The 135465-nt window shown below is 51.3% G+C and overlaps 11 protein-coding genes and 1 long non-coding RNA gene across 19 annotated transcripts in view; 7 read left to right on the top strand and 5 right to left on the bottom strand.

Annotated features, from left to right (window-relative positions):
* The window catches only part of KIRREL1 (kirre like nephrin family adhesion molecule 1), a 29286-nt gene extending 8023 nt beyond the window's left edge, over positions 1 to 21263 (top strand). The window contains exons 2-15 of the mRNA XM_083374744.1: positions 11870 to 12019; positions 12828 to 12977; positions 13289 to 13446; positions 14300 to 14450; positions 14676 to 14781; positions 14906 to 15054; positions 15181 to 15308; positions 15505 to 15631; positions 15801 to 15901; positions 16026 to 16224; positions 16629 to 16736; positions 17128 to 17267; positions 17712 to 17789; positions 18164 to 21263. Of these exons, the coding sequence (XP_083230870.1) occupies positions 11870 to 12019; positions 12828 to 12977; positions 13289 to 13446; positions 14300 to 14450; positions 14676 to 14781; positions 14906 to 15054; positions 15181 to 15308; positions 15505 to 15631; positions 15801 to 15901; positions 16026 to 16224; positions 16629 to 16736; positions 17128 to 17267; positions 17712 to 17789; positions 18164 to 18628 (2210 nt within the window). The 3' untranslated portion in view covers positions 18629 to 21263. The remainder of the gene's footprint in view (positions 1 to 11869; positions 12020 to 12827; positions 12978 to 13288; positions 13447 to 14299; positions 14451 to 14675; positions 14782 to 14905; positions 15055 to 15180; positions 15309 to 15504; positions 15632 to 15800; positions 15902 to 16025; positions 16225 to 16628; positions 16737 to 17127; positions 17268 to 17711; positions 17790 to 18163) is intronic.
* Positions 21264 to 25928: 4665 nt separating this feature from the next.
* Positions 25929 to 30508, bottom strand: HJV (hemojuvelin BMP co-receptor). Of its 3 annotated transcripts, none has more exons than XM_083374761.1 (4): positions 30002 to 30508; positions 29212 to 29675; positions 28429 to 28919; positions 25929 to 28107 (listed from the first exon to the last, which is right to left on the bottom strand). In XM_083374761.1, exons 2-4 carry the CDS (start codon positions 29501 to 29503, stop codon positions 27442 to 27444), a joined length of 1449 nt encoding a protein of 482 aa, XP_083230887.1. In that variant the 5' UTR covers positions 29504 to 29675; positions 30002 to 30508; the 3' UTR covers positions 25929 to 27441. The 3 variants fall into 3 exon arrangements, with proteins under 3 accessions (XP_083230887.1, XP_083230889.1, XP_083230888.1); XM_083374763.1 differs by having other exon boundaries at positions 29039 to 29318; XM_083374762.1 differs by lacking the exon at positions 30002 to 30508 and having other exon boundaries at positions 29039 to 29346.
* Positions 30509 to 31583: 1075 nt separating this feature from the next.
* On the top strand, positions 31584 to 33488 carry LOC310647498 (heat shock 70 kDa protein 1-like; the record flags this gene model as incomplete). The annotated part of the gene is made up of 1 exon (XM_083374812.1): positions 31584 to 33488. One exon carries the CDS (start codon positions 31584 to 31586, stop codon positions 33486 to 33488), a length of 1905 nt encoding a protein of 634 aa, XP_083230938.1.
* Positions 33489 to 34492: 1004 nt separating this feature from the next.
* LOC310647495 (heat shock 70 kDa protein 1-like) lies at positions 34493 to 36448 on the top strand (the record flags this gene model as incomplete). Its single annotated transcript, XM_083374809.1, has 1 exon — positions 34493 to 36448. One exon carries the CDS (start codon positions 34493 to 34495, stop codon positions 36446 to 36448), a length of 1956 nt encoding a protein of 651 aa, XP_083230935.1.
* Positions 36449 to 37223: 775 nt separating this feature from the next.
* Positions 37224 to 38523, top strand: BOLA1 (bolA family member 1). The gene is made up of 2 exons (XM_083374475.1): positions 37224 to 37745; positions 37934 to 38523. The coding sequence occupies exon 2, from the start codon at positions 37954 to 37956 to the stop codon at positions 38419 to 38421; it is 468 nt and encodes a 155-aa protein (XP_083230601.1). The 5' UTR covers positions 37224 to 37745; positions 37934 to 37953; the 3' UTR covers positions 38422 to 38523.
* A 2483-nt stretch (positions 38524 to 41006) lies between these two features.
* Positions 41007 to 49826, bottom strand: SV2A (synaptic vesicle glycoprotein 2A; the record flags this gene model as incomplete). Its single annotated transcript, XM_083374299.1, has 12 exons — positions 41007 to 41190; positions 41543 to 41702; positions 42100 to 42303; positions 42781 to 42914; positions 43270 to 43434; positions 44147 to 44235; positions 44488 to 44598; positions 44783 to 44872; positions 45094 to 45227; positions 45695 to 45846; positions 46151 to 46331; positions 49241 to 49826. 12 exons carry the CDS (start codon positions 49824 to 49826, stop codon positions 41007 to 41009), a joined length of 2190 nt encoding a protein of 729 aa, XP_083230425.1.
* A 6299-nt stretch (positions 49827 to 56125) lies between these two features.
* SF3B4 (splicing factor 3b subunit 4) lies at positions 56126 to 58916 on the bottom strand. The gene is made up of 6 exons (XM_083374095.1): positions 58670 to 58916; positions 58322 to 58450; positions 57625 to 58167; positions 57246 to 57437; positions 56844 to 57014; positions 56126 to 56587 (listed from the first exon to the last, which is right to left on the bottom strand). The coding sequence occupies exons 1-6, from the start codon at positions 58701 to 58703 to the stop codon at positions 56403 to 56405; spliced, it is 1254 nt and encodes a 417-aa protein (XP_083230221.1). The 5' UTR covers positions 58704 to 58916; the 3' UTR covers positions 56126 to 56402.
* Positions 58917 to 59167: 251 nt separating this feature from the next.
* On the top strand, positions 59168 to 64569 carry LOC310647311. 3 transcript variants are annotated; one of them, XR_014493860.1, is made up of 4 exons: positions 59168 to 59231; positions 59554 to 59692; positions 63512 to 63620; positions 64364 to 64569. It is a non-coding gene; the product is annotated as an uncharacterized lncRNA (long non-coding RNA). The 3 variants fall into 3 exon arrangements; XR_014493861.1 differs by lacking the exon at positions 64364 to 64569 and adding an exon at positions 64132 to 64323; XR_014493862.1 differs by lacking the exon at positions 64364 to 64569 and having other exon boundaries at positions 63512 to 63749.
* On the bottom strand, positions 60012 to 72908 carry MTMR11 (myotubularin related protein 11). 2 transcript variants are annotated; one of them, XM_083374461.1, is made up of 17 exons: positions 72784 to 72908; positions 70955 to 71027; positions 69416 to 69549; positions 68810 to 68882; positions 68364 to 68506; positions 67853 to 67931; positions 67501 to 67657; positions 66831 to 66918; positions 66259 to 66347; positions 65592 to 65722; positions 65288 to 65360; positions 64635 to 64705; positions 63526 to 63698; positions 62824 to 62994; positions 62438 to 62686; positions 62066 to 62347; positions 60012 to 61081 (listed from the first exon to the last, which is right to left on the bottom strand). In XM_083374461.1, exons 1-17 carry the CDS (start codon positions 72838 to 72840, stop codon positions 60965 to 60967), a joined length of 2160 nt encoding a protein of 719 aa, XP_083230587.1. In that variant the 5' UTR covers positions 72841 to 72908; the 3' UTR covers positions 60012 to 60964. The 2 variants fall into 2 exon arrangements, with proteins under 2 accessions (XP_083230587.1, XP_083230588.1); XM_083374462.1 differs by lacking the exon at positions 72784 to 72908 and adding an exon at positions 72544 to 72579 and having other exon boundaries at positions 70955 to 71076.
* Positions 72909 to 77966: 5058 nt separating this feature from the next.
* OTUD7B (OTU deubiquitinase 7B) lies at positions 77967 to 98804 on the bottom strand. The gene is given in 13 exon segments (XM_083374460.1): positions 77967 to 82873; positions 83365 to 83449; positions 84053 to 84167; positions 84354 to 84503; positions 85488 to 85615; positions 86061 to 86173; positions 86469 to 86596; positions 86969 to 87070; positions 88978 to 89208; positions 89387 to 89557; positions 90015 to 90102; positions 90105 to 90164; positions 98490 to 98804. Coding segments are annotated over 13 exon segments (2706 nt in total). The 5' UTR covers positions 98502 to 98804; the 3' UTR covers positions 77967 to 81550.
* A 5261-nt stretch (positions 98805 to 104065) lies between these two features.
* Positions 104066 to 115672, top strand: VPS45 (vacuolar protein sorting 45 homolog). Of its 3 annotated transcripts, none has more exons than XR_014493891.1 (15): positions 104066 to 104256; positions 104382 to 104516; positions 104841 to 104901; positions 105724 to 105803; positions 106019 to 106087; positions 106788 to 106925; positions 107066 to 107176; positions 107340 to 107474; positions 108024 to 108137; positions 108315 to 108482; positions 108688 to 108766; positions 110232 to 110390; positions 110602 to 110709; positions 110947 to 111068; positions 111870 to 111946. XR_014493891.1 is itself a non-coding variant. In XM_083374816.1 (15 exons), exons 1-15 carry the CDS (start codon positions 104164 to 104166, stop codon positions 114992 to 114994), a joined length of 1722 nt encoding a protein of 573 aa, XP_083230942.1. In that variant the 5' UTR covers positions 104066 to 104163; the 3' UTR covers positions 114995 to 115666. The 3 variants fall into 3 exon arrangements, 2 of the variants coding, with proteins under 2 accessions (XP_083230942.1, XP_083230943.1); XM_083374816.1 differs by lacking the exon at positions 108688 to 108766 and adding an exon at positions 114898 to 115666 and having other exon boundaries at positions 111870 to 112001; XM_083374817.1 differs by lacking the exons at positions 108688 to 108766; positions 110602 to 110709 and adding an exon at positions 114898 to 115672 and having other exon boundaries at positions 111870 to 112001.
* Positions 115673 to 116189: 517 nt separating this feature from the next.
* PLEKHO1 (pleckstrin homology domain containing O1) lies at positions 116190 to 130063 on the top strand. Its single transcript, XM_083373971.1, has 6 exons — positions 116190 to 118415; positions 119213 to 119359; positions 122425 to 122565; positions 123509 to 123613; positions 124079 to 124180; positions 124566 to 130063. Exons 1-6 carry the CDS (start codon positions 118386 to 118388, stop codon positions 125325 to 125327), a joined length of 1287 nt encoding a protein of 428 aa, XP_083230097.1. The 5' UTR covers positions 116190 to 118385; the 3' UTR covers positions 125328 to 130063.
* The last annotated feature ends 5402 nt before the right edge of the window (positions 130064 to 135465 follow it).

Here is a 135465-nt window from a genome sequence, read left to right as displayed (position 1 = left end):
AAGAATGGAGGGGTGCCCCCCACGTCAGCCCCAAAGGGCTTTAAAGAGGCTTCGGCTGCCTGCCATGGGGGGGCACAGGCACAGGGTTGGGGCGAAGGGGGAAGTTTTGCCCCCAGGGGGTTTCCCCTGTTCTGTGCGTGGCCGAAGCTGGGTGGGCACAGGGCGAGTGAGGCTGGCAGCCAGTCAGAAGGGCTGGTGCAAATTGAGTTTCACTCCTTTCCTCTCCTGCTTATTTTCTCCTCCGCTGGGCTGGGCTGGCAAAGGCTGGCGCCCCTCCTCCCCCGTCCCTCGCCCGCTTCCCCTTCCCAGACCCCCCAGGACTGATGAATCAGGCCGAGGAGGAAGGGACAGGATTCCACATCTGCTCAGCCTGGCTGGAAGGAGTGCCTGCTCCCCTCACATCTGCTGGAGCCGGGAAGGATAATTCAGCGGCCAAAAGACCCTCAGAGCAAGGCAGGCGGGGAGCAGCTGGAGGGGCGGCTGCCAGCATCTTCCTTAATGACTGCCGATTCTTCTCTCTTTTTTGAGGAGGAGGGGGAAAGAGATCTTAATTAACGGGGATAATATACAAATTAATTAAACTTGAGCTAATAAACAAGCACCCTTAGTATTCCCTTCAGCCACAGAAATGTAGATTCTTGCCAGAAATCAGACAAAATTCCCAAATCCCAGCCCTCTTCCAACATATTTCACCCATCAAAACATGGACGAGGGACATTTAAGCCAGGGGAGTCAAACTACAGTCCCGTAACACCCCTTGGTCCCAATTTTCAGCAACCGTAGCTGGGAGGGTGCAATTTGCAAGACCACTGATGTGGGGGGGGAGGAACCGACATTGGGGGCTCCCTGGCAGGGGAGGCAGGTTTGCCCTGCTCCTGTGAACAGGGGCCGGGGGATGAAGCGGGGGACCCACGCAAAGGAGGAGGCTTCGTGATACGGAGGGCGCCAGCTGATGGCTGCCTTCCGTGATGACGTCATTGGGCAGCCTCTGCTGTGCTTGGACCAGTTTGGGCCCCGGCTTCCCCATCTGGAGCCTGCCCTCTGGCCTTGCCTGGCCTCGCTCAGCCCCTCACATCACTCGGCCAAAACAGCCCAGCAGCTTTATTTTACAGGACAGGATCCAAGGGCTTAAACATCACCACCGGGCAGAGCAACTCTTTGTCTGGTTGCCGATCAGCAGGGCCCATTGCGGCACTGGGGCCTTTGGAAGTGGCCCTGCCAGGCAGAGCCCCATTCCCAGCAAGTGGCCCCCACCTGCCCTTTGGCTTCCTGCCAGCCTTGGGGCTTTGCCCGCGGGGAAGCCACACCATGTGCAAAGTGCTGCTGTGCAACCTGCTGTGCAACCGGGTGAGGCCCGCCCATCTCTTCCAGGCAGACCCCCACGCACAATCTGCAGGCCACTTGCCCCCACCCAGAGGGATAGAGACATGTACCCAGCTCTGACATGTGCCAGCCATGCTCTGTCTGCAGCCCTGGGGTGAAAGATGGAGTGGCAGCAACTGTGTTGATCCTGCCCCACACCTGGTACCCTCTGAAATGAACAAGTACCCCTGAACACCTCCCCCCCCCGCTTCCATTAAGTGCCCCACAGGTCTTGCTGGCAGTGTGCCAAGGAGTTTTTCTGTCGGCCTCTCCTCCATTGTAGGGTGGCCTTTCTCTGAACCTCTCTTGAATGCCTCCTCTCCATTGCCCTTCCTGCCCTGGCTGGTGCCCCTCAGCAAGGCTGATCTGGTCGAGGCCCACAGGAGAGCACCACGCCCAGCATGTGGGCCCAGAGCGGAAGGAGCAGCCCCCTTAGGACCACAACAAGGCACCTTCCTGGCCGTCTTCCCCTCTGCCATTTGGGAGGCAAAGGAGAGAAACGCTTCACGAAGCACCAAAGTTCCTCTGGCTCAGAGTGGGGATCGCTGACCAAGACCTCCTCCTCTAAGGGTGTGAGTTGTTTCCCACGGGATGGTCCACTAGTGGGGTTCTGAGGGATGGACTATGCCAAGGGCTAATACTTCACTGGGTTCTAGTTGGATTGGGAAAATGGGTCGCAGTTCTCACTTCTTGGGCAGTGAACTTCTTAAAAGCTTTGTGTTCATTCAAGAGTGAGATAAGCTGTGACAATAGAAAGGCAGATATTAAACATTTACATGCATAGAGTGGGTTAATGAAATATTAACTTTAATACGAAAAGTATTAATAATGCTTCTGAGAGTCAGATCTTGCGCTGCCCATGGGCACGTAGCAGGCACAGACTTCATTCCAGCCACTTCTTGTTCTTAAATGCGCCCCTTTATAAACCCCCCATCCCGGAAGGCAGGGCCTCCCCTCCCCTCTGGAATGCGGCATTTCTTTGTCTTGAAGGAGCTTCACAAAACTGTCTCTAGGTCTGGTTCTGGGGAATGGACAGGTGGGGGGAAGAGCCATTTCGGGCAGCCTCTGATACGCCAGCCAGGCGCTGCTCCCTCCATGGCTTCCAGCCAGACAGGGAGGGACGGGGCAAAGATGCAAGCAAAGATGGCAGTGGGGCATGATAAGAGTGATAGATGGGGATGATCTGTGCTGGAGGGGGAAGGAAGGCCAGGCAGGCGCCTTCTTGGCAGCCCTCCTTAAAAACGCCTTTTGCGGCAACTGCTAGTCTTGGGGTTCAGGCGGGGCTCCATGGTGGAAGCAGCCGCTCTCTCGGGGTGGGAAAGTCGAAGCCCAGAAAGAGGGCAAGAGAGGTCACCTCCATTGCGTCCTGTCTGTGGAGGCCTGGAAGGCTGGCAGACCCTCCTGATCTCTGGCCCAGCCTGGGCAGGAGGGGCAGAATGGATGTCCTCCGCAGTCTTCCAGCAGGCCCGGTCCAGCTCGGGTGCAGAGCTTTGGTGCCAAAAGGCTGCCTTGTGTTAGCATCTCCTGCTTCGGCCTCGCCTCCCAGGCTGACTCGGTTTTCCTTCGAACCTCCCTTTGGAAACAAGAGGGAGGCTTGTGCTGGCAGCCAGGCCAGGATGGACAATTAGATATTTCCAGCAAAGCAACTGCGGCGTTTACATTTCCCATGTTGCCAAGAATAAAACAGAGTTAAACTAAGGCAGGTGGAGGGATTGAAGGAGAAATAATAACCTGGAAATTAACTTCCCAGGTGGCTGGTTTTTTCTCCACCATGGTGTGCGCTTGCCGGCTCTCCCGTCCCCTGCTGCTCTTCTTACAAGAGCCCTTCGGCGGCAGCAGCAGCAGAAGACAGTTGGCGTTCGGGTGCAGCTGCGGCTGCCCAGAGGCGAGTTCTCGCTGGAGATGCTTTGCTGCTTTAAGCCTCTCTGTTCTCCAACAACACAAATGCAGGGGTCCGGGTGGGCAAAGTTGGAATGGGGGAGTCCAACTTTCTCTGTCTCTGGAGAGTCACTCAGGTGCAGAAAGAGCAGAGTTGCCTAACGAGGAGGGAACCTGCTCATCCCTCGTTTCCAAGCTGTTAGCCTATAAATCAGAGGGAGCTGGGCATTCAGAAAGGCCAGTCAGGCCTCCAGAAGAAGATATGTGGGGCATCTTCCCAAAGGGAGACCTTACGGTGCCTGGTGCGGCTCCCGTAACTCACCAAGCGGGCAGCCCCAGGGAGGCCGAGCCGCCTCTGCCTCCACCCCGGCTGCTCTGCCCTCACCTGGGGGGCAAAACGGCTTCAGTTGCACCTGCGCTGCCACGGGAAATGGTTTGGGTGCTCTTCTGAAGGATCCAGATGCCCTTGAATGATTTCACACACACACACACACACACACACTGCCTCCTCTACCACGTGCCCCCTGTGCCGCTTTGGCCTCCCTCCCTCTGCTTTCCTGGCCCCACAGAGAAAGGCGCGTCCCCCTTCCACCTGCCTCTATTAAGGGCTGTGAGGGGATTTGTTCCCACCAGAGGGGAATGTTCACCCGCCATGCGGATTTGGCAGCTCCACTCAGACTGCCCAGGGGCCTCCCCCCTGCCCCCCCACCCCGAGACCTGGGTCTTCTGCACCTGCGGGTCCCCTGGCAACCCTGCCAGGCCGCTTGGCTGCTGGGGGGGAGCTGAGGAAGGAGAGATTTGGGGACTGAATGGGGAGCTGGCTGTGCTGACCTACTTTCCCAACAGAGGAAGAAGAGGAGGGGGGAACATCGGGGAGGGGGGAGGCGGCCAGGCACCCACTGGGCAAAGCCCATCAGAGAAATATGCCCCTCCCGCCAGGCACGCCACTGCTGAGGGGGCAGCTCTCAACCCAGAAGAGCCCAAGTCTCTGGGTCACCGTTGCTCTTTTCATCTTTGTAGGGGGGGCGGTCTTCTCACTGCCCCTCCCCCCAGGAATTCTTCATGGGAGGGGAGAAAAAGAGGAGCCCAGCTTTTAGGTTAAAAGTTTTATTTCCTCCTGTTAAGCAAACGCCCCTTTTCAGCTTTCCCACCTGGCAAATGGGAGATGGAACTGGTATGTGTGCTCTGGGCCTATCCTGCAGGGCTGTTAGGGAGAAAGCTGGACCAGAGGAGCTTGCTGCTCTGTCCTTGCCCACCAGAGAGCTGCCCCCCTTCCTTCTCCAGCGGCCCCTTTGTCTTTCTGCCTGCCTGGGGGGGGAGGGTTTCACCCTGGAGTGATGGAGCCAGGTAGGTGGAAGTCCCCTGAACTGGAGGGGTTGCTCGGCCTCCCTCCACTCTAGGGAGCCCCCAAGGCCCCCCTGAGGCTCTTTGGGGTGCACCTGGGGGATGGCGGGGCCATGGAAGATGCCCTCCAAATTGGCAGCCCTGCTTGGCGGGAGGAGGGGGGGCTTCAGCTGCCACCGAGGGGCTTGCAAGATAATTGGATTCCTTGGGCCTCTGATTTACAAAAGGAGATGAAGTGGGGGGGGGGAGGGATTCTCTCTGCAGAGAAAGGAAGGAAAAAAGAATGGCAGATTCCAGCAGAGCAGAGAGGGTCTACTTAACCCCTCCCCGCTCCAGCTCAGGCAGCTGGGCTGCCCCCTCATAGGGCAGAACAAAGGGGCTGCACCCCTGCTGACATTGGGGGAGGGGCTGGGGGCGCCCCTTTTTCTGAGATTCCTCCAGGGCTGCCACAGCTTTGCACCATTTCTGGGCTGGGGCAAAAGAGAGCAAGGGTTCCCTTGAAGGGCTTTTCAAAAACGGAGAGGCCGGTGTGGGGCCCAGTTGACCCAGAAATCTCTTCCAGGAGGGGGGCTTTGGGGCAGCAGACCCAGATGAACCCATAAAGTTGGCAGTATTATTCCAGAAAGGGGGAGCCGGCCAGGGTATGGCTTTGGGCACTGCCAGAGAGAACCCAAAATTTGTTTTTCTGATGTTTTTCAAGATACACACGAACTTTGGGATGCTAGTAAACAACTGAGCTCTGAGTTGGCTTCTTCTCATCGACCTGGATCAGACTGCCCCCTAAGCTTGCCTTGCCCCACTTGGGCTATTTGGGGGGAGAGCTGGGAGCCCCAGGTAGCTTCTCAACCAAAAACTCCTCTGCACTGAACATCCAGAAAAATAAATCTTGCACTTGGCCCAGATTTTATGTAAACATTCAAAGGTGTTTTACCTGCAGCTTCTCATCTGCCCAATTAAATGCGGGGGAGGGGCTGCTGGATGTTGGCAGGTGCTTCTCTTGAGATGCCTGGAAGCAGGAGAAAGTTTTCGTAGTTCTTTTCTCTGGGGCTTTCCTGGCTCTGAGGCTGTCTAGGGGGACCCAGGGCAGCTCAGCGGGGTTAAGCAGATGTGGGGAGTGGGCTGGAATGGGAAGCAGCAGTCCTCTGTGGGTTCTCCTGCCTCTGGCAAGGGCTGCGCACCATTCCCAATTTTAGAGGCAGGCTGTGCCCAGCTTTCCCAGGGGCCAAGGCTTCTCCGTGGGGACCCCAGGGGCAGGGAAGAGTTGCCCTCTGCCCAGCATCTGGCATCGGAAGGCGCTTCCTTGGATCGCCAGCCATTGCCACTCCTCTGATCTTGGGACCTTTGGGGCATTGTAGCTGCTGCTTTGCTGCTCAGCCTCTCAGCTCCTGGCTCGATCGTGGTTTGACCAGCTCCCCAGCCAAGCCCCAGATTCAGCTGCTGCCCACTGGACCTTTATCTGCTCAGCTGCGCCAGTCTTTTCCCCTCCTCTGTCTCCCTGTGTTTCTCCAGAAAGATGGAGCTGTTTGCTGTAAGGCAGTAATGCTATTCATTAGTTTTAGGGGCTCTTCCCTCCCCCCCCCCGCGACTTTCCTCCGGGCACAGTTCTATTCCTGTCTTTGTGCACTGAAAACAGTATAATTTGTTTGGGGAGGACATATATTGCTTTTTGAGGCCTGAGGTTGGATGGAGCTTTTTAATAATCCTCACAATAATTCTGATAATGATAATGTTATTTATTAGGTGAAAAATGTTTAGGAAACTTTGAGGAGGGAAAATAAGAGTCAATTTCCTTGTGTCAGCCGAGGCCTGTATTTATAGCTCCTCTTGACATCATTTTAATTGAAATTTTTCCTTATGTTTTCTCTGGACTAATTATGGTTCCCTCCTGCACATCCAGCAGGGCCAGAAATTTGCTCTCCCCCTTTCGGTGCTCTGTCCTCTCCTCCCCCTGGGTGCTACGTAGGAGGGCGGGCGGCTTCCTTCTCGTTTAATTGATTGGGGTGATGAGGCTGGGAGAAGTTTGATGAATGCCTGTTCATTAGCTGTCTCTTCCAATTATTCCCCGTGTCTGGCAGATCACTGGACTCCCCTTGGGCCTGGGGGTTGTGTGGAAGAGGACACGGGCCCAGCTGCACGTGGGGACTGGGAGGCTGTCCCTGGGAGGGGGACGAGGGGTTGCCCCCTCCTCTCTGGAAGAAGAATTCGGGAGCCCAGGGAACAAAGAGTGGAAGCCACAGAGGCCCGCTTGTGAAATGGGCAAAGCTGGAGCTGAGGGGCTTCCTGCTGCCCACCCCCAAAATGGGGCTGTGCAAAACGGGGGTCTCCCCCCCCCCGACACACACAGGGACATTTGCAAGGAGCAGTGGCAGAGGGCGCCAAAAGAATTTGTCCTCCTTCAGAGGCTGGAGAAAGAGTTGACTCTGCTGGAAGTTAGCTCCGGGGCTCCTGGAGGGCAGCTGGGAATGCAGTGGGGGGGCTTCCCTCCCAACCTCCCCCGCCCCAAGCCAAGGAGAGCCTCTGCTGGTCAGTGGCAGCAGCCAGGTTGCCAGCCTTGGATCCAGAAGCTGTTAGCAGCAGCAACCGATTCAGAGAGACTAGTCCCCAGCCAGCTTCTGCATTCACACAGCATACTTGACTTTACTAGCATGGGTTGTTGGTGGAACGTTGTCCTGCATCTTGTGGGAACCAACTCATTGCCTGAAGGGTTTTCTCCTCCGGGATCTTTGGGCTTCCTGGATGCGATGCCAGCTTGGGTGCCTCTGGGGCAGGCAGGAGGCAGCTGCGGGTCCCTGGGGATGCTGTAGAGAGCCAGGCTGCTTTGTCTGCCTCGCCCCCAGGGCGCATCTTTCCCACTCACAGCCAGAAAGAGGAAGGGGGGGGTCTCCTCCCCTCCTAGTCCACCCTGGTTCTGGGCCTGGCTGGCTTCTGCCTCCCGGCCTTTTCTTCTTTTTTTTGCCAAGAGGCTGGAAAGTGAGGCTGATGGAATCTGACGTCCAGCCAAGGTGTTTTCCGCTTGTTTGGATGCGAAAAGCCCCGTCTTGTGGCTCTGAAATAATCAAGGTGGAATATTTGATCGGACTGGGAAATGAGGTGCTAAATTTGTTGTGAGATTGGTGTCAAAACCAATCGAGGCCTTTGCTCCTGCGGGAAAGACGGTTAAATGAGAACTGGCGAGGAGGGCTGCCCGGCGGCACCAGCTTGCCAAGAGGGGCTTTGGCTCAGGGCTGCCACACACAAAGTGCGCGATCCCAGACGGTCAGAGCACCGAGACCCTGCCAGACCCAAGTGGGACCCTCACTCAAGCCAGGGAGTGGCTGGGGAAACCTTCTCTGCCTGTCTTTCTGGGGTGCTGGGATTGGAAACAGTCTCCCAGCAACATTTACGGTCATTTTCAGGAGTTTAACACATCTCCCTACAGTTTTGGGGGCCCCTCTGGATTTATTGTATGGTTTTTAGTGGTGCCACTTGACTAGAAGAAAGTTCTTGAGAAGCTGCAAAGTTCTCTGCAGCGATGATATGATCAGGATACTAAAATGGCCTACACTGCAGGGTGAGTGCAGGGCTTCCCCAAGGCCAGAGGGCAGCCCTCTCGGGCATCCCCTGAGACCTTCCATTCAGAGGCTGAGATGCTAGAAGGGTCCCACAGCCCAGATTAACCCGCCTGCGAATATCCTGGGATTGGGAATCTAACCCTCACTGGGCTCTTTCCTGGGTAATTGACAATCCCCCCCTTTTTTTTCTCCTCCATCAATTTGAATACCCTTGAACAGAGATTAGACAATCCCTTTCAAGGTGGTGGTTTTTAGTTTAATGTCTGGAGCAGTCATTGTGGTTTGTAAACTGTGATTTAGGGCTCCTCATTCCATGTGAACGCTGCCGGCTTTTCTTCCTTCGCCAGCAGACCTGACAAGGTGGGCGTGCCAACCAGGTCAGCATTTGAGGGCAGCCAGGAGCCAGGTTTGCAAACAAGGAGCCAGCCGGTCAGAGTAAGGGCGCCCCTTGGAGACCCCCATACAGAGAGTGCCTGCCAGACAGATGCAGGAAGAGCCGCTTCCCTGGCACACGACGGGTAACGGCTCCGACGTGAACTTTGATGTTGCCAAATCTTGATGTCTGGCTGCTTCTGGAGGTTGCCGAGACAATCCCGTCGTCTTTTGCAGCTTTTGTGCCTGTCAAAACCCCTCCCTCTTTCCTCTTTCCATTCCCCAGACCTAAATTTGTTCCCCGTCAGTTAGTTGGCAGATCTTTGTTCGTCTCATTTGCTGCTTTGAACGCGAGTCGGCTGTCTTGTTTCCACTTTTCCAGGGCTGGAGAAATGCTTTTGGCGGAGTGAGTGGGCTGGGGGGGGGGCAAGGGAGTCTAAGGAGCCGTTTCCAGCCAGCCATCAAACATACCGCAGCGCCCCTGGCAGGTTAGGTGGGGGGGCTTTGTAGCAGATGGGCAGCCCCTCAGTGCTGCTTAACATCCTGGGGGGGGCTCAAGGAGGCAAACTGGAGCTGGGGGGAGAGCAGTTTGTCCTGTCCCTGGGTGGCTCTCCTTCGCGCCCAGCCCTCCCCTCCCAAATTCACACACAGCCGCCTCTTTTGTGCCCAAGGGAGGGCATTTCGCAGGACCCTCCCCCTCCTCTCCAAAATACTGTTTTACTTCCATGTTCCTTGGAGGACACAATGCATAGGTTGCTTTTACGGAGGGAGGGAGGGAGGGAGCGGCTTGGGGGAAAGGCTTAAATTCAAAAGAGGGGGAGGAAACGCAGGGAAGGAAGAAAAGGCGATAGAAACCCAAAGTCTGAGCAGGGAGATTCAGTTCCTTCCGAAAGCGGTTGGTGGAAATGAAAGGCTTTCCTTTGGGCCCTGCTTTAACAGCCAGCGGCTCTCACCAGCCTTCCTGTTGATAAATGGAGGGATGGGCTTGAGGCAAGCCCCCTTTGCTTGGCTCTAGAGCTGCCGTTAGTCTTCCTCAGCTGGGAGCGGCTGGGCCCCTTCCCTCCCCCTCTCCCCGCCTGGAGGAAGGAGGGAAGGCATCTTTTTGCCCCCCAGGTGTTCACCCCAACCCAATGGGGCACTTGACCTTCGAAGCCCTGTGTGATCCATGCGATTGAAACTCCGTTGTCAATGGCTGCCAGCCACCTTCGTCTTGCGAGAGGATGGGAGTTGTAGTCCATTAGCATCTAGAGGCTCAGCCTCCAGCACTAGCTGCTGACCCACTTTCTGCAGCTCCATCCAGGACTCAGTATCTGCTGGGCATCCCCAAATCTTGGCTTCAGGCAGCCTGTGACGACGTCCCTGTTGTCCTTTCCTGCATCCCAAGAAAAAGCCCCAAGAGACAAGTGTCCAAGAGGCCCAGGGACGGCAGGGCTCCTGGCAAGGCAAGTGCCTGACAGAGGGGCAGCTGGGACCAAGTACCATGAATCATCCCTCTCACTTTTGGAGAAGGAGGCAGAACAAGACCAGCGTTTTAAGCTGCTGTGCTCTGGGGAAGGGCAAGGCCTTCAGTGATTGGGACTGAACTGGCACAGGGGGAGCCCATACCCCCTACCCCCTCTTTCTCCAGCCCCCTACTTCTTCTTTCTCCAAAGGGCCTGGGATTTCCAGCCTCTCCTGGGAAGGGGGATGGGTCTGGGTCCCCTGAAGCGGCTGAGTACTTTGGAGACCCAGCTGGCTAGGCTAGAAGGCAACTCCAGAAGGGGGAAGTGCTCACCCATTTTTCTGGTTTGCTCCTAACCATGTGGAGATGGTTTTCCCAAAAATTTTATTCCCAGTTTCCAGATTGGGAGGAATGTTGCAGCCTCCAAGTCCAGTCCTCTCTCCCACCAGGCAGGCAGCTGTTTTTCTTGCACCCCACAAACCCTGCCACAGTTTGCCCCTGATCTGGGGCCAAGTGCCAAGCCAGGCATTGAGGGAGGCGTAGGCGCTCCAGGAGGAGAGGGGCTGTGAGGGAAGGGGGCTCTTGGCCCCACAAATATTTTCTCTCCATACACAAATTATTTCTTGTGACGTGTGCTGGCATTTTTTTCCTTCCTGGCTCAACAATCAATAGGACTGCAGCTCTTTCTCTTATCTGGAGAGAAGTGACAGCAACCTTAAATGAAATCTCTGCAGTGCCTGCTTATCATGACTATCACCTTTTCCCAGCCGCTCTGCCTCAGTGGGTGTGCACACCTGTGCTCACACCGTGCGTGCGGCTGTGGCGAGGGGGAGGCAGAGTCTTGCCAGGATTCAGAAGATAACACCACCCTGCAAGTTTTAAGCGTGCACATCGCAGCAGCCCTGCCAAGTAGACACAGTCATTCCTGTTGTGTATTGTCATTTATAAAAGTGTTATTCAGTTTTCTGAGTGGTTTTGTTGCTGCTTTTAAATCAAGTCAGTACAGACAGGATAACAAAGAAGCAGAGAGAGGCAAGTAGGGACCAGCCTTTGTCAAACTGTTCAGTGGGTTTGGCTTCCCTCCTGAGGATGGAAAAGGGGGATGCCCAAGGGATCCTCTGCTGGGGGGGCATGGGGGGGAGTTGGCTTGAGGGCCCCAAGGGACCCTCTCCTGGGGGGTTGCCTTGGGGCCCTAGGCTTTGGATGCCAAGAGCAAAAGATGGATGCCTTGCGTGTCGGAGTATTTACGGATGTTGCAGTCAAACTCTTTAGTGGTTTTGCTAGCACTGCTGAGTTGATTTAAAGCTGTGCCTGGAATTGGGGGCGTTCAGTCATGTATTTTGGGTGCCAGAAAGTGCCTCCTGTGTCTGTCATTCCCCCCCCTTAATTGTGCCATGTTCTCAATGCTCTGGGGCTGCAAGAGAAGCCTTTGGCTGGTTAATCCATTGACTGGAAACCCGCCCCCCCTTATTTTTTTTTTAAAAAATCAAACTTGGAAGGAAACACCAATTAATTAGGTGACAAATTTGTAACAAATTAATGATTATTTCAACAAATCCTTCAGAAAAGAAGAGGCTCCCCCAGATGGTGGATACAAATAGTAAAGAGGAGTTCCTGGGGGGGGGAGTTTGGGGGAGAGGAGAGGAAAGCAGTCCTGCTTTGAGGGGTGGCCCTCCTGGATCTCGGAGCTTCAGCTGGTGCCACGGAGCCCTGAGGGACTGAGCGAACCTCTGCGGTCCTGAAATCCACAGGGACTCACCTTGACTGTGGCTCACAAAGGAGGTTCCTGAGGCTCTTCTGCTTGTCGCCATCCTCAGCCTCTCTCAGGCGGACTGCCACTGTTCATGGCAGTTCTGCAGATCCAATTCCCATGAATTGTTGCAGAAGAACTCAGCCCACCCTGTTCTCCCCCTCCCCTCAGTCCTCCAGACCCGCTTCATCGAGGAACCGGAGGACCAGACGGTGGTTGCCGGGCAGAAGGGAGTCCTGTCCTGTGTGGTGCTGAACTACTCCGGGATCGTCCAGTGGACCAAAGATGGCCTGGCTCTGGGGATGGGACAAGGCCTCAAAGGTGGGACTCTCTTCCCAGCACATCTTCTCTGGAAATTGTCCGCCTCCCACCCTTGCCCACCCCCTGCCCGCCAGAAGGCATCATCTCTGAAAATGCCAGCTGCCCTCAGGGACAGCGCTGGGGGCGTCCTCCCCCCTCCCAGCATCAGCTGGCCTCCTTCCAAGGGGCTTCGCTCCGGGCAGCCCAACAGCGCCACCTCTCCAGCACAGAGCACCGAGGACGGACACCCCCCTTCATTTGCCGCCTCTTATTAATTAATGTGGCAGTTTTCCGTGATTTTTTATTCTGCAGACGTCTGCCTAGCCTGCTTTCATTCCTCACAAGTGATCATCCACCATTTAAGACACTCAAATTTTACAGCAAGGTGACCCAACTCAATGCAGAAGAAAAGGCTGCTTTGGGAGCCTGTTGCACTCCTTGCCCTGTATTTCGTGGGGTGGGGCAATTTGCTGGGTGGGGCCATTGACCCCCCATCTCTTGGCCACTGGGAATGGCCCCACACTCCCCCCACTTTGTCCCCCTAAGGACAAAGTTTACCTTCTGCCATTGACTGACGAGGCCTGGGCTATGTTCAGTCCAAATCTTGCAGAGGGTGCAGGGGGAGGGGATGGAGTATCCCCCCCCCAGATCTGTGGTGGAGACAGGGCTACCCCACAGACTTCCCCTTCTCAGAGCAGAAGGACATTGCTACAGGCAAATGGCAGAGTTTGTAAGTGGGCAGCCAGTGGCTTTGCAGAGCTTCGCCAAGCCCAGGCAGGGTGATGCCAGCTGGGCACCTGGCCCCACTCACCTGCCTCTCCCTCCTCAGCCTGGCCACGTTACCGGATCATCGGGGCGACGGATTCTGGCCAGTTCAATCTGGAGATCACCGACGCAGCTCTCTCCGACGATGCCTTATACGAATGCCAGGCCACAGAGGCTGCCCTGCGATCACGGCGTGCCAAGCTAACAGTCCTCAGTGAGTGGGGGAGGTTCCCTCTTGGAAAAACATGGCTGGAGCCTCAGCAACCTGGTCCCTCCTCCCCTCCTGCTGCCTCCCTGTCCCACGTTCTCAAGTTGCGTCCCCCGATCCTTCGTTAATAGCTATCGTGGCCAGGGACACTCCCAGTGACTCTCTTCCAGACACTTGAGTGCTTTCTAAACAGAATGAGGAATGGGGGTGCCTGTTATCTCCCTGCTTTTCCCATTGGGGGCTGGAGGCTCTGCCCAAGTGTTGAGCTTCTATTCAGGATCCTGACCTGTGGCTAGCTCTGTCTGCTTCCCTTGCAGTTCCTCCTGAAGACCCGGTGATTGATGGGGCCCCTGAGATCTTGCTCCGTGCGGGCACACCGCACAACCTCACCTGCCGGGCGCAAAATGCCAAGCCCGCGGCCACAATCGTCTGGCTCCGCGATGGGTTGCCACAGTCCGAGGCCGCTACTGCAACGGTACGCTGGGCGACGTCGGTGGGAGGGCTGCTTGGGGTCTGCAGGTACCGTGAGGAAACCGATCCCCAGACACCATGAGGGGCCAAGATCTGCCATGGAAGCCATGCAGAATCCAAGCCTGCCCAACCCACTGCCCCTCGGGCGTATCAAACTGCAGCTCCCCTAATTCCCAGCCTCTCTCGAGTGTTCAGAGGCATTGCAGTTTTCAGCCTCTGTGCCTGCAGTGCCTTGTGCGAAGGGCGAATCCTGCTCAGCTGCAAATGGTTTCTCTCCACCTGCTCTTTCCTCCTGGGAGTGCTTTCCTCCTCCTCCCCCAATTCTTACTTCATTTCCACCAAAATCCAGAATAACCGTCCCACTGGCAGCGCTGGCAGCCTCCTCGCTCTGGCGAGGCTGTTTTTCACTCATTAATCCCCAAGCAGTTTATGGTGCATTGACATTAATTTGGGCAACCTCGTTGGGTATTTAATAGGCATGGCTGGAATGCTTTGGTTCCAGGCTAATTTGATTGGTGCAGTTACCCCCAGATTCAGGGCAGGGCACGTTGAGGGTTGCTGCCACCAGAGCAGGTTTCTCTGCTGGGAATCTTTCTAACAAAAGGCTGTGTTGCTGCTTCAGTTCTGGCACCCGTGCAGAAACCTCCCTTGGGGACACCAGAGAACATTCTGGGGTCCTTTATACGGGGGGAGGGGTGGCACCTTATTCACGAGAGCCCAGCCAACATCCTGAGGGCAGGGAGGGAACCTGTGTACGGCTCAGCCGTGCTTTTCTGACGAGGAGAGAGTTGCGGTCTCAGTTCTGACGGCTCCCCTTGGCCGTGTCCCCAGACTTTCAGCTTCTGTTGCCTCTCCAGGAAGTCTTAATGGATGGAAAGAGAGAGACCACCATCAGCCAACTGCTCATCACACCCACCGACCTGGACATTGGGAGAGTCTACGTGTGCCGTTGCAGCAACGACGCCATCCCTGCGGGCAAGGAGGCCTCCATCAAGCTCAACGTTCACCGTAAGGAGCTGCACTTTATGACCAGCTGGTGTGTGACAGCCTAGTGGTAGACCCCTTGGCAAAATTTGGCAAAAGAGGATGCCAACAGCATTGGCATGTAGGATGCAGAGGAAGAGCTTGATGGGGTCAAGAAATCTGGGGGTGCTGCTCCCAACTGGTGGTCAGTTCAAAGAAAAGAAGTAGCCATCGGCTACATGGCTGTTAACCGTTCCTTCTGCGTGGCAGATCCTCCAACGGTGACGCTGTCCATTCAGCCACAGACGGTGCAGGAAGGAGAAAGAGTCACCTTCACCTGCTTGGCCAGTGCCAATCCAGAGATCAAAGGCTACAGGTGAGCTAGGCACTGACCAGGTGGGAACGATGGACCTCCGGACCCTCACCTGCTCTTGCACGGAGGTTCTTCTGACTCCCCCCATGCTTGGCCTGATGGGATATCTCTTCTCGAATCCTGCCAGGTGGGCCAAAGGCGGAATGATTATCGAGGACGCCAAGGAGAGCAAATATGAGACGCAGGTGGATTACACCTTCTTCACAGAGCCTGTCTCTTGCGAAGTGCGCAACGACGTGGGCAGCACCAACGTCAGCACCCTGGTGGACGTCCATTGTGAGTGGGGGGCATAGCTGCCAAGGCTGAGATGAGAGGACCCCAAAGCCTTTGGTCGCCACCTGGGGCCCTTGAGGGAAGAGGGGGCACTTCCGTACCATCTCTTACCCTGCTCTCCTCTGCCAGTCGCTCCTCGCATCGTGGTGGATCCAAAGCCCCTGACCACTGATATTGGCTCGGATGTCACCTTGACCTGTGTATGGACTGGGAATCCTCCGCTGACCCTCACCTGGGCCAAGAAGGAATCCAACATGGTGTGTTCCCTCCTTGCCCTAGTGGACCAGATTGGTGTGTGTGTGGCCAGCAACCTTCAGCTCCAGTTTGGGATGGGGCGTTGCACCCATGTCTTGACTGGGTTTTCTCAGGAGGAAGGGAGGGAAAGTGCTGCGCCATGTTGGACTGCTCTCTCTCCCCCCTCCAAAGGCATCCTGCATCTTTTTTCACCCCCAGATACTCGGCAACAGCAATCAGCTGTACCTCAAGTCTGTCACGCAGGCAGATGCAGGGCTGTATGTCTGCAAGGCCATCGTGCCACGGATCGGGGTGGGCGAGCGCGAAGTGGCCCTTGTTGTCAATGGTGAGCGAAAGCAGGGAAACCCCCTCACCAACTGGGCCCAGCTGCGGGTGGCAGCTGCTTTGGGCCCAGAGAGGAGGGGAGGCTGCTGACCACTTCAGCTGGCCCTCCTGGGTCTTTGTCTGTCTTGGTCTCCTAACACCTTTTCTGTCCTTCCTCCATGTCTTTCCAGGTCCGCCGATCATCTCCAGCGATTCCATCCAGTACGCTGTGCGGGGAGACCGAGGGAAAGTGGAATGCTTCATTGGGAGCACGCCCCTCCCCGACCGAATCGTGAGTCCTGAGGGCAGCGTGAAGATACTGGCTTGGCGCAGGATGTATTTAGGGCTCTTGAAGGAGACCCGCCTGGCTGGCGGATGGGTGGATGTCAAGAGCTGTTTCCTCTTCTCTCTCGAAGGCCTGGGGCTGGAAGGAGAACATCTTGGAGACGGGGACCTTGGAGCGCTACACCGTCGAGCGGAGCAACACGCGTGACGGGGTGCTCTCCACCCTCACCATCAACAACGTGATGGAGGTGGATTTCCAGACACGCTACAACTGCACCGCCTGGAATGCCTTCGGTCCACGGACAGCCATCATTCAGTTGGAGGAGAAAGGTGGGCAGTCAGAAGGGGGGAGCTGGCAAGTGCCAGGAAGGCCTCTCACTAGCTTTCATGGCCAGCGGCTGCCCTTGTGCCCCAGGGAAGGCCAGTGTGTGTGGGGGGGGTGGGCGGAAGTGGGGGTTGAGTGTGCAAATTCTGCGGTCCTCTGCCCATTCCAGTTCCAGGTAACCTCCTGCCCGTTGGGGGTGCTGCTGGGTTTGAAGGCTGCTGCCAATTCTGACAGCCAGGAGGTTCCTCTTGGGTTTCTCGCTAATGGGGCTGGTGCTGCCCCTCTTTGCTTGCTGTTCCCCACCCCCCGCAAGGAGATGGCATGGCTTTGACTCAGAGGTAAAAGGACAAAGTCTCAACGTGTCAAAGCTTGACTGATCCTTGGAGAGAGCCATTTTCCCCTTTTGCAGAAGTTCTGCCCGTGGGCATAATTGCCGGTGCCACCATTGGAGCTGCTATTTTGCTCATCTTCTGCTTCATCGCGCTGGGCTGTTTCCTGTACCGACGTCGCAAAGGGAGTGAGTGTCTGGTGTGCATGGGATAATTGGGGCACGATCTGCTTTACAGAGGGCCAACTGGTATTTATTAAGCAGGGTACTGCTCCTAGCTGGGGAAGCTCCATTTACTCATTTGGCTGAAACTCAGTTTCCTACACTGCCTTTTCAAGCCGAGCCCAGGGAGGACTATCTGCTTCCTAAGCTCTTCCTAAGCTCTTTCCGGGGCACATCAGATGAGACCTTGGGCTTTTTATTCCCCTAGGAAAATTGGTTGGGAACTCTTCCGGTCCCTCGGCACAAGAACCGTCCTTGAGGGAAGCATAGCTTAGCGCTGGTGGCTCAGCCCGAGAAATCCCTGGGGTTCTCCTCCTGCCGGGAATCAAAAATGCCCTGAGTTTTCTCTCTTGCCCAGGCCGAAAGGACGTGACCCTGCGTAAGCTAGACATCAAGGTGGAGACGGTGAACCGGGAACCCCTGACGCTGCACACGGACCGCGAGGAGGACACGGCCAGCGTCTCCACTGCAACGCGGGTTATGAAAGCCATTTACTCGGTGAGGGGGCCTCCACACCCAAAAGCCTGAGGGGGGACCTGCTCACTGCCATTCCTTCTTTAGCTCAACTACTGGCTGGGTCAGAAGGCATGCAAGTCATGTTTTTCTCTTGGCCCTTTTGACATTATGGCTCAGATTGAGGAGACGGTGGGAGTGTTTGTGGCTGGGAATGTGTTGAGGGTTATGGGTGAGCTGTGGGAGGTGGTATCAGAGAGAGAGAGAGAGAGAGAGAGATCAATGGAGCAAAGAGACGTGGTGAGCCTGACAGGCTGATGACCTAACACAAACTCCCTGGGAAACTGCTGGGCTGTAGGATTTCCTCAGGATGCCCACAAGAGAGTCATAGGGACAGAATGGTACTTTGGGATGTTGCAAAGCACGACAACCAGGTATTGCCTGGCTGAAGTTTGGGTCTTTCCCTGTCCCCCCATCTGCCTCCTGCAGTCCTTCAAGGACGACGTGGACCTGAAGCAGGACTTGCGTTGTGACACGGTGGACACACGGGAAGAATACGAGCTGAAGGTGAGAGGGAGGCCTGCCTTGCAGGGAGGGAGCCAGGCGCTCTGCCATGGGGCAGCCCAGGAGTGTTTGTACGGGGGGGGGGCTGCAGTCCATTGCCTGCGGTGGAACCTGGAAGAGTTTGGGCCTTTTCTTTGGGCTCCCAGGGCCCTTGTTGCTGTGAGGCAGAAGAGCTCCACTGAGGGCCTCAGAGGCCCTCCCTCCAGCCAGTGGCATCTACAGCAGCAGTCAAATGCTTGAGGGGGGGCTCCCACTGCCAGGCAGAGCTTTGCTTCTGGAGGGGTTTTCCTTTCCTCTTTTCATTCTTTGTGTTCGGCAGTGATTGTGAAGCTGCCATGTAAACAGCTGCTGCATTTCTCTCCTGGTTGGTCCTCCAGGATCCCACCAATGGCTACTACAACGTCCGTGCCCACGAGGACAGGCCGTCTTCCCGCACGGTGCTCTACACAGACTACCGCGCCCCTGGCCCGGCTCGCTACGATGGGCGGCCGTCTTCACGCCTCTCCCATTCCAGCGGCTACGCTCAACTTAGCAGCTACGGCCGCGGCCCTGCCTCTGACTACAGTGGAGACCCGGTCCCGGGACCCACACCGGGCACGGCCACTGCCGACACGGCCAGCCAGCTGTCGTACGAAAACTATGGGGGTCATTCGGGCTTTCCCCCAAGTGCCAGCTATGCCACCTACCGCCTAGGCTACAGCCAGCCTCCTCCGCCCACCCTGGACCGGGCAGCCTATGACACATACGACCCCCTGGGAAAGTACACCACATCAACCCGTTTTTCGTACAGCTCCTCAGATTATGGGCAGCGTTTCCAGCAGCGCATGCAGACTCATGTCTGAAGTGTTGCATCCTGATGGGTGCAGGTACCTCGTGACTGCCCCCTGATATTCAGGGGGCTCTTTCCCTCTCCCCCTCCCCAGCCTCTTTCCAGGCTGGACTTGTGGACAATGCAGAGCGTGGCACCTGCTGCCCAGTTGAGGATAATGCGGTGGCCACCGGTCCAGCTGCTCCTTTGCAGTTTCTTCCTTGCTGCTTTAACTCTCTGATGGTTCTTTTATGAGGCTACAGATTCTCCAGATGCCTCATCCTCAAGGGCTCCCCCTTTCCTCTTTGCAAAAGAGAGATAAGTGGGGAGGGCAGTGGAGCCCCCACAGAGCAGTAATTATCTCCATCCTGCCTCTGTTGAAACTCATTCTCCATCTTACCCACAGAAGAGGCATCCATTGGCAGCCCCAGGCAAAAACAGCGGGCAGCCTTCCACTCATTGCATTAACAGGAGGCCAGCCCAATTCGGTACAGTAAGGCCTAGCGGTTGGAGGTAGCCACCAAATAGGGGGCATCGGTTGAGTTTCAGCCGTTTTTTTGGAGAAGCCAGGATCAGGCCGGCCTTGGGTGCAACAGCTGCCTCCTTAAACCCCCTCTTAAGAGAACTGGTTTGCACTTGGGGTGACGCCGGCTGGGAATGATCAAAACTGAAGTCCGCATCCCTTCTGGACCCCCCTTTGCTGAAGGTGATGGAGTGAAAGTGTTGCCCAGCTGGACCATAGCTGTGCATTGTGCAAATTTTGGTACGAAATGGACTCCTTGGGAGCGATTCCTCCCCCCCTTCCACTTTCAGGAAGGTGTTCATAAAACCTGCACCCTGTGTGGCTCCTGGACAGGCAGTTATGAGGGGGCAGGACGGGGCTGCTCTCAGGTGCCCCCACCCACCCACCCACAAGAGGGTCTCAGCCCCAAGCGAACCTGCCTGCCAGTCAGGAGGCCTTTTCAAGATGTGGCACTGTGGGTCCCTCCCCCAAGCCTGGAGGAAGCCTCTTCTGCACCCTCCCCCCACCCTCTTGCTTGAGCCCCCTCCTCTGGGGCAGCCTGGTTGCAGGAGGAGGAGGAGGCCCCTGCTGGAGACTGGCCTTTGGGTGGGAGGGCAGTGCTGGGCACACCCTCCACTCTCCCACATGGCCACATCCTGAGTGGCAAGATCTTAGAGGCCTGTCTCATCCCCGGCAGGAGGGATCATGGCTTCTTTCCGTCTCTGGCCTGGACCCCCAGCTGCTGCAGAGGGCTGGTAAAAGCATCCTGTAGGTCGTTGTGTGTCTGTGCAGACATTTCACCCCCACCACCATTGTCCTGTCCTCCTTGCTAGGGGGTGACTGCAAGCCCTTCGGTCTCCTGTGCCTTAAAACTTGCTCTGGTGCACCCACTAAGAAGGCAAAGCAAGTCGGAGGAGGGGGCTCCTTGGCACAGTTCATATCTCAGGTGTATAGTAGGACACATAACTAGGAATCCACCTCTCCCCCCCCCCCCTTTCCAAATCAATGGTACCAATCTCCTTTGCATGCTGCCTATTCTGGTACTCTGGAGCCCTCTGCACTGGCCTGGGAACATTTCTCTGAAGAAGTGCGTTGAGACAGCGCCCTCTTCTGGCTGATTCTGGGAAGTGTTGTCTCTTGCTGCAGCCTAGTGGATGTTGGTGCAATTTGGGGTCCCGCTTCATCAGTCCCCTGCCACCCCCAGTGCAATGGGGCTGGAAAATCCAGGAAATGCCTCCGTTGGATTTAAGGGCACTTTCCAAGGGGTGTTTGCAGTGCTTCTTTCTAAGATTATCAGGGTGCCCCCTTTAGAGGCACCTTCTGCTCTGCTCTCCTCGGGGAACAAGAGAAGTGAGATTGGTGGTTCAGGGTGCAAAATCTACCAGTACTGCTGCTCATGTTGCACTTCTCCCATCTCTCCTGGAGAGGGTGAGGGAGGTGCAGATCGGTCTCACGTTGCAACTTGCAGGGAAGTTGCTGTATGCTGAGTTGGGCACCTGAGCCATCCGCCCCACCTCCCTTTTTCGCCAGAGGTGCCAGGAATGGAGCTCCTGCAGCATCTGCCCTCTGCTCACCAGGAAGCGGGGAGATAGGAGAGTTGAAGAGGGGGGACAGGGCTCTGCGCCAAAAGCAACAAGATAGCCCACCAATTCTAAGCCCGTGGCTGCATTCACACAACCCGCCATGCGCATAGCCTCATTCCTGAATGAGCCCATTCCCATTCTCAGTTTGAAAGGCCCAACAGCCTGGGTTCGTACAAATTGCTTGCAAGCAAATCAGCATTAACATTAGCCAAGCTTGCCATGTATGAATGCAACTGCTGGATCCTCAACGGTCGTGTGAACGCAGGTAGTCTCAGCCATCATTCAAAAGGAGACGGTGCCTCCCTCCCTGCTCTCTTCCACCACCACCACCCACTTCATGGACATCCAGAATTTGAGCAATAACTAATTACAGCTCCAAAATGGGCTTTGCAGTCAGAGCGCATGGGCCCCTCTGAATCTTTGGGCACCAGGTGGGTGAGAGGGTGCCCCCAGCGTGTTTTCTCTCTCTCTCTCCCCCCCCCGAGACATACATTCGTGATTGATAACTTCCTTCCCTCACCTCATTTTTTAAGAAAAAAATGTTCCTTTTCTCATTCTTAAAAATATGTACTATATTTTTAGTCTCAAACACAATATATTATATATAAATATATATTTAATTTTTATATATATAAAGATAAATGTTTAAAAAAAATGGGACGTGTTCTCTCTTTTGATACAAACTGTGTGGTACAAAGTTCGAGGTGGCTGAGAGCAGCCAACCCAGCATCTGCCAGAGAAGGTTACCCTGAATGCAGGAGGAACTGGTGTGTGTGTGTGTGTGTGTGTGTGATCTGAATGCAGGAGGAACGGGGGGGGGGCTTTGATCTGGATAGCATGAATTAAAACTTCCTTTGCAAAATGGTTCAAGGTGCTGCTTTGCTTATTTTTCTCAAGCGCCCCCATTATAAGCCTCCTTCACATTACCTTCAATTCCCTCTGCTTTTAGGAGGAGGGGGGGTGACTCCAGCCCTTTCTTCATTTGGGGAGGGCAAGGGCCCCTGCGTGCCTCCCTTTTAAGGCTCAGGAGCAATGGGAGCAACGCCAGCACCAGGCGAGGGAGGTTGTGGAACGGCGTCTTGAAAATGCTGCTTCTCCTTCCACTCTGGACCAGTTGGCCAGAGCTGAGGAGCGTGAAGAGGCCAAAGGGCCAAAATGGAGGAAACTGAGCTGCCCCTTTGTCACCTTGCTGTTTTTGTGAGAACGGGAGAGGGGAGAGAAGCCCACCAAGCAGTGGCACCACTGTGATTTATGGCTTTGCGAGGCTGATAATCAGCAATATTGTAGCTGCAGCAGGTTGGGTAGAGGCTAATCTTGCTCTCTTCACGCTGGTGGCAGTGATGATAAAGTGTGATTTGATTTCCTTTCCAATAAAGCAGCTAAAGATACACCTGGGAGCCTCTGGGAAGTGGGGCCTGGCTTGGCGCTGGGCACCCTCTAAGCAGCCTTGCTGGGTGTTGCAGCTCACCAAGCGTGGCCGCTTCCTGGCACCTGCCCGGCCTCACCTGGCACCGGCCCACATGCCTTGGCCCAGCATAGGCAGACACAGCCCTCGGCTGCAGGACATTCCGTTGCTGATATTTTGACTTGTGATTTAACCTGCAGAATGTGGGTGAGGAGCCTAATCTGAATACTAAGGAAGTGGCCCGTTACTGTAGTTGCTATTATAGTGTAGAAACTCCCCCTCCCATTCACAGCTGCCATTTTGGGGCCCCGTCTGCAGCCTCCCGTCCCTCCCTTCGGGCCAAAGGGAGGCTGGCCTTCCACATGCACCACTTCCCTCTCTCCTCCCTCAAACCTCTTTCATTCCTTCACTCTGCTCTATTGTTGGAGCAGCTGGGGAGGAAGAGCAGAATCACTGCCCTTATTTTGGGAGATGTTTGAAAGAAACACCCACGGGAAGGCCAAGGAAACTGCCCAAAGCAGGGAAGGCTTGCAGGTTGGGAATGAAGCAAACTGTTCTTGATCTTTCAGAGGGAGCCAGTTTAGGGGGAAGCAAGGCCCCCTCCTCCCCTCTGCACGAACGGCACTCCTGCCCAAAAGTGGAGCCTCAGGGAGCCTTTTCTGGCATTCCCAGCTGGGAGAAAGTCTGTGGCCGCGTTTAGAGGCAGGTCCCTGTCATCCATCTCTGCAGGACTCTGACGTACGGTGAATTTTTTTTCCTCTTTCCTTTTTACATTTTCCTATTGTGAGCAAATAGGCGCTTTTATTTGCTGAGCATGGCTTTTGCTGATCAGAACAATTTTTTTATGCAAAAGGAATAGCCTTTTTCTCACAAACCTCAATGTCACCTATTTTTGGAGCGTGAAGCACCAGTGCTGAAGGATAGCAGTTTAATTAAATCACAGGACAGCTCACATCAAGAGGCCATTAAATGCCTCTCCCCACCCCATGTTGCAAAGAAGATTATCAAATGAACGTTTTCTTTTCTGCAACATCCGTAGATTATCACTGCATAATTCTGAATCCGCATTAACTTCATTAGCTCAAGCCGAGGATGCCAAATCTGTGCCGGCCTCGGTGTCTGCCTCTCCCCGGGTGCCTGGGCTGCTTTTCTCCATGGCCACCCAGATGGGGCGAAGCGGTTCTGCAGGCTCGCAGACGGGGCCAAGGGAGAAGCCGCTCTCTTGCTTTGCAGTAGTCCAGCCCTGAGCAGTTCAAGGCCTCGAATTCTCCCTTTCCCATTTTTCCTCCTCTTCTTCTCACTTTTGTTTACCTAGTTTCTGCTGCATAGTTTTGCGATAGAGTTTAAATGAAGGGAAACATCTTGGTAGTAACTGCAATCGGTACTTTTTGTAACCATGTTTGACCTTGTTGTCATGTGTGCTACAATAGTTTAAACACTGAATTATTTGAAGAAATGACCCTCAAAAGGTGCCTTCAGCAGCTCTTCCCCTCATTTCCTGCAAGAGGGCCCAGGGACGGTCTGTGGTTGTCTGAAAGCAGGTGGGGCCTCGTAAGATGACAGCTCCTGGCCACCCTCCTCCCTAAAGGAGAGGGAGATTTTGCATGCAGCAGCCGGTCTCCAGCACTGCAGACAAACCCCCAAGTGAAGGCTTTCGGTCTGCTGCCCAACAGAGAAGGAGCCCCTTTGCTCCTGGAGGAGATTTGGGCTGGGGATGAAAGAAGCGCCTCTGGGCATTTGGGCACTGGCTGAAGGTTGCCCCCTCTTTGGGGAGTGGGAGGGAGACGTCTGCATCTTTGGTCTTGCTGAGTTCTTGCCCCAAATCGCTACCAAATGAATTTGTTGGGCGAGTCTGTTGGGCGAGTCTGACTTAGTGTGGCCTCTTATTTATTTAGGACTCTTAGAGGACACATTTTTCATTTAATTATCCCCTCTCTCTCAGGATTTCAGTCGTGCAGAAACAGAGGCTCCTTTTAATTAAGCAGGTGGATCCCGGAGCCTCGCAGAGCTGGTGCTAAAGAGGCCGTGGCAGGGCCAGAGGAGGGCGGGAGAGGCCGGGCCAGAGAGCCTCCGCTCAGAGGCCTGGGGAGAGGCGATTGCCATCTCCTGCACAAGAGGGACCCCTCGGGAGGAGTGGGTGCTTTGGGCTGGCCGTGGAAGGGCCCCCCAGCTCCATCATCTGCTGTGGGATCCGTTGTGTGGTTCCAGAGGAGGCAAAGGAGGAAGGGGCAGCATTCGTGGCACCCCTGGGCCACTCTGTTGGCTTGTGTCCTGCTAGCTTGGAGAGGCCCTTTGCAGAAAATGCCATTCCAGGGCTCGGAACGTGGTTCCCTTGTGGCTGTTGGATAGAGGCAGGGGAAGCACCCAGGCAGCCTGCTGTCCTGTGGCGAGTCGGCCAATGGCTGTAGGCAGGCAATCCAGGGCAGCAGAAGAACAAAGAGACATCACAACATTCAGGTGTGGAAAGACTATAAAGTCCACGTTTGGTGGGCACGCGTGTGCGTGCGCGCGCACATGTATTTTAAAATCACATGGCGGAAGAGAACTTGCGTGCGTGTCCAGGGCTGAGGGAGAAAAGATGTCGCTTGAACCCTAAGGGGCAGGCAGTTCCCTTCTGCTAAACAAATCCCTCATTTTATTGTTAGAGAAAAACAGCCTTCAGCCATTCCAGTTTTTCCTTATTTGTTTGCTTGATGGCAGTGCTGGATCTCTTGAAAGCTGCCTTTGAAGGAAAGCTCTGGAGGCAGACAGATCCTCCAGGACTCACTCCCAGGGAAGGCAAACCATCATTCCCTGATTAAACAATGATTAGATCCAAAGCTGGCAGGACTCAAGAGTAAAATTCCTCCGTGAGGGACCGTCTGTGGCCCTTAGCTCCCCTGGGGGCTAGGGAAGACATTCTGGCGTGAATCAACTTCTGTTCCTGGAATGGGGATTTGGGGAGAAAAAGGGGACACAAGCCCCTGCCTCATTCCTTTCCCCCTTTCATCAATCCCACCCTTTTTCCTGCAGGCATCTCTCTTCCTTTAAAAAAAATAGATATCTTCATGCAAATTCACAGTAAAATGAGTTGGCAAATAGTTTGACACACTTTGTTCTCTCTGTGTATCTTTTTCTTGCAAAACATGGGTGAGTTAATGCATTTACCCTGAAAAGGCGGCTTAGCAAGGTACATTTTGAGCTGAATACATGCCCAGCAAGGAGGCTGAAGGACTTCCATTGGCATCTTGATGTGAATGGCTCTCATTACTTCCCATCTGCAAGTTGCTTACATCCAGAAACATGCCAGCTGGTTTGAGAATCTCACACAAGCGTACACACACACACACACACACACACAGAGAGAGAGAGAGAGAGAGAGAGAGAGAGAGAGAGAGAGAGAGAGAGAGAGAGAGAGAGAGAGAGATGCCATAAATTCATGTTAAACTATGCCAAAAGTTGTAAAAGGAAGTCCTTCCCCAGACACAAAAGAAGAATGCCGTAAGAGCACTTGCACAGCGGCCTCTCCAGATGGTTGACAGGCTTGGCCGGTGTTTGCAGTTAAAGAAAACATGCCTTCCCTTTCCTCTGTGCTAGTTTACCTCACAGGCCAAGCAGCTCAGGATCCTCCCACGTATCCAGGGGCTGATTTCTAGGCAAGCCAGAGGGTTGCCACACATGGAGAAGGTGGCTGTCCAAACTCCTCACATGCTTCCCTGGGACTTCTTGGTTTGCAAATAGTCTAGATGTTTCTACAAGGATGATAGGAACAACCCAAAGCTTTTGCTTTAGCAAAATATTTTTTTAAAAATGAAGGAAAAGCATATATTTATTATAATTTTATTCCTCAGTTGTATTTGGATAACTATACCGATGCAAATATTCTGGGAAGAATGCATAGAAACCCTAGTAAGATGTTTTCTCTCTTTTCATAGAAGAACACACAGCCAAAGGCAACAGGAGGAAGGAGGGGAGAAGAACAGAATGGAAGAGGTACTTAATGCATATTTTCTTTAGACATATTAGCGACTCTGCCAAGGTTGTTTACTCAGGCGATCCTAGGTCGTGACTCTGCTTTCTCAGACCACAGTCAGATACAAACATCCATCTTCTGAAGGGACATCATTCTGTGCATAGTCCAGTTTCTACAGAACTAAAAATCAAGGCGAAGACATCCCATCTCACCATTTAATGCAGGAATTGCAGCTGATAGAAGACCGGATGTCGTGCCGGAGGAAACGCCAAGTCTCCTTGGCGGGGATGACCCTCCCTCCAGTGCATTTGATGGCATCCGCACTCACCCCAAAGGTTTGAAAACGGCTGCCTGGGAAGGAGCGAGCAAATGGCCTTCCTTCTCGCAATCTGGACCCAAAGCAGAGAGCAAAATCCCAGCACCAAATTTTAGTGTCGGGTGACCTCAAGTGGCAGCCGGAGGCACAGCTGCTCTTTCTGAAGAAGCCCCTTCCCAGGAGCCAGATGGGAGGTAGGGGGGACCTGCATGTTCGGGGGGGGGGCTGGGAACCCTGAAGTTCCCCAGCCTGCTCTCCCCAAGATTTCACTGAATCCATCCTTCCAGCCAGATGCAGCTTCTCAGTCAGATGCAGTCAGTTGCCACAAGGGGGCGCAACAGCCTGGCCCCCAACCAGGGACTGGGAGGGGGCAGGATCAATGTGACTCCCCCCCCCCACACACACACACACACCAGGCTTGGTCTTTGCAATTCTTGGGGAAGGCCGCTCCGTTATTTTGAGCTTCACCTGTTGAGAAGCAGCAAAGCTGCATGAGAAACAAATGACAGGGCCTGGCGGGGGGGGGGGGGGTATGTTTGTGTGTGTGTGTGTGTGGTTTCTGCAGAAATAGATGCTGAGCATGAGTGGCAGATTAACCGAGCTCTGCAGGTGAGGATGGAAAGGCCGCTCAGCAGGGGAAGCTGCCCAGGCCAGAGTGATGGTGGTGGGCCAGAGGCTGGCTAAGGGCAACTTGGTCTCCCTAACTGCATTCTCACGTGCAGGTAAAGGTCCCAGTTGAATTTCAGTCCTTTGTTCTCAAAGGGCACTTCTGCACTTCAGGTACCCTCCCCGCCAGGGGCCAAGAGCCCTGGTGACTGAAGGCAGCTTGAGCCTGGACACGTCGCTGCCTCCCACCCAGAGGGCCGGGGGGGGGGGGAAGGAGCAGGCCCCTCTCTCTGCCTCCAGGGAAAAACATTTGCAGCATCAAGGCCTTCTCCTCAAAGTCTCCCACTTCATATATTAAGCACTTTTTTTAAAAAAAACAACCCACGGATATCACCAGCCGCCCAGCAGTCTCAGTTGCTGCAGCGGCTGGTTTGGGCTCTGCCACCCCCAGGGAGCCCCCCCCCGACCTTCGTATCTGGCGCCTCAGGAGGAAAACGCTCCAGATGCAGCCAATGCTGGCAGAATTCGGATCTCCCAGGCAAGCACCAGAATCAATGCCAGGGTGAGGCAGGGGAAGGGGCTAGCGGTGGCCTGGCGGGCAGCATCACGCTGGAAGAGGTGAAGCTTCTTGGCATCTGGATGGAAGAGCCTGGCATCCTCCAAGGCGCCTTGTGCCGCAAGGGTGAAGTTGCTGTCCCCCGAGGCCACCACATCGAAGACGCACGACTGGAAGTAGACGTCCTCCACCAGCAGCTTCTCCTTGCACAGCTGGTAGGCCTTCTCGGTGGTGACAGTGCCACGGCCGCAGCAGCCATGCTGCCGGGAGATGCGCTGGCTGGGAGGACAGCCGCCCACACACAGCTGCAGGTCCTGCTCCTCGGTGAAGGAGCTGGCCACCTCCTCAGCCACACGGATGGAGAAGGACAGCTGCTTCCCTGCCCGGCGTACCGCAATGATGGTGCCAATGTAGGCCGCCCGGATCTCCACATGCTGCCCGGGAGCCCGCTCAAGGATGCTGAGGCTGTCCCCGCCAGGCCGCTCCCCCCCGTTCACGGAGCCATCCACAAATGCTGCCGGGAGGTTGTCCGCCTCGGCTTGGTAGACTTTCTGATCAATGCACTCCTTCATGTTCTTGAAGATGATGGTGATCTGGAAAAAGGGGAAGGTCAGCAGCAGCAGGAGACGGCCCACAGCACCCCTTCCCTGGAGTCAGGAAGAGCCGCATTTGGCTGAGCAGAGGGGAGCTTCCCTCAACCCCTCCAGCTTGTCCCAAAGGCCCCGATCCCTGGACATCCATCTCCACCCTTGGGACTCCTGGATGTTACCCCAAGGGTCTCCCAATTCAGCTGCTTGAAGCCTTTTCAGACTGCAGGCCCAAGCCCCAAACTCCCTTGGGCAGTTCCCTCCAGCCTCCAGGTTCCCCCTTCTCCCACCCCACCCCTTCCAGAGCAGCAGCAGCCCCCAGGTCACCTTGCTCGTGGCTGTAGCGTTCGATCCTTTAGCCACGGGAGAGTTGGTGGCCTGGGCAAACAAGTAGTAGTTGTCAAGCAATGGCCACGAGCCCTCCACACGGCAGGTGTGGAATTCGTCCGTGAAGGTCCGGATGTGGGGGTCCCCGAAGGAAGCGCAGTGCTGATAGGCGGGTGGCCTGCTGCGCTTGTGGGCAAAGGCCTTTTCATAGTCACAGAAGTCTGGGGACCCAGCCCTGGGAGGAAGGGGGTGATGGGCTGCTGGGCTGGGCCCCTCCTTGGAGCAGTTGTGTTGGGCCATGAGGTCCTCAATGCCATGGACGGCCAGGTGGAAGGCTAGGTCTCCGCGGCAGGCGCGGGCTGTGTGGCGGGTGCAGCGGGCATAGGCGCGCAAGGCCAGGCAGTGGGCTGCCCTCCTGCCAGGACCCCGCAGGGGGAGGGTGGAGGCCACATACTCCGAGTTGCAGCGCAGGATCCTGCAGCGGGCTTGCACTGTGCGGAGCAAAGAGCAGCTGGGGTGAGTTAGTGCACAGGGCCAGGCACCCATGTGCCTCCTGCAATAAAGCCCCCCCAGGAGTGGCAAAGACCCCACCCCTCCCGCCTTCTCTTACCGTATCTGCAGCACAGGAGGAGGAAGAGAGTCTTGAGGAGGAAGCCTGTGCCCGGGAGGTGTGGCAGCCTTGGCAAGCAAGGGGGTCCCCCACTCCAATCCATACGGCCTTGGAGGGAATCTGCTCGCCCACACCGGAAAAGACCCCGATTGCCAGGAAGGCCTTCCCCGCACCTGGTCCAGAACATCGGAGAGAGCAGCGGGAGGATCCCAGCCCTTCTCTGGACAGTGCCTCGGCCAGCCTCCTGCGCGGGCACCTTGCGTCTTCCTCAGAGCTCCGGCTATGGGCATTTTGTGGAAGGGAGAGAAAGGGACCTTTGGCAGTGGCTGCAGGCCCTGCAACCCGATCCGTCCTCCACAGGCAGCAACCGAGGCAGAGGCTGTAAATAGGCCTTGCTATTTCAGATCCCCTAAGAGGAATGGGGGGGGGGTATTTTAGGCCAAACCCTCTTGCATATTTGCACATATGCGGATAGGTGTGTGCAGAATACACATGAGGAAGTGAATGCTCTCAGGAACTCCATTGTGCCCTTAAGCGGAGTTTTCTTCTGCTCTGGGTGTGCGTTTCCGGGCATCTGGGTCACGCGATGAAAGGAGGGGACCGCCCATCCTCAGGTAGATTGTCTCCCCCAAACTACCTTTGGGACAGTGAGAGACGAGGTTCGATTTGACTAGAAGACACCGATGGGATTTAAGCATTTGAAACAGAAACTACTTCAATGGAGAAGCTGGGGGGGGGGAACCTCTTCTTCCCTCGGTCACAGGGCTGACTGCAGGCAAGCAGAGCGCACAATCCTCTGATGCCCATTTTGTGTGTGACTGCAGCTCTCCTTCCTGCCACCGACCCTCCCAGCCCCGGACCCAATCTCCCCATCAGCTCTCCCCAAGAAGGGATGAGATCTGGCCAGGAAAGGATTTGTCTGCTTCTGGGTCGCAAAATGGCCGGAGGCTGGAGTCTTCTTACCTAGTGGCGAACCTCGAGTTCTTCTTCTGAGCAGCGTGGAGTTTGGGGATCCCCCTTCAGGCCATCGTCAACCAGCACTTCCTCTCAAGGCGAAAGGATGTTTTGGAGAGGGTGGGCAGGACGCTCCGGAGGTCGCAGGCAGCCCAGAGTTCTTGGTTGGGCGTCAAATGACAGAGACCCTCCCCCAACCCTCGGTGGTCCTTTCCATTCACCAAAGATGTGGGGCAGGAGCTGGTTCACACCCCTGGCTAGAAAGTTTTTGCAGAACTTGTGAAAGCCGGCTGCAAACCCACATGACCCTCCACCCCCCTCGCTTTTGAGAGGAGGGGGCTGCAACAGATAAATCAAGAGACAGGCGCACCTGTTCCTCTGCGGCTGGCGTCCCTGGGTGGGGGCAGCCCAAGCCCTGGGGGTGGGGGTGGGCGAGGAGAGAGCCGAAAAAAGACTGTGTCGATGGAGCCAGGCTGAGATTCCGGCACACGGCAGCCACCCGGTGTCTCTGGAGAACCGTCCCGGCCAGCTCCCGAGGGCTGAGCAGGTGGTGCACCGCCATGCATAGCCCCTGATCTTCTTCCGAAGAGGAACACTGAGTTTCCACTATGGGGCTGAGGCCTGTATTCAAAGGAGGAAATGGTCAGAACAAGGGTTTTTCCAACCTCAGGCACACACGCAAACGCACACGCAGCCTTGCACTGCCACGTAGCCTCTGTGGTCCCATCCGGAGGAGTTTGTTTCTCCCTCTCAGCTTGGAGGGGGTCTGCCCCAAATTCCAATGGCAAGGGCTGAGCCTCTGTAGAGGCCCCTCTCCCACTGAAGACGTCTCCATCAAGGCCACTCCTGGGAAACCGTTCCTTTTCCGCCCCAGAGGTCACGACTGACACAGGAACTCCGTAGTCAGCATTACTGCAAAGCTGGAGCCTCCAGATTGTTGCTCAGCTTGAACGGCTTCCAGCGGGAGCACAGAACCAACGGCCTGAGCGGGCTCTTCACTGAGGACCGGCAGGGCCACTGAGTGTGCATCGAATGCCTGGGGAAATACCTTTCCTTCAGCCTTTGCTTTACAGGATTTGCCTCGTCCCCTGGCTGCCGATCCTCCCCATCCAGAGCGCTTTCTTTCCCCGGCCAAGCAACATAGGACAAAGGACTGGCTGCGAGGAGGACACTGGTATCCCCGTATCCAGTCCTAGGGCTTCCCCAGCACCTCTGCAGCTGATTCCTCTGGAAGCCAGAGCCTGCGATCAATGGGGCCTGGGATCTCACCCAGGAAGCAGGTGAGCCATAGAAGGAGATGGCTCAGGCTTAAGAAGTGCTGTCAGTTCAAACCCCATTGTGATGTCTGACAGTGAAGTCATCGCGTTGGTGGGAAAGGAAGGCTGGGCCCCTCAGATCAAGGACAGGCCCAAGTGCCCAGCTCTAGGCAAGGAAGATGATTCCGTGATCCCTGAGAAAAATCTAAGCCCTGGTCGTCCAGCTGCTTGGTCCTAGAAGAGGAAAAGGGGCAAAAGAAAAGGGGAGACACCTGCATCTCTCATGAGAACGGTCACCTTCCACTCCTGAGTCGGTCACCCTCTGGGACATCACCATGCCTAAGCAAAATGACCTGGCTATTGGGATTGACCTTGGAACCACCTTCTCCTGCGTGGCCGTCTGTCAACATGACAAAGTAGAGATCATTGCCAATGACCAAGGGAAGCGGACCACACCCAGCTACGTGGCCTTCACCAACACAGAACACCTGATTGGAGACCCAGCCAAGAGCCAGGCTTCTCTCAACCCCCAGAACACGGTGTTTGATGCCAAGCGCCTGATTGGCCGCAAGTATGAGGATGCCGCTGTACAGGAGGACATGAAACACTGGCCATTTACTGTGGTGTGCCGTGAGGAGAAGCTAAAGGTCCAAGTCTCCCACAAAGGTAAACAACGGACCTTCTACCCGGAGGAGATCTCTGCCATGGTCCTGGCTAAGATGAAGCAAACAGCTGAGGCCTACCTGGGCTCCTCCATCTCCCAAGCCATTGTCACGGTGCCCGCCTACTTCAGCGATGCCCAGCGGCAGGCCACCATTGATGCTGGAGTCATTGCGGGCCTCCAGATCCTAAAGCTCCTGAATGAGCCCACAGCAGCTGCCATTGCCTACGGCCTGGATGCCAGGAATCAAGAGGCTGGCAGCCGAAACATCCTCATTTTTGACCTGGGTGGGGGCACCTTTGATGTTTCTATCCTTTCCATGGAAGACGGCATCTTTGAAGTCAAGGCCACCGCAGGTGATACCCACTTGGGCGGGGAGGACTTTGACAAGAGGTTGGTGGCCCACCTTGCAGAGGAGTTCAAGAAAAAGCACAGGAGAGACCTCCATCAGGACAAGAAGTCTCTGCAGAGGTTGAAGACGGCCGCCGAGCGGGCCAAATGCACCTTGAGTTCCTCCACTAGTGCCAGCATCTCTGTGGATTCCCTCTTCCAAGGGATTGACTTCCACACCACCCTCACCCGGGCACGGTTCGAGGACCTGTGCTCCGACCTGTTCCGAGCCACCCTGAAGCCCCTCGAGCGAGCCTTGAGAGACGCCAAGATGAGCAAAGGGGACATCGAGGACATTATTTTGGTTGGGGGCTCCACCCGCATCCCCAAGATCCAGAAGTTGCTGAAGGACTTCTTCAATGGCAAGGAGCTGAACAAAGGCATTAACCCTGATGAAGCTGTGGCCTATGGGGCAGCTATCCAGGCTGCCATCTTGACGGGCAACCGAACGCCCAAGATGCAGAATATGTTTCTTCTGGACGTCACCCCTTTGTCTCTGGGGATCAATACTCAAGGAGGTGTCATGGCAACCATCATAAAACGCAACTCACCTGTCCCAACAAAAGAGGTCATGGAGTTCACCACGACTGAGGATGACCAAGACACCATCTTGTTCATGGTGTATGAAGGAGAGCGGGCCCTGACCAAACACAACCACCTCTTGGGCATGTTCACCTTGAAAGGCATCCCCCCAGCCCCCTGTGGGGTCCCGGTCATTCTGGTCACCTTCTCCATTGACGAGAACAATATTCTGACCGTCTCAGCCAAGGATGTGGAAACAGGCAACACAGGCCACCTGACCATCTCGGACACACGCGGACGTCTGGGCAAGGAGGAAATAGAGACGATCGTGCAGACAGCAGAGGAATTCCGGGCAAACGACCTGAGCCTGCAGGAGAAGATTGAAGCCATGAACTCCTTGGAATCCTGCACCCTGGAGCTCAAGAGGGTGGCGGAAGAGCAGCTCCTGGATGGGAAGGCCAAACGGAGGATGTTGGAAATGTGCGACGGTGCTGCCTCTTGGCTAGAGGAGAACCCCCTGGCAGAGAAAGAAGAGTACCAGAAGCAGCAGAAGGACCTGGAGGAAGCCTGGGACTCGGTCTACACCCGCCTCAGCCCAGGCGAGCTGGCAGAAGAGCGGGCGGAAGGAGACGCTGAGGCCGCCGAGCCAAAGGAAGACATGGAGTGAATCGGCTGAGTGCCAGAGTACACTGTTCCACCCAAAGGGCACATTAAAACTATGGGTAAAAAATGAGTCCTTCTCTGATTACAACCATTTAGTTTCACTAATGGTTTTTAGGCCCCGACCAGCCCATGAGCCCAGAGTCCAAATACAAGTTAAGGCTTAGCAGGACGACTAAAGAGAAGAGGCGTTAAGGGCAGACCAGGCCGGGATCATCTGAGTGGCCGTCAGCTCCAAGGTGGCTTCTCCCTCTTGTAACCTCTTTGGAGCACCACAAGGGGCATTCTCAAAAGTGCAGGAACACAAGAGCCACACAGCTCGGCCTGCTCACCCCTTGTCTGGCTCTTGACACGGTCTAGAAGGCCATGGAGAAGTTAATGACTCAGAGGTGGTCCTTGGATGACAGCCACCAGAGCTCAAGGATGAAGTCCATCTGGACTTTCAAAAGTCTTACTTTATGTCAGAGAATCCTTATTTTCTCTAGATTTATTTGAACAGTGTTCACATTCTCCAGTTATGGGCTGGGTTCTCTATCCTGTTTAAGGCTTCTGTTGGTTTGTCCGGCTCTGAAACCCACCATAAAAGGGATCCAGATCAGGGACAAAAAATAAAACCAGACAGCCTGCCCAAAGGCAACCTGCACTTACCCAGGAGGCCCAGCACTGTCTGCTTCCCCAAACGTGGCTGGAAGCAGGAGGTCAAGATGCTGTCCCAAGAGAAAAGCCCCTCGCCCCATCTTCTCCAGGTGGAAACAGTGGTGGGCTCTGCAGCAGAATCTCCACTGGGACACAGAAGAGGAAAGGGCCTGCCGTCTGCTGGGGACGCCGAGCCTCCCAACAGGTCCCAGGGGCCCATTGTGACATGCACAGTGATGGGGGAGGGGTGTCTGTCCTCTGAAGAAAAGGCCAGAAGGAGAAGTGGGGGGCGCAGACCTAAGAGAGCTACCCCCTGGGATTGCCAATTTTCCATCTTTGGCAGAAGGCCAGGGCTGCTCAGGAAAAGAGCCACCTATGGGAGCTGACCTCAGCCATGCAGACGCGCCCGGGCCCACCTCCAGGCCAGACACTCCCTCCACATGGAGACCAGACACGGCCAGAATTTGCCCCAAAGGTCCAGCCGTGGGAATTGACCTGGGCACCACAAAATCCTGCGTGGCAGTCTGCCAGAGGGGGAGGGTGGAGATCCTGGCCAATGACCACAACAGCCGCACCACTCCCAGCTGCGTGGCTTTCACCCACAGGGAGCGCCTGGTGGGGGAGCCAGCAGAGCTCCAGGCCAGCCTCAACCCAGAAAACACCGTCTATAACGTGAAGCGGCTGATCGGCCGCAGGTACGACGACCCCTCAGTGCAGTCGGACCTGAAGAACAGGCCGAACCACCTGGTGGAGGCTGGCCATGGCAAGGCAAAGATCCGGGTGTCCTACCGAGGGGTGGAGAAGGAGTTGTACCCTGAGGAGATCTCCGCCATGGTGCTCTACAAGCTGAAGCAGGTAGCTGAGACTTCCTTAGGCCGCCCGGTCACCCAGGCCGTCATCACGGTCCCAGCGTACTTCAATGGTGCTCAGCGCCAGGCCACTATCGACGCGGGGGCAATTGCAGGGCTCCGCGTCCTGAGTTTAGTCAGCGAACCCACTGCAGCTGCAGTGGCTTATGGGCTCAGGGAGACCCACCAACGCAAGGGGAAGAGAAACATCCTCATCTTTGATCTGGGCGGTGGCACCTTTGACGTCTCCATCCTCACCGCCCAGGATGGCGTCTTTGAAGTTGTGGCTACAGCAGGGGATGCCCACTTGGGGGGAGAGGATTTTGACCAAAGGCTGGCCAACCAGCTCGCCCAAGAGTTCAGGAACAAGTTCCAGGAGGACCCCACGGAGAGCAGGAAGGCCATGCAGAGGCTGAAGGAGGCCTGCAAGAAGGCCAAGCAGAGCCTGAGTTCGAGCACGGCAGCCACAGTCTCCGTTGACTCGCTCTACAAGGGAATTGACTTCCACACCACGGTCACACGGGCCTGCTTTGAAGATTTGTGTGGTGACCTCTTTCAGGCAACCCTTGTTCCGGTGCAGCAGGTGCTGGAGGAAGCAGGGCTCAAGAAGAGCCAGGTGCACGAGATCGGCCTCGGGGGAGGCTCCACACACATCCCCATGATCCAGAGGCTCCTGTCCAAATTCTTTGATGGACAGCGGTTGTGCAAAAGCATCAGCCCCGAGGAGGTGGTGGCCCATGGGGCAGCCATCCAAGCCGCCATTCTGACAGGCCACCGATACCAAAACCTGCAGAACCTTCTCCTCCTGGACGTGACCCCTGTCTCCTTGGGGCTGGAGACGGTGGGAGGCGTGATGGATGTACTGGTCAAGCGCAACTCCCCCATTCCCACGAAGGAAAGCAGGAACTTCTCCACCACGGAGGACAACCAGGGGAGCCTCTTCCTGCAGATCTACGAAGGGGAGCGGATGCTGACCAAGCACAACCGTCTCCTGGGCACTATCACCCTGAGCGGCCTTCAACCAGCACCACGGGGCGTCCCAATTATTGTGGTCACCTTTCAGATTGACCACAACAACATCCTCACTGTTTCAGCCATGGAGAGAAACACGGGCAAGAAGGAAGAGCTCACCGTCATCGACACCCGGGCCCGGCTGGATCGGGAAGAGATGGAGAGGATCCTCCAGGAGGAGGAGGAGCATCGAGTGCAGGAGAAACTGCAGGAGGAGAAGCTGGAAGCCCTCAACGCCCTGGAGGCCAGCACCCTCCAGCTCAAGAGGGCGGCGGCAGAGAAGTCCCTGGACGACCGGGCCAAGCGGAGGCTGCTGGAAATGTGTGAGGAGACGGCCGCGTGGATGGATGACAACCAGCTTGCGCCCAAGAAGGCCTACGAGGAGCGGAAGAAGGAGCTGGAGGACATCTGCAGTGCCATCCTCACTCACTTCAGCACCCGAGAAGGCCAGCTGGAAAAGCCGAACCCTTGAAGAGCATATTAAAAGAACAGAAAGAGGGCATTCATTTTCTCCTCCTCAGGAGTCTTGGGAGACTGAGAGGCCCAGAGCGGGAGAGCGGCTTGCTCTGATGCCTTTGCTGGACGAGAAGCTGGGCCAACCGGAAGCACCCACCTTCTTTCCCCCACAATCCCCATGGACCCCCAACCACTGGGCCCCACTGACAGCAGAGGGTCCAATAGGGCCAGGGGCCAAAGGGATTACACCTGGCCTGGGTGAGGGGGCAGCCAAAAGGGGGCAGGGGGTGGGCACAGCATATGGAGTGTGACATGAAGCTGGAGGCTGGAATGGAGGCCAAGCTGGGTGGGCTCCGAAAGGAGTTCCCACACCGCGACTAGGACAAGTGAGGAGTCCAGCACCAGCTATGTGGAAAGAAAGGTCTTGATCTCTTTGCACAGAGCACCATCACACACACACACACACACACCAGCCAGCGAAGTGAAAAACAGACCACCTTGATAAAAGGAGCCCTGGAAATCCAGGCTGGGGGGGGGGGCAGGAACAGGAAGGAATCACCCCTTTTCTCCTGCCGGACAAGCCGTTTGGTGCCACCAGCCTGGCCGAAAGCGGAAGAATGGCTCGCCCGCCACCTGGTGGGCAAATCCGGGCCTGCGCCGGCTCAGGATCCCTCGGTGCGGGAATCTGCTGCTCAGGATCAGGAGGCGCGCTGACAGCCGGGGTAGAAGGAAAATCTACCTGCCGCACACCTGGAGACTAGGGGCGGATGCTAGCTAGGCGCTTCCCGCTGGAGGAGGCTGCGCGGTGAGGTCATAATTGCCCCTTCGCGGAGACGCCGCGCGCTCAGGAAGAAAAGAGCGGCGGACCCGCGCTTCCGACACAGGTGAGACAAAGGGAAGGGAGAGACAGCCCTATAGCCGGCTGAGCATGATGGGAGATGTAGTTCGCGGCAGCCGGCCGCAAAGGCTACGCGGTGTGGGGTTCCCATTGACCCACTCTGGGCGGCCGCGAGAGGACCGGGGCCTCCGCGGCCAGAAACCTGCTTTTCCCCACCGCGCCCGGCAGCGACCGTTTGCAAAATCGCGTACGGCGCGCAAAGACTACGGCTCCCAGAATGCAACAGCGCGAAAAGACGAGAAGGGTCCTCGCGGCTGCCGGGAAGTGTAATGCCGCTGGCTTCCCTCGGGCTGGCAGGGTCTCGCTTTCCCGACAGCCGGGCCGGCGGCAACTGGGCGAGCTAAGGAAGGCGGTCGGCGCGCAGCCCAGGGAGGGGCGCGGTTTGGGGGTCGATCTCGGAGGTCGGGCGCGGCAGGTGAGTCCTCGGGAGGCGCCGGGCCGGCGCAGAGCCCCCTTGCCCTTCCGAAGCCGGGGGGGGGGGGGCTGCAAACCTTCGGTCCGCCTCGGGCTGCCCACAGGGACGAGGGCCTCGATGCCCGCGCGCCCCGGGCGGTGGGGAACCCGGGCGCCGAGACTCCCCCTTCCCCGGCGTTTGTGTTACAGCTCTCCCAGCCGGCTCTCCGATGCTCTCCTCCAGCCTGCTGGTGCTCGGCCGTGCCCTCCGCTGCCCAGCCTCCGCCGCCGGACGCGCGGCGCTGAGCGGGTCGGCCATGGAGAAGCCGGTGGAGTCGGGCATCCGGGCCAAGCTGCAGGCGGCCCTCGAGCCCCTCCACCTGGAGGTCATCAACGACAGCCACCTGCACGCCGTGCCGCGCGGCGCGGAGACCCACTTCCGGGTGGTGGTGGCCAGCCGGCGCTTCGAGGGCCTCTCGCTCATCCATCGGCACCGCCTGGTCAACGACCTTCTCCAGGAAGAGCTGGCCGGCCCCGTCCACTCGCTCTCCATCCAGGCCAAGACCCCGCAGCAGTGGGAGAAGGGCTCGCACGTCGGCCAGAGCCCCCGGTGCCTGGGAGGGGCCAAGCACGACCCGCCCGCGGCTGGCAAGTTGGGGAAGACGGGGCTCACGCAAGCCGGTGCGGGTGGGCCCTGACCTCCAGACCTCCTTCCGGTTTGAGCTGCCCAGAGCAGCCCTTGGTGCCCCTCCAGCTTGCTCCCGTGCCTGGTGTCTGCTGAAGTGTATTAAATGCCTTGGGCTTTCCTCCCTGTGTCTGCTCACTTTGGGGGGAAGGAAGATAGCTGGGGGGGGGGGAGATGAAGAAAAGAGGGCCGCAATTTCTTCCCCTCCCCTCGGCAAAGGATTCAGAGGAAAGAGCATTGGCTGAAATGACAGCAGGGTCAAATGTCCATTTGCTCCTGGCACTCGCCCTGCGCTCTGGCGGACATGTTGGCTAAATGGCCTCCAGTGGAGATTGCAGCTCAAGCCAGGCTCCACCCCAGGACGCTGCCAGGTTGGCAGGGAGGCCATAAAGGTAAAGGTAAAGGTAAAGGTTCCCCCGCACATGCGTGCTAGTCGTTTCCGACTCTAGGGGCCGGTGCTCATCTCCGTTTCAAAGCCGAAGAGCCAGCGTTTGTCCGAGGACGTCTCCGTGGTCATGTGGCCGGCATGACTAGACGCCAAAGGCGCACGGAGGCCATAGCGTGCGCTAAAAACAGCATCCCTCATCAGGTAGGAGGGGCTCAATCGACCCTTAGAGGGGCCCCCACTCGGCCGGCACTGGGAAACCCCCCCAGATGACAGGAGAGCCCGAACCCCAGCCTTACTGCCTGCCGCTTGCCACCCCCCATCAAGAGAGACCCTGCCTGCAGGGGGAGGCTCCCTTCCGGTCTCACACCCCTTACACACCCCCTCCCCCCAAACTGATTTGGCTTTCTTTAAAAAGGTCTTGCAGCTCCCACAAAAAAGGTGGCCTGTGGAATGGACGTTAATCTCAGGTTATTAAAAAGCACAGTTCAAGCAGGAAAAATCATTAAATTTTTCAAACTTTTATTTCCATTTTTTACATGGATTATTGTTAACTACAAGTTCATTATGGTGGTCGTGGGAACACGGCTCGATTCAGCCAAACATCCAGATTTCCTTTTCCTGCTGAACAATCTGTACACATTAGCCAAAGCATCTTTTTTTAAAAAAATCACTGTTTCTCACAATGACATTTAAAATAACTCCTGTCTAATCACCATTCTTGGCTTTTCTGTTTATACAAAATGAAATGACCCAGAGACTACAGTTGAGATGGGTTGTTTTTTTTCCAGGTTTTTTTAAATTGTTCTTTACAAACATCTAAAAACTACACCACAGCACAAAGTGTTTGTCAGTTGGTTTTGCACACAGATAGAGCTACATATGGTTTGTGTCTTGGTTTTGTTCAGAAGCCCACCTGCACCAAAACGAGGGAGGGGAACTAAAGCCGGGGCAGGTCGAGGTCTGGAAGCAGCAGGGAGGATGCCATTTCACCCGCTAAGGTTTCTTCAGCGTGGGTGGGGGTGGGGGGCTGTCAGTTTCCTCACCCTGCAAGAAAATGTGGCTTTCTCCATCTGGAGAGATTCAAGGAAGAGGAAGACAAGACACCCAGCCATTCTTCCCAATAAAGGAGGAACCATCATCATTGCTACAGGGGCAAAAGGACATGGGGCCGCCCCCCCCCAGTGGTCCCGCCATCAATTAGGGGAGTGAAGGGTTAGGGTGCAAGGAGGGGGGCTCCCTTTTTGGTACAAGATGGCAAAATATCAGAGGCCACATAAAACCATGCTTCATTTGGTCCAAGATCTGCCTGTCGCTCTTTGCTCCGGCACCCAGCCGCTTATGTTGTGCTCTTTTGGGCTGTTCATGACAAATGCAATTAGGCATTTCTGGTTAACTCCTCACAAATTGCACTCGGATGCACAAAATCCAAGTTTCAATGTTCAGGGGGAAGAAAGAAGGAAGAGCTTCCTCCTTTCCTTCAGGAATTAAAATGGTTGTATTCGCCCTCCCCTCCCCCTCCCCACTGGGTTGACTCACCCACAGCCAGGAATGGCCAAGGCCCAAGGGGGTCCTAGATAAGCCCCGAGGGAGGGGCCACCCCTTCAAAAGCACCATTGCAAACAGTTGCAAGTTAAAGAACTCCTTATAAAATCTTTTCCAAAGACAATTGTGCTATGGGGGGGCTCATGCCCACCAGGTTTGAGGAAAGCGAGGTTACACCTCCAATTCAAATGCCAGCAGAGCCCCAATCTGTCTGCTTGTGTGCTTGTACTATGTGGATCCCTGCTTCTAGCTCTCACTGCTAGCTAGCTATGGCTGCTGGGAGTTGTAGTCTTAGTTTACTGGACAAATAGAAGACATATTCACATATTCACAGACTTACGGAAACCATGATCTAGAAGCAGGAAAATAGATTGCAGAATACAAGATTTGGGGTTATGTTTGCTAATGCCTAACTTGTAAATGCCACCCATCTCCCACGGCTTGGCCTGCCCTCCTCCGGCTTCTCTGGCCTCCCCACCTTCATGTCCACCTCAGCACCGTGGGAGAAAGGAGCGTGAGGAGAACTCAAAGAACAAGTGAGCTTGCAGAAGAAAACCCAAGCGAAGACAGATTTCCCATTGAAATGGTACAACAAGACAGTCACAGTGTCTACAACGCTAAATCTCCCCCGGGCAGGAGCGGGGGCAGAAGAGCCCGGGGGCTCACTCTCATTGCAGCACCTGCCCCCTGGTCTCCGGCAGCTTCAGGGCCAGAGAGCTGCCCACGGCCAGGGCCACTGATGCCAGTAAAATGGGCACGGCTTTTGTGATGCCCACAAACGACGTGAAGATGCTGATGCCCAAAACCGCCGCCAGCTTGCAGAGAGCATTGAGGAACCCAAACGCGGTGGTCCTGGAAGCAGGGAGGGGGAGGCCATGAGGAGAAGGAGGAGGAGGAAGGGACAGTGGGAAGCTTTTGTGGGTGCAGAGCTCTGACCGAGTCCCCCCATCCCTTCTGGTTCCAGTGGCTGGGCGGGATCACCATCCATTCAAGAGCGAGGCCACCAGGAGCCCATCAGGGGCAGAAGCACAGAAAATGCCCGAAGGAGCCGGCTCCTCCCCAAACAGGCTCACAGGGGGCAGTTATTTTCACCAAGACAACCCTTGTGTACACACACACACACACACACACTGTGTAGGCGAGACCCATTGCCCAGCTATCCCGTTGCTCCCCCCACCTGGAAGGCAAGTCGGGAGAGTCTCACCTTCTGTCCGAAGGGTACAGCTCCACCGTGAGGACGTCCAGGGCGTTCCAGGAGGCAATGCTGACCCCGCCAAACAAGCAGAGGAGGGCAATCATGGCTGACTCACTTTTGCCGAAGGACAAAAAGAAGCAGCTGATGCAAGACATGACACTCGAGCCGGCTGCGTTGGTCGGAGGAGCAGCGAAGGAGGAAGACAAGCATTAGCTCACCGCGGTCCGTTTCTAGACCTCATTGTGAAAAACGGGCAGGCTCAGAAACCTTTTTGCCTCCACTATGAAGTCCTGCCCAGACCAGGAATCCCCGTGGCTGGTTTCAAAGCCTCTGATCCAGACAGATCCCACCAGGGCATCGGGCATCCAGAGTCAGAGCAATGCAGAGCTCAGAAGGGGTCCAGCGCCACACCAGATCCTAAACCGGCCCCTTGACAGCCAGTCCCAGGGCTGAAAAGGGGCCACCCACGTCTCTCGGGGGGCTTCCACTCCCCGTCTCCCAGGACGACCTGCTGAGATGGGGGGCTGATCCCTGCCAAGCACTTGCCAAAAGGGGGGCCCCCTCACCCAACATGCGAAGACGCCCGATCTTGTCCATCAGGAGTGCAGAGACGATGTTGCCCGGCAGCACTGCCAGGGTGCCCAGGAAGCTGACAAAGTAGATCATGTAAGCATTGTTGTCGTCACTGAAATCCAGCTGGCAGCCTTCTTTGTAGTGCAGGAAGGTGCTGTTGACGATCCGGCTGTCGATGAACTTGTATTCAAAGAGGTCTGGGGGCGAGAGGCAGGGCTTAGGCCCATTCCCTAAAGAAACCAGGCAGATCCCCCCATAGGAGCCGGGTCCCAACCCTTAAGCCCCCCCTCCCCTCCGTCTGCTCAAGCCAGGAGCCCACCCAGGAACCGTCTGGTTATGGCTGCTGTCTCAGGACAGCCCTTTTTCTGAATGGCCTGTTGCAGGCTCCTCGGTGCTAACTGCTCCCCCCACCCGACTGGGCCTGCCTGCCGGTGTCTTCCAAGGCCGAGAGCTGCTTTGGAGCCTCCTTTTTCTGTCTTCAGTTGGTCTGAAGTCAGGAACTGCAAAGGCTGTGACTTCTTCACGGGGGACGTGAGGTGGGCTCAGCAGCAGGCAAGCGCTCAGAGGCCTTTGAGAAAGCCCAGCTGAGGCGGGAGGGACGACGGAGACTCCCCAAGGACACCCACCCACCCAGAGGTGCCCAGGAGCAGCTCCGGCCGCCTCAGACATGTTACCTGTGTTGTAGAAGACAGTGGCCAGAAAAGTGCAGTTCCTGAAGAAAGTATTGCTCGATGTGACGTCCTCAAAGTAGCACTCTTCAAACAAAGAGTCGATGAAGGTGACTGACTTCATCTTGAGGCCAATAAACCTGTCCAGGGGGAGAGAGAGGAGGTTGAAGGTCCACTGCTTAATTCATGCAGGCTGCTGAGCCCTCTAAGGTGGCTCCTTCAGACTCGGCATGACGCGGCTCTCTGCCTACAGTGGGTTGCAGGCCATGCTCGGCCAGGCTACAAAAATCCACCTGAAAAGTATCTCTGCTTTGGGAGACTTTGCAGTGTGGGGTGTTGAGGTAGCCCAGCCCTTTCCTTGTCCTGAAAAAAACCCAGAAGGGGACAGCCCAGAGACGACGCTGCTCAAGGAAGCATCTCATCTCTGCCCCAACTGAAGCCCCACTGGGCTCGTCACAGGGCCAGCCTCTGAAGCAGAGCCGGGTTGACACCTACTTGTCATTGAAGTATTCCCCCTGGCGATGGACCTGGTTCTCCAGGGTGAAGTTGAAGGTGATGTGTCTGAACGTCTCGTTCTTAAAGACCTTTGTGCGGGAGGCGTATTCCACATTCTGGAGGTGTTTAATCATGTCTGGGAACCAGACGGTCAGACCGTAGTAGCTGCCCAATGGCCAAGGCAGGTGGAGGAAGAGGGGAGAGAAAGAACCAGAAAGGTTTGGAGGACCTTCAACTAGAGAGAAGGGCTGGTTTTCCAGAACACCCTTCTTCCCAACTTGATGACACCCGGGGCGTTGGGGCACCGACTCCCAGAATTCCTCACTGGGCAAGGACCCTGGTGGGGCAAGGAGGCCGTGGGTCCAAGCAACCTCCCTAAGTCCAGCTGCCCAGCCCACAGCTCCTCCTGTCAGGGTGCTGGTCCTTCCAACTCCAACTGAGGGAAATGCTGGGAGCGAAGACCCTCGGCTACAACGTGGCTGTGGCTTGTACTGTCTTTGGTGGCGTTGCTCGTGGGCAGGAGCGATGCGAGGTTTGCTCTTTGTTACTTAAAGGCTCAACGTTATTCCTCTTTGCATCCCCGCATAGACTAGGGGCTCGATCCTCACGGCTCCATGAATGTCAATTCAACATTTCATTATAGGAGCCCTGGGCTCTTCTCTGCCAATCATCTCGGGGGGCTTGTGATGGAAGAGGAAATAACCCAGGGATTTTAGGCCAGGGGAAATGGGGGGGCTTTTCCATTGTCAGCCCAGCCCAGAGGGGTTTGGGCTCCTCTTGTTTTTCAGAGAAGGGACCAATGCACCTCCCTCCCTCCCTCGCGGGAGATCTGTGGATCCAGCACCAGGTCGCTTGGCTCTCCCCCAGCATGGCTCACCTGAAGGACATGGTGAACCAGACTGCCATCATCATCAACGTGACCCGACGATACTCGGGAGCAAAGCACTGGTGAAAATTTGCCCAGACCTGTGGAAGCGGAGGGGAGGCGCTTGGAGCTTCCCAGGTCTGGGACGCAGCAAGGGGCACAAGGGACTTGGGCGGCTTCTCCCGCGCATCCTTTGGGAGGTGGTCCCTGGTCCAAAAGCCTTTTGCGGAGGCCGCGGTTGAATTGCAGCCTCCCCCGGCTGGTGTGGTTGCCCAGCACGGCTCCCATGAAGGGAACCCAGCAGTCCCAGAAACCCTGCCCCCAGCCCCCACCCCCCACCCTGGACAACTGACCTGCTGAGAAAGATTCAGGAAGCGGACCATCCAGCGCCGGTACCAGGTCCCTGTGTCCGACTGGATCTCGACCAATTCGTCCTCCTGTTTGATTGTCTTGATGTGAGTCACCTGCCAATGGAACGTGCAAGGAGCAGTGAGGGTCCTCAGCCTTCCCAGCTTGAAAGTCAAGCAGAGCCCCCCCCCAGCCAAGAGGGTAACAGGGAGGGTCCCTGCTAACAGATGCAAAGAGACCTGGTGGTGGGCGGGTCGCCAGGAAGAGGGGGATGGGGAGGAGAAGGAGGAAAGGTCCTACCGAGAAGACCCGTTCAGGGTGGCCTTTTGCCCTCATGTTGGTGTCATGGACCTGCTTCAGAACCATCCAGGCCTCGTCATGCTTGCCGTTCTAGAAAGAGAGAAACAGGGAGGTGTCCACCCACTTGCTCCCTGAGGGTCTTCCTCTGCCCCTCACCCCTCGGAGGCTCAGCTCTTGGGCCCTTCCCGCATCAGCTGCTGGGGGACAGGCAACGGGGAAGCAGAGTTGGCCCAACACCGGCCTAGGGCTCGCTCTGTGGGCATCTAGCAGCCCTCTCCGTCCCTTGAAAGGGGGCACTGGGGTCTTCTTACCTCCAGGAAGAAGCGGGGGCTTTCCGGCATGCTGGTAAGTGCTCCGATGGCAAAAACCGACGGAAAGGCGCAGACCAAGACAAAGACGCGCCAGCTGTGGAACTGGTAGGCAGATCCCATTTGGAAGCTCCACCCTGTGTGACGGGGGGAGGTTGTGTGTGTGTGTGATGGAGAAGAGGGCTTTACAAAAGGGGAATGTCTTCTTCACTGCCTATGAAAACTCTCTTCCCCCCCCCCCAAGCCTCTAGGTCCAGCCCATTGGGAGAAGAATGGCTGAACCCTGGCTCTCCTCCCGAGCTTCCAAGCCCCATGAGGGCACACATGGCAGACCCCTATGGATTGGGAAGGAGGGACAAACCCTCCTGCTTGCTGGGTCGGAGGCTGCCCGACTTGGGAGGACAAATGGGTCAACGTGTATAAAAGAGGGCCAATTTCCGTGGGCCCAAGAGGAAATCCCACTGCCTTGCTGCAGGGCTGGAAAGCCAGCCAGCCAGCCAGCCAGGGGCCTGCAGCTGAGCTGGAAAGGGCTCAGCCCCACGTGGGTCTCCTTCGGCCTGTGGACGTCCTGATCCTTCCTTTCCCCCTGCCCTCTGGGACTCACCATAATGGGGGATGATGGCCCAGGCCATGGCGGAGGCGTAGATGCCGCCGATCATCCAGAACATGCAGAGCCAGCTGAGGTGCTCACCACGCTTCTCCTGGGCCAGGAACTCCGAGTAGTAGGAGAAAACGATGGGGATGGACCCCCCAATGCTGGGGGGGGGAGAGAGAGAGCAATTTCAGAAGACGGACGGGGAGACCCCGCCACCCTCCTGGCCAAAACAACTCGGGCAGCCCCGTCCCTTTCTCAGAGCCCCTGCGCTGGGGCCAATGGAGATGCCTTCAAGTTGCATCTCGCTGTCTTTGCAAACCTTAGCCGGCCCTGCCTGATCTCGGACACACTGCTCTGTTCTGCTGGGGGAGGAGGTGGATGCCCACTGCACCCTCGCCCTGGAAGGCCTCAGGGTGGGAGAACAGGCAGGCTGTCCCCAGACTAAAGCCCCCGGGGTCCCCTTACCCCACACCAGAGAGCAGCCGGCAGAAGAGGAAAGTGCCGTAGCCCTGCACGAAGGAGGAGAAGAAGGCAAAGACGCTGTTGACCGAGAGTGATATCAGCAGGCACTGCCTGCGCCCCAGCCGGTCTGCCAGGCCGCCCCACAGGAAGGCACCCACCATCATTCCCAGGTAGACAATCAGGCCTGGAGGAGAGAGACAGGAGGAGGAGGAGGAGTTATAGCAGAGCAGCCGGGTCCTAGAGGGCGCTTGGCAACCCTCTGTTTATTCTTGGGGAAAGGACTGGCAGTCAGATAGAGCCTGGCGCTATTGGGGGACGGAGGGGCTTGCATTAACACCAACCCAGCTGGTGACCCAGGCTGAGGGCCAGGAGGGGAAGGTGCCCCGTGGCTTCCAGAGCAAGCTCAGTGGGTGGGGACTCTTTCCACCTGCTCGTGGTCCAGAATTAACCTCTCCAACACCAGCCAATTGTGCCTCCTGCCCGACACCCGGCTGGCCTGGCCTGGGCTCTGACAGCCAGGAGGCTTCTGGCAGCATCTCCATTGCTGTGAGGCAAGAGGGGGCTGTGGAGATTTCCAATGGCTCCGTCTCACCCTTGGGGTGGATCTGTACGCTGCTCCCTGCTGGAGAGGCACCCCTGCTCCTCCGTGGCTTCACCTGCACTTTTCTGGGAGGAAATTGACTTGGCGGGGGGGGGAGGGTTTCTGGCTTTTATATTATTATATTTATATTATATTTATTAAATTTTTATACCGCCCTTCTCCCGAAGGACTCAAGGCGGTGTACAGGGCAATAAATATTAAAAACAAAGTACAAAAATTAAAAAACAATTAAATATTATGCCCGATATAAACAGTAATTAAAACCATGTTAAAAACCCAGCCGTTAACCCATCAAACCAGGCCGGATTGCTCAAATAAATAAGAGCAAAAATTAGAGCTGTCAGACAGCTGACCAACCTTGAGCCACCAGGCTCAAGGTTGACTCAGCCTTCCATCCTTCCCAGGTAGGTAAAATGAGGACCCAGATTGTTGGGGGCAATTAAGCTGACTTTGTAATAATGCCGCTTGGGGGGGGGGCGCGAAAGCCCTAATAAGCAGGCATATACATAGAATGAAGGCTACTGCTAAGCACATTGGTTTGTGCTTAAATTGTAAGCCGCCCTGAGTCTTCGGAGAAGGGCGGGATATAAATGGGATTTTTTAAAAAAAAAGGGCCCCAGGCTTGAACCAGTGTTGGAGTGACCAGGAGCTAGGAGACACCCCCCCATGAGCTCCTTGATGGGCTATTTGCATGTTCACTGGAGGCACCAGCCATCAAGGAGCCCCCATGTGGTCCCGGACAGGCCTTGCTCTGCTTACTGGGCCAATGCGCCCTCTGGGCAGCCTCTCCCACCCTTTGCTGAGGCCTCAGTGCCCATCTTCTCCAACCACCCTGGCTGTCGGAGAGTCCCGGCCAAGGCCTTCAGAAAGCAGCCTCATCAGTGGCAAAACGTAGGAGACCCACAGCAGTGGAAAAGGGCCTGGCACACCTGCAAGGCCCAAACTAGAAGGGAGCTTTCGCTGCCCCATTCCTGCCCGGACTTTCCCCACCAGAAATGGGGAGGCAGGCTGGCTTTGCCGCACTGCAGTGGTGTCGCATGGAAAGCTGGCCCTGCTATTGCCTCAAAAGCTCCCCCTCCCCCGATTTCTCTCTCTCTCTCTCTCTCTCTCTCTCTCTCTCTCACACACACACACACACACACACACACACACACAGACACCAGGCTTCCTCCACCCAGGCACCGTTCTTCCTTTCTGGGGAATTTAATTCTGCTGTGCTCTCTCTCCTCCTGCCCGCCCCCGCTGGCCTCCTTGCAGCGCCCCAAAGCAGCAAGGAGATAAGCTGGGGAGGGGGCTGGTCTCTCTGCACCGAGCCGCTAAGATGGAGAAGGGGAAGATGAGTCAGCCAGCAGCAGCAGCAGCTGCCGCGTCCCCGACTGAGTCACAGAGCGGCCAGGGAGCTGCTGTTCCTGCAGCAGCCAAGGGGCTTCCGCTCCTTTCAGGAGATGATATCTTCCCCCCCCCCCCGTACTTGGGGTCACTGCCTGGGGGAGAGTTGCTGCCTTTCTTTAGTGTGTTCTTTGTTAAAATGGACACAGAATCCTCTCTTTGGCCCACAGATTACCTCAACAGAGAGATGCCCGGAAATGTACAATGCTAAGCAGAGCAGAACCTGCTGGATCAGGCCAAGGGTGCCACCGGCCCAGAGCACCGGTGGGAGCTCAGCCAGCTGGATGGCTGGACCCTGATCACCTTGATCCTGGCCTGTGTGCGGAGAGCAGTCATTTCCTCCATGAATATATTCAACTTTTTCTCCCCCCAAAACCATCTGGTGGCCCTAATGGCATGGTTTAGTAAAATTAAGGAATCCCTAAATGCCAAGAGCTAGTATTTCAGGAAAAAATGAAAACTTACAGCATTGTCCTCCCTGCTCTGTTACTTTTTCATGGGCATGGAATTTGTCTGCTTGCATCCAACGCAGAGCAGTCATACAATCCCAAAGTCCAAAGCAGTGCAAACCCAGCAGCTCAGTTTCTATAGAATCTCAGCTCTGTCCCGAGACGCCTGCGCACCACGTGGTCAAACCCTTAACTGTGCTCCCAATCTGTCTGATCCCATAAAGACTGTACTGGTGGCAAGAGAGCACTATGCAATCTGAAAGTTTGCTACAAGTACTTTCTGTCGCCGAAAAATCAGCAGTACCAACTCCACAACTCATTCCACGTGAACTGGTGTGACTTCCTTCAGGGCTGCAAATTTCTTGCTAAAATTATTATGCCTCTTTCCTAAGCTGGATTTTTTTGTTGTTTTTTAAAAACCTATTTCATCTCAACTACCAGAAAGCCTCTTTTTTTTTACAATCCTCTGTGAAGCTCTAGGACTCCAAGAGGGGGTTAGGAAAGTTACTGTCTTCTGAAACTTTAAACTTTATAAAAAACCTGGATCTCCAACCACAAACACATTATCGGGCCAGCCCCGCCCCCCCCTCCCAAGGTCATGCCTCCTTTGCCAGATTACCCCAAGAGGAAAATCAGGCCTCCCTGGGGACTCACCCAGCATGCCTTTATTGGAGTCTGACAAGCACATGTCCTTCTCAGCGCTAGGGAGGACAAAGCCGACCACAAAAATCTCCACTCCATCAGCCATGAGGGCCAGTCCAAGCACAAAGTAGAGCGTCCACTGGAATCTCCCGTGTCCGCACTCTTGCAGAATCAGCTCATACTGCTGGGAAAGCTCCTCCTTCTCCTTCTTCTTCTCTCCTTCCAGGTCATCGAAGTCTCTGAACTCGCTGGCTGCCTCCGGGCTGGCCGTCAGCCGGTCTCCACCCTTCAGGGAATCGTTCCGGGGGATCCCCTGGTACTCCCCCTCATAGACCTCGTCATCTTCATCGTGGCCTTCCGTGGCGTCACTGGAGGCCCCTTCCTCGTCGGCCGAGGGCTCCCCACGGTAGTATCCATCTTGAGGCTGATAGTCATCATCGTCCTCTTCCTCAAAGCGAGCGTAGGCGCGCTTGGTGTACTCGTCTTGCACGCGGTCCACCCCCTTGCCCACCTTCTTGGCCGCCTGCTTCTTCACCTCCTTGGCGATGTCCTTTGCACCGCGGATGAAGGCGGTCCGGTCTCTAAAGCCTTCGTCCATGGTTCCCACCAGCCCTTTGGGCCTGGAGATGAGAGGAGAAGGAAGGCGTGGGTGGCTGAGCGGGAGGCACCGTATTCAGCACCCACCGACAAGGCAGGCAGCTCCTCCTTTAGGCAGACACTCCCCCTTCAAGGACCAGCTCTTCGAGGGGGGCAACCCATGTGCCTGAGCCCTGGCTTCTGCTCTGGAGGAGGCGGCGGTGCCTGCCAAGGGGAGCAATGCAGCCCTGCAAAGGAAGGAGACATACGGTCAGGTAGAAGCCCAGCCATCAAAGGGCAGCTCAGCTGACCCAACAGGCAAGATGGGGACAAGATTCAGTGGAAGAGAGTAAAAGAAGTCGAGCCACTTGAGGACAGAACCAGCCAATGGAAAGGGACGGTTGCCCCCCAGCGCTGCCTTGGATGTCTTTCTAGCTGACCCACCCCCACCCCACCCCCAGTCTCCGGCTTCTCTCACCCCCTGCACAGCCAGCCCTCCCTCTTGGGTGGGACTATTCTGGGTGAGAGGGGAGTCCTGTGCAGGCATTGCCATCTTATCCAGACCTCCCACCTTCTTACCCCCTCTTTGATTTTTCTCTCTGATCGCAACTGGTGGATACCGAGACTGGCCCAGTTTTGCTTGGATAATATCTCACCTGCTCAGCAATCACACACATGTGCAATGTGGGAGCTTGTGCCACACGTCCCACTTGGAAACCCCAAGGCTTTCCCGAGCCAGAATTTGCAGCCGGTTTGTCCAAGCCTCAGCCAAGAGGTTAAGAAGGGAGTTTGGAAGATCAGAACCAAAAGCTGCCCCTTCACTAAGCACTTCCTTTCTCGAGGTTCAAGGTACATCCCCCTCCAACACATGCACAGAAAGAGAGGGAGAGAAGCTGGCAGAAAGAAATCCGAGGGCATTTCCCCACCATTAAAAAGCTCTTGGAATAAAGCCTGAGGCGAGAAATAAACCTGCTGCCGTGCTTTTGTATATATGCTTTAATAGGTGACTTATTCCTAGGCTGCTATAAGGCATAACTTAGGCGCAGTTTCTGCAGCCATGAACTGGCTGGCAGGATAAGGAGATGAGGTGGAGAAAAGCCCCCTTGCGCCAACTGCGGCCAGCCTGGCAGGGACGGCCTGCATCTTTCCTGCTCACCGAGAGGCTGAGGGTGGCACTGGAGTTCCACGTCCCAAGGAGGAAGGGAAGATTGTATTCCTGTCAGAAGCAAGAAGCAGCTTCCTTCAGATCAGTTCCCAGGAGGAGTGCCAGACCATGCGCCCTCTCAGCCTGGCAGGCCCAGAAGTCAGAGGGCCAGGAGCAGAGGAAGACTGGCACACTTTTTCCCTGGAGTCTTTATTGAGTTTACCTGCCAGGAGGGGCTGCAAGAACCTCTCCCCCGTTCACTGAAGTTGTAGTAGTTGCAGGGAGGGGAATCCTTCCATGCAGTTAAAGCCCCAGTATTTATGAATGAGAGAGCCAGCTTTGTGGGGGGGAGATGATTGAAGGCCCTAGGCCAGTCCCCTCACTCGACCCTGGGAAGGCGGGGGAAAAGGGGAAATCTTTTTTTAAAATGGTGCCAAGAAAACTGCAGAGGCTTCTCCAGACACTGCCAGGAATCAAGAGTGACTTGAAGGCACACGTTTAAACAAACAAACAAGGGCCACCGATTGAAACTCTTGTTAAATGCAGGTAGTTGAGGTGATCAGTTGGTGACCTCCCCCTGCTGCTCCCAAATGAGCCCCGTGTCCTTCTTCCCTCTCCACTTCCAGATAAGGAAACTCAAAGTCGAGGGGCCTTGCAATGGATCCTAGTTGTCCAAGCTGGCACCCTCCAGAAGCATACACACACACACACACACACACACACACACACACACACACACACACCGGGACAGAGCCACTTCTTGCTCCAGGGGCCTTTGGAAGAACAGGAGTAAAAGGGGGCTTGGTGGGGGGGGAGAAGGAAGAAAAGTGCTCTCCTCTCCACAGCAGGCTATTTTTAATCTCTGGAAGCAGGAGAGAGGCTGTGAACCAGGGGGCGAAAGGCAACGGTTCCCCAAGGCTCCTATCTGACAAGCCCAGGGATCAGCAGAGATCCTCTTCCTAATTTGTGAGGCTCAGAGGGCAAGTGAGCCTCACTTATTTTGCCTCACTTTCGTATCTTTCCAGTCCAGATTTTTTAATTTGCTTTTGCATCAGTTTGTGATTGAAAAACAAACAATGTACATTTCCCACGGGAATGCCATCTCTTTTGCCTCCGCCTTATGGCATTGCCCTTCAAAGGGGAGCTTGGGCTTCCTTTAGTGGATCCTGGATTATTTATATGTTACTTATATGTAAGGGTGTAGGTCTATACATATGTTAAATATAGTATCATTTACATGTGTTATGTATGTGTACACTTTGAGAGAAAGCAACTAAATTTCATTTTTAATGAATGCCATTGTGCCCACAGGAAAATAAAGGTTCTCTCTCTCTCTCTCTCTCTCTCTCTCTCTCTCTCTCTCTCTCTCTCTCTCTCTCTCTCTCTCTCTCTCTCCCAGAGAGACCTCCAGGGCCTGGCATGAACCAGCCGGGGGTGGGTGTCCAATCTGCCCCCAACACAGAGGAGGGAGGTGGAAGCATCCCCCAGGCCCCTTCTTCTTTCTCGCCCAAGAAGGAGCGCCGGGGCGGGGGGAGCACTGAAGCAGCCATGCAACCGGCACGCCACGAGGACCCTTTATCAACCTATAAAGGGGAAGGGAACCGGCTCCCTCCAGGCCGGGAAACCTTCAGCCACAGCGCGCACTTCGGCTCCCGAAAGGCCCCCGATTTCCGCCCGTTTTCTGGTTCCCTGCAGTTGACCGAAAGGGTCGGGAACGGCATCGGCATTTGCATAGCTCCACCTAGGTGAGCAGATTTTTCCAAAAGGGGGGAAGGGAGGAACCATTTCTTTCAACGCCGTTTCCACCCGACCGACCCCCTCCCCCTTCCAGTACCATGCCGGGGCTTATTTTACCTAGTAGCCGCATTCTGAGCGTGTACAGAGCGCCGTTGCCCACACGACTCGGGCCGGATTCCAGGGGCCGCTCCTAAGCGAAGAGGAACGCTTGTTCGGCCTTGCGCGGGGCTCAGGATCCCTCGCCTCATTCGCGCAACCTGAGGCTCGCGCACAGCCCGGCCCCCGGACTCGGGCAAGGTCACCTCCCGCCCTGGCATTTTCACGGCCTCCTTCAAATGTTTGCCCCCAACAATGAACCAAACACGCGAGCCGGGCGCGGAGGGAGCTTCGGTGTACCAACCTGGCAGGGAAGGAACCCCCCCTCCCCCGGAACTGCAGACCTATAGCTGGGGAAGCCGCGCCCGCGTTCCTCGCCGCCAACCCCGGAGAAAGAGGGACCCTCGTTGCCAGCCCAGCCACAGCCTCTCGCAGAGCCCGAGCGATCCGGCGCGACAGCTGCCTCACCAGCGCGGCGGGAAGCCCTTGTCCGCTCGAAAACCCACTTGATTAGCTGATCAAATCTATCTAAATATGCAAAGACGTTGGGCTACGTCTCGGGTCCCATGATTCCGAACGGGGATCACGCTGGCTGTGAGCTATGGGGAGTGTAGTCCAGTTGATTGGGGCTGGAATCCTTTCGGGGCGAGCAAGCGATCGGCTGATCTGAGGAAATTTGGGACTCCCGAGCCCATCTCTTCCTTTCCGTCCTTGGGTGGGGGCCTCGAAGACCAGAGAGAGGCTTCTTTCATAACCATCATTCCCCTCCCCCCTCCCCGCGCGGAACCTATTTTTAATTTGCAGCCCCGACGGAACCCATTCTCCGCGTTGGCTGCTCCAGAGAGACAACAGACTTCGTGCGCTTTGGGGGGGGGAGCCCGCTTGCCCCCCCCCAATTATTCAGTCGGCCTAAAAAAACCCGGCTACATGATGATGAGCGAAAGGTTAAGAGCCCCAGCCCCCTCCCCCGGCTCGCGCCCCCACCCCGGCATCCAAGGTCATTTTCTCTCCCACCAACGCCACCCCCTTACGGTTTTCTTCCTCTGTGCAGCCCCGGCGGCGGCTGAGCATCTCCTCAGGGACCGTCCCGCAGTCCTTCACCAGCCAAGGCCGGCAATGCGAGCCCGCGGGGGGAAGGGGCTACAAGACGCGGGGCGCGAAGGCGGGGAGGAAGGCCAAGCTTTCCCAGGACAAAATGGCTACACGAAGGGAGAAACGGCGCTGGCATCCACCGCGGCCGGCCTGCACATCCCCGGGTCTGTCTTTGGCTCACCTCGCTCCCGCGGTACCCAGCCCGTTCGCCGGCAGGCAGGCAGGCAGGCGCTCGCTCCCGCCGCCGCCGCACGCCGCCGCAACCGCCAGAGAGACGCAGGGGGAGCAGCGGCGGCGGAGCCAGAGCGCAGAGGTTGCTGCGCCCCTCCAGTCACGGGAGAGTCCATTGTGGCACGGAGGGGAAGGGGACGGGGATGACAGCCCGCTCGGGGGGACGAGCCGGCCGGAGCGGGCCGTGGCTCCGCGAGGAGGGGGCTCCGCCCAAGTCCCGCTTTCCCCGCATCCCAGCACAGCCCCTTTCAGCACAGCGCACCGAGAGAGGCAAAGCGGTCCGAGGAGGAAGCGGCTGCCTCTCCCGCGGGAACAGGAGCGCAGAAGAGACGACTTACCAAGTCCTCGCTTGCGCTGTCTTTTCCGCGGCGCTTGTTCGAAGCAGGCTTTTTAAAAAAGCAGCCGCGAAGCCAGTGACCCTAGTCACATCAGCAAGCCTGGAACAGCAGCGATGATCTCCCTTGCGGGGGTCTCTGTCGCAACCCTCTTTTTCTTTACATCCCCAGTTTCTGGCCAAAGACCAATTCAACACACCCCCCCCCATAAGCGAATGGCCCACTGATTTCTGGCCTCTGTAACCCCAACGCAGCAGTGTGGAAGGGCTTCGGCCATCCTTCCCTTAGTGTGGATGCCCAGAGCACCTGGGCTTTGTCTGGAGCAGATCACAGCTCCCCTCTCAGGCGGGCAGCTTGACTGGGGGGGGGGCATGTTTGATAGTGGTGCCAGGAGAGGGCCAAGGCTGGCTGAAGGGTCTCGGAGGAGCTCAGATAGCAAAACTCTGGGAGAGCCGGGGCTTGGGTCTCCCGGGGTGGTCTTGCTACCCAGAAGTGCAGCTTAGTGGAAGGGAGATGCCCCAAGGCGTGTGGGGGGGAGTGAACCAAAGGAAACCCAAGGTCAGAAGCCAGGAGGAAGGAGAATGCTTTAAAGCCAGAGTGCGTCTGGCTGTAATTTCTTCCATGGTGTTCCCAAACTGTGGCCAAAGGAAAGCCAGCACTTTCAGAGAGAGATTCCAGGATGCCAGCCAGCTGGCCTTGTGGTTTTTGTCTAGGAAAGGGCTGGCAGTCTTCTGCCCTGCCCCCTTCAAGGCCTAACCCAAGAAGAGTGTGGATTGCCGCACAATTCGCCCTCTGGGCCGCCCAGGAGCTCCTGCTTCCCATCAGGCGCTGTGCTTCTCCCTCCCCCATCTTGGCCTGCTCATCTCCCGCCCTGAGGAGCTCCAGAGGGTCTCTTGGCAAGGCAGCAGAGTCCCCTTCTCTTCTCTCCTCTTCCAGGACAAACCTAATTCACACACAAAATATCTTTCAGAGTTGGTGTTGTGAGCCCATACAAGACTTTCCTCTAACAGAGGACCCGGAAGCTGTCGCTTTGCTCCCCGGGGGAGCCCTCTGCGCCTGCTGCCGAAATGAGCTGCTAGGTGCCTGCGCGGCTGCTGGGCACACACGATGCTCTCAGAAGCAGCCTCCGCGAGGGCTGCGGAGTTTGTCGGAGCGGGCGCCCTCTAGTGGCTGCAAAATTCTAACGTTCTGCGCCTGGCGTCGGTTTCCAATGAGATGCAGCTCATCCGTCTCTGGGGGAGACGTTCAGGCTTGGCACCTTGGTTAAGGCCTCGTGGAAAGTGCTCTGTGGTTGGGTTCAAGGGGTGATTCATAGCTACCTGTGGGAGGGGATGTCACTCTGCAAACTGACTTGGGGGACACAAGATCTAGTTGTAGAAAATGGGTTGTTTTGCACAGGTCCCCTCCTCCCAGGGGCCATAAAGAGAAGGACAATCCTATAGACTCCGGACCAAACTAACACCATGTTTAACCAGTGCACGAACTTTTACTATAAAAGTACCAAGAGGCACAAACTGTTTTTTGGGAATGCAAGCTGAGGGCACGCCAGGTGTAGGCAAAACTAAACTGGATGCTTAAGTCCCCGTGTGACTCTCCCTACCCAATTCGGTTACCTCCCTGCTGGAAGGAGCGAATCCTCTTCCAACTCCGTGAGGGCAGGAGGACCACAAAGAAAGTTACAGAAAACCTTCTCATTTTTTATTTCAAAACAAGTTTTTCAGTTACATTTCACAAAAGGATTATTAAAAAAAGGGAAAAGGAAAAAAACTGCTTTTGTTTAAGGGAACACAGCTAATAATGGGATGAGCAAACCCTCAATCCTGTCAAAGACACGAGTGTGTTTTTCACTAAAGAGAGAGATGCTGCTTGCTGGAATGTTCGCCCCCCCCCGCAAAACAAAACCCAGAAAAGGGGAGACCCACAGGAAGTGGTTTTTTCAGGCAGGCGAGTGACCTATTGTGGCCTAGGGAGGGAGAGGCCCCCGCATAGGTCCCCGTGGAGGCACCATGGGCCGTTGGGCAGGACGAGGCGGCAGAGGGATGCGCTGGTAGCTGTAGGGAGGGGGCCGAGGGGGGCCGTTGTATCCATGGGGTGGCATCAAGGGAGGCGGCCCACGCATCCCATGAGGTGGCATGGGACCAGGATGACCTGGGGAAATAAAACACATGGGCATTAGAACAGCACCCAGAAGGTGCCCAAGACCGCATCAAGCTGTGAAGATAAGTTGCTTCAGGCACAAAGGAATCAGAACTGCAGGACTGTTGGGGGAATTTGATAAAAATTGCTTGCGTTTCCCTTCTTTGGCTTGAAGCCATTTCTAGGAAAGTCAATAGCCCTCACACTCCAGTGGGCTTTTTGGCACTAAACCAGAAGAGGAGAGAATACCCCAAACCCTTCCACTTACCCATTGGTGATCCAAAGTGAGGTCCCCTAGGTGGCATGCCCATGGGGGGTGGCCCAGGATGGGGCATGCCTGGGGGTGGGCGTGGAGGTGGCTGCCCCCCTGCCCCTGGGGGTCCAGGGTGATGTGGGCCCATCCCGGGCATTCCATGATGGACTTGCATTTGCGGCATGCCTGGGAAAGTAACAAAAGGCAGGGATTTCTCATGCATGCATTCACACAGTTCCAAAGACACAGACTGTCAGGAAGACCTCACCCACATCATACAACTGGTTTACAGGGGCCACAGCTGGATCCCACTCTTCCCAAACTCTCCCGCAGCCCCCAGTACTGAGATTTCTCATAGTGACAAAGGCAGAACCTGTCTTCTGCTGAGAATGAAGTTGTCCAAATCACAGAACATACCTGGATGCATCCCACCAGGAGGGAAAGGATGTGGGTGGGGAGGATGCGCCCCCCCGGGGGCTCCTGTGGAAGGAGGTCCTGGGGCACCTGCCCCTGGAGGCATGGGTGGAGGTGGCATGGCTGGAGGCAATCCTGGTGGCAAAGCTCCCGGAGGGGGTACTGGTGGAGGAAACGATCCAGGTGGGGGGATGCCTGCAATGGAAAATCACAGAACACTCTGAAATATTGGGGAAAGCACCCAATGACCCGCTGGTTGCTGAGTCACTCGTCAATCTTTTCAGACATTAAGAACTCAAGCAGTGAGAAAAAACAATCATCAGAAGGCAAAAGGCAGAAAGGAACCAGAACTAAGGAGCTACCAGCCCCAGCGCTGGTGTACCTGGAGGAGTAACTCCTGGTCCCAAGGTGGTGACCACTGGCGTGGGCACCGAAGGTGGTGGTGGTGCATCTGCAAAGAGTTGGTGTGGCCGGTCGGCCTGGGAGAGGGGATTCTGTGCCGCGAGGAGGCGCTCAGCGGCGGAGCCGTGCCTCTCCCCCTTGGAATCCTTCTTGAAGGCGTAGGAGACGGTGATGGGGCGGTTGCACAGATACTGTCCATTCATCGCCTCAATGGCGGCATCTGAAGCATCAAAGCTGGCAAAATTGATGAAGGCGTAACCCTTGGAGTTGCCCGTGTCAGGGTCACGCATGATCTTCGGAGTCTGCAGGATGACCCCGAAGGCGCTAAATGTGTCGTACAGCAGCTTCTCATCAATTTCCGGATCCAGGTTGCCAATGAAGATGTTGGCACCCACATCCAGGTTTTTGTTGTGGGCTGAGGCCTTGTTGACCCGGATGGGCTTCCCGTAGAGTTTGATCATGTTCATGATCTTGATAGCGTAGTCGGCATCCTCCTCACTGAGGAACTCCACGAACCCGTAGCCTGAAAGGACACGACCGGGAGAGGGGCTCGCAGCCGGCCGCGGCCCTCCGCTGTGCCTCGGTTTCCACTCTGCCGCCTCCCCGCCCCAGCGGCGGCCGGCCTCCTGGCCAAGCTAGCTCCCCCCTCCGGGCCCGGCCGGGGCGCCCCCGCTCACCTTGGTGCTGGCCCGTGACGCGGTCTTTGGGCATGTGGGTGTTGACCACGGGGCCCGCCTGGAGGAAGAGCTCCCACAGCAGCGGCTCGCTGACCTTCTCGTCCAGGCCGCCCACGTAGACGGTGGCATCTGGGGGGGGGGAGGAGGAGCGGGGGGGGACGGGGGTCAGGCGGCGGCAGCCCTTGCGGGGCTCCGCACGGCCTCCAGCCCCTCTTCCCACCCCTTCCGGACCGAGCGAGCGCAGAGGGAGGAGGGCGGCTAGAATCCAGCCCTCCGGGAGGCCCCTCCTGCGGACAGAGGCGCCTGAGCAGCGGCCTCCCCGCGCCGCCCCGCGCCCGCCGCCGTTACCTTGGTTCCGCTCCGAGATGGGGCCCGCCGCCATCTTGACCCAGGCGCTCCCCGGTTTTCTCTCGCACTTCCGATCCTAGCCGGAAATCAGGTTGGGCGCGGCCATTATGCTCCCGGGCGGACGCTCGGAGGCCTCGCCGTTAAAGGCACCGGGCTTTAAGGGCTAACGGGCAACTCACGCGCATCGTCATCTCCTCGCGGAAGTCGGTCTTCAGATTAAAAAAAATAAATCGCATTAAGAGCCCGGACGCAACGACGCAACTGCGTAGGTGCGTCATTTCGGCAGCAATCACGTGGCATAAAACCAGAACTTCCGGCGTCCACCAGTCATGCTACTTCCGCCCAGAAGCGACAACCTGAGTCTGGCCAATCAGCGCGAACCTTTTCCAAACTCCTCCTCTTCTCCCTTTCCCGCTTTTTTCCTTTCGCCAGGCAGGCGCAGTAGCGACTCACGCGCCGATTCTTTCGCTGCCTTTCGGAAGGAGGGAGGGAGCCGCTCTCTCCGGGCCAGGACTCTGCCAGGGGCCTCCTCGGAGTCGCCAGGCAGGGAAGAAAGTGCAAAGTAATTGCTTCCCGCGCTTTGCGGCTTGCCTAGCGCAGGAGGTGCTTCTGAGCATAGGCGGAGCGCGGCTGGGGTCGCAGCAGCAAGCGGGCGCCTCCTCCCCCCCTGGCTGGGCAAAGGGGAGGAAGGCCTGTGGGCCCCTCGGGGACCGGGCCCCTTCCCCAGAGGGACCGGGGTCGAGCCTTGCATCGAAATCCCCCGGCAAACACGACTGGGAGAGGCGGGTTGCTGACGTGCTTCACGCGGAGTGTTTTATTTAGACCCCAAATGCTCCTGTGGGAGGCCTTTATGTAGATAGTAACCCTTTACACTTTTTTTCCAGCGATCACACTTATGTGTTTGTACAATGCCAGTCTGGCCAAGGAAAAGCCACTGGCAGAGAAGGGATGAAGGATCTGCAGTTGCTTCAAAACCTGGCTAAGAAAGGCGACCTCAGGCAGCAAATCGTGATTTAGCCCAAGGTGGGTGAAACAAGCTTTGCCCTTTTCTTTTTGGGCTAGGTGCAAAGAAAGACAGTAAAGAGCAAAGGGTGTAAATAGCACACAAGCAAGCAAATGAAGAGTATGAAATAATGGCACGAATCCTATATACTCTGGATTGCAGTTTGACAGAGTAAAATTTGCATAAAGGTCTTGTGATTGTGGCAAGCTAGTCCGTCCTTGTAACATTGTGACAAAGAGAAAAACAATCCCCATTTCATCAAATGCACAAATGTCCCAAACCACAGTTTTATTGTATGCTGTTTACAGAGGTTTTCATTTTATTTAAAAAGCCATTAGTTCAAAATTGGCAATTTCCTGTTTGCTGTTAAGGCTTCTGAACCAAAGCTTCTGGAAATAGTATATAATTGAAGTTACAGCAAACTTCTGTCTTTATAGAGATAGGGAAGAGGGGTTTTTTTCTTTCTCTGTCTGTACACACACAAACTTGCATATAGAGTACACATGCACACACAGCGGATAGTAGACATTGAATAAATAAAACGGTAAACTTGATACATGAAGAGGGAAGCTAAAAGGATTGTGTTTTTGTGCACCAGTTTATCAGGCATGTTGTGTCTGTGGCTCCAGGTTTGATTATTTTTGTCTACTGAATGTATAATCAGCTTTTGGTGTTATTTAACAATTATTAATATATTTAATGTGCAGGTTACCTCTTAGGCAATAAGAAAAAAGTTCCTATTGATTTTTTTTCTGTGTTCCAGGGCTGTAAATAGATAGCATGCCATTGTCTCTGCAGCATAAGAACATTAGTTCATTTGGCAGGATGTTCATTTTAGAAAAAATATGAATGGGAATATATTTATTTACTTATTTATTTTATTTTAATTCCATTTATATCCCGCCCTTCTCCGAAGACTCAGGGCGGCTTACAAGCTTAGCAGTAGCCTTCATTCTATGTATATGCCTGCTTATTAGGGCTTTCACACACACCCCAAGCGGCATTATTACAAAGTCAGCTTAATTGCCCCCAACAATCTGGGTCCTCATTTTACCTACCTCGGAAGGATGGAAGGCTGAGTCAACCTTGAGCCTGGTGGGACTCGAACCTGCACTAATTATATAAAGTACAGTGCCTCATTTAAGAAGTTTCTAAAACCCAGCTTGCTGCAGGTGATTTCATATGAAGGAGAAGCAATAGTTCACATTTGCCATGAATATTCAGGAAGCCCATGCATTACCAATGGGAGAGTAAAAATGAAGGTTGTATTTTTAATGAGCTGTTGTGCCGCCTTATGCATTTTCCAGAGCTATGCTATAGCTTCCTCTTGCTTGCAAATAGGTTAGTCGCTTTTGAAGAAGATCCAGTTCTTCGCTGAGTTTAACAACGTTGGAAGCAAAGAGGCCAACCTGAAGGGTGACATACATTGATATTAAAAACTGAAGTTACAAAATAGTTGCTGCTACTATATATGCCATTTTTAATCATATTTTGCACTTATACTTCATGTGTGTGTGTTCAACAATAGACACGAATTCCTCACCAAGAGGATGCAACACGAAGGATTTCTAGAAATACGCTTTTAATCCAAATACTGTAATCAGTTAAAATTTCTGCAGTTTAAAATTTCATAAGACAGAAAATATACTTTAGTTTTCACAGTTGAGGCTAGGCCTGTCCTTGACTTCTACAAAAATCCCCCTATCACAACCAAAGGAAAAGTTGATAGTATTTCCTTTCCCCCAACATTTTTTGGGAGGGGCAACTGTTACCCTTAGAGCAATTCTTTGGGGGAGCTGCTTAAGAAAAGTCATTGTGAGCCAGGAAGCAGGATGAGGCAAGAGCAATGGTTTGCCTACAAACACTGGAGCTTCAGTGTTTCAAATGGAATGGGAACTTTTACCATATCTCCAGTTCACCAGAATCAGAAGAGTATGCATTGTATAACCTTTAATAAATAATTTTCATATACATCAGGGCTGAACCAGCAATAAATTGGCTCATCTGCTGAACCAGAGGACAGAAGGAGAGATACATGTCTGAAACAGATTGTGGGTGGCACCAAGACATAGAACTAAATCACAAATAATTCCTGCAGCACACATCTGTCCTCCTTTAACATTGTGCAAGATCTTTGAGGCCTTCGTGCATGTTTAGATTTTAATTGCTTTGGGCATACAATTGAATGGGCTAAAAAGATTTAGGAACAATGTGCAAATTAGTAGCACTGGCCACTTGAAAAATAATTTTCATTACTGTGGAATGTTTGGAACTGAGCCAGTAATGAGATGTTAAACAGGCTATTACAGACCATCAATAATTCACAATTCAGAAGCTATATTTGGCAATTGATTATTTCAACTGAGTCTTTTTTCTGTTGGATTTTTTTGTACCTGAACTTCTGGATTCCCCCGAAGATAACACCTTTTCCATAAACGTATTGAAGTCCCTGTATGTGATGGGAGAAGCAGCAGTCCATTATGATAAATGAAGCTGCCGTTGGATTTGGCCTTCCAAGACCTTTCTTGTTCTCTAGAAGTCTCCAGTGCCTGAACACGATGAGAACTCTTTTTGGAGAGGGTCCCATATTTCCAAGGAAAAATGTGGGTTTGCAAACTGAGAGAGCCTTTTGAAAAAATGTACAAGGTCCATTTTTCTGAAGAAGCGTTTTCCATCTAGAGGAAAAGAATGTAGAAAACATAGTTGGCTTTGAATCTAGGAAGCCAAAGGTTAAAGAATAACACCTTATGTTTATTAATACACACCTTGTCACTATTTGTGAGGAGAAATTTTTTATTTAAAGTGCCTCCATTGCTGAAGTTGTTCTCATTGTACCAGGGGTTCCTGAACTGTGCTGTCTGCCAGGGGTTGAATCTGAGTGGCCAGTTCCAAATTGTAGACAAATTTGTGTGCCCTACACTCTTCGTAGGGCAGCCTCCTTTTTGCCGGATTTCTAAACAGAGATTTTCTTGCCAGCCATTGATAGGAGTGTAAATTTGATTGAGAAAACGATTCTGGATACAAAGAAAGAGAAGCTAATAATTTCCAATGTATGTTTCTCTCTCCTGTTTTCATAGATTTTTAAATTCAAGGAATTAGGACAACAATCTTGACTCCCATTATTTTTCACAACCCCCCCGTCTTAGCTCACCTCATTCTTTCGACTTCGTTCCCACTGGCAGTTGAAAAGGAAAGTGCTAGAAAATGGGATGAAGCAGCTATCGTATACGGCCATCAAGTAGGCCTCCGTAAACTCAAAGGATTGTGGGAACTGCTGCAGCAGTTGCCATACAGAATCCAGGAACAGAAAAAATACTGGTGACTATAAAAAAAGGATTAGAACAGATTAAACAATGAAGTGATTCTGTCCTCCTCTAATACTTGTCCCTTTTTTGCATGTAACATTTTTTCTGAAAAGAGGATGAGTTTTAAAGTAAAATGAATGCTTAACAGTGGGTACTAATGCCATGTTTTTTAAAAAGCAGAAAGTGGTTCAGGCTGCCTCTTCTTGGATTCCTTGTGAATCCATTTCATTTATTTTTATTAGATTTTTATCCTGTTTTGCTGATTGGTCCACTGAAGGCTGCAAACGTACCTGATATTCCTGCTTCCTATTTTTCCTACATCACCAGTCCTGTGAGGTGGGTACGGTTGAGAGGGAGTAACTGCCTGAAGTCACCCCCCAGCTGGCTTCCATGCCTAAGGGAGGCCTAGAACTCGCAGCTTCCTGGTTTCTAGGCCAGCACCTTAGCTACAACACCAAAATGGCTCTCGTTTTATTTTATATATACACATTTTATTTCAAATAGCTAAAGGCACAATTTCATCTTGTCTCACAGAACAAGAAACCTACCTCGTCCTGGTCATTTTTCTGGAGTACATTGAGACGCTGCAGGAAAGGATGGCCTGCTGCTACCCATTCTTTCTGGATCAGGCTCTGGAATCCAGGTATTGTCCTCGTATGTGGATCTGAAAGAACTTGCACTAGGGAAGCCAGCAAGCAATTCAGATCTCTGTCATCTGATTCTGGGAGGAAATGGAGCAGATAAAAGACTGTTGTGTGCTATGGTATTTTTGCATAATTATTAATATGCAGAGAAGTGGATTTTACTTACTAGGAATAGCAGGAAGACAAAAATTATAATATTCATGAAGATGTAATAGGAAACATACCATAGATCTTGTTTAAAAGCTCACGGATAAACATAATATAGTGAAATCTGATTGAAGGTACTTCCATGTGAGATTTTGACACCGCTCCCAAATTAGTATCATGACCTTGAGAAAGGGTCAGTTTCCTGTCAACAAGATTTCCCCTTATCTCCTTGGTTTTAATTCCTTGCACTGGGCTTTGTAGTGACTTTGTAGCTAGTGACATGTTTTGTTTTTGTTTTTAACTTTACTATATAGGGCTTGTGGGGGAGTATTGATCAGCTTATCTGAATAATTTTCCTTGTAGCTTCACTTTGACCCTGGTCATCCAGCTATCTAATCCTGTTTGTAAGAGGAATCAAATGAGGTCGGGAAGTGTGTTTTCTCCGAAGTAGGCAGTTCTGTTTGCCTGTATTGCAGCACTGTACTGGGAAAAGAAACCACTCCCCACAAAGTTGTGAATAGAGGAACAGATGCTGCATAACAGATTGTAGATAACAAAGAGTGATAAATTCATTGAAATCTGGAAATTATTACAGCTTTTACAGAAGACAATTACTCGGGTCCTTGGAGACTTCTGTCTAGTTCCCATATCGACACGTGCCTGATATAAACACTACTAACAAAATCTAAAACAGCGTGGTTTTCTTGATTATCTTCAAGGAAGGATGCTCCAAATTGTGGTATGGTTTGTGAAGTTATGGTTTAGCATATTGTGTGAACCCATATATTACAGTTTGTAAACAATGGTCCAACAATTTTCAAGGAATTATTTGAAAATGGAATTAAAGACCAAGGAACTTGCTTTACCTTGCAGTATAACTGATCGACTCCTCTCTGTTAACAGCAGAGTCACTTCACTGGCTTTCTTCAAGCATAATCTAGATGGAGAAGGTAGAACTTCTCAAGATGTTGGAAGCAAAAAGTACAAGTCTCACGTAGCCTTTCCTATTTTTCTAATTGTCCTCCTGCCTTTCTGAAGAATACGCTTTGTGTGGCAATTTTTTATATACTGAATAACTAATCATATGTAATATAAATCATTAGAAAGATTTTTATATCTGTATGCTAACATTAGTGTTTAAAAAATGAAGTTAAAATGGCAGCATTGTGGTTCTTCCCTGCAGTCTCTTCATAGCAGATCTTTGACTAATGTAAAATTATCTCTCAACTAAAATCAGCCCCTAAAACACAAAATGAAATAATTAGGAGGGTTCATCTTGCAAGATCTAGTTCTCAAATTCATAAGGAAGCTAGAAGTCATTTTGTAAACTACATTTTCAAAAGCGACAGGAAGAAAGCAAGAAACAGAACTTTCCCACCGTATTTTCTGTATATATAGGCTTCATATTTGAAAATAGAATTAACCTGTTTCTTAATTTTACTAATCAGTGATTGAGAGTTAATCACAGGATAACAGCTTCTGGTCCAGGCAGCTGCCCTAGAAGCCTGAGATCTCTTACCTTACGTGATCCAGCCACCGTGTACTTTCCAGACTTGAGAGCCATTTCTCATCAGACGGCGCAAGAGACGTATCTAGGAGAAGCAAGAAGTATCACTGAAGTTAAATCTGACACCATTTTTTTGTGAAAAGGGGATATTTTACACTTTTCTCGCCTGACAAAATTGCTTAATGGTCTGATGTTGGAAGAGCACTTGTCATCTTGTATCTCTCAGTCACACATATAGGCATTCCAACATCCTGGTCTGTTCTTACTAGTGCTAATATTTATGTGTGGCACAGACTTGTCTTCCGATTCTGCTTACCAGTCAGGCAGAAGCTCAGGTTCCACAGCTTGGAGTAAGACTGGTAGATCTCGGGAAGGCTGGGAAGATCAGCAGTTGCTTCTACAATTACACACTGAGAATGCCCAGCAAACAGTAGTGTTTCTATTGCCCTTCAGAGAGAAATAGGGAGGGTGAAGGTAATGCTCCACAAAATGAGACTTTAAAAAAAGTAGTCTAAGGTACTGCACAATTTTAACCTTGCCAAAATTTAACATATTTTTGAGCTTTGGCTGTGTGAAAATGAAACTCTAAAGGTGCTGTGATTATATCACTCTGGATCCTTTGTGTCTGCAATTCACATATGGTTCCCGTGAAAAAGATGGAATGGAATTCAGTACCATATTGAATTACAAGCCTGGTTGTTGTTTTTTGTCAAGACCTACTCAAGATTAACCACGTGATACATACATTGGAATCAGGAGAGTGTTTTTGAGCTGTGGAAGTAATAATTTCTCCCATGTTTTTGCTGATGTCCTGTCCCCATTTTCCACCTCCCCTCAAGCTGTCCCACAATTTTTGGTAATCCACCCTTTGACATAATTCATCCCACCATTCCCAGCCATCCCTGCCTTTCACCCAAGCAGTTTCTCAAGAGCAGAAAATTCCACATCATACTGTTAGCTATGAGTTTCTCTTTGTCATGTACCTTATATCTTCCTTCTCTGGATCTGAGTTAGTGTGGAAGTTAGCTGCTCTAAGAAGATCACTGCCTCTTGGGTGATGCCAGCACAGCCTCTGGTCATAGTAGAGGAAAAAATCCTGAGTTCTAAGCAAGAATTTTCTGATCTTCAAATTCAGACTTCTCTCTTTTTGTTCTAAGTGGTTTCACGTTATTTAGGAAGGTATTCTAACATGCAAACATTTCCTCTTTCAAGCTCACGGAGTGGATTTGCATATGATGCTAAATACAGGTTAACAAAGCACAACTTATATTTTCATAGAACATGCTGTGCTCTTAGAAATAAATTCTGTTCTGGTTTAATATGTTAGCCTGATTCACACAATATACTACTATCATAGGTGAGTTTCCTCAGTATACTGAATCACTAATAACCTGACTCCATTTTAATTAACCTAGCCTTTCAGGTTGTGGGAAATTGGAAGCATTCTGTGTCCAGCCTTTGTGGGGGATAAAGGCCCCCTCCCACGGCTCCATTTGCCCTCTTGTTCTTGTGCGCGGCTAGCACAGCACACTGTCATCACAGCCTTATACTCAACTGGTATTCGTCTTTCGTTGAAATGCACAAAGGCTCTTTTCAGCTCATTGTCCAGAAATCGACTGGGGACCCACAAGTATTTGGGAAGGCTGTTAAAAGGAAACAAATACACTTGAAATCAAATCTTAAAAAGTACATCTCTGCAACCTGGCACCTTTTAGTTATACTCCGTCATCCCCAGCTAGGATAGGCAGGGTAGGGCTTAGTTTAACACGTGTGAAAGGAACCCAGTTGCCAGATAACAGACTTTTAATGTACATGTTCAGAAAGGATAATCAAGTATTCACCGCTACACCCTTCACTTAGTTCATTCCATGCCTGATTCTTGGTGCAGCATGTCAGCATCATATATAAATTCATTAGAACCTGACTGCATACTTTTAAAATAACTGGGCTTTAAGAAGATACTACTAAAAAAAGAGACAAATACTTGTAACTACAGCACTAATGCTAACTAGTTTTTTACCATTGCTGCAAGAGCTTCCAGATCTAGGCTCCTTGGCTTAAGCCTTAAGCCACAGAAGGACTCGGTTCCAACTTGTCTCTCCCATTCATCCTGGCTTCACCTCTTTCCACTGTTATTTCTCCATCGCCATCATCTGCCCTCCAGGCAACATTTCGTGTTGGTGGGCAAGTACCTCCCGTTCTCCTGGAAAGCAACTGATCTTTACCTGGTAGACATATCGAAGCGCTCATTGACTGGGCTGACTCGCCAGCTAGCGGCACCGAGCCGCTTCAGCTCCTCCTCCCAGTCACAGAGGGTCTCAAAAAGCACTACTGAGAATTCTTCCTGTGGCTGTGTGTCCTGTCTGCCCAGGCAGCTGCTCTCTACAACACAGAGGTCAGTGTGCTGAGATGTGTGTTCCAATAAAATCTCCCTGTTTCTTTGATGTTGCAGGTGCTTCATCGCTGGAGATTTTCAAGAAAAGATTGGATAACCATCTCTCTGAGATGGTGTAAAGACTCCTGCCTTGGGCAGGGCATTGGACTTGAAGACCCCCAAGGGGTTCTGTGTCTACTTACCCAAATTCTTCAGAGCTAAGTACTCATAGCAGGTATCCCTGCCACTGTTCTCCTGAGCTTGCACAATGGCCATTGTCACCTGGAACGCAAAGTTATGGAAGAGTTAGCTGACCCAAGGTCATCTAGCTGGCTTCCTGTCTAAGGCGGGACTAGCAAGGTCTATTCTGCCACTCATCTGTGGCATCCAGGCCGAGGGTAAAAAATAATAATCTGTTTTTTTAAAAAGGGAAGGCTTATAAGTTAATAAAGTATGCCAATGAGTGAAGCCAATGATTCTGGTACCTAAAATATTATATACCGTGATGAGAAGAACCAGTGTATGCCATTTTGCATTTCCCAGTGCCAGAATTAGGAAGGAGGAAAGAATTGCATATTCTCTTAGTTGTAGAAAAGGTGGGTCACACAAATATTTGATTTCTGAAAGCAGAGTGAGACTGTCTTTTGGCAGAAGGTGTGCTGAGACTCAACCTTGACTAGATGCCTTTCTGCTGAATTTACCTGCGTAACTTACCCGGAAGGCCTGGGATTCTAAGCCATTTTCATGGAACTGGAACCTTAAAACCCGGAAATCTCGGCAGTAGATGATCAGCTCCTCAGGAGTGAACCTCAGTGTAGACGTGCTTGTCAGCACCTTAGCTTTCGTGAAACTGTTCACTGGGGTGAGAACAGAAATCATGTTATTAGGAGGAGGAAGGCTGTTGTGAGGGAAAGACTGTTCATTAGAATGACCAAGAGTGGTGTCAATTTACAGAGCAATAAGACAACACTTCTGTGTCTTGGGCAATTTACAAGTCGGAAACTGGATGAATCCCTCCCAACCTTTACATTCTGATTCTGTCTCTGTTCCTCAAATGAACAAAAGAAAAATTCTTGCACCCTGAGCAAAATTCTATAAGAACAAAATAGTTGGCTATTGTAAAAACAAAGATTATGTAGGCATTTTTCCTCTAAACCTACCAGCCACCAGTTTCCCAATACACGGTAGGGCCACTTCATAGTCACTGCACATAAACAGATAGCAAGAGTCATTCTAGAAGGAAAAGAAAGAACTTTTAATTGGTTTTTTTTTCTATTTCTGATCTCTTCCCTGAGACACAGTTTCAGCAGGAGCCACTCACGTATTCTTAGAATACTGAATCTCCTCCTCATAGGCACACCCACAATGCTAGATTTCAATGTGTTTTCTTGTCATAAAGCAATTATAATGGTCAGGATTTTTTGCTGTTTTAAAAGAACTGAACAGCCTCAGTGGAGTGGAGGGGGCTGATTTTTTGGAAGGACTGGTATTCTTTTTTCACTGGATTTCAACTGATTCTATAGACTGAATCTAAAATGGAAATATAACTCAAACCCAAAGCAGAAACGCAACAGAATATATTCCTTCTGTGACTGAGCAGCCCCCAAGAATTCTTGCATTCTGTGTTGCTCTTCTGAGTTCAGGGCCTTCACAGCTTCCAAACCACCTTTTTCTCCTACCTGCCCTTTCCTGGGGCTCACGTGCTCTCTGCATTTGGGCTTAACCTGCATCGCTATTAGTGGCTGTGAATCAGTTGCCAAACCCACCTCGTCGTTGGGAGAAGAATCTGGTAAGAAGGCCACTCTTAGATTAGTACAGTAAAGCGTGCCAGGAATATGGCCTCCATCTCGGGATGAACTGCTTTTTTTTACATGGCCTGCTGTTTCTTGGATATATTCACCTGAAATAAACAGTTAATTAACAATTGAAGGACGACCACAAGGATTTTGTATTTTATTTCCAAGTACCACTTAATGGGGTATATGAAGCCAGTATGTGAAGTATTTAATGAGTTACATGCATTAAGTATGTAATAAAGGATCATGTATTTTATATATGAAAAATAATGTAGCAGAAATTGTGTACAGATTCTTCCTGCAAGACCCTCCCAGAATAGTAATTTGTGAAGGGAGGCAGTGTGCCGCATCTGTTGATGAAGAATGATCTCCCAGCATCTCTGCATCAGAAGCGTTTGCTCAGATTATTCTACTGATGCAATAAGAAGGTAGAATTTTATCACAGATCTTTCCAGTAGAAAAGGTAGGAACAAGGCATCCTTTGCATACCATAAAAGTCTTTAATTGGTTGGGATTCTTTCCTCTAATCAAAGAAGTCAGTTTATCTGTTTGAGCAAAAGCTGTCCAATTCACCAACCATTCCTCAGAGTCTTCAATAATACTGTCTGGTAGTTATCTCAAAATGTGGCAACATTTGAGAGGCTACTGATCGGAAGGAACTAACATTGTAACTTGAACCTTGGATGTTCAGATGCACTTTTTAATGCATATAATTGGAGCATATGTTGGCAAGCTAAACTTCGTGCCAAAGTATAATAAATTGGAGACATTAAAAGGAAAATCTCATCTTGTTTTATGCACTTAGCTCTATTCATTCCATATTGGTAAGGGGGTTGATTCGTTGCCAAGCATAACAATGCCATTTGCTTTCCCTCTAAGGCAGTTACATGACTTGGAATCTAAGCAAGCGAAGCATCTTCTGTGCAAGGACTTCCCAACTTACACCTGCATGTACTCTTGCATAGCGTTATACCTGAAAAAGGTTTCATGCTTTGCATCTCTTTGCCTTAGCTTCATAGACCATGCTGCTGTATTGTATGGAATTCAGTGGACCGGGGTGCATTTATTAGCCTTATTTTACACAAGGGACTCCTCTTCTGCTGCAGCAAAACAACTCAGAGAATCCCTTCCGCCAAGTCTTAATAGCAGGAGGAAGGGTGTGTGTGTGTGTGTCCTAGAGTGCTATATCTTTCCTGCACCCCTGCCCTGTGAAAGGCATCTTCCATCACCATTATCCTCGGCTACTTACTTAAGCTGAAGCATGTGACCCCGTATTGGCAGCCTGGGAACGACCTGCTGTTTAAGCACCCCAGCCTCCCAGACATTTACGTTCAACTGTACAGTAATAACCCTTCATATCCTCCGTGCAAGAAAAAGGTTGTCTCCATTTTTAATAGCATTTCTAGATCTGCTTTTTCATCTCCATGTAATTTCAGCATGCTTGAAAAATGTAGCCCGAGACTGGCACCCATGTGCATGGATGCCCACATGGGCCCATTTTCCTACTACCTGCAATGCACTGGAGAGTGTGGCAGTCTCCGTTCCTCTTTCCGCTCATGTTGGGGGACTTTGGTCTCCTGGGCTGCAGAGAAAGAAGTGAAGATGGTCACCAGTGCAGCCAAATTTGTTTCCTAGAAGCAAAGTATCTGGACTTGAAGGATCCTTAGTATAAACTAGCAAGACGTATTTGGATATTCTTAAAATAATACCCAAGCAGGGATGAAGCAGACGGCACTTGGTGTCTTGTCAGTGCTAGTGAAGGAAGAGGCAAGGGATCGTTTTGCATATTATTTTCAGTTTATTTTAGTTCGTTCTTTTGCACAGGATACTGGCAATTTACAATCCTGTACTCTGTGCACTACACCACGCCAAAGTTTCAAGACCAAGTATAATTTAAGAGATCAGCAAATGACCTTGCAAAACTATTTTCTCCCTTACTTCTTTGATATTGCTATTAAAATCAAGCAACTGTCCTACCATTTGTTTTACATTCTAAACTTTAGACTGATCGCGTATTCCTGTATCTTCAGCTCCAGTGATTGTAACAGCACTTGGACTGACTGACTTCCGTCCTGCATATTTCTGCCTCAGTTTGGAAAACATTGCTTGATTATGCAAAGAATCTCAAAAGAGAAAGAGAATGCATGTAATTGTAAGAAAAAAACAGACCTTTCTTGGAAAAGCAAAGAGTTGATGCAGAAAAATATGCATAAACGATTGATTAGACAAAATGTCAAGCGTACGGAGACAGGCACGAGAGTCACAGTCTTTACTCTGTTCTGTTTGGCCTTATTACTCTTCCTGGCTGTTCTAAAGAAACAGCCTGAGACCAGCCCTCGTAGCAGGAGCCCTGGAATGAAGCCCTCTGGCCAAGAGGCTGGGTTTCCTAGCTACCAGCTCAAAAGCCAAAGAAGCATTGAAGCCAGGCAGCAGGATTCCTAAAAAAAAAACCTTTTTAAATGTTTGTGAATCATTAACGGGAAAGTTGCCCTGCTGAAATACTCCGTGGCCAAGTACATAACGTACAGAAACAAACACCCATTTCTAAAATTATCACTGCTTTGAATAAAAAGGGAGACGAGTGCTTTCAATCAGCTGAGCTTCTGCAGATCTTTACGCTAAAACCATTATAGAAATGCGCCCTGAAATTGCAGCTTTATTCTAAATCTTCTAAAGGAAGACAAGAACAAACCGTTGGCTGTATTGAAATTATTTCCCAACATAACGCCATGGGACGTCCAGTCATCACGCCCAGCTTTATGGTTTTCCTACCCCTACTTAACTAATAGATATTTATTTACAAGTGGCACTGTCCGTCCACTTTGTTCTGCAAGAGAACACATTGATGTTAGATAGTGGCTGTTTTGTCCTTGATAGTATTGTGATTTAAGAAGGGAATTTGAAAATCTGAACTTTTTCCTGGTGGCAGAGATAGAGTTAACACAGGTTGCCTCCCAGTGATTTCAGTACACATTATTTTTGAAGGACTCTTGGCTAACACAGGTGCCACCTTGAAACATCCTTAAATCTACACAAAACAGAATTAACTCCCCTGCCAGAATACCACTACCACCGGGTGTAATAACTGTATAATTTACCCATTGTGTAATCAGTTGTCAAAGAAAGACTCTTGCAGCAGACCTCACACATCACCCTCTTTATACTGGAAGGATCTTGTAGAGTCACCTAATCCTCCCCTGCATTGGAGAATATTACAGTAGAACACCAGGAGACTTATTCATAGCCATCTTCCCCCTCCTCCCACTTTCCCAAAATCACTGGCAAAAAAGTTACTCAACCTTCATTCACACATCAAAACAGGCAGATTCACTACTTACCCCTGTATCTGGAAGAGGGTGTTTAATTTTAAAGGAGTTCTTGGACATAGAAAGCATTGTAGTGTCTGTGTGTGCCCCATAAAAAGTGGAGTGAGTCTGTATTCTTGAGTGTAGCGGGAGAAATACAGGAAGGAGGGAAAGAAGTCTGTCTCCTAACCACCCCCACCCCCCTTCTGATTAGCCTGGAATCTGAAATGCAGGCTAGGACTGGGGTGGTGGTGGGGGGGGTAGGATGGGGGTCTTGGTGATAAGGTGCCTCCAAGTCTCCTTCCTGCGAGGCAAGATAAACTGAAGCAGCTCTTCTGCGTATGCCAAAGTCTTCCTTGGAGAGGTAGAAGCAGAGAGAATGGATAAATTTTAATCAGATTCCTTTCTGGAAAATAAAATGCTGCTGCTGTTTGGAGAGGATATCTGGAAAAGCTGGCCAGCAGCTGTGCGTGTAGGAGGGCTTCTAGCTGCTACTGCTGCAAGGCGCGGCTTTTGGCTTTTCCTTGAAGGCCTCCCTCCCCTCTTGGTGCAACGGGCCCTTTGGAAGTGAGCAGCCGCAGGAGGGCCATTCAGCCCTCCAGTCCCCCCCCCTCTGTGAAACCGACACCTTCCTCCTCCTCCTCCTCCTCCTCCTCCTCCTCCTCTGGAACAAGCAGGGCGGGTGAAAGTGACGCCCAGGCAATGGCTGTGTGTTGCAGGCGTTGGCCAGCAACGGCTCCCCTTCCCCAGTATAGCTGCTGTTTTCACTCTGCTGCTCTAGGCTGGTGTCTTGTTGCCAAGCTGCTTTAGTCACCACACAAATCCAGAGACCTGGATTTGCAGTTGACAGGCTAACGAGCAGGATCCTGTCATAAAAATATCACACATTAGTTCTTTTTACAAGTAACTGGTATCAATGTGTGGTTTATGTAAGGATAGGCAGAGTCCTCTGTTTAAATTTCCAGAAAAAATCCCTCTCAGCAAAGGGCAAACTTGGCAATCGTTTTGGAAACAGCTAGAGTGTTTGAATTGAAGGCAGAAATAATAAATTATTTGCGATAAAGAGAGTAACCCCCATCTAGAGTGGAAGCTAGTGCTTTTTTAAACATGTGATCTGGGATTCATTTGTGAGCAGCAAGATTTTCAGCTTTGCTGCCAAAAGCAGAATTAGAGTGATTAAAACAAAAAATGGATAATGGACTTTAAAAAGAAATCAAGTCCATTGTGACCAAATTATGTACAGTAAAACAAAACATCTCATTTTTATACAAATTGGTGTTGCTGTCATATATGAAAAAATAAAGACTATATACTTTCTGCAGAAAATATATTTGTGGAAAGTAGGGGGGAGAGTTGTCATATGTAAATATTGCAGCTTTTAGATATGCTAAATCCCAATTCTTTTAGAACTCAATATTGAGAGTGGGAAAGCTGAAAAATGAGTTATTTTATAACCTTCGTTAATTCCAGAATTGTTGGGCAACAACCCTAATTAAACCTAGGTGCCATGGTCTTTGGACCTGCTTGCTGTGATAATGACTGTTGCAATCCAAAACATCTGAAGAGCACTAGGTTGGGAATATGGCTCAATCTTGGCAAAATCTTCTCCTTTCCTTCTCCAAGAGAACAAGTAGCAGCCTTAGGGAACCCGGTTAATGATTACAAAAGGAGGTCTTGCTGGAAGAGGCAAAGTCTCTGATAATTGACTCAGGTCAAGGTCTCTGAACAGTGGAAATACTATTATCAGTTAATTCTTTGTATTATATAGCAGCCTTTTCAGCTTGAAACAGCAAACTGCAGTTCTAGTTAACTGATTGCCAGTAAATATATGAATTGGGATGGACGAATGCTGCCCTCCAAAATTGCTGGAGGACGTTCGTTTGAAAGAGCAATATGTACTTTAGTAGCTCAGCCCTCTGAGACTAGACAGGCATTCCCCACACAGAGGCCCAAAGCTGCCGCCTTTAGCATGCCTGAGCAGGGATGGTGTAATGAAATCACCACTCCCTGGCTGGGGGCTTTTATAATACAAGAGGATTAAGTAGAGAAGAGGAATGCAAGCTGAAGCAGGGGCTGGCGGTCTGTACTCTGCGGTCCAAAGAAATAATAGAGACAAGGAAACTTCTAGCTAGAGGATTTATTCCTTTCTTAGAAAGCTTCTTGATTAATTTTGAAAAGATGCAAATAAAGATATGCCCACCTGTACCTGTGTCAGCCTTATAAAGTAGACCAGTCCAGGAAAACCAGTAACATAGCGGTCTAAAACTATTTTTAGTGGAACCGTTGTAGTGAAAGAATCTTGCAAAGTCTGAATGTGCTTTCTCCTTCTCCCACTTTACGTCCTTTACATCTTTGTGGAAATAAAACCACTTACTTGTTTAACGTCATTCCCATTTTCCCTGTCAAAGCAGGAGACTGTCCAGCCTAGTGTCCTGCTTCAAGTAATCATTACCTAATCAAGAGAGAAAACTTTCTGATCTGCTTCTAATAGATAAACATAGCTCTTTAGGAACTGTTTAATATATTCAGCCACAAATACATTCATATTTCCTTTTACAATTCAGAGCACGTAATAAAAATCACTATTGCTTCTAGCAAGGAAAAAACATGTTGAACTGGCTTTGTTCCAAACTGTCTTAAGGTGACTTAGATCCCCTCAAAATGGACTTCAGTTCTTTTAAATTGGAACAATTTGTTTTATAGTTTCATTGCTATTTAACATAGTGCATTTGTTTAACAACTTGAGAACTCTTGGGAGCTAAGTATGTAGGATGCTTAATAAATAAACATAGGAGAAATGATCTTTGTTGTTGTTGTTAGCTGCGAAGTCGTGTTCGACCCCTCGCGACCCCACGGACAACGTTCCTCCAGGCCTTCCTGTCCTCCACCATCTTCTGGAGTCCATTTAGGCTCACGCCTACTGCTTCAGGGACTCCATCCAGCCACTTCATTCTCTGTCGTGCCCTTCTTCTCTTGCCCCCAATCTTTCCCAGCATGAGGCTCTTCTCCAGTGAGTCCTTCCTTCTCATTAGGTGGCCAAAGTACAATTTTTTCCTTCAATTGTTATCTAAACAGAGAAAATGCTACAATAGGCCAAATGCTATAGTTAAGGGATCTGGGATCTCATAAAACCAAGAACTAGCTGAAAGGTGTCAGAATAACTTTGGAATGTGGTCTGGTGCATACTAAGCTCCCCCTTGGGTTTCTTTAAAGGGCGTATCTACTTTAAAGAAGGCTCACCTCTCCTTCCCCCCCCCCCCAAAAAAAATGTTCACTGTCTGATTCTTGGAGACTGCCTGGGCAAGTCCTTGCAGTTTTCTTGGCAAGTTTTTTTAGAAGTAGTTTGCCTTTGCCTCCTTCCTAGGTGGGAGTGTGTGACTGGCTCAAGGTCTTTGTGCCCAGGACTGGAGTTCACGCTCTCCTGGTTTCTAGCCTGAGAGGCACTACACCAAACTGGCTCTCAAGGCAGCAAATAGAGTTCACTGGTGATATGTCCCTTTTATTCTTCCAAAGCTATTTTCAGATTCACTAACCTAGAAAGGAAGGTGCCCCTTGATCAGTTGCAGGTATTGTTTTTCGTGCCTTTCTTCAGAAATTCTTTTCCTTCTCAATCCCTCCCAGTTACGGGACAAATTAAACTCCACAGCAGAACAAAACAAAAAACTGCAGTGCATGTTTTGCTTCATCAGTCTCCCCACTGGGGCAACCTTGGTCAAGCGGAAGAGAGTTGTTTTTGGAGGCTGCAGTGCACGCCTTATTATACATGGGAGAGACAAAGACTCAGCGTTGGGCTTGATGATTGAGGCGGAGCCAGCAGTGACGCTTGTGGGAAAGCAGACGCTTCAGATACAAAATGGGAAACTGCAGTTCTGCGTGTCAAGAGGTAATTTGGCCAGAAATCAAACCAGTGGATGCCGCTTGGGTTTCCTTTTGCCAAACAGAAGTACGGTAAAGCTTCCATCCTGAACATAAGCCCGTTGTACACTGGATTAGTCCAAAGACTCACCTTATCTGGTGTCCAGATATTCCTGACCTGGTCACAAGGAGCAGCAGAATTGGAAAGGGCCTTGCAGGTCCCTGCTTCAGCAGGAGACCCTGAGCCATTTCAGACAAATGACACATGGTTCAGCAGTCCTCACGGCATAAACAAGCCTTTTCCACAAGAGTGTTAAAAGTTCTGCACCGTTAATAAATTACGTTCAGCTGGATTAAAATTTCTAGGACCACATTGAATGATTAGGAATGACACGGTGCAGCTTCCTGGCCAATATTAACTATTTTACCGGTTAGTAGAAGCAGTTAACTCATTTCTTGGCTTTGCGCTGAGAAAGAAAAGCAGGCACATCTCACATAGGAAACCAAGGAAACCCCTGATTCAAGTTCCTCAAAGCCTCAAGAGACCGTCTGTGTGAAAAGGCTTGTTACGGTACAAAGAATTCTGGGGGAAGTTCCAATGCAGCGTTGAGCAAAACTGCTTGCCTGGAGCCAGCTTTGAGAATGTACGTTCTTGAGCAATATTCAGCTTGGGAACCAATTCCCTTCTGTCTACCACCACAGTGGCAGAGATCAAGGAGAACAGCTGCTACCCACGTTCTAATTGTAACCTGAAATATACCTGAAGCACAAGGGAAGCATTTCACACACTTAACTGAGGACAGGCCTAAGCCTAGTTTGCATCAGGAGAGCTACCTGGAATGTCCACTTTTAAGGCACTGCTGAAATGAGGACAAGAAAGCGGGGATGTGTGTGGGGGAGCAGCCCTCCCGCCCAATTCTTGAAGCAAGGTCTTGTAAGGGGCCCAGACCCTCCCCACCCTTCTGTGCGCTTTAGCTCTCCTTTTAATTTGTTCCTAGTGCTGAAAATGACACTTTCCTTGCCAGGGAGGATATATGAATCTGCAAACCTCTAGATACATGTAAAAGTAAAGCATTTGGAAGATAAAGATAACTTAAAAATAATTGAAATAGGTAAACAAAACATCACCAAGATAAACCAGATCCCAGTCATTTTTCATCTGTAGAGAAGGGGGCCAAAAACCTGTTTCTAAAGAGGCTCACCAGAAGAAAGTAATCTGAAAAGCACCGGCTCAACCTCCTGCTGAAAAAACTGCAGCAAAGCATAGTCACGCTCATTTTTAGAAAAAAATGTTATCTAGTAACAGATATATAAGACATTGCTAGAGCAAAGTAAACAGAAATTACAACAATGTATTTAAATAACTGTTTAAAAATAATTTTTATTGTCAACAACCGGAGAATTAAATCAGGTCAGTTAATTCTTAGACAACTAGCAGAAAAAAAGCTAACAGAAAAACCTCTCTATAGAGTTTCTACATGCTGGTTAAAGTTATACCCTGGGCATTTTTATTTAAGGTCATTCTATTTTTGTAAAATGAATCAAATTGAGACATAATGTCAGAATTAATCATAAAGGAACTGAAGCCAAAATGATGGCCAATGAAACCTTTTCTTTTGCTGTGCGAAACACTGTGCATAAAAATGGGAAAAAGTTATGTTGAGCATGGGAATACTTGGAATATTAAGATAATTTTAACTATTTGGAGAATCCCACAAATGTCTGTCGGAAGCCACAGTCACATCACTAATAATGCATCCTGTCCCCTGCCTTGCCTCAATCTGTGGTCTCTGTGCACGTCTGTCTGCATCTGTATCCACAGGGAAGTGGGAATGAACCAATGGTTAAATTTCTCAGAGTACGCCATAAACCTTTTCCTCCAGCAGAGGGAGTAAGACCACAAACCTCTCCCCTACTTGCCTTTCTATGAAAAACTATTAATTGTAGCGTCCCTTGTACTAAATTAAAAAAAGGTGCTTGGGAAATTCATCTGCTTATATTTCTGCTGAGGAAAATGATTTAAAAAGGTACCTTAAAATAGATCCACTGCATTCAATTTATAGCTGCATAGACAATGAATAAAAAGGGGGAAAGGGGTTTATCTTTTCAATAAATAGTATTTTTAATGTTTGCTTTTTTAATGAAAAAAAGAGTGCTGTTTCACCATAAAGGAAACAAACCTACACTTTCAGTAAAATACAAGGGAAAGTCAGTAAACTACTCTACCAATTCAAATCTGATCTGGTATGCAGAAGTTAAATAATTAGAATTCCCTGTTACTAAGGCGGAGAGGTTTTGGAATTAAAATTCTGGTGTTCATAGAAAAATACTTTTCAAATAGACGTTTTTAAAGTGTTCATTTTTTTGATGTACAAAAATGCTACAGTCTATGAACCCAATTCCTATAATAATTATACTACTTATAACTAAGTGATCAGCAACAAACTGTCAAGGTACAATCTCAAAATTACTAATTACCAGTTTGGAAAAGAAAAAAGAAAGAAAAAGAAAGCACATCGATCTCTAGGAAAGAGATCTTACTACTTGGAAGAAAATTATATGGGAATGGGGAATTCTGCATATATCGTGTTTTCCACATAGCGAATGTGGATTTCCAAACAAAAATTTTGGAGGCGACATTCAATTTAGTGAAAGTGATCAAACAAGAAGTAGTCCAATGTCACTGATAGGAATTCTTGCAATAACTAAACATCTTAAGTAACCAGCACTGAAGAGAGACACGGAGAATCATAAAAAATGCAACCACCATTGCTGCTGCCCTCATAAAAACAGATTTAGGAAAGTTAATCTTTGAAGCAATGTGTAATTAAAAGGCTACTTTGAGCTCAGCTACTGTATACAGCCACAAATCAACTGAACAAGCTCTTCCTCAAATTAGTTTTTAGTGTATCAAACCCCAAAATGGCTTGAAATATCAAAATTGAACATCCAGACTTGGATTTTCAGATCACGTGAATTATAATCCCCAGATGTCCACTCACTGTCAGATTTTAAGACTGAAATTATCCTTCTGAACACAATGTAAACGTTTATGTTGCCTAATAAGAGAAACACATTGTTTCATTTTTCTTTTGCTCCTGATTTTACCCCTCTGCACACCCTGGTTAAAAAAAAAACTTTTCCCCCATTATGGGGCTCTGAAATTAAGTAATCTATAATCTTCCATGACAGCACTCGGCAAGAGGGGTGGGTGGACCATCAGCTGTGGGTGCCAATCCACCTTGTGTGTCTCAGGACCCTTTTTCTGCAAGCCCCGCTGTAATTTTATATCACGCAGCAGCTCCTGAGAAATTTAACACAGCAATACATATATATTTTCCTCTTAATAGTGCTCCTTTCTCAAATAAAATTATCTAGGAAAGAAACAAGAAAGTGCCACGTTATTTCATTATTGGGCTACTGTCCATGTTAAGGCAGTACAAGGATTATTAAAAAAAAAGCAGGAGTGTTGGGATTGTTTAAAATATTAAGTACACTTGCAGTTTTCTGTCCCAACTCAGCAGCTCTTGATGGAAAATAATTGCATAGTTTTAGACACCCAAAGGAGCCCAAAAAAGGGGGGGGGCCCTCATCCACCACTCAAAATTCAGTCAAAACATAACTGGCAAATGTCTATGTGAAATATCTGATTAGGAGGGAGTTCCAAGCCATCAAAGGCATTTTCTTTTATCTATTTGTTGGAAAAATAATTGCAACAAATGTTGCAACCCCAAAGGTGGGAATAACCGGGTGCTTTTAAAATATACCAATATTTCTGAAGGCTGGAGGTGATGGGAAATTAATGTACTGTATTAGAAAACCCACAAGGAACAAATAATAATTTCTGTCTTATGTTTCCCCAAAAGTCAGATTTTTTTTCCTATACAGAATAGAGGTAGTCTGGGAAAAACAGCTTGCACAGAAAGAAGGTTGTTCTCTGCAGATAAGAAAATATAATTATATAGATGTATCTTCTGATGCTTTTAAAAGTAGCTACAACAAAATCAGATAGCAAAGGGTTCTTGCTGTGATGCCTCATTACCACTTTTTATCTCTCCATGTTCAAAGCTGCCTGCAGTGGTTTATTGCTCTTATTAAAGCCCCACTGATTTCCCTCCTGGTCTCCAAAATTCTACTCAAATAGTTTGATTCCATCACGAACAGCTTCATTTTTTCAGTTAAAACTTTCTCTCCTCAATTCACACAACACCAAGATTCCTTCCCACCTAGCACATCAGCTCCTGACAAGAATTTTAAAATATATATTTAAACAAAATATCTGAAAATAACTGAAGCTAACCCTGGCTAGAACAGGCACGCTCAGAAGACCAGACAATTGTGGGAAAAGACGGGTGGATTTGGAAGGAGGCAGCATCAGAAGAACAGGGGGGTAACTGAACTCTACTCGCTCTTCAGAACCGGCCCTTTCCGACGTGCAGGGTCAGGATACCCCAGAGAGACAAAAATAGTAATAAAAAAGACACGGAACTACTAAAGAGCCTCCAAGTTTCAGACATTAAGAAAAATCTGAGTGATCCTAATTTTAATCCCTTTGAAATAAAAAACATGTTGGAGGATGATCCAATAAGAAGAGGCCTTTGTCACTGTTTTTCTCTAATCTTGGAATTCAAAGCTTTGGTCTAGAGGATTTGCTTCATTCAGCAACTACAGTCCTGCACAAAAATGCAACCTCCCTGAATTCTACCCCCCGCCCCCCCTTCCAGGGAGCCGCCCCCAGCGCCTTGCTTTAGCGGCCCTTGTTCTTCAAGGGAATTCTCTTCCACACTTCTAAGGGCTCCCCCCCCCGCCCCTATAAGCAGCTTACCAACCCCAACCGGCCAGCTCTTCCCCTTAAGGAGAGGGGAACAGGGGCAGGGGCAGAGAAAATTATTGCATTCCCCATATCCCGTGGGTCCAGATATGAAACACGCACATCTTTGTTTCTTCAGAAGCGATGTATCAGTGTCTCTTTCTCCTGTTCTTTGCGTTTCAGCTCTTCTTTGTAACAGCACGAACAGAAATTCCCAGTCTCTGGATGTCCATAAAAACTGCAGTTGGGCTGTTTGCATTTGGTCTGCTGTAGATTGTACAGCAGCCACGTTTTGCTTCGATCGCCCTGCACAACTTTTGGAGAGCTACCGTCTGGCTCTGTGCATTCTTGATAGCCATTGCTGGACAGAACTGGGCAAGAAGAGCCCTCACGGTCCACCTCCACGTAACTAGGCGGCATATCCATCTCTGTGCTACAGAAGTGTCCCACCTGCTGGGACAGGTGGGAATGGCTCTGCGCACACTGCCGGGGCAGCGTAGCGTAAGAGGGGAAAGGAGCACACAGGCCTCCAGCAACTTGCCTTCGGCCATCTTGGTAAGTAGGAGGGGGATAGGCGCTTTCCACATGGCTCGTCACAGAAGGCCGGGGAATGGTGAAGACTCCCGAGTGGCCAGTGGAAAAACTGGATATTTTAGTACCCGCTGTGGCCAGATCCGAGCTCTGGAGTCTATATGACGGCAGTACTGGGTGGTCCATGGAGTTCAGCAGAGTCTCTTCTCCTTTGAGAGGATTGCCTTCTAAGTCCATCTTTTTGGCGGCTCCCCCGTTGCCCAGGGCAACCATCCTCTTCTCAGCTTCTTTTTGTTTCTGCTCCGCAGAATAACGCTCCTCGGCATCCAGGAGATACCGCTGGATCATCTCCTCTTGGTACTGGTGCCGGTGACTGGTCTTCAGCTGCACGGCAAAGATGAACTTGTGCTCCCCCCCTTGCATAGCAGCTCGGAGGATGCTCAAACTCAGCCTGACATCACTGCTGTATCTGCAATTATCGGGCTGCTGTTCTGCAGCTGTCTTGGCTAGACCTGGCTTCTCCGGAAGAGCTGAAACATCTCCGGGTGGTGCCTCTTCCTTACTGCCCTTCCTTGTTTTTATGGAGCCTTTCTTTTTCTTCTCCAAGGTCTCCCCTTGTCCATTGCTCACCCCACCTTTGACTGTTCGGCTGTGCATCAGCCCGCCCATATTTTTTTTTAGCTTGCTCCCCAGAGTTTTGCCAAAACTTCCAAGTTTATTGGCTACGGAGTCGGCCCGTTTCTTCTCCTTGTCCTTTTCACGCTCTCTCTTTGCTTTCTCCTTCTCCTTGTTGCTGGTCTTGCTGCCGCCACTGTTGCTGGCTGAGCTGCTGCAAACAGATTCCTTATCTGAATCCCCCGAATCTGCAGCGGATCGGACCTCATCAGCCGCAGAAGCCGTGGGAGACTCCGGCTGCGCGAGGGGTGCCTAGGGAAAGAAGGGAGAGAGAAGGCCAGGATCTTCCCACTGCCAGGGAAAGGGGAGAGTGGGGCAGCGAGGGGTTCTACGGCCAGGTGGGTCTGTCTGAAGAGTGGAAAGATGACAATGGCTCAAGTAAGGATTATACAATTCTAGACACATTTTAGTGTATGGGCCTCTTTAGCATATAAAATTCTTTTAAAATCATAGACCGAATGTAAGGTGAACAGCTCACATCACTTGCTAAACAAGCCACTTTTACAACATTAGCACAAAGGCCAGTTTCATCCAATTCTGCTTAGTGCAATTATTTTGTCGTCTTGAGATTAATGGATTTAAGTGGCAGAAAGGCAGATTCTCATTAAAAAAACTGAGCAAGGGTTGGTCTCAACAGCTGAAATAATCTAAATCTAGAATTCTGTGATTTTATGCAGAACAGGAAAATAATTTGGAATATCCTTCCCATTACATGGTATGTGATTCCCTTAATATTTTTTTACCTGCATTTCACAAGACAAGGGGATCCACTTTACATTCATGTAGCTGTGCAGCAAATGCAACTTGGCTTCCAGTGAAAGTGTCACACTAAACAGTCGGGGCCATGTCAAAAACAAAAACAAAATGAAGCCACTTGAGTTAAATCAGAGGTTCCAGTTCCTGGATCTTATAGAAATTCCAGGTATGAAATAACATTTCAAATAAATAACACCCTGGAGAAATTACTGTAGATTTCCTCACTTTTTTCATTCTAATTCATATTTCAAAAGACTGCCTCTATGTCGTCAGCAATTTTCCCTTTCCCAACCTAAAGTCATGCGCAGAAAGCCAGAAGTCAAGGGGGTTCAAATGGTTTATTGCCAGCTAACACGCTATACAAGAATCTGACCTACTAAAGGTCACAAAGCAAGAATTCAAGGTGGGCTGGACTTCCCTGGTGGGCACGAGGGGACCCACGGCTGATGATGCGCTAGAGCCCGCCCTCCCTCCCTCGGGCTCAGCCTGGTCGTCTCCTACACCTAACCTCTCATCTCTTGCATGATCCTTTACACCTTCCATTTCTTACTCTTTATCAAGACCTATTTCTCTGAAGGTGTGTTTGTCCTCCCTTGCTCCTTTCAAGCTCCAATACGAAATGCAAAAATGTAGAAATTCAACGTTTCTTCCAAATTGAGCTCTCCTTTTATTTACCTTGCCAATTTGACGTTATCATTGTCATCTTTATCCCACTCCCAATCTTTCCCAGGATCCACTGCGAAGTGTACCGGAAGCAGTTTGTGTTCAGAGTCTGTCAGAGGGATCACAGCTTGGTAGAAAAAGAAAAAGAAAAAATTTCCTTAAGGTCCCCAAAAACAGAATTTGGATTTGGGAAGGCAGAAAAGCTACCAGCAAAAGAAAGCCATACATTTAACGGAAAGGGGCTACGAGGGGACCGTGGACAGCAAGGTCAGAAGAAAGGTAACAACAGAGCCGCAGCCCACTTTGCGTGCACCTTGTTCCTTGATGGGCTCCTTTTGCTCCATGGACACCAGGGCAGAGAAATGGGCTTGATCGTAGGCCAGAACCAGTGGGGAACGATGGCACTTGCTGGCAGGGACTTCCAGGGGCAAATAAATGCCACCAAAGGGGATAGGAGCGAACGCTGGGAAGGAGAAAGAAGACTCCGGTGAAAACACAGTCCTCAGTTACCAGCTACCCTGAGAGAATGGGTGCGTCCAACATGGAGTTCCTGGGGGGAGCTGGCGAAAAAGGTCAAGAGAGGGAAGGACTAACATTTTGTTTGTTCACCCAGAAGAAACTGCTTTTGTGATCTACTCTGTGTTTCTGCTTTTCCTGGAAGGTCCTAAGAATTATACACGAGCTACATGCAGGCCGGTGCCTTCCTGGGAGAAAAGCAAAAGTCTCCACCCCCGTAAGCTCATCAGTGATGACAAGGGATTCCTGGAATGGATGCAGGAAGTTTTTTAGAGGCTCAACGGTGCCAGGAAGCCCCACGGAACGTAGGAGAAAAAGTAGGCGGTGGGGACTCTTATTCCCTGGACTTTCAGAAAAGATCATCTCCCGAAGGGATTTCTGGACCTCTCAGAGGTTGGAGACAGCGGTGTCTTTAGCTTGGAGGAGAAGACTTTTGTGGAAACGCAATAGCTGTCTTCTTCAGGCATCTGAAGGGCTACGATGGAAATGATGGGACGGGACCATACAGAATTGCTCCAGAAGGCAGGAGAGGAACGGCTGGGTTCAAATTTCAAGGAACCCTTTCGGGAGGCAGCCAGGGGAGGGATGGGCTCTCCTTTGCTGGAGACCCTGGAGTAGCGGTTGGATGACCGCCTGTGTGGCCATGCTGGCAGAAGGTGAAACGGTCTGTAAGATCTCTTCCAAACCTCATATTCTAAGTGAGTGAACTATGGGCACTGAGAAAGCTCTCGGCGTTTACTAGGAAAACAAGGTAACCGCCGAGACTACTCTACGTGAACGGCTTCGCCTTGGCTCCTCCCAGCCAGCCCTTGAACGTCAATCTCCTTTGCAAAAGAAACTCTCTCAACAGCCTTTCACGGAAACTGCATACTGACATAGCAACTGGCAGTTCCAAGGCAGATCTCAGCCACGCACCTCGCTGCACTCTTACCTTCTCCTCCAGAATCTCGCAACATGGTGTCTGCCACAACCACAACGGGCCTCTTCAGTACGTGGGAAAGGACAAAAACGTGGAATTCTTCCAGGCTCTCATACACAGGCTCCTCAGATCCTTCGACCCTGAAGAAAACAAAACAAAAAACCTGGGGGGCGGGGAGACACACTGAACCACTGTATCCTATACGCCCCTTTCCTGTGTCGCTCAGAAGACAGGCGTCCCATGGATTGGAGCCAGCAGCCCTGCGAATGAGGATTGGCCTATCACAAGCACATGGCCAAGACACACATAAATTGCCACGCTCTGGGAATTCACATAGGTGGCCCGGCCAGGTGCAGCTTTCTGCTGCAGGCACCTTCAAAAACAAGTGTGCTTATTTCCCATTTGAGCATCTTTGATTTCTGCCTAGAAACTGACTTATCACAGTACCTGCTACAAGAGACCTCCATCCTGGTTCCTGCATTCAGGATCAACGGAGCTTTTTAAGGACCCATAAAGTATCCCCCGTCTCCCACCCTGGAAGCACCAGGCACTGCAATGCTTTGCTCAGTGAAAAGTCCTACTTACCCTCCACAGTTCCCGCTGTTGGTGCCGTAATGCATCCGTGGCTCACTCGAGGCCAATTTGATCAGCTCATTCCACTCCTTTTGCCATTCTTCTTCTGTGTACACTAGGCCAGACTGTAATGGTGGCAGAGACAGTGAAGGGAATAAGAGATCTGCATGCAAACAGAACATCTTCTCTAGATCACCCTACGTGAGAGGGGCTTCTTTGAGATTATTCTCCGGGATTGGCCAGGCAGGAGCTGCTGCGTTTCGAGGACACACACACGTCTGACAGGAACGAGAGGAGAGTTGGGCCCCCAAAGGGAAGCAAGGCTGAATCTGGGACTCGGGAATCCCCTTTGCTGAGCCAAGCAGAGACAGAGCCACGCCTGGCCTCACCAGTTCTCAAAGGCCACCCCAAACCATTTACCTCTTTGTTTTGCTGGGTCTGCTGCCACCTCCAGCGCCGCTTCAGAGCCTCCCTCTCCACCCCTCTGTCCATCAGGGCGTAAAGGCATTTGCGCAGCATCAGATCCCTGTCGTGGAAACCCCACATACCTGAAGGTGGTAAGGAGGAAATAAGAAACAGCCTCCTTTTAAGGCAGGTTTTTGTGGGCCGACTGGGCCCAATCCCATGTCCGATTGGACCTCCTATGTCGTAACATGCTTGCTTTGATTTTGGTTTACGGTATTGGTGGCTTACAATATCCAGGAAGCCCGGAGGAGGAGGAGGAGGAGGAGGAGGAGGAGGAGAATTAACTGGGACGTGCAGCCTGAGGAAGAAGATTCAAAAGGGTACTCCAACTGACTCTGTGGTGAAATATTTGTCACTTTGGCTAGGAAGCCATAAACAACGTAAGTGCTTGCTAAGGAAAGAAGGAAGGAATGCACATAGTAAATTTGTACGTTTTTACAACTGAAAGATCTTACCTAGTGATGCAGCATGAAGCAGGCAATTTCCGTCACCCGTTGTTGCCAAGGGAAGCAGCCTCTGATAGCTGGGATCCACGCTGGCCCACCAGTTCAGACGACCTAGGCAAGGGTGGAATAGATGTGTGTGTGTATATACGCACTGAATACAAACATGCTCTACGTTTGAGAGTTTGCGGGTTGGAGCATTCCAGGTACGCACTGCTGCCTTCTGCTATTTGGCCTCACTTCTGCATTTAAAGAGTCAGTCGCTCCTTGAATACTATGGAAAGAAGGAAGAGCTGCTTAGGAGACTCACCAGCCACAGCAGCTACTTGAAAGATAAAAGAGGTGACAGGAAAGAAAGACTTGGCTGGACCTTAAAAAACAACTGGAAATGAAGAAGGTTACTGCATTACTGTGTCCTCTGGCACCCTGCAGTGTTGGAGAAGGGGAGGGTTAGCAGCAATCTTTGCCTTATGACCAGAGCAAAACTTCTGATCTTGCCTTAAATATGGCAATAACTGCTCCCAGCTTCCTTTAAAAAAAAGGATTAAAGAAATATCAAAAGGTCAGGGTTGCCCAGCAAGACGGGCAAAACAGCGTTTCTCAAGAACAACTCAATCCTGCCAGAAGGATCAGAACAAGAGAATCTTTTGATTAGAAGGATTAATCGCAGGTAAATCCTTTGCTTTCCCTGGAATGCCATACTTAACAGGCTGGAGATCAGCCTCCCTCCTCCAAGAGAAAGGATCTGACTCTGTGAGGGGAGCACACAGGATGGGCCCTGAGCCAGCGGTCGGTCGGTCGGTGGGAAACAGGCAAGCCGCTTCCCATTTCGGTGGCGTGCAGCACAGCTCCACCCCACCCTCTCACTGAGCGGCAGAACTTTAAAGAGCAACCAAGATGAAACCAAATCTCAGGAAAGCAAAAGCACTGTTTACTGCAAAAGGATTTGTAGAGTTTTGTCTGTGTCTTTTGGATATATCATCTTTATTCTACTCAAGTTTTCCTCCCCCCCCTCTCTCTCTCTCACACACACATACACACTTTCATGGGTACTAGAGGTTTACATCATGGTCTTCCTAAGCAACAGCAGATTATGTCTGACAGCAACAGAAAGGCATTCCTGTTTGCAAGATCTCCCAAGCCTCACAGCCAAGAAGCTGCCTGAACACGTTTTCCAAGTAGGACAGTTTTAAAGTCCAAGTAACCTTAAATCTTGTCACCTTAAGGGGGTAAGTCGGAAGACACTGTGATGAAAGGGAAGCCCCAAGCGATTCAGAAGATTTGTGATTATTTTTTCCATTTTTTATTAAATTAAAAACATGGGGATGGAGGTAAAGAGAGACTGTCTTCCCTGCTTTCTTACATTTGAAATTATACGACTCGTGAGGTAGTCATTATTTTCAGGGGAAAAGTTACCTTTCTGCAACTACTCACCACGAATAGGGGAGGGTTTACATTAATCCTTGAACCAATCTGCAGCACTAACCAATTTAAATTTTGTTGGGAAAGTGCATTGATTCCCAAAATTATGAGCATTTTAGCAAAGATCCAGGAAGAAGTCTAAAGTGTGATGCTGGCTATTAATGTATGAGCGATTGTGGAATTTCCAGAACTCGTATTTTTCCTCTTCTAAGTTCTGAGAATTCTGCAGCCTTCAAAACACATCTTAACAGATTAAAGGAAGAGGCACCAGAGCGAGCATACCAGGCCAACACTGAATTCTAAATTCTGAACCTCCACAGAATGTGGAGTGCTTTAAGTAAACCTGGACAGAAAATCAAAGCCGCTTTTTGATATATGAGGGAATTCTATGGGGAATTTTGAATGAAAGTGCACTGGGGCTTAGCTCTAAAAACTACAGGCCCAAGCAGCCACAACACAAAGATGATACCTAAGGATGTGCAGATTTTATCTCTTCTTCCAGCTTGGTAATCAACCCCAATCATCAGAGGAACCTAAGAAGGTTTTAAGCCTTTGCATTTCATTTCCGAAAAGCAGCCATTCACTGGGCTCTTACTCACCGGCCTGCTCCAGGGCCACCAGCATGGACTGCTCGATGAGATCCCGTTCAATGAAGGTCCGGAAGTCTTCACTGTAAACATTCAGGTCAGGGAGCTGGAAGGTGCAGATGGGCATCTCCAAGAGGTGCTCACTGCTGCCACTGCTGGTGCCACCATTGCTGGAGACATGGGAGCGAGCCAATGAGACGATGGTGGAGCTGGCGTGGGAAATGCCTCGGGACAAGCGCTTCTCTGAAAACAGAAGAGGAAGTGACAGCCGGCTGCAGAGGCTGCGTCCTCTTAACTGGAGCAGGAACTCAAACATAGGAAAAAAATCACCATGTTCCAGGCGCTGACTTGCTGTCCTTGGGATGCAAATCGCACCTCTATCCATAAATCAACATTTTTCGGCACCAGGAGAGCCTTTTACCTTGAATTATATCATCTTGGCGCTGCAGCTGTGGCCGCGCACTCCGGGTGATCTCCTTCTCCACAAATTTAAAAGTGCGACCATCATTGAAGGAACGGGGCAAGACCCCGGCATGAACCTGCCTCAGCTGCTCAAAATCATTCAGTGCAGCATTCAAGTCCCAGTTTTTCCCTAGGAAGAGGAAACATGTCTAAGCAGGTTTTAAAAAGCCGACCCAACTTCCTCTTTTCCTTCGTAAGAAAATTTGGGAATCATCACCACCATCTAAAGGAAATTTCCCCGATCTCAGCCTTTCATCTTTGCTTTCTCTAAATGTCCAGAAGCAGATGCGCTCCCCTTTCTGTCCAGACCCATTCAGGGAATCTCATAAGCATCAGTATTTCACAGGATGTGAGGTTTATAGGAGACCCCCAACTATGGAATAAAATCCTATAACAGACCTCAAGATGGAGAGCTTTGGGGTCAGCTGGGGAATAACACAAAATGTAGATAAACATATAAACTGCTGGGTGATGTGTGGGATTTTCTGAAATGAGCATATTATTTTGCAACTCAGAAATGGATAACTGAGGCAAGAGTTGAGGGTAGCAGTAAAAAATGAAAACTATCTTCAAACTGAAGTTTTTACCTTCAAGCAAGTCTCTTGCCAATCCTGGCTCTGCCCCAGTTGAGCGAACAAAATCCGAGAGGACCACATCCATATCCGGGGTCACGCAATCATGAATTCCTTGCAGGTGACTGGAACCGCTGGGACATCTAACCAGGACAGTTTTTCATTCTAGAAGAAGAAAAAGAGAAGATGCAGTTTGGCCGATTGCTACAAAGAGTGACTTTCAAGGCCATCAGAGAGATTTGCCAGTTTGACTCAATGGGAGGCCAATGGAGTTGCATCCTCACAGCCTTGTCTCCCTGATCCCATCCACAGAGACACAAACCCCGCCTGGCGGCGTGAAATGGAAACAGTAAGGGGACGGTTGGAAGGTCTCGGCCTTCGGAGGCAAGGCCTTGCGGATGGGACTTGGATCCTGGCTCTCCTGGCCAGCCTAGGGCTCCGATGGGGGTGGTCTACGCTGGGCCTGGCTGACAGGGTAGATTCCACCCTCATCGGTCTTCACTTTCTAGCTAATCTTCGTTAATTTTAATTGTTTTTATATTTACCTTCTATCTTTTTTGTAAGATGCCCAGATTATTTCACAGTTAGGTGGGCGGCATATCAATGCAGTCAATAAATACCTACGCCAGCCACTCTGACAGTGCTTCGGCTGGAGCTGCCTGACTTTCCTCCCCAAAGCAGGCCCAGCTCCACTCCAGGTAAAGGACCGCCCTTATCACTTCCGGACAACCGTTAGCCTTTTGCACAAGCTGCCTGCCAAGGGTCAGTATACAGGCTGTTGTCATTTAACGACAGGCAACCTTAAGCAAAGCGGTCGCTAAGTGAACCTGCAACAATGCTTATCCTTACTCCAGCTTTCTTTTCCTTTACAGACCTGTGAAAGGTGTAAATGTGAAGACTGGGTACAAAGTTACTTTTTCATTACTTTCGTAACTAAACAGTCACTAAACAAGTCAATGCTAAATCGCTATCTGTAGTTCTCAAGACGTTACGCTCGATACTGCAAAACAAGTGCTGTAAAAGATCATTTTGAAAGTGATGAATAAAGACACCCTTGTGTTCTCAACGCTCCTGGGCAAGAATAACAAGAGCTTCAAAAGGCCAAGAATGCTAATTAAAATGAAAACAAATGGACACTTCCATAAAATATAAATTGGATTTCAATAAACATGAATCTAAACTAGAAGAGGAGGGTTTTTTCAGCCAGTGGCAGAAAAGTAAATGGATATTTATTTCAAATGGATCGAAACCTCTCTAGAATGTCTGTCCTTACTTACAAAAAGGATCATTCTCTCTATAATGGAATTTCAGAGGATGTTCACACCAGAAAGAACCTTAAGAATATTTCTGCATGCTTTTAATCCAGATTTCTACTGGAATTACTACATTTATTTGCATTAGTTCTTTTTGCTATGAAAAAGATGAACAATGCTGCTATAAGATGACCTTCACCCCTCACCAGTCACCACCCAATAGCAACCTTTAAGACTGTTTTGCTAAACCATGCTGCTTAGGCAGAGGGCAGTTGGCACTCTAAGTGGCCTACAGCTGATCAGGTCACTGCCAAGAAAGATTGACCCTGGCCCTGGAAGTCTGAAGAAGTAGTAGACAGTCAGAGCAATTAACCAGGGGAACCACCTGCCTCCAGAAGTGGTGAATGCTCCAAAACACTGGAGGTTTTTAAGAAGAGACTGGACAGCCGTTTGCCTGAAATAGTATAGGGTTTCCTGCCTGAGCAGGGGGTTGGACTAAATGACCTCCAAGGTCCCTTCCAACTACTTCTTCTTCTTCTTCTTCTTCTTCTTCTTCTTCTTCTTATTATTATTATTATTATTATTATTATTATTATTATTATTATTATTATTATTATTATTATTATTATTATTACAAAAGGAAGGGAGTTAGGAAAAGTCCTTGTTAATGGCCAGTTTCCAAACCTTAATCTCATCTATCCCCCCCCCAACAATGTAATCCTTGAGAGAAGAAAGTATTTCGCTCCCCAGCCCTATAATCAGCATTTTCCTGCCTTCTCTGCTGCTGTGCCTCAAATACACACCCACATATCCCAAGCATAATGTTACGTTATTCCACTCCCACTTACAAAAGTTCCAAAGTAATTGGAAATAATTCTTTTTCCTGTCCGTTGCTGAGCACAACAAAAGTGAGAAAAGTACTGAAAAGTTGAGAGTTGGAATGATAAGCGGACTAGAGACTGCTGACTGATTTCCCACTAGAGGCGTTTTAAATGTTGCTTTTATTAACCATTGCTGCCATCTGCCCTCAGCCTTCAAGACAGGGAACAAACCCTAACAAAATTCTAAGAATCTTGATTTTGGGTGCTTCCCATCTGCCCCCCCCCTCAGGCCGGCTAAGGATTCCTAAAGGATCCCTAAGATCTCACTGACAAGTCCAACCTTTGCTCTTCAGCCAGGCCCAGCAGTAACTTCTCTGCTGTATCAGAGAGATGAAAACAAGAGGGTAGAGAGTCCTTTGCAAAGAATCTGCTGGGCTGGCCTTTGCCATGCCTGACTTGCTACATCCCTGGATCAAAAACAACACCTCAAATGACTAACATATTTTTTAATATGTGGTAGGTGCACAGAGGAGATAGGAACCTGCCAAAATTTTTAGATCTCTAAACACGATAACATGGAAAAGGCAGTTTCTTTTCTTGACTTAACTTAACTTGAACATGCACAATAATTATATTTTAATCTGATCTGTAGGAGGTGAACAAACCACCATTCCCCATGACTTAGCAGGGGACAAAGCCATGACATCTGAAGCTGCTAGCAGGACGTTGTTCTGAATGCCGATGCTAAGATAGCAAGAATGCCCCCTGTGCCACAGTGCGCGATGGCCCCTTCATACGGGTCATGCTCTTTTGCTACCCACCTAGAACATACGCAACGGTAAAATAAAAGTGCTATGTGGAACAAACCAACAGATTTTGGTGGATGTAGGAGAGTAAGCTGTGCCACTCCCTGTAATACTTTTCAATTGAAGAAAAGGAATTGTTATTAATATGAAGCGTGGAGCTCTATCTTTTAGGGTGGATAATAGAGAAGTAAAAGGAAAGTAGAGCTGGGTCACCTTGCCTTAAAAGTCGGTTAGACAAAACATCAGGCTGACCTTTAAAGAGGACAAGTCTAAAAGGCTAGTAGGAGAAGATAAGTGAGAAGTTCTTTATAATAGATAATTTCCCCATCTTTAAAACCAGGTATTACTATCCCTGGGAAATTCAAGAGTGATCTGCTATAATTTACCTTCCAATCAGAAACAAAGCCAGCCAAAGCAAGGAGGGATTCTTCAATAACCTGCTTGAATGCTCTATAAGCATGGGAAGTGACTGTATTTATTTACCAATTACCTCTGAAGAAAAGGCAACAAAATATCAAGTAACTGCATACAAAGTGAGCCCTGAGTTTTTAAATCCATCCTTCGCAGCAGGCAAGCTTGGAAACCCAATGTATGTATGATATGCATCATCAGTCCTGTGATGATGTAATTTCTTTCCTTCCTTCCTCCCCTCCCCTCCCCCCTACAAGCTTGATTTTAAGTACGGTTACAATTACCACCAGCAGTTCCATCAATTTTGAGAACGTAAAGCAGTCGCCAGTAATATTTTCCTTTAAGCACGTATGACTGTGTGCAAGCCTGACCCCGGGCTGTCTGGAACTCAAAAGTTCAGCGTCTTACAATGCAACCTCCAAGATATGCCTGCAGACCCACCAAAGGAGTCGGGCAGGGCAGGGCCATCTTGGTGCAAGGAATGACCTCTCTGCCAAAGCAACTAGCAACACATTGCCCTAATTCCCAGCCATTTCATTATCTCACTTATTTACCACAAGCTGTTTCTCTCTCCCCCCCAAATACGTAAGAATAAAAACCTAAATGAGAGGGGGATTCAATCCACAGGACAGTATAACTACTAATACAAAAAGGTTCCAAAATGGTACCTTGGAAAATTAGGTCAGCATTACCTGTTCCGTATCACTGATAGGAAAACCAGCACCCTAAGATTAATCTGAGACTTTTCCTGAACTTTAACCTCAGCTATCTCCCCTCAGAAAGGACTGGTAAGGATGTAATTAAGCTGGGTGTTTATTTTTCTCCATTATCTGCCAAAGCTGAACTCGAATAAGAGAAATGGCAAAACCAGACTAGCCCCTTTGCCATAGGTTCTTCCAAAGAACTCCTTGAAGTAGGCGGAGCTTCCCAAACTGCAAAAATAAGCAAACTCTTCCATATATTAACAGCCTTGTCACCAGCACTGCAAGGGTCGAGCATTTGCACATCCACGCCCAGGAACCCAATCAAGGGCTAATTAACATGTAACATATATCATCCTCGCTATAAATAACCTCCTCTGGATAGGTCTTTCAGGTGCTGCAGAGAGAGAGGCGATGCCAAACACTGCACAAAGACCAATTACATTGGGCCTCTCGGGCAGCCAGGCACAAAACGAAGCTTTCCTGTGCCCCTTTTTAACAGCAAAAATCCTGAAGCAGGGAAACCGTGTGTAACTGGCAGGCTGGAGGACCAAAGGTGCAATTTCTATCAGCATGGCTGGGAAAGCATCCGGTAGCCTTTCTGTGCTAGTCAGAGCCTGTATAAAGCTCCAGAGCAAGTTATTCACCTGACGTTACACCTTCCCTTAGGACTCCAGGAGGACTTGTGAGGCCCTGCAGGACTTGGGCAACTGGACCAGATATTCTCAGCTCTGTTAAGTGATTCAAAGGCTCCAAGGAGTTCACTCTTTTGCAGAGGTGTGTAGCAGGGAAAGGTTCTTGCCAGCTCAGAACAGGCGCACCCAAGCAGACGTAAGGAGAAACGTGCCTGAAGACACATGGGAAATCGGCCTAGCCTATTCTAAAGAAGCAGCGCTGGAACCTTTCATACGAACAGCAGAGGTTAAATTCTGTACTTTGGGATACCGCACAACAGAGGAGGAAAAAAAGGACTGTTATTCTTTGTAATAAGAATGGGGTACACGTCATTTCTCACCAGCAACTGTAATTTTAAACACAGAAGCCATGCCAAATCATTATTATATACATTTTTTTTTAAAAAAAGTGAGTGACTAAAGGCCACCTATATAATAAAAAATTTGTAATGGGTGCAGGAATGTTTGCTCATGGAATTCCAGCTGCATGTTCCAACCTACCTGTGACTATATAAATCAGTATACTATTAAAAGATTTGTGGATCACGTTATTATGACTCCATGTAGGGTGGAGAAGTCCACACCCCATTGGGTCCAACTTCATAACTTAACCTCTGCATCATAAGGGGGGATGATATACGTTTGTCAGGTTTTCTTCAACTTGGCCAAAATTGTGTATAAATTGTGAATATTTCGCCTCACCTTTCATGCCAAAAAGCAGGCACAACATAAAATGGAAAGTACTGCCAAATGTTTTCCATTTACTCTAGTTTTCAATTCCAGTTACTGAATAGATTTACTTATGTTTGATCGGAGGAGGAGGATATGAGATCTAGCAAAGGCTAAGGAGAGCTTAGCATCCTAGGGAGCAGACAGGCACAAATGAAATCTGGTCTTGAACGCTACTCAGAAATACATTTCTTGGTTAAGTCCACAAATCGTTTTGCCTTCCCCCTCTCCTTATCCCAGTACATCAGATAGAGCCTGCTTCAAATGTGTTGGGGGGGGGAGAGAAAGAGTGTTTCCATTTACAGCCCCTTGCCATGAATTGGCCTCTATTTTTAAATCCATCCCCCAGCAGTGAATTGCAGATTTAATTGATCCCTTGCAAATAATTTAGCAATGCACTGTACAGCCCTCCCAATACATTCACTTTCATTGTAATCCCATTGCTATCCAACCTTCAGCCACAAAAAATGTTCCCAGTCATGTAGCATTTTAATTCCAATGCATGCATAATCCAATAGCCAAACAGGATACAGTTTTATAAACCAGGAGATCCTTAACAGTCAAATATGTTTTTAAGCGTTTAAGATGGCTATTAACTTCCTGAGGACCTAACTGCGAGGCTCGCTCTTTAACAATAGCTATTTCTGAGCTTTGAAGATTCTTAACAGGCTGAAAACTAAGTACTGTTTTTTCCTCTTACTTTTCTGCAGGAAAAATGACTGGAGAGGTTGTATCTTATCCCAAATTCCTGTGCATCAAATGTAGAAGAGGCTCTTTCATAGAGAAGTCTAGAGAAATTCACTTCCACTGTTAAAAAGGTGAGGAAGAATTCCCTAACAACTGAAGCTTGTATTCCCCAAAGCAAGTTACATCAAGTTCATGGCTTCTTCACATACACACAGACAAACCTGCACGGGCCATAGCTTTGAAAGAATGTTGCTTGAGAAAGGAAAGATGATGCACAAAGTTGTACCATCAAGATGGGCCAAACCATTTCATATCTACTATAGCTCAGATCTAGCCAATGTTAAAGTAGTTGGGCCAGGAGAGGCTAAGGACAACCATTCATAGTCAGGTTGCAAATCATTTTGGTTTAATATGTGTGTCAACATCCTAAACAACCTGTTGCCTAAATTCCCATCTTCAGGCCATTAACTCTTCCATACCGATTTGTACATAAAAATGAGTATTCCTCTTGTTATATGCATTCAGTTATTGGCAACTATAATTTGTAGGGAAGATAGTGAGCAGCATGGATAAAAATAAAATTAAAACTAGATGACCAACTAAAAATGCAGATACTTGGAACAGTACCTATGAAAGAGAACATCATTAATGCAACCCAATGCACTTAAGGCACTAGTAAAAGTATGTAACAAATCTTTAAATGGATATGCATATTTATCAGCCAGATTCTTGGCTGTTTAACGTAAGCCAAATTAGCATACATATTAAAACAAAAAGTAAATCCTTCATTAATACCTTAGTTAATGAATATCTATCTCCCATCTCACAATAACTAAAAATGCTTGACAACCTTCCTAACTAAAAGAAATATATCCAATTGTATTTTTATGATTATGATCATGATTTATCACTTGCTGTTCATATGTGCACCGGAGACAAATTCCTTGTGTGCCCAATCACACTTGGCCAATAAAGTATTCTAATTCTAATTCCTACTCTATTCTTCCTATTCCATTCCAATTCTTGACATCCATTCAGCCAATAGGAAGTGCTTCCCGGAAAGCCCACTCTAAAACTCTCCCCGCATTTCGTCAGAGAGGGTGTTTTACTAGGGTGAGGGCACCCTCTTGGGAAAGCCTGGGAAAAGATGGAGCAAACTAGGCCTCAACGCTCCTGTCTTAGAAACAGGAGGCCTCTCACCAGTTTTGCTGGAGAATGGGACAGAAGGGTGCTGCTGTCCCCTGTCCTGCTTGAGGTGCTTCCTGGATGCACTGGATTGCATGCTGTAGGGGAAAATGCTGGATGCCACACGGGGCTTGGCTCTCAGGACCCCTGGTAGCAAAGGTCCTTCTGTGGAAGCAGGGAACCTGGACCTCCTTCCCTGGAGGGGCAGCTGGGCCCAGGGATTTTGCCAGACCAGAGGGATTCCAAGATAAGAACTATTACCCAGCTGGATCCACAGACTTCTTCCATTTGCATCTGGCAAATGGTACACAAAAATCTGCCGTTCAGCTTAAGTGGCCATCTGTACCAGACATTCTTCTTCCACAGAATAAACACTAAACCTGAAGTTATTTCCACAACTGCTTCAGCATTAATAGATGTTTTAAAAACTCCAGATACTTACACAACCTTCATTGACTGCTCCTAGGAATTTTGAACAGTAATTCCTAACTTTGTACAGTACTGTTATTTTACAAAACTTGTATGAAAGTTCTCACTGCTTGTAGAAATTTCTGTTCTACGAGCTGGAGGAGTCAGCACACAAATGGCTGCAATTCTTGAGATTCCAAAGAAGCCCTACCAAATTCTTATCCTCCACAGTCAAAGTCATAGAGATGCCTCCCACTTCAACATTTATTCTGTTTTGAATGGTAAGATTAAGTAGCGAATGTTTTCAGCCTTTAAACCGTTTAAGGTAGAGGAGCAGTTTCTCTGTAGTACTACATCACCATCCGTCCACCTGACTGAGGCTTTCTTGGGTTCTTAGCAGCTTATTTCAGAGGCTGGATCAATAATATACTAATGGGTCCGATTAGAAGACTGCTGTCAGCCAAGATCAGAATGGGACCAAGCAAATATTCAGAACAGATGGCTGCGCTGATTACATCTAGGGTTGTAATTCAGAACAGACAAGGCAGGCAGAAACTAGTCTTCAAGCAAGATCAGAGGTTAAAGTGAAAGTTGACAGGTCACCTCAACTGCTGCAAAAATCATCACTGGCCTCACAGAAATAGGAAGGAGGAAGGTGTACTGACTCAGAACCCACACTTTACCCTCTGAATGAAGCAAATACAACAAGGAAGGAACTCGGACCATCCATGATCTCCATGAGGGATTCCTTGTGGGGAGGTTAACTTAAGGACAGAGGACTCATCACAGTTCTGGCTTTGCCCTGTCCCACCTACCTGTGGATTCATCAGACAGCTGGAAGGGCCCTACAATGGGCCCAAGGATCTGAGTTTTCAGCACTGCAGGCAGAGTTAACAGAGCAAATGGACCTGGGTTAGCAGAGGTCGGAGCCGGTATGCCTTGGTGCAAGGAAGCTGCTCGAGTCCGTAGGAGAATGAATGGCTGCCATCATTCAGCAGCAGAGCACAGAATGCAGAACAGCCTGATCCTGTTTCCACCGTGGGTCTGGGTGGGAAAGACTGCACTGCTCCAATCCTCGAGAGTCAGCCACCACCGCTGTTAAGTGCCAAAGCCAGGCTGAGCTGGCTAGATCAACAATATGACTCACTGTAAGGAAGTCCCTGGCATGGTCTTTTTCTTTCAGAAAGGCTCCTTAGATATACTGCTCAGCTGAAGAACATGCCCCGAGTAAAGATTTGACTCTCTTAGACACCGCTCCCACAACCAGGTCTTTCCTAAGCAGGCTTTGTTGGGATGGGCGTGTTCTGCGCAGAGGAACAGGGCTTGACTGGCAGGCAGGCGCTCACCTGCCAAAGGCACAGAAATCTTACTAGCCGAGCCCGGCAATTTCATCACACGAAGTTAATCACATCCCTCGTTGTCAGAGACTGCAGGAGCTAAGAACACAACTCCTTGCCCAGAAGACTCGTACTTTGTTCCCAGGAAGACGGAGGCAGATGAGAGAAAGAGGCCAACTGCCTAGACAGGAACTGGGCACATCCAGGGCTTCATTTCCCTCCCTCCCTCCCTCCCTCCTTTGAAGGCAAAAGGAAAGAGACTTTTCCACTTCCAGTAACAGCAGCAGCGTTTGAAGGACTCGTCTTCTAGGAATCGGCGTTTACATGCCTCACAGTGAAAAGGAATAACAAGAGGTCCAAGGACCGAACTGTCGCTAAAACCGCCCTGTTCCACAGGACAGTCACTGCAAGGCACAGGGCACTCATCTCTAAGAGCACCTGCTTCTCCGAGGAAGGCCGTTCACTTGGATAAAATGCTCACTTCTGGAAAAGGATCCAAAGGATCCGCTCGCTGGAGGTTATTAGGAGGCTGCATCATCTACAGAAAGCAGCCGGCCGAGCGCTCCCAACAAGTTTCCCAGAGGAGGGGCCACAAAACTCTTCGGAAGAAAAAGCACCTGCTGGAAATCGCCTTCTCTAGGCAGGCGGCTGCTGGAGCAGCAGCGCAGAAGACGGCCCTGCCCCTTTGGCAGCGAAGGGGTGCCGGCCAAGGACTGGCCCCCAGACGAACCACCCCAAAGGATTTCTTTCCAGCTTGCAAGCAGCTCCGAGGCCCAGCAGGGATGGAAGGAAAGGAAGGAAGGAACCGGGGCTTGGAGGACCGTGGGGGTGGGCGGGGGTTCCCGTTTCCTCCAGAGGCAAAGGGCCACAGAGGAAGGAAGGAAGTTGCGCCGGGCACCCCGAAGGCAAAGCCTCAAATCCAGCCAGGCTCCTGGAGGGAGGCCCGTTCTCCTCAACCGCCAGGCAAATCTTGGGGGCCGGGCGGCTTCCGACTCTGTCCGGGGCCCTGGAAGCGGCCCTACTTGACCCGGGGAGGAGCCCGGAGAGGTGCCCGCTTGGCCATCCTTCGGGCCGCCCTTTCCCAGCCCACCGAGGGAGGCCGGTCGGAGTCATCAGCCGCCGACCGTCGCGGAGCGGCCCCCACGCAGCCTCCCCCCTCGGCGGAAAAGCGGCCCCGGCCCTCCCGCGGGGACTTCCCGGCTGGCCCGAAGCGAAAGTGCGGAGGAGGAGGCGGCGGCAGCCGGTCCTCCAGGGAGGCCAGCCCCGCCCGGGAGCTTAGCCGGAGCCTTCCCCGCCCGAGGAGAGGGGCGCCCGGGGGGGGGGGAGGCGCCAGGCGAGCAGCAGCCCGGAGCTGCGGCCAAGCAGCGGGCAGAGAAGCGGCGCCTGGGCGGGCCGGGGGTGGGTGGGGCCGATGGGCCTCGGGAGGGCGACCTGCTCCCCGCCACTTACCCCGCTCGTCCTGGGCCGCCGCCATCCCGGCTCCGAGGAGGGCCCAGACCGGGAGGCGGGACCTCGGCCGGATGGCCTCCCGGACACCGACCGGAAGGAGCGGGGGGGAGGAGGAGGAGGGCGGCGGCGCCCCTTTTCCGCCCGCTCTCCTCGCGCGCGCCTCCCTGGAGCGTCCCCGGCTCTCTCGCCCCGGAACTCCGGTGCGCCGGATCCCCTTTTCCGCCCGGAGGCGTTTCCCGGCTGTTCCGGGGCGGGGCCTCGCGCGCCCGGCCGTGGAGGGGGGCGGGTTCTTCGCTTCGCCTGCCGCCCTCTTCCCCTGGCTCTCCGCGGGCGCCCAAGGCGGGGGCTAGAGCGAGCCGGGAGAGGGGAAGGGGCTGGCGGGGAGGCTGCAGCCCGCCTGCCGAGCGAGTGAATTCCTCCCGGGCGCCTTTCTCCACTTTAGACTCGTCCAGCTTTACCAAAGATAACCTCGTCGGCAGAACCTCTTCCCAGGGATGCGTACCGAATCGCTTGATCTGCCAGCCGGTTCCCTGGTAGCGAACCCTGGAATTTAGTTCGTGCGGACTTTATGCGGCTGCTTTTCCAGAAGCCTTGGATGCAGCGCAACGCAACTGGCTAGCACCGGTGAGATTACCTAGTTTGGGTAATGAAACGTCTGCGACGAAAACAATCCAGCTCGGAGAGCACCGAGGACCCCGATTCCTTCCTCTTTGTTACCTCTCTTTTAACGCAAAAAAGCTAGCTGGCACACAGCGATGCAAAATGCAAATCCAGTAACCAGACTGCATAAATTTTGTTAAGTGCCACGTTACTGCCGAGCAAGTGGCTAAAGTGAGCTTTCAGATAAGATAGTCCTGTACGGATGAGGATACCTGCCCTTTATAAACTTATTGCAGTTTGAACTTTTATTAAATAAAGATATGTGTTGGGAACAGGGCATTAGGATGTCATTTGGCCTAGAATAATGTCCAGATATAAAGATACTATCCTGTGAAGTAATAATGCACAATGAACTATTTTACAGACCACCCCATAGTCCAGGAATTTGAATTTGCTTTTAATTCTAGCCAGCCCAAAACCACCATCACAACAAACCCAAAGTGCTATTCACTCTTGTTCTTTTAATAATTGGACTATAAATGGCCTCTCTTCTGGAACTGAAAAGGAGCCTAAATCTTACTGCTACCTAGGAGGATTGAAAATAGCTCCACTGTAGCCTTTAACAGAACTTCCAACAGGTACCTTTTCCTGCATGAATGAGTGCACAGGCCTTGTAACTAAGAAGGACATCTGGCCAACTTGTCAAAAAGATATACTACACAATATTTGTAGTCGTATTCCATGACTAATATTACATTGCTTCAAAATAGTGGAAATGTACATTACAAATATATTCATATTCACAGTCAAATTCTTCCTCAAGCATTCAGAAAAATAATTAAAATGCTTACTTCATTTCCTGAAAACACCAAGGCCTCAACTTGGGTGAACCTCCAGAAAAAGTTCCCGAGCAGATGATTCTTTGCTGTTTCGCACGGCTCTTCTCAAGAAGAAATAAATCTTGGTCTCAGAACCTCAGTGCTTATTTTCCCATTCAGCTTGAAAGGCTAATCTTCACCCTTGGAAATCGCTGCTGCTATGAAATGATAAAATATTTGTCCCTGCCAACAGTTTCTTAGAAACAACAACACACCAGTGGGCAGAACCCTTTGGCACTCAAGACCCCTGTAAGGAGAGGGACGGCATGTCCAATGGGACCGAAGTGCTTGGCATTCTCCGGATCGTGGGCTGTCCGTAGTGCTGACAGTCCAAGCAGGCTGGGAGGATGGGTCTCCTTGAAGACAAAAATTAACACTTACGGTATGTTTCTCAGCCCCTGGATTAAAAAGCCTACACAGGGAGCTCAGAGTAACCAGATCTTTTTTGATGATGTTATTTCCAAAGGCTTGCCCAGTGGCGTGGGCCATTGTGGCCAGCAGGTCAAGTAGAGTCATGCGAAACACTAGAAAAATGATTGTCCTGTGTAGGTAACATAGAGCTGTATGCCTGCAATGAGTGCTTTAAAATATATAGTCATTTTTATTTGCTTTTTATTTCAGTAATTTTTTAGAGGAGAGGTTTTATTTTAGAGGAAATGAAATCACTCTTCTCTGGAAATATTTTTCTGCCTCTTTATTTTCTGTGCCTGCATGACACAGTAATTGAAGGATCCAACCTGGTTTCAATTTTCTTCTCAGGCATAAGGAAGAAGGTAAAATCAAACTTTTCTTCAAATACCCATTTGTTTTAATCCCACCTTTATTATTTTTTACACATATCTTGAGGCAAACATACCTAACGCTCCTTCTCCCGTTTCCCCCACAACCACCCTGTGAGGTGAGTTGGGATAAGAGAGTCACCCAGGCAGCTTTCATGCCTCAGAGGGGACTAGAAGTCAGACTTTCCTGGTTTCTAGCCTGTTGCCTGGACCAAACTGGCTCTCCACTTCTGTCTTCTCGGAGGCCTCACGGTGTCGCTCTAATGGTGACGGGAAGAGACTGGGCATACGTTGGTCGATTGTTTTTACGCCCCTGTAGGCTCTGTCCCTCTGGTCACAGCTTCCACGATAGCCCTGGTATTGTCCAGTAAATCCCATCTCAAAATTAATCCTCCTGTTCCTAAGTCACAAAAATGAAGAGGCATAAACCTGTCTCCAGTCAAAGTAGAGAGCTAAGAGGGACTGGTCACATGGCCACCTCAGCCGACCCAGAGAGTGAATTGTTGCCTTTGTCTTTCCCAGCCATTGTTTATGTCCTGGACAAAAAGACCATTTGTCATCTCTGTGGACACAGAAAAGTCCAGCAAAGACAGGAGAGCCTGTGCAAGGCTGTTGCCCACGAGAGGGGCCCAAATTTTGTTTTCTTGGCTTTTTAAAATTAAAAATTAAATGCTTGGGTTTTTTGTTTCTGATGCAATGTTTGTGCAAAAGACAGCTGGAGAAGGGGGTTTATCAGTCATTTGCACAGATCAATAGGAAAAGAGTTGTTTGCCCTTTGTTGTGACTGAGCCAGAAGGACTGGCAAGGGTCTGACCGGTTACTTGTCCCCTACACCTCTTGGATGCCACACACGTACACCCCCCACTCCCCTCCCTCTCCCCAAATGCCTTCACGGGGAAGCAAGGAGCAGCATTTCTTCTCAGCCAATACGAACATCTGTGGCAGCAAGTTGTATTTATTATTTATTTGTCAAACTGGCACGCTGCCCATCTCACCAAAAGCGACACTTTCGCCAGTCTTGGCTGAAGAAGATGGGAATTGTAGCCCAAGACGTGCAAAAACCTGGCCGTGGTCTTCTGTGAGGTTCCCAGAAGTTAGTTGGGGGGGTGAGGTGGGGGTGCTCCGCCGGGAGTGGGGCTTCCTTCCAGGAGGGAGGGGGAAGCGGGGCTGCTGCGGCCTCACGGCGCCCTCTGGCTGCAGGCGCCGGGAGTTCAGCGGGGCGCGGCTCCTCCCGGGCGAGAAGCCGAAGCAGTGCGGCGGGCTTAAGCCAGCGCAGGCGCGCTCCGGTCTGGCGAGGAGGCTGGTGGGGGCTGTAGTTTGAGCCCTTAAAGCAGGGCGGGACTGCCGCTCCCAGGCCGGTGGCAGGCAGGGCGGGAGTACGGGTCGGGCTCTTCACCGCGCGAGGACAGCCGAGCGGCCCGGCGGGGCCTGAGCGGGGCCGGCAGGATGAACGTGGTGCTGGCGGTGAAGCAGTACATCTCCCGGATGATCGGCGACAGCGGGGCCGGCATGAAGGTCCTGCTGATGGACAGAGAGACGGTGAGCCGCGGGGGGGGGAGGAGCGCGGGGGGGGGGGCGTTTCGTAGCGCCCCAAAGCCTCCCCGCCGAGCTGAGCGGCGCTGGAGTTCCACGGCTCGAGCCCTTCCCCGACTCGCTTGTCTTAGACCAGCATCGTGAGCATGGTGTACACGCAGTCGGAGATTCTGCAGAAGGAGGTCTACCTCTTTGAACGCATCGATTCGGCCAGCCGGGAGAACATGAAGCACCTGAAAGCCATCTGCTTCCTCCGACCCACCAAGGTGAGCCCTTCCGCGCTCCCCGCTCTGAAAGCCCTGTTGCTGGGGGGCTTCTGCCCTCCCCCCCCCGGTCCTGTGGCTCTGGCCTTGGGGGCATCTGCCATTCAACGTGACTCTGCTCCCCAAAATGCAGCCGGGGGGGCGGGCCTCCTTCTGCCAGGGTGCCAGAGCAGCATCCATCTGTGGTACAGTCAGATACGTTGCACGCCCAGAGGGGGTATGTGGTCCTCTGGGTAGATTTTTCCTGAATAAAATCAGTTATACTTTCTACTTAACCAGTTTGCTGATCTTTTCACTTTTTTCTTTTTGGATTTGTTTCTACCCTAGGAAAATGTTGGGTATCTTATCCAGGAGTTGCGGAGACCGAAATACATCTCTTATTTTATTTGTGAGTACATCAGCCCTTTGTCAGCATTTCCTTCCTGTATTTTGTTCTCTAGCGTACAACTTCTGGCAGGACTGGGGGTTTGTGTGCGCGTGTCCCTGGGGCTGCTTCTCCTGGAGTCTTGTTATTCTGTTTTCACTGGGCAGCATTCTCTCTTTGGTTAGTTTCCATCCATTGCTTCTTGTCCTGCCTTCAGATGCTGGATAGTCTTGATATTTTTTTCTTAATTTGAACTTCAGTTGGGTTTTGATAGCCCAGATTAAATTTTCTGTATGCGAGAAAGGAGTGTGGCTACATGGATAAATGATACACTCCAAGTTCCCAACCTGAGCGTGCAACAAGGGCACAAAGTTTGGCCTCTGGGAGTCACTTTCTGCTTAAGTGGCTACGTTGACCCAGCCAGGGGCTTTTGGTCTAAATGGTCATAAAACTTCCAGTATTCACCCAGGGAGCCTTTGGAATAGGTAGTTCTGTTGTATTTTTATTACTTTGGTTATGCTTATGCCCAGAGTCTATTGATAGGTTGGTTTAAAATCTGTATTAAAAAACCAGAAAAATCTCTATAAAAAGTAAACTCCCTATAAAAAGACTAGAAAAGGGATACCCAAATGACAATATATATGGTCTGATTTTGAATTGCAGTGGTTGGTTAAAAGATAGTTTGCTGATGCGTTGTGTCTGAGGTCTCCAAGTCAGGTGGTCTGTTTTTGCCAAGAAGGGCTAGGAAACAGTCCCTGCTTTTTGCCTGCACTCATCCCTCTCTTTGTCCTTTTTGCACTGCAACGAGTTCTTCTTTGCTGGCTGCTTATCAAGCTATCATTACAGATTTCAGCAACGTGATCAGTAAGAGTGATGTCAAGTCTTTGGCAGAAGCTGACGAGCAGGAAGTAGTGGCTGAAGTGCAGGTATGTGCTGCCCAGACCCCACACTCGCTTTTGGGAGTCGAGGAGGTATTTTAGAAGCAGAGAACCAAGCCCACAATCGGACAAAGGCTTTTTAACAAAATTGCTGGTTGTGCAGAAGGCCAGGCCTACCGCTTTCTGCTTGCAGGGACTTGACCGAGTCATAATCGGTTTGTTGCTAGCACGGAGGTGGATCCTTTCTGCTTTTCTTTTGGTAGGAATTCTATGGAGATTACATCGCCGTGAATCCACACGTGTTTTCTCTCAACCTCCCTGTCTGCTGTCAGGTAAGGCGGTCCAGGAATGTGGGGGAGAGAACTTCTAGTGCCACCACCGTTCAGGACTCCATCTCTGAGTCTTTGGGCTGACTGGGCAGAAAGATAACGAGAGCTTGCTGAAAATTGCACTTCCTAGAGACTTCAGGTGGCTTTCTGCCAGTTTTAGCTTCCGTGGCTCTTAGACGCTCTGAGAGATTTTAAGGCACGAGCAATGGATTTCTTCAGCGGGAAGATGAAGCAGTTCTACTTAGGTAACAATATGATCTTTACAGTAGCAGTTTTGCTCTTCAATAAACAAAAATGAAAACAGTGTTACCAATCTTAGGTGGTTTCTTCCCATCCTGCATCCTAAATGCTCTTTTTGTATATACTGCAGTGATGTGACAGGGACATTGAGAAAGTTTTTTTTTCTGAAAGTCAAAGCTTGCATTGACGGCGTCTTTACCTGAAGCTTAAATCCAAGAGCAGAGTGACAACCTAATATCTGAAGTTCAGCCAAAGGGAATTTTCTTTTGGAAAGGAGAACCTTCCAAACTGGTGTTTCAGCTTGGGAGGGGGGAAATGCCTACAGTGCGGTCCCTGCCCCTCCCTCCCCCCCCCCATTAGCCTGCTCTTAAAGAGCCAGAGCTCCTCAGAATCTCCCCCAATACTTGCTTGGGGCCGAGCCTGGGCAGCTGTTTTGCAACTCTTGGCCATTTTGTGTTTCCAGGGCCGCAACTGGGACCCAGCCCATTTGTCCAGGACTGCTCAGGGCCTCACCGCCTTGCTCCTTTCCCTGAAGAAGTGCCCCATGATTCGTTACCAGCTCTCCTCTGACCTGGCTAAGAGGCTGGCTGAAGGCGTCAAGGTGTGGCTTTATGTTCTCCCTATTTAGGACGCCCCCCCCAAAGCCTTTGGCATTCAGACCGCTTATCTCTGGGCTCTTGGAGCGCTGACCTTCTGGGCGGATGCCCCCTTTAACGGAGGGACACCTTTTGCCCCAAACAGCAAGTGATCACGAAAGAGTATGAGCTCTTTGACTTCCGTCGCACCGAGGTCCCTCCGCTGCTGCTGCTCCTGGACCGCTCGGACGACGCCATCACCCCGCTTCTGAACCAGGTGAGTGGCCGCCTCCAGAGCTGCAGAGGCTTCGAAGGGCCGGCTGTGCCACCACGGTTGGAGTCTTCAGGGGCAGTGGGGTGTGGGTGTGTGCTTCTTCCTCAAACAGCACCTCGGGAGAAATGACTGTGCCGTCTCCCCGCTTTTCTCCCTCTCTGTCTAGTGGACGTACCAAGCCATGGTTCACGAACTGCTGGGAATTAACAACAATCGCATTGATCTCTCGCGGGTCCCGGGCATCAGCAAAGACCTACGGGAGGTGGTCTTGTCTGCTGAGAATGATGAGTTTTATGCCAGTGTAAGAAGTTGGGCTGCAAATCTGCATTTCAGATTTTGGATTCCAGTTCCGCCACTGAGTTCTGTTTCCCCTGCCACCAGCTGAGGCTTTGGATTAAAAGTTGGATTATTGGCTCTGCCAGAGCCGTGAGTTGGACCCTAGACTACTCATCCAATAGCTGGATTCATGCATCACCCTTAAGATATGGTTGTTCGGAGCCTGAATCCAGCCAGTGATTTAACAAACCATGGCTAAGTGCGATGTGTACAATCAGCCAAGTTTGGCCAAATCTCAGGTCCCTCATCATACAATTGCAGCGCGTGCGGCCGCAGGGAAAGCGCTTTTAGCGGTTCCACATTTTCGAATGCTCTGCCTCGCTGCCTGGGCTCCTTTTTATTCAGGACCGAGTGGCCAGCTGACCGATCGGAACACTCTTCCGTTTTAGCTGGGGTGGGAGATGGGTTGGGCTCTCCCTGCACGGGGCACTCTGCACCTTTCCCAACTTGCGAGGGGTTGGGCCTCTGGGGTCTCCCTCCCCCTCTTCAAATGGGTCCCTTCGCCTCTCCTCAGAACATGTACCTGAACTTTGCGGAAATTGGCAGCAACATCAAGAACCTGATGGAGGATTTCCAGAGGAAGAAGCCCAAAGAGCAGCAGAAGCTAGAATCGATTGCAGACATGAAGGTTAAGCACCGTCTAGCCCTGCTGGCTCAGCTGTGGACCCAGGAGGGTGGGCAGCTGCTCGCACCTGAGAGTTGAGGCGGGGTGGGGGGAGCCTGCTTTCCCATGATGGTTGGCTTGGAAGAGACCTTTGCCTGGTCAGCCAGGAGCCTTCCCCAAAGCTCTCCCTTCCCCTTCCAGGCCTTTGTGGAGAACTATCCCCAGTTCAAGAAGATGTCTGGCACTGTCTCCAAGCACGTGACGGTGGTGGGGGAGCTGTCCAGGCTGGTGAGCGAGAGGAACCTGCTGGAGGTGTCCGAGGCCGAGCAGGAACTGTCCTGTCAGAATGACCACTCCAGGGCTCTGCAGGTACCTCCGGGGCCCTGCTCCTGCACGCTAAAGGGTCAGGGTTAGGGTTGTGCGTGTTGGGGCAGCTGCCTTAGGCTTGACGCTCCCGTGGTGCGCTCTAAGGGAAGTCGGTGTGCTGCCTTGTGATAAGTCAATATGCGTTAGCCACGAATGGGCTATTTTGTAGTTATGGTTAAGCCCTCAGGCTGTTTAACTTCTGTCTTAGGATGTGATGTGCATGCTGATAACCATCATTTTAACGACCCACCCAGCTAATAACAGCTCAGTGAACAAACCTGAACGGGGTGAGAGACGATCACTCAGTCCCTGCCTCTTTAGAGTGTCCGCCCTGTCTGCGTACATCTTTGCCCTCCCTCTCTGCAAAGCGTCCCCTCTGGGCTTCCTTTTCACTGGGTGTCTCTAGGACCGCTTCCGTTCTTAGCCTTCTGTCAACTGGGTGAGGGAAAGGAATTGTGTCCCTTTGAGTTGAGGAAGGCCCAGAGATCATCTGGAAGCCATTAGGAAAGCAGTCCTCTCTTAAGTTCTGCCGCCCTAGGACATCGGAGGGAGGCAGGGAGGGGCTGCTTTGAAAGGAGGGCATCTGGCTGTGGAGGAGGCGGAAAGTCTCTCCTCTTGCTGCTTCACAGGAACAATCTCCTGGCCTTGGCCTCTGATGCCTTGGCCGCAGGGCTGGGTTGCCCACCAGCAACGGTGCCCCCCTTTCGGAGGAGCTGTGAGGGATGAGTGCGACGGGCAAGCAATGAGGAGCCCCACGGTTGAAGAAAAGCAGGGGAGCTTGCTGGGGCTCCCCTCGGGTTTTCCTCCCTCAGCCTTTGGGCAGTCTGCCCGGCTGCCACCGTGGCCCTTCAGGGATGAGGGAGAAGTATGCTGGCGGTGTTCTTTCTCCTCTGCCTGAATCGCCTTCACCAGACCCTCCCTCCCGGGCAAGCGGTCAAGGCTCAGCAAGTGGAAGGATTGGAGGACTCTGGATCTCCCGGCCCTGCTGCAGCCGTGTGCACCGTGGCCCGGATCCTCAGCTTTCCCTCCCTTCCCTTTGAGACGTGGAAGGCTGCCACTGGCTGGCTGGTGCCCTTCATAGCGGAAGGGCTGGTGCCGTTTATATTGAGTTTTATATCGCAGCTGCAGTAGCCGCTGCTTTGGGGGATGGTTCTAAGAACAGAAGTTGTTATTGCCTGAAAATAGTGCCATTGCCAGCACCGCACAAATAGGTGGTCAGGCAGGGTATTTAATTTCATCATTTCTTTTTTAAAAATTTCAGTGCCCCCAGATTGTTGGGGGCAATAAGCTGACTTTGTAATAATGCCGCTTTTGGGGAGGGGCGAAAGCCCTAATAAGCAGGCATATACATAGAATGAAGGCTATTGCTAAGCTCATTGGTTTGTGCTTAAATTGTAAGCCGCCCTGAGTCTTCGGAGAAGGGCGGGATATAAATGGGATTTAAATAAATAAATAAATAAATAAATAAATAAATAAATAAATAAATAAATAAATAAATATATTTGTATCTCTACTCCTAAATATCTTAACTCACCAGATATAACTATAGAAGTAATTCATATAACATATATTTCTCCTTAGAATTCTATTTTGTTAATTGTAGTCTTTCTAAATTTTATTGGGAGATTGAATCACATCGTTACATATTCACTGGAAATTTCTGAGGAATAGGAAAAATTACGGTGCATCTTCTTGAGACACGGCCTCCCTGCTCTGGGCAGTCTTGAGAGCAGCCCTCTTCCCTGTCGGTAGAGCATTCGACGCCTCCTGCAGAACCCCAGAGTGACGGAGCTGGATGCCGTGCGGCTGGTGATGCTCTACGCCCTCCGTTACGAGCGACACAGCAGCAACAGCCTTCCAGGCCTCATGCTGGATCTCAAGAACCGGGGTGTTTCCGAGAGGCTTCGCAAGGTAAACGGCCTAAGGGAGGAAGCTCACCTTTCCGGCTGGTCTTGTTCCGCTTTCTGGATATGGTGGTTCTGGGTTTGGCTAAAGTCAGTAGCTTCTTGAAATCTCTGTGGAAACCTGCAGGTGGGCGGGCAGAATGTCCAGCCGGAGGGCCGTATTCCAGCCTTTACAGAAATCTTAACAGTGATTCCCCCCCCACCCCTTTCTTGAATAGCTGGTGCCTGCCATTACCGAATACGGAGGGAAACGGGTTCAGTCAAGTGACCTCTTCAGCCCAAAGGATGCAGTGGCCATTACCAAACAGTTCCTCAAAGGGCTGAAGGTATTTTTGTTTCTGTTATTCTTAGCTAGATCCGTGTTATAGTTGCGTTCTTAACTCTATAGTTACGTAAACTCTGTGGTTTACGAAAGAGCCAAGTGAAACGGATGCCGGTGCAATAAATACGCAGTGAAGAAGGATTACGTTTGTATATGAAAAATGCAAAAATGCGGTGAGTTTCATCAGCACCTGAGATGGGGGCTGAATTCTCTCTTGTCTTTCTAAATGTCTCCTGATTAGGGGGTTGAGAATGTGTACACGCAGCACCAACCTTTGTTGCACGAGACTCTGGATCAGCTCATCAAGGGTAAACTGAAAGACAACCAGTATCCGTATCTGGGCCCTAGCAGCCTACGTGACAGGTAACAGGACTCGGGTGCTTGGGGAAGAGGGGAAATGCTTCTGCTCGTACATGGCTGATTTAGACCCTCTGGAGGACTAAATCTGATGGGGCAGGTAACGAATTCAGTGTTTGCAATGATCGTTGAGGTTCTTTTAATGTATGAAATGTTAATGGTCCTTTAATTGAGATGCTGTTGCTAGAAACGTGGCATTTCTCGATGTGAGGGGCTACAACCCCCCTCTCTCCTCCCTGCCTGTCTTGCAGGAGGAAAGCCTGAATGGAGGAAGCGCAGGCTAAGGAGATGAGTCCTCCTTAGTTTGGGGCAGGAGGCTTGGAAGGATTGTGGAGTCCTTTCGTGGATTGTAAAATACTGATTTTTGAGAACTGAAATACCAAGGTTATTGAATAAACTGGAAAATTTCCCCCCATAATTATTGGACCATTAGGAGCCATAACAACGGAGTCGTTAAAATGGCTGACAAAATTTGAATTACATCATTTCATAATATTAAATTTACAAGATACAGCTTTGCTTGGAACTGCATATACATTTCGGCAGCCCGGCCCTAGACAAACAGCATTTCCCAAGCAGTGGCCTTCAAAAGCAGCTCTGTGCAGACGCTGACAGGCGAGCCTCTGCAGAGATCGCTTTGTCCACTAAGCCTTGCCTGGTCAGAGGGCAGGAAATCACCGTGCAGCCGCAGGAGAAGCTTCCGGAACGGGAACCGCCAGAGGGGCAGCTCTTCCAAAGGAGTTTCTTGGGCCAGGGTGGCGTGCCCTTTCCGCCCTTGTCCGAGCTCTCTGTCCGTGTTCGTTGCAGGCCACAAGATATTATCGTCTTCATCATTGGTGGGGCAACTTACGAGGAGGCGCTGACAGTGTACAACCTGAATCGCACCACCCCTGGTGTCCGGATCGTGCTGGGGGGGACGACGGTGCACAACACAAGGGGGTGAGTTGAAGGTGGGGCAGAGCCGTTGCTGTCCTTGTCCTTTTCCTTAACAAGGGAATGCTGGCAAAGCTCTAGTTCAGACGGGTCAAACACAAGGCCCGGGGACCGGATCCGGCCCACAAAATGGTTTCATGTGGCCCGCAAAGCCACCCTGGTAACAGTGAGGGAACGGCCCCCGCTGCCTTGGCCCTGGCCCAGAGACCCTCCTTCCACCAGAGACCCTCAGACCTGTCCCACTCCTGCCCAGGCCCCCATAGGCACCCTTGATGCGAACGATGTAGAGCTGGCCACGCCCACCCAGTAGGCCATATGCACTCTAGCCATGCCCACCCAGTAGGCCACGCCCATCCTGGCCATACCCACCCGGCCCCCTGAGGGCAACCGCAATGCTGATGCGGCCCTCAATGAAATTGAGCTCGACACCCCTGCTCTAGTTCTCACTGCCCCGGGTCAACCCTCCTGAGAGGGCTGCGAGGGCTTTACCAGAGTTGAGCAGTTCACTGGTGGGCGAGCGGTGCCTTCTGGCACCCAGTTCTGAGAAGAGGCGCTGCTGGGTTTCACCTGATTTTCCCCACCTGCAGCTTCCAGGGGCATCGTGCCGAACCCTGCGGAAGGGTTGGGGGTGGGGTTTGTAGCTGACTTCTCTGTGAAGAGTTCTTGGATAGAAAGGCTGACTCGGCCTTTCCCTGGGGTGTTCGTTGCCCCACAAGTAAGATGGCCAGCAGGCAGCCCACCATAGGCATTCCTCCTTCTTCGAGGAGGTGTGGCTCCCCCCCCCTTTTATTGAAGCTTTGACCCCTGCTTCTCCTTCCTTCTTGCTGCCTTCGGGGAAAGGGCAGTTCCTGGAAAAAGGAAAGGCCTGCGGTTTTGGCCCCCATCTCTCGGAGGGAGGAGGGGGCTTTTAGGGCTTCATCAGGTACTCCCCCACAGCAGGGTTGCTTTCATTGCTCCTGGGAGATACAGCCCCCTGTTTTTGAAAGGTGGGGCTCCCAGGCTCATTTATTCAGATCTCGTCCGTGGTCTTGGGGACCAAGGAATGGGCCAGGATTCCAAAAAGGGGCTGTTTCCCAACTGCTGGGGACTGAATCAGTGGCCCTCTATGACCTTTCCTTGGTACAGCACTTCAAAAGACCACCTTTGTTTTTAAGATTTCAAGAGCAGGGCTGTAATGGCAATGTGGATGGCAGAAGTTGGCCTAAGTGCAAAATGTTCATGAGAGGACTTGCGGGGGGAGGGGGGCAGTGGGCTTTAAAGGTAGTGACCAATGCAGGACCGGTCAGGTGGAGCCCAGTGATTGCCCCGTGGACCAGCTGTGCTTTCTTGCCGCCAGGTTAATCCTGGTCCCCAAACCAACAGACACCCCCTGTTCCCTCCCAGTGATTCTGCAGAGATGATAACGAAGGTGAGGAAAGTCCCATGGATTGGTAATGCTTCCCCAGGATCTCCAAAATAGTTCCTTTAGCTGCCTCCCCACCTTTGCAGGGCTGACGGCACGAACCATCCAGAGAACCCCAGAACTCTAATCGAACAAGTTAAATCTGGCGGCCCAGAGTGGTTCTCCTTCACCAGAACTAAAGTATTAGCAATGGGAGTTGGGTTAAGGCACAGTAGGTGGGTTTAAATCAACACCATCACCCTTTCAAGGAATGATGGACTCGGAGCCCATTGCTTCAGCAAGTAGAATAAACCGGTTTTGCCTGCCTGCTTTTTCACCTGCTTGAGTCCTTCTGGGAGGCGAACATTTGGCCCTCTTGCAGTAACTGTTTTTTCTTTCTGATACCATCGCCAGTGTGTAACCACAGGCTTTAAACAAGTGTTCTTCTCAGCGCATATCTTACCAGCTTCTGTATTCACACCTCTTTGAGGCACTTGATCCATCTCCTAGAGAAGGTCACTTTGTCAAGTTTCCAGCTCAACCAGGAAAATATCTCAGGGCAGAAATTGCTTATAAGGGGGTGTGTGTGTGTGTGTGTGTGTGTGTGTGTGTGTGTGTGTGTGTGTCTTGAGTTCAGTAGCAGAAGCCGGTTGCCTGGCAGCAGCTTTTTAAGTTCCCGCTTCAGTTACACGTCCAAGCCTGCAGACATGCACACCCCCAAGTGAGTGTGAGTGTGTGTGGGGGGGAGGGTTTTGCAGTTAAGTCACCTGAATTCTGTGAATCCACAGGTGTGGGAGACTTTCACCTCCCTATAACAGCCCCAGAAGCATCTCTCTGGGTGGAGAAAGTGCTAAGGTGGGTCCTTTGAACTCCCAGAAGTCAGCAGGCAGCTTTTGAGCTTGGGTGGGCTTTTCAATCACAGGAGTGACCTGGGTGTGAAAAATTGCACTGTGACACAGCCAGCTGACTTAAAGTGGTAGAAGTTGGTGAAAAGCAGCTGAGGTCAGCGGTTGGCTGCCTCGGCTGCTTTGGCGGGTTTGACCTTTGGCTCCTGATGACGCATTTTCAGGGGGTGTTTCCTGAGGAATGAGAATGGTGGGGAGCAAAGGGACTTCCTGGGTTTGTCCTGGAGAGAATAAAAGGTAGAAACTGGGGCTCTTTCCATGTTCCCAGGAGCAGAGAATGGAGCAAACCCTTCACTCTCTCGCCTTCCCTCCCTGCTCTACTCCTTGTCCCTTACCCAAGTCTGCCGCGCTCGCTCTGCACCATCCGGAGTCCCCAGGCGAGGGGAAGGGCCCGGAAGCACCGTGTCTGTGTCCTACATTCCTTGCTTTGTTCTCGGCTTCAGTGGTGTAGAGGCGGAGGTGCTTTCAAAACTTCCGTGCAAAAACCCCCTTATTCCCGCTTTCAGTCCACTTGCCTTTGGCCCTGCACGCTCTCTCTGACCCAAATCCTGCCCACTTGGCCCTTGGAGCTCCTTCTCTTTTAATTCTTCCTTGGCGTCTTTCTGTCTTCCCCCAGTTTCCTGGAAGAAGTGTCCGCTGCTGGCTTTCGCAGACGGGGCGCAGAGAGTTCGCAGGGGATGATGGCCCAGGCTGCAGCCAGGCGGCTGAACTGAGGCAGCACCGCCATTGGCTCTTTCCTAGCCGTCTCAGACCGAAATCTCTTCCACGTGCTGCAGAAGGCCACCTTCAAGTTTCCCTTCGTGTTCCATAGCCAGCCAGCACAGATGGGATGGAGGCTATGGTTCTTCTCCCCCCACCCTTTTTAGATAATTTTTCAAAGGGTCCAACGGGAATGCACACAAGCCTTGCCCGGTTGCTTCTTTAGAAGACAGCGCAGTCTGCTGTTCATCTCTCCCTTTCAGGGTCATTTCTCTGCTTGTTGCCTGCCTCCTGGGCTGAGAGCTGCCAAGTGAGCCCCTGAGTCCCCTGTGTGAACCCCAATAAAAGGACGCTGTGCTTTTATGGGAGAGAGAGACCATCTGGGTTTCTTTTTTAAATGACTGACTCTCTCCGGAAGCCTGGCCAGCCAGAGAATGGAGTTGCGATGCTGAGGCCTCCTGAAGACATCAGAAGGTGGGGGGCCGTGGGGGCAGGGAGCTCTTCTGCCCCGTGGCTTCATCTGGACTGCTTAAGAGCACAGCAGAGCTTGCTGTGGAGTGCAGGAGGGCCTGGAATATTCTTGGCACCCTCTCAAATGCAGGGGTGAATTTTTGCATACTTGTTTGCATTTCCAATTTGCTCCTATTGGGGATTTCTCTAAGTTTTGTGTGTGGCTGTGTAGGGTAATTAGAAGCTTGCAGGCTTCTATTTCAAGGTCCCCTTTAATTTGTACTTCCCTTGCATTAGTTCTGGCATCAGCAGGGGGCCTTGGAGGGGTTTTAAGCATCCCAGCACTTGGCCCTGGGTCAGTCCGATGAAGGGGGGTGGGGGTGGAGTTGGCCCTTCTGCTCTCCTTGAACTTCCAGGAGAGCCAGCACTGAGGGGTGTGGGGGTCCCGCTCCAGGGGCCAAAGCTTGACTGGAATTCTTGTTAACTATTGGTCATTGAGTGTGAGAGAGTGCGGGGGTGAAACACCCGTCTCCTGAGATTGATAGATTTGAGAAGCCATTAATGGCCCATTTGTGGCTAAGTCCAGATATTTCCTGTGAGGGCTTCTGTAGGAGCTAAGCGTGGAGCCTGACCCTCCTGCCCTACGAAGCTCACTGCAGGAAGACAAGATGGCGGGAAGGAAATCATCAGCCTTGAGGAGTCCCGTTCTTCCCCTCGTGGGCTCAGCCTGCCGTCTTTTTTGTCCCGGCCCGTGTTCCGCACAGGACTGTGTTGCCGCCACTTGAGACGCACCCGGCCTTTCCACCGGCGGTTCACCGAAGCTCTTTCCAGGCACTTCGCCCAAGCTGCGTCGTCAGGCAAGCAAGGCTTCTCTGTACTTCTTGCCAGAATAAGTGGAGATGGTTGCCATCCTGCTCTGAACTGGATTGAGCTCTGCCTGACCTCAGTTCCTCCACTGTGTTCCAGTGTAGCTGAGAATGGCGTGACGAGGCTTTAGAAGGAGTTGAGATCTTGTGCTCTCACCACCTATTGCTTTCTCTAGATCTGTGACACTGTGTGTGTGTGTGACAGAAAGAGAGGATGTGCCCCTTGCTTCATCACGCTTGAATGTGTAACTGGATGCAAGCAGGTTGTTATTTTCTTTCCATTTCTTTTTCCATCCTGTTGTTGGATGTGAGCTGCTGCCACACACTTCACTGGCTTTTGCTGTTGCTTTAGTGCTAGTGCAGGTCACGGCTCAAAACAAGGCAGGAAGTCATTTAGGGTTAAAAGCGAGGCGGCAGCGTCTAAAGTTTGGAGAGCAGGTGGATTCTGGCAAGGTTTGTGTGTACGCCTGCCTTCCAGTCAGTGCAGACCCCTGGCAACTGCCTGGAGAAGTCTTTGCCATTTTCTTGGCAGGATTTTATAAGTAGTTTGCCATTGCCTCCTTCCTGGGACAGAGAGAGTGACTGGCCCAAAGATACCCAGCTGGCGTCTTGCCTAAAGTGGGACTAGAACTCAGGGTCTCCAGTTGAACCACTCTGTGGGCCTGCATCCTCCAACAGCAGCTGCCACGCTTACCAGAGATGAGCTGCTGGGGGGGGGCAGGCTGTGTGAATGTGTGTGTGTGTGTGTGTGTGTGTCCTTCCCCAAAGCCAGAAACGTTAAACCTGCTAGCTGCACCCAGCCAGGGGAGGTTAGCAGCCTCCGGGGCTGTCGGCCTGGGCATTGGCAGGCAAGATACAATAAAATAATCAGCCATGGTGGGAAAGGCCGGCATATTGGCAAGTTGGCCACAGACATGGAACAAAGAGAGTCCTTTGCCATTTTGGTAAATCATGGCAAGCTGGAAGTGAGTCCAAGATGCCTTGCTTGGGAAGGGTGTTTGGTGGGAGGCCCTGGGGGGGCGCAGGTCTTGGCTACCATGGGTGCACGCATGGGGTCTGTGCCCATCTGCCCAGGCAGGTCTGGAAAGGCGTGACCTTCCACGTGTCAAGATGCCCCTGCTGCCGGTTCCTCTGAGTTGCGCCAACAGCCAGCCCTGCCTGCAGGACCTTCTCTCGCTTTACATAATTGATTCCCCCAAGCTCCCCACTCCGAACCGCTCAGCACTCCTGAAGCCCCACCAGCGGTTGTCTGCCTCTTGGGCTCCCAGGGCCTTTGGCACCATGTTGAGAGCAGCGGGCTGCCATGTTCTCCAAGGACCGCTGGAGTCCCAGTGTCCTTCATTCTCTCTTCACCTTTGTCACTTTATTGATCCTGTTGCCCGCTAAAGACTTTGGTTGGGTGCCGCAGCTTAGGGTGCCTAACCAAGTTCACCAAATGGAGGTATTTCAGCAGGACTCTGGTCTTCTCCCAGAGCCGTGCCAGGTCGCTGGAGGAGCGTAAACCTGTTTCAGGAAGGACTACAAAACATAATGTCTGTGCCTGTGTTGCCTTGCCTGCCTTGTGTGTGTCTCTGTTGAGTCCCTGGGTGTCCCGGGGCAGGGGGGCGGCTCCTTGGGCCTTCCTGATCCTGCTTCGTTCCTCCCTGACTTTCTCTTCCCAGCCGACTGACTCAGACAAAGAAGAAGGGTCTCCTTCCCTCCCTCCCTCCCTCCCTCCCAGCTTCATTTGCCTCTTTCCTTGTGGAAACGTCACGGCTTGTCTGGCTATAGATGGTGCTGTGGAGCCCAGAAGAACCCTTTCCGTCCGTGCCCAGGCGAGAGAAAGGAGGAGGAGGAGCAGGGGAGGGGGTTTCTGGGGGTCCCTCTGCCTGCAGAGATGTGTGGGCATCGCAGAGGCAAATTCTGCCTCCAGGTCATGGACGCTCCCTTGTGCTTTCCTTAAGGAGGAGAGATTTATTTTTCCGCCCCAATAACTGCATAGATCTTCAGTTCTCTGCCCGGCAAAGACCCGCTCTGATTTTTTTCCTCCCCCCCCCACATACCCTCTCTCCCCCTTCCCTTTCCCTCCTCTGAACAGCTTCATTGAGGAATGATGAAAAAAACCAATTTGGCTAAACGGGTGAGTCATTTTCTGCTTTCTGGGTAGCTCCCTTCCCCCCCCCCCGCCTTTTCCTGGCACTGTTATTGTCCACTTTCTCTGTTGGGTCTGTGGGCAATGGGGGCCCTCGGGGCGAGCCAGTCTGCTTCCAACTTTCCAGCCATCCCTTCGTTCCCCCACCCCAAAATCCGCTTCTCTTTGCTTTCTGATCGTTCAGCCTTTCAAGCGATGGATGCCGTCCCCAAATGTAGGAAGGATCTCCATTATTAAAGCTCTGTTTGCGTTAATTTAAAAAGCTGGCTCCATGTATTTCCCTTCCCTAGATGAAGAGAGAGTGGTTAGAAATGTAGAGGGGGTGAAACTGGAAAACATTTGCCTTGTGAAACAGAAACGGTTTTAGTCTGAATTTCTGAAGGAGAAGGCTCCATCGTTGCAATTATTAAACGCTGATTGGGCCAAGAGCAGATTGATTCCTGCCTACTTCTTCATATAGAGCAGGTGGCAGCATTGTTTTGATTCTATTTATTTATTCGCCTTACATCATTTCGTCTGCTTTGCAATTGTGGTAGTGTTTTTTTTAAAAAAAACCTAACGCACTTTGTTAGGATGATCTGTGCGTGTGCTTGCCAGTGTCCCAGGTGCTTTGGGGAAGGGCCAGGGATGGGGACGGGGGAGCTTTCTGGGCCAGGGGGAGGGTGCCGGCAGGGGGCGTGCCAGAGGCGACACCCCCCCCTCTTAACAGCTTCTCTCCTGCTTTTCTCCTCACCCACTCCCCCCCCCCCCCGCCGTCCTTTGCTCCCTTTCTTTTTGGACTGCAGGGGTTCCAGGAGGGGAACCAGCAATTGCTGCAGCCTGAGAAGGTGGGCTGGGTCCGAAAATTCTGTGGGAAAGGCATTTTTCGAGAGATTTGGAAAAATCGGTTTGTGGTGCTGAAGGGTGACCAACTTTATATCTCGGAGAAGGAGGTTGGTAAGAGGTTGCTCACATTCTGCTTCTTTAGCCAAGCCTTTCCTTTGCTTTCTTTTTCCCCACAGTAGTTGGGGGCCTGAATTTTCCGATTCTCTCACACGGATTCTGCTCATTCAGTAGTTGGTTGCTGAAAGAGGAAGTTGAGGTGGAAGAGAGGTGGTTTTCCTGTGGGAGGGGCTGCCTTTTCATTGACCCTGAAAGCCTGACCTCAAGTTCATTGGCAAAATGCTCCTTTGACCCTGATGTGGTCAGAACCTGCCTGGAGCTCATTCCTGGGGTTCAGGTCTCGTGGCCCAGGCTGGAGCCTGCAAGGAGATGTCGTGAGACGGGGAGGGGTGTTGGGGTCAAGGGGGGGGAATGGGTGGCAGTCCCAGCAATGGACTGCCCTCCCTGGAAGATGTTTTGTGGCATCCCCTCAGTCCCGGGAGGCCCACAGTCTAAGGGGCTGTTGGTGGAGCCAGTCCCACAGAGAGGAGCAAGAGCTTGGATTTTTTTTTAATCCCATTTATATCCCGCCCTTCTCCGAAGACTCAGGGCGGCTTACAGTTTAAGCACAAACCAATGTGCTTAGCAATAGCCTTCATTCTATGTATATGCCTGCTTATTAGGGCTTTCGCCCCCCCCCCCCCAGCGGCATTATTGCAAAGTCAGCTTAATTGCCCGCAACAGTCTGGGTCCTCATTTTACCTACCTGGGAAGGATGGAAGGCTGAGTCAACCTTGAGCCTGGTGGGATGCGAACCTGCACTAATTGCAGGCAGCTGGTGTTACTTAAGGAGGCATTAGCCCACTGCTCCACCCAGGCTGTTATTGAGCTCCCCCGACCGGTCGGTTGCTTCCTCCTCCGTGGAGTCCGAACGTCGCTTCCCGTCTGAACTGGCTGGTTTGTGGTCAGCATCTAGGAGGCCACCCCTGCCCCTGTGTAGGCTTTCGCACACTGTTTGGGGCAGGGGGATGTTCTGGTTGCCCACTCGGGCTGTGCTGCTGCAAACAGGGTCAGGATGCCAGTACCTACTTGCAGAAACAGCCAAGCCTTTATAGGTTGCGAGCCCAGGTGGGTTTTGGCCAAGAATCCCAGATCCTCAACAAGCTGGTTTGAAATGAACTTGCAGATCTTTGAAGAAGGCCAATAGCCTATCTCAGCTGCCAGAGGAACCTGGTTTCCCCCCCCCCCTCCTCCTCCTCCTCCAAAGGTTGGGAGGGTTTCCATGGCAGTTGACCCAAAGGGATGGGCCTCTGGTCTTTTCTGGCATTCGGGAAGCCTGAGGTGAATTTTGCATATTTGTTTTTAGGATTTCTCTGTTCAGTGGCTTTGGGGCAAAGTACGTGTTACATGCAAATTGTTTTTCCACTGGCTCTTATTAAAATGAGTGTACCCGGAGGTGCAAATGTCTGTTGCTTAAAAACTTGTTCTCTGCTGCCAGGTTTGTGTTGCTATTTGTTCTTTGCAATAGTCACTTTCTAATACAAACTTTTGGTGCTCGAACATTGCTTGGAAGTTTCACATTGATCCTGATTCTGGATGAGGAGGAAGCAAAGGCTGCTTCCTTGTGGTAAGAAAGAGATGCAATTTGTGACCTATTTCATCTTCTCTTCCTTCCTGGCATCAGATTTACCCAGGTCCAGAAATTAGTTGCTTTTTTTCTCAGTTCCCATTTGTTCTGCTTTACACATTCAAGGAGTAACACAAGGGTGAAACGGACAGGCCTCTGCCCCCTCCCTCCTGCCTCCCATTTTGAGGTAAGCACACTGGGCTGGGCAGACAATGGAGGCGGAGGAGAGGCTACGGCGATGAGCTACTACTGTATTATTAACTTACATAATTTGTCACCTGTTATTTAGCATACTCACAATAACCACCCAAGCCATGCCTGAGCTCCTCCTGGGCTGAGGCCAAAGGAATTGCTTAGACTTCACAAAAGAGACACTCCAGCATTTAATTACCCTGAGCCCGAACAAGGGCTCGGCTGGCAGGAAAGGGAAGGCGGCATTAACCATGCAGGCAGGGGATGAGCCAAGATAGGTCCGGTTGCAAGTCATCGGATAGCAGCCGGAAAGGGGCTGGGGGGAGGGAGGCTGAGCTCCTGCTGGTCTCTGTGCAGCCTGGAATGGATCCGATTCCGCCCCGGCCACCCTGCAGTGGCCCCTCTCATCGCCCTGATGGGTGCCCTGTGCAGGGCATTTTGTGCAGAACATCTTTAGAAAACGGGCCCCCAATGGAAGCTTTAATTTTTGCTTTTACTCTAAAAAACAAAAGGGAAAAATGCTCATTGTTTTTAATGCCGGTACTAATTATAACGCTCGGGAGAAGTATCTGCCCAGGAAGAGGCAGGACCCCTGCCAGGATAGTGGTGCTGTCTGTGATGCAGCCCACATGGCTTAAAACTGTTCTCCTTTACACTTTCAGTTAATGCAAACTTGATACCAGTTCAAACCCCGTTAAACCTTACTAGGCAGGCAGTTCAGATTTCCTGTCCACTTACCATTCCTAGGTTAATTATTGTGTGTGTTCTGAGAAATTACGTTTCTTTTTCCCCAGTTGCAAATCTGTAGGATTTATTGCTAACCAGGTAGTGTCTGTTCCCTGCTGTTCTGTGGATATATTTTTTTTATTACATTTATATCCCGCCCTTCTCCAAAGACTCAGGGCGGCTTTACAAACTTAGCAGTAGCCTTCATCCTATGTATATGCCTGCTTATTAGGGCTTTCACACACACCCCAAGCGGCATTATTACAAAGTCAGCTTAATTGCCCCCAACAATCTGGGTCCTCATTTTACCTACCTCGGAAGGATGGAAGGCTGAGTCAACCTTGAGCCTGGTGGGACTCGAACCTGCACTTATTGCAGGCAGCTGGTGTTACTTAAGGAGGCATCAGCCCACTGCTCCACCAAGGCTCTTATATGGAGGGGCTGTCAAAATTCAACGGAAGGGGTTTGTTTTCATGCCTGTACTAAAAACTAGAATTCTCCATATATCTTTGATATGGCAAGTGAGTGAAAGAATTTTTAATCCAGATATCATCACATGCCCTTGTAAATCTGTGGTCTGTCTGTCTGCAGCTCAGAGATGAGAAAAACATCCAGGAGGTGTTTGACTTGAACGATTACGAGAACTGTGAGGAGCTCAGGAAGTCCAAAAGCAGAAGCAAAAAAAACTATAGCAAGTTCTCGCTCGCCCACTCCAAGGAGCCTGGCAACAGAGTAAGCTCCCTCCTCGCTCGGTCTCTCCCTCCCTCCCGGCTGAGCATCCAAGCCCCCGCTTGGGGTACCAAGAGTTCTGCCTTGTGTTGGGGTGGGTGGGTGGCCAGCCTGGGAAGCCTCTCTCTCCTTCCAAGCCCTGGAGTCCCTGCAGGAGGGAGCAACAGAGGAGCCCCCACACACACACTCAGCAGCAGCTTCTTCAGGGAGTGACACAGCAGCACGTCATCCCAGACTCGAGGGCTGAACTGCAACCCGTCTGGGTTTCTCTTTCCCTTCCACAACTGTGTCTGCTATTCAGACTCAGGCAGCCTGGCTGCTTTTCCTGCTTCTTGGGCTCCCAGTAGGAATCCGGCTAGTATTTCCTCTGATTAGGAAGGGGTCGCAGCAATTCCTGTCTGTTCACAGCAGCTTCACATCTAGGCTGTGAAGCGATACAGCCCAAGGGCCGTGGGTCCCTGCCCACCCGGGGCCTTCCGGTGGCTGGCTCCCCTTGATCTCACTACCCGACCGCTGGCCTTGTTGCTAGCCAGTCCCACCTCCTCTCCAGGAACAGAGCAACACCCCCCACGCACACCAACCGTCTGTGACCTGAGTGTTTCAGTTCTCTCCGTCCCCTGGCATTTTTGTTGGGTCCTTGCTTAGAGCAGCCTCCCTGTCTGGTGCCCCAGATCTATTTTGTTTTATTTATGTGTGCATCGTATTGATATAAACGTGGCAGATGCCTTGGACCTGCCGGGCTCCCGCTGCCCACGGGCACTGCAAGCCCAGCGCCTCTGGGGATAAGCGGTTGCAGGTGGATTGTAAGACAGTTGAGAGGAAGTCACTGTTTCCTCCTTGGACACAAAGCTGCAGACGTTATCTTTGGCTGAATTTATGAAGGACGGGGCAAAGCGAGACGGGTAAGCCTCTCCTTGCTGGCCGATGACGCTTCCATCTCTCTCAGGCACCCAATCTCGTCTTCCTGGCTGTGAGCCCCGAAGAAAAGGAATCTTGGATCAATGTGCTCAACTCTGCCATAATCCGGGCCAAAAACCGCATCTTGGATGAGGTGAGCAGTCTGCCCCTTGGATCGGCCTGACCCACGGGCTAAATGGCGGGAGCCCTGGCCTGAACGGGGAGGGAGGATGCCCCCAGGCATCTTACAGGAGTGGCTTAAGTGGGGATAAACCAGACGGGGGAGAACACGGTTCGGAGATGCAAGTTCCTGCTTTTGTTCGGGGGTGTTTTTAATTTTTCTTCTTGCCAACATCGGGAACTGGCAAAAGCGAACGAAATGCTTTTTCTGCCAGAGGAAGAAACCTTCCCTCCCTTCCCAAAGAAGGACGGGGGGAAATGTGCCAGAGAGCAGCAGTCTGAGCTATTGGATGTAGGAGATGGGGGGGAGGGGGAATCATTTCTCCTGGGAATTACAGGATTCACACGATTTATCAAGTAAACTCCCGCTGCTAGCCACACTAGGCGTGTTGTGTGCCTCATAGTCTGGCTGCTGACGGGTGTTCCTGTGGCTCTTCAGGTGACAGTGGAGGAGCAGAGCTTTCTCGCCCACCCCACTCGTAACAGAGCGAAGATCCAGCACTCCAGGCGCCCTCCGACCAGAGGCCACTTGATGGCTGTGGTGAGTGCAGGAGGGGGAAGGGAGCAGGCTCCCATTCAGCCGGTGAAGCTGCCCGAACTGCTGCTGCTGCTTCCCCTTCTCATAGCTGCCTGCGCAGTCTGCTTTTCTCCCAGGGGTTCAGGCGGGGCCCAGGTGCGCCTCTCCTCTTCACGGCCCCCTTTGAGTCACCAAAGGCCAGGTGGGTCACGGGAAGCCCATGTCCACTTCTGCCCACTCAGCTTCCCCCATTCCAACTCTGTGGGTTCAGCCATACCTATCTGGAGCTGTACAGACTGTACGCTTTATGTAAACTAATACCAATCCCTTTTCTGTGATTCTTTCCACCCTTCCTGGAGACTTGGTTTTTTCACACAGGCTCTCTCCCCAATTTCTCCTGCCTTTGCAGGCATCTACCTCAACCTCTGATGGGATGCTGACCCTGGACTTGATCCAGGAGGAGGATGCCTCCCCAGAAGACCTCGACACCTGCGAAAAGAGTTTCCGGGTGGACCTGGACAAATCAGCCGCCCATTTCACCCCTAGCCGAAGGCGCTCAGATTCAGAGACCGTCAAGGAGAAGAGCAAGACAAACAGTCTCCCGCGGAGAAAGGACACGACTGGGGAGAAGTTCTCCGCTCACAGGGAGGCCTTTGGCAAGGGGGCCATGTACACCCCTCAGGTCCCCAAGAAGCTCTCTCCCTTGGAGAAGAACAAATGTGCCTCTATGGAAGAAATCCTCTCCTGCTGGGACTCTTCCTCAGCTGGCCAGGCGTGGCTGAGGCCCGGCCTCAAGGACCGAGGGGCTTCCCCTGAGCCCGAGCAGCTGGCCAGGATACAGGAGCTGGTAGCCTTGCAGCTGGAGAAGACGCAGGGCCTGCTGGCGGAAGCGAAGGGCTACAGGGGAGAGGTGCGAAAGGCACCGGAGCTTACCCCCGCCTCGCCTGTGGCCCCCACCTGCGGCTTGCCCTCCCCCTGGCCGGACTCGGAGGCCACCTTGCAGGAGATCCAGAGGCTGCTGGGCGAGGCCGCCTCCTGCTGGAGCCAAGCCCAGAAAGTGCTGCAGGAGGTGACAGAACTGAGGCGCCTCTACCAACAACTTCGGCTCTCGCCCCCTGCGCCCCTGGCGGGCCTGCAGCAGCCCCCTCGGTGCAGGAGGAGCCTGATGTGAAGGCAAGCGGTGGGGCGATCTCTCGGGAAAACGGGGTGCAGGGCAGCCAGCAGGAGGGCGCAGACGTTGGGGAGCGGATGTGCCGCTTGGATTTGTAGCATTGGATGCTTCCCGGGTTCCGGCTGTTACTCAATCCTTACTCTTCACCAACTCAGTTTTTCCCTCACTTCCCCCAAATTTATCATGTCTCCCATTCCTCTCTTCCAACCCCAAGGCAGCCCATTTCAACGTGTCCTCCGGGTCTGTAGCCCCCAAGGTGCAGCAACTTAGAGGCAGCATCCTGGAGCGTAGTTTTTCAGAAGCAGCACGGTTCTGTTTTGGGCCCGTGGTTTCCTCCGTGAAGGCCTTTCCAAGAAAGGTCTCTGCTTTCTAAACAGTGAGGCCCTGCTGTGCAAATGCCCTGCGGGGGCATCACACCCCCAAATACCAGGAGACGGGTTGCACCTCCGGCTCCAGGGGGACGTGGCCCCCTAGGCAGGGTCCCTCCTGGGTCTCCCTGGATCCTGTCTGGCTGCTCTGCTCTTGACTGGACCGGGGAAGCAGCTTCGGTCCTTGATCCCAGGCAGTTCCGGCCCAAGGGCTTAAAGCTTAGGTACCTCGCAACATCATTTCCTTAAGTCCTTGGCAGGTATTCTATGTCCTTATCCCATCTGACTTGCTTTCTTCAGCCTGCTTCTGGCCTTCAGATGAGCTCACGAGCAGCAACAGGCACCGTGTGCTTAGAAAGTGTGACAGGCGTCGTGCAGTTTTGCTTGTCGGCAGAACGTGTGAATCCAGGTCATCTTCAGGCCTGCGTGCAGCAGGAGATAGCCTGAAGCGTTTCGTGGCCACCCGTGCCATCCATCCAGGAGTCTTGGCCCCACGCACTCTGCTGCCTGTGTGAAAGTTCAGAGGGCGTCTCGTCCCCTCGAGCTGGATTTCATTTCAGTTTTGGTGACAGGAGCAGGTCTTCTATGGCGTCAGAAGAGTTGGCCCCAACACTCTGTATACTCCACCAGCCAACACCTTGCCACATCAACCAGTAAACCCAGCCCTCTTTCATTCCCTTTTCCATCACTGATATTGAAGCACAGCGGACATTGTGTTGGACAGGTGGAACTCGAGAGGAAGCATCTGTCGAATGTGGCCATTACTCTCTGTTTATTTGCAAAACTGTTTGCCTGGTGGTTGAGAGGGTTCTCGGGTTAAAGTCAGAACCATCGGTTCACTTGTGCCTCCTGCTCTTCCTGTGTTCAGAGAAACCACAGAGAGGAGGGTTAAGGTCTGCAGGATTTGCCCAGCCAGCAAGATCCCACGATAGAAAGTGCTTCCCTGTGACAGTCACCTTGCTCCCCCTTCTGTGGTCATCGCTCACTGCTTAAGAGGGCAGAGTGTCCCCTTGGGATCGCCACTCTGTGGCCTCAGTCCGCCTCGGGCTGGCTCAGCCGAGAGTCAGGAAGGGAAGACTCAGCGCAGGTTGCCTCTCAGGTATCTTCGTGTCCTGGCGGATGCTCCCCACTCTGCACTCTGCTAAGCAGAACTACTGGGGTCCCCCACTGGTGGAACTGGCGCAGAAGAGTCCCACCCTTGGTGTCTCCACAGGTGGCACTTTCTGCTCAGGCTTAAGAGGGAGGGACGCCCAAGCGAGTCTTCCAGAATCATCCCTCCAGAAGAGGGGTTGGAAATGGAGGCCTTTTTTGCGACCTCTGCCCCATAGTAGGATTTTTCAATTGGCCTCATTAAATTAAAAAGGGACAAGAAATTTGTAAGCTGGTTAGTTTTAGGGCAATAGAGAATACAGAAGTAAATAATTAGCTCCACTAAAGAGAACTTTCCCTTTGCTCTCTCTTCTCCCTGGAAAGGGTTGAAACCACAAATAACAATGAAACAAACGAAGGTAATCCTTACCTATGTACAAATAAATAGTTCAGTCTATAAGCTTACAAGCAAAATGTTACCTATTCATCAGGGAACAGAGCAATGAAATATATAAAAATGATATTTAAAAAGGAGAGGTTGGAAGGAGTTTAACACATCTCTGTAAGGCGGTATTTCACACTGGTGCAAGCAGCTGTTCTTTGCTGCAGATTGTGGGATAATGTTTTTGGGATGTTAGAGATGAAATTGGCATTATCGCAATATTTATTTTAGAATGTGTTTCCACTGTTCCATAGTAAATAACACCAAGGGCTGCCCGCAGGTTTTGTTTTATTTTTTTGAAGGGCTGCAAATGGACACCACAGTTGTTGATGTGTATTTTTGTTGTATGGCCCTCGGTGTATTTCGTTCCCTTCAGATTTGTAGGGTTGACCCACTTTATCATTTTGAATTTCCAGGGCAGGTTATCTGCTGCTGAACCCTCCCTACTCAGAGTAAAAGACACTCCACTTCTGAAGCGCCAGGCAAGAGCAGGCGTGGTCCCCTTGAAGGTGTCATCCCTGGGCTCTGGACAACAAGGGTCACTGCTCCGAGCCAGGAGGCTGGATCTAGAGGGTGCTGGTGCTCTGGAAAGAGAGAGAGAAAGTGCTGGGGGGTGGTACACTTCCCTTTAGCGCCCCCCCCCCGTGCACTTTCCACAATTTTGATTTGTCATTTTAGCCAGGGCAGGGTTTATTCTAGAAACACTTTTTATTTCTTTTCTTCAGGCCTGAGCTGACTTGGAAAATAGCTCCCTTTTGAAAAGGTTTGACTTCCTCTCTCCTCCTCAGGGATTTTTCCTCCCACACATAGATTAGGTTTTCTTTGCTGCACAGCCTCACACATTTTCAGAGAATTCAGGACTGGGCTTGAACAGGGAGAAGTACACAGGTTTTGTGCATCTATTCTCAAAGCCCCAGGCTCAATCTTTATTATTTCTGGGGAAGGCCTACCTGAAGTGCAGATATCTGGAAACCGCTAGATGGCAGCAGAGAGGGATGGGAAATTAGCATCTTGCTTCCATCCTGTGTTGCTCTGGATTATGGCAGCCCTAATTTGATAACCTTGATTATGTTGCTGCTTGTAAGTAATTTACTTTTGTCTCCTTTTTCTTTGGGATTTGTTATGTGACCATAAATGGGGAAAAAAAGTTCTAGATTCCAGCTACATTTCATTCCTCCTCCAACTTCCCAGGGTCCAAGCTAATTATTATTGCATTTTGGGAGGAGTCCCTATGCAGAGTGTCCTGTGGCAATTCTTGGCTGGGCGTTGGCATGTGCTTCTGTGTCGAGAATCAGTCCCGCAGCAATCCCATACGCGAGGGCACAGCTCAGGAGCAACGGACTGCTGCCATTGAAGCCTTGAATGGGAGTGAGAGGAAGTGAGGAAATTGGGAGCAACAGCTTGTGTTCCCTATGGGGAAAAGGGGTGACAAAGCAGAGTGAGACCTTTGAGAGCCATTCCTTTCCCAGACAAGATCTACGCAGCTGTGGCTGTGGGTGGATGTAACAACTGTGTGCGTCTCCCGCAAAAGTCAGCAGTGCATGTGCCGTGACCCCACCCCAATATGCAATCCCCATGCAAAAGCCCACCAGTGCAACCTGCATAAAACTGTGTGCACTATTGGATTGGGGCAAATAGTTAAATGTTGCTTCCACCCCCAGAACTGTGAAATTCTGTGATATATATCAGTGTCTTAGCATTTACTAACGGACTTACGCTGAGGCAGAGAGCACAATCCAAGGGAAAACACTTTAGTGTCACCTACTTCTTTTCCCCTTCCCTTTTTCATTTGTTTCAAAAATTCTGTGGATGCTAAGAAGCTAGGTAATTTATTTTTTAAAAGAATCTATGCAAACTGCTTAATAAAACAGTTTTCCTTCCTTCACTCTCTCCTCCTGGGCACCATAGCTTGCATGTACAAGCCTATTAAAACCTGTAAAAAGGCTTTTCTTCCTGAGAACTGACGTGGAATCTCAACCAGAGGCTTTTGGTCTCCTTTCTGCATCTGTGGTGAGCTTCGTCTCTTATAGGGCTACAGAAGCTGTCGGGACACCAATGAACAACTTTCTTCTGCTCCGGAAAATTTGGCTGATAATCTGTGTGTAACTAATGGCTGGTTTCAGGGTTTCTCAAGCAGAGCAGGAGCTGAGGGATGCCTCCCCCGAGGAGCTCGTGGCCGGAGGTCCATCCCTTGGCTTGGCCTCTGCCAGGCTGGTCCCTTGCTCTGGCTTCAAGCATGGCACTTCCAGTCCGAGTCTCTTCCCCGCAGCTCTTCTGCTGTGGCACGTGGAAGTTCCATCTGCTGCTGCTGCTGCTGCTGCTGCTGCAAGTTTCTCTGCCTTTCTCCAGATCCTTTCTTAATGCCACCCGACTAGTGGCGGTGACTGGACCTTCTGCCAGTCAATACCCTTTGCTAATTGTGCATTGCATAATTTCTCATAGTTTCTCAGCTTGTTACTTTTAGCAAGGTTGTTCTCTCTTGGCTATCTGTGGAGTTGTATAAGCCTCTGTCATGTCTCCTCTTTGAGTTTCTTTTTTTTACTTACCTAAAAGTCAAAACCTTCCTTAATTTCCTGAGTTGACTCTTGTGACATACTTGCATTTAGATTCTGGCTTGGTTTCTGGTGTCTGTTTCTTCTCCGCTGTCCTCAGCACCTGCCTCGTCCAAGGAAGCCTAACTCTGCACTGATTTTTACCTGAAATCTTTTTTTAAAAAAGTCCCACGTGCTGTCTGGGCAGCATGTTGCTCCAGCTTGCTGCTGTTCTTGTTTACCTGGTTTGATATTTAAGGCTGTGCTAAAGATGAAAATAAAACCACGGAATGTTTTTAAACTGTGTATTTTTAGGTGTCTTTGTCAGCTTCAGGTTACGGCTAGTTTAAATTCTCAAGGAAGTGGGGGTGTCCTGTGGGGCCTTCATTTGACTGGATAGCAGCACGAATAATGTCAAAGAATTCAGCTGGATATTAGCAAATCTGTTTTTCTTCTTCAGAACGCAGGCAGTAGATTATTTTCAGAGGGGTAGGGCAGGGACTGGTGAAGATACTCCCAACTGGCAGAGTGATCTTTGCAATGGAGAAATCCACCTGATCTGGTGGAAACGTTCTGATAAAATCCACAAATGCATGGTGTGTTTTAATTAAAAGTGGGACTGCTCTCAACCTGCCCAAAGGAGTACAGTCCTAATACAAAAAGCTGCTTGTTTCTGATTTTGCTGATCAGTCCCAACAAATTTCTGAGTTGCTAAGAGCCAGCCTAAATTTGTCAAGTCACAAAGCTGGCTTTGGATTTGGGGCAGCAAACCCCTGGTTGCCAGACTGGAATGTAGGTGTAATAGCTGCGAAACGTTTGAGCCTTCACTATGGGGAAACCCTTTGTGCAGAAAGGAAACCGCATTGAAGAATAAGCCATAAATGACAGGATTTGCACATCTGGGGCTACATCCACACCAAAGTCACCCTACGAGAATGAGAACCCATTTTAAGAAGGGAAAACGTTTCTGGAGGCTGCGGAGCCCAAAGTGATTATCCTGGAGTGCACAGGCTTCATCTTAATTTATGTTGGGATGAAAGGTATGGAAAAGAAGACTGCTGGATCCCACGGGTTGGTGCTTGTGTGGGCACACGTGGCCTCTGCTCGTGCCATCTGCACCCACCATCTGAGTGGTTCAGAGACAGAAGGCGGTGCCAGTGGCGATAGAAACCAGATGCAGCTGGTGGGCTTGGCAGAAAGGGAGTGTCCCCTTTAAAATACTCTGCTCCGGTTTCCTGTCCAACTGGGGCTGGGAGGCTCTCCCGTGTTGGTTCCCTCAAGGACCGGTCTCTTCTCCCTTTCCTTCTCTCTTCTGGTTCTCCCCCTCCCCTTTGAACAGTCTTCCTCCTTAGGGGTATCTAGCCGAGCAGCCAATAGCTGCCTTCAGCGAATTTCAAGCCATATAAGGGAAGGTGGAAGCGAGGAGCCCCCCACCAACACAATCACTCGGGTCACCTGATCATCCCGATGGGCATTCATCTTCCCAGAGACCCAAAGGGAGGCCAGCCGACTCCTGGGTGGCCCAAGAAGAGCCTCACACCTCGCTCTGACACTGCACTGCCAGGAGAAATGTCCGGCTGTTTCTCCAGCAGGCAGCCCCCCTCGAATGACCACTCACCCCTCCCCCATGCTTTTCCCCACCTGGTCCTGCTGCTGATGGAGCAAGAGCAGTTCAAGGAGTCAGCCTCACCCCTCTCTCCTGTGTGCCCTCTCCTCTTTGACTCAGGCACATCACTCAGGCCTCTTCCAAGTGGAAGAAAAAGAAGACCAGGCTGGAGGGGACCCTTTCCCTCCTGCGCCTTCCCCGCCCCCGCCCCCCGCCCCCCCCCCCCCCGCAGCTTGCCAGCTTTGATTTCAGCAACCAGCAAGGGGAGGGGGCTCTGTGTTGCTCCCTAGATAATTGGAGGTTGCCAGATGGCTTCCAACAGGCTGCTGTGCACAGCCCGTCTCCTGTGGCAGCTTTGGTGCAGCACCTCTGCCTCTCTCGGATTGCGGGGGGGGGGCGGTCTTCATGCTGGCTAGCTTTCCCCATCCCCTTCAAGAGGGGGAGGAGGAGGCAAAATCGCTCATCCTTTTTGTGGCCTGCCTGGGGGTGCTGCAGATGCCCATGGGAGAAGCCCTCAGTTCTTCTCTAGTTAGGATCAACTCACCCCCCACCTTCTCTGGGGTCTCCTCTGTTGGCTCCCCTCTTTTCTGCCTTTATCTTCAGCTCAGTGCTACACAGATGTTCCTTAACATCTCAACTGAAAATATTCCTGGTCCATTTTTCCTGTGATGCTTGAGTTATTTCATCCGGAGCCCAGGAAACAGTGGCAGAAGCAATGCTAGTGGGGCATCCAGAAGAGGCAGCTTTGGCCCCGTGGAAAGGAGTCCAGCCGCGCGCAGCATTTCCCGGGGCGAGTCCCTGGCCAGTCCCGCTGTCTCAAGGGTGAGTGGGCTGTACAGCACAGCAGGAGGGAAGCTGCTCCGAGGAACCCTGGCTGCTTGGCAGGAGCCGAGGCCCAGCCATCTCGGGCTGACCCTTCTTGAGATGAGGTGGCTCCACTGTACTCAAACACCCTGCAGTCACTTTGTTCCGGCAGCCCCTCCCCTTCAAGATACTAAATTACTTCCTGGATATAGCTTGATAAAAACTTCATGGCACGTAGTGTTTTGACCTGGCATTTGCAGAATACCTGATGATGTGTATGTTCTGCTCAACCCAGTACAACGTTACTAGTTTTTGTTTGTAATCCAACAACCCTACATTTCCTTTCTAGGCAGAAAGGATACTTTTTTAAAAAGGATACAAAGTTTGAATATGGGGAGAATTCTACTTACTGGCAAAGAATCTACACACTGGGCAATAATATGAAAACTCTTAATTAATTGCTGGGTCCCTCCCCTTCATGTCTGCAATGGCACAACGGTAAACTAATAGGCTTTAAATTAATTTTGCATTCAAGAGCTGCATACTTCTTTCTCTCCAGAGGCAAGGAGGAAGGAACTGATACAGCAGCTGTTGTAATTTTTGCTTCAGTCTAGCCACTTAGGCTGCAATCCTGTCTGGGTTCATCTGGGAATAACAAAATAGGGCTATTATTTACCTGGGGGTGGGGGGGAATAGCACTGGGGTGTAGAAAAGACATCCTTTCTTTGAAAGTTAGCCCTCTTTACAGGTGACAAATTTATATGGCTCAGGTGGACAAATGTGGTCGCTAAAGCAAATATAACGGCACCACTTATGGAGCAATAAAACAAGGAATCTGAGGAACCTTTTCTAGGCTAACTACTGGCTTCAGAGTTCACAAACTCCAGGTGTCTGGGGGTGGGGATGTCGCTGCTGCCGCCACCCTCACGATCCTCTGGCCTGCTCTGCAGGAAATCTGGGTGGTGAGGAGACAAGGATGATGATATTGGCCAAGCAGTGCAAGAAACCAAACTGATGCCAAACCCAGGGACCATTTACTTAAGGTAAGTGCTACTCTCAAAGGGCGCCATTTTCTAAAGCCCCTTCTAAATGAGACTGTAAATTTGCCCCAAGACCTCACAAAAAGCAGGAGAGTGAAAGAGATTAAGTTCCCCTCATAATTTGAAGATGCTGATTTAAATAAATAGTGAACAAAGCATAATTTCTTTGTTTTGTTGCATTTCCTAGTTTTATTGTTATAGCAATTACTATATCTGCTTACATATTCAGGTGTATTTTGCACAAAATCAAGGGGGTATATATTGATTGGGGGAATAGCAGCAGCTTCTGAAGGGTCAGTTGGATAATTAGATTTTGTGGATCAATTTGGATTAGCTGTGATTGTGTTTTAATATTCCCCTCCCCCCACACACACTCTCCATGAGACATAGGAAGAGGACATACGCCATCACTTTGCCAAGGAGCATATTGGTCTTGATATGTCCAATTTTAATTTTAAAATTTGTGCCTACTAGATTACACAGGCGGTCTTGTCTTAATGGTTAGTCAGGAAGTTACTCCGTTTGGTTAATCCTAGAGACCGGAAGCGTTTGTATAGTTTTTCTGGGGAAGCCATGGTTTTGTCTTTTTTTTTAAGGAAACGGATGCCCAGGTTTCATACAGACGATCACAACTGAAAAATGTGGCTCTTAAAATTGTTTATTCTAATTCAATATTGATCGATCTACTCCGGTGATTCCTGGGGTGGGACAAGTAATTTCAGGCCGTCCTGAACTCCCGGATGGGATGAAGCTTCGGGGACGGTGCAGCCCCAAGCATCGTCTACTACTCGGAGCAAACGGACGCTCCAGGAAGTTGGCGCGGGCCCTTCTCGGCTGAGCCGCGCCGCCCAAGCCGCCTCCGCTCTTCTGCCGCGGGCTGCCAAGACGGAGCGGGGGCTGCCGCTGCTGTCCGCCTGGCTCGCTGCGCCCGAGGAGGCGCCCCCTCCGCTCGCCTCGGCCCCCTCCCGAATGGCCGGGAGGGGGGCTCCCTCCGCCGCTGAGCGAGGGCGGGCAACGACTCCCGCGGCCGCCGCTCCCGGGCCCGCACGAGGCTCCCCTGTGGTTCCCGACGGGGGCGGGGCTCCTCGGGCGAGGGAAAGGCGCGGCCCCTTTAAGCGGGCCAGGAAGCGCGCCGGGCGAGGCCCTCCCTTTCCCGCAGCGGTCCGGCGGAGGGGCGGGGCGCCGGGCGCGTGCTCTCCTTCTCCCCCGCCGGGATTGGGCCGAAGGCGGGGCCGTTGGGCGACTGCGACAACCGCCGGCCAATCCGCGGCGACCGCCCAGAGCCGGCCTTTTCCGGCAGAGCCGGCCCGGCTTCCGGCGCGCCGAGGGGAGCCTCTCCGGCCCCATTTTGGCCCGGGCCTCCCGCGAAGCCGGGTATCCCCGCCGGGGACGGAAGGCGCCGCCCGTCCCGTGTTTTCCGCTGTCGGCGCCGAGGGCCGTCGGGGAGCCGCCCGAGACCGGTTCTCCGCTGAGGCCGGGAGGGCCCCCCGCGGCTGTGAGGAGCGGCCCGGCGGCCAGTGCTCGACTTGCGGAATGGTTATTGCAGGCCGGCCCGAAAGTCGAATCCCTTTAGCAAAAAAGCAAACGGAGACCGTGCAACCCTCGGGGAGAGGAGCCGGTCCGTGACGCGAGTCAGAAGCCCCGATTACCAGAGCAACGCGGCTTTAAACCCAAAAGCTTCGGGGCAACGGGTGCTTCTCCCAAGTGTTCTTACAGAAATACGAAATTGGGACTGACGTTTAATAAGTCCCAAGATGCCTAAAACGACCAGAATTTCTACAGAATTGCCTTTCACGCTCCTATCTTTTCAAATGCCTTAAAAATGACCTGTGCTGTATCGCCCTGGGGGGGGGGAGGAAGAGGAGGAGAACGTTTAATTTTATTGAAGTTTATGAAAGCCAGTTCCTGAAACTAAAAACTTGAATGTACTAAGGATGCCTGTGTTTGTAAAGCATTGTTTGTATTTCAGGCAAATGCAATACACCTTAAAGCACCTGTGCAAAAATGCCCTTTATCTATCTAAAACTTTTTCTCTAAAATCTGACAGATAATAGTGTAAATTGAATACATATAGATATTTGAGTAAAATATTTAATAATACAAGTTCATCTGTCAGAAGCAGAGAACCAGAAAACAGCTCTGATCAATTTTTTCTACATTTTCTTTGTCAAAATAACCTGCACAAAAGGGAATAAGAACATAACCAGTCTACCTTCCAAAGAAAAGATTAGTATTGCCTTGCTGGCACATGTAGAAAA

This window comes from Vipera ursinii (assembly GCF_947247035.1).
Source record: "Vipera ursinii genome assembly, chromosome: 15".
In the NCBI taxonomy this organism is placed as follows: domain Eukaryota; kingdom Metazoa; phylum Chordata; class Lepidosauria; order Squamata; family Viperidae; genus Vipera; species Vipera ursinii.
Note: the sequence above shows the minus strand (reverse complement) of the source record. Positions and strands in the feature narration are given on the sequence as shown.

What these genes read in the sequence shown, in the direction of transcription:
- VPS45 (XM_083374816.1), top strand. Translation starts at nt 104,164, where the DNA reads ATGAACGTGGTGCTGGCGGTGAAGCAGTACATCTCCCGGATGATCGGC. An exon ending in GCTTCCTCCGACCCACCAAG is followed by an intron (nt 104,517 to 104,840) that starts GTGAGCCCTTCC and finishes TTTCTACCCTAG; the next exon opens with GAAAATGTTGGGTATCTTAT. An exon ending in CCTAGCAGCCTACGTGACAG is followed by an intron (nt 111,069 to 111,869) that starts GTAACAGGACTC and finishes TGTTCGTTGCAG; the next exon opens with GCCACAAGATATTATCGTCT.
- BOLA1 (XM_083374475.1), top strand. Translation starts at nt 37,954, where the DNA reads ATGCTCTCCTCCAGCCTGCTGGTGCTCGGCCGTGCCCTCCGCTGCCCA.
- MTMR11 (XM_083374461.1), bottom strand. Translation starts at nt 72,840, where the DNA reads ATGCTTTCTATGTCCAAGAACTCCTTTAAAATTAAACACCCTCTTCCA. An exon ending in TAGAATCCCAGGCCTTCCGG is followed by an intron (nt 67,932 to 68,363) that starts GTAAGTTACGCA and finishes TTTGCGTTCCAG; the next exon opens with GTGACAATGGCCATTGTGCA. An exon ending in CCAGAGAAGGAAGATATAAG is followed by an intron (nt 65,723 to 66,258) that starts GTACATGACAAA and finishes TTCTCTCTGAAG; the next exon opens with GGCAATAGAAACACTACTGT.
- PLEKHO1 (XM_083373971.1), top strand. Translation starts at nt 118,386, where the DNA reads ATGATGAAAAAAACCAATTTGGCTAAACGG. An exon ending in CCAAGGAGCCTGGCAACAGA is followed by an intron (nt 122,566 to 123,508) that starts GTAAGCTCCCTC and finishes CATCTCTCTCAG; the next exon opens with GCACCCAATCTCGTCTTCCT. An exon ending in AAAACCGCATCTTGGATGAG is followed by an intron (nt 123,614 to 124,078) that starts GTGAGCAGTCTG and finishes GTGGCTCTTCAG; the next exon opens with GTGACAGTGGAGGAGCAGAG.
- SF3B4 (XM_083374095.1), bottom strand. Translation starts at nt 58,703, where the DNA reads ATGGCGGCGGGCCCCATCTCGGAGCGGAACCAAG. An exon ending in CGTCACGGGCCAGCACCAAG is followed by an intron (nt 58,168 to 58,321) that starts GTGAGCGGGGGC and finishes GTGTCCTTTCAG; the next exon opens with GCTACGGGTTCGTGGAGTTC. An exon ending in TCCTGGTGGGATGCATCCAG is followed by an intron (nt 57,015 to 57,245) that starts GTATGTTCTGTG and finishes TTACTTTCCCAG; the next exon opens with GCATGCCGCAAATGCAAGTC.
- HJV (XM_083374761.1), bottom strand. Translation starts at nt 29,503, where the DNA reads ATGTGCAAATATGCAAGAGGGTTTGGCCTAAAATACCCCCCCCCCATT. An exon ending in TCTCCGATGTTCTGGACCAG is followed by an intron (nt 28,920 to 29,211) that starts GTGCGGGGAAGG and finishes TGCTCCGCACAG; the next exon opens with TGCAAGCCCGCTGCAGGATC. An exon ending in ACGCTACAGCCACGAGCAAG is followed by an intron (nt 28,108 to 28,428) that starts GTGACCTGGGGG and finishes CCCTTTTTCCAG; the next exon opens with ATCACCATCATCTTCAAGAA.